The sequence below is a fragment of the Uloborus diversus genome, chromosome 1, assembly GCF_026930045.1.
Source record: "Uloborus diversus isolate 005 chromosome 1, Udiv.v.3.1, whole genome shotgun sequence".
Taxonomy (NCBI): domain Eukaryota; kingdom Metazoa; phylum Arthropoda; class Arachnida; order Araneae; family Uloboridae; genus Uloborus; species Uloborus diversus.
The window spans coordinates 75,478,350-75,615,307 of record NC_072731.1 but is presented as its reverse complement, the minus strand read 5'-3'; the positions used below and the strand labels follow the sequence as shown (position 1 = coordinate 75,615,307).

At 35.5% G+C, this 136,958-nt stretch overlaps 1 protein-coding gene across 1 annotated transcript; it reads left to right on the top strand.

The window, feature by feature from the left end:
• The first annotated feature begins 15,386 nt into the window (after window positions 1-15,386).
• Window positions 15,387-96,880, top strand: LOC129234654 (transport and Golgi organization protein 2 homolog). Its single transcript, XM_054868694.1, has 7 exons — window positions 15,387-15,701; window positions 50,960-51,088; window positions 57,983-58,097; window positions 64,501-64,574; window positions 67,013-67,175; window positions 73,748-73,858; window positions 96,489-96,880. The coding sequence occupies exons 1-7, from the start codon at window positions 15,560-15,562 to the stop codon at window positions 96,643-96,645; spliced, it is 891 nt and encodes a 296-aa protein (XP_054724669.1). The 5' UTR covers window positions 15,387-15,559; the 3' UTR covers window positions 96,646-96,880.
• The last annotated feature ends 40,078 nt before the right edge of the window (window positions 96,881-136,958 follow it).

Here is a 136,958-nt window from a genome sequence, read left to right as displayed (position 1 = left end):
AGTTTCAACAGTTGTTTTTATTTAGAGGAAAAGAGAGCATTATATTAGCCACTAGCACTCTTCTGAGCGTCTAAAGAGAGGGAAAATTCAAAAGCATAAACATTTTAAGCAAGTTGGTAGGCTCAGAGGATATTGCTCCTAAAGTATTTTTTTAAATGATCAAAATTGTTCATTTTTCCTTAGGTGTTAGTTTTACAATTTTTCAATTATTTTTAGGCATAAAACTAGAGTATAGAACTCCCTTCTATGAGTCGCGTGTCTGAAAAATAAAAATCATGTTGCAAAATAACTAGTATGTTGTGGCCATCACGAAACTTTCTTCTATTCGATATTCCAGTAAAGCTGTCCATCCAGCCACTGTCTAATGGCGGATGAAAAGGGTAAAACAAACAGATGTCCTAACTTAGAAACTTGCTTTGACGCTTAGTGAATGACAGTAGTTTTTCATCGTGTTTGTGGGAGGTTTTCTTTTCTATTCTTCTTATAATTCTGATTCCTCCCCATGCTTAACGAGGAAGCAATATTCCCAACAAAAACAAAATTACACATGCCAAAACTTGACGACCGTCCCAATTCCCGATTTATCTCAAAAAGCAAAGCAAAGAATGAAAATTTAAAATTATTTTTAAAGCCTTGCATAAAATAATTACAAACATTTATTTTTTTAGAAACACAAGATGGCAACAGTTAAAAAGTTTAAATTATCGCGATTTTCTGGTCATTTTTCATCAATGAAAATCACGCGAAATACGCAGACGACAGTCTAATACGATTTCTCTTTCTTATTATTGCAATTCGCAACTCCAACGAACTATAGGGGGCACTGAAGTCACTGTCTAATGGCGGACTTAAAAACTAAAACAAAGGCACATGGTAACGAAGAAAATGCTAAAAGTGCTGTGATTTTTGTTCGTACGTACGATTTTTTCGCTTTATTCTTTTTAAATTAATTTTCAAAGTCTTGTGGATATTCTGGCCCACGTAGAAAGAAATTAGAATTCAAGAAGCATTACTAAACGTCAAAGATTAATGCAAACTACGTAGTTCGTAGTTCTAAGCAGCTATTTCCACGATGTTGAATTCGATATTTATCAATTCTTGATAAAACTAAATAATAATTGTGACCTGACAAGAATAACAATTAATGCTAGAAAATTCAATGTGACATTACAAATTGTTATCGAAAGAAGATGATACTTTTTTGCCTTGCTTGGCTAGCGCTTATTGTTTTCCATTTGTAGCTGAGTTATTTCTCTCGAATTCCCGAATCGGTTAATTTAAAATTTTTCTGTTTCGATGTTTCTAATTTCTATGCAAATCATCTACAAAATTCTTACGGATATATGGTGGTAGTTTTCTTTTCAGTTGATTGACCATTATTTCTTTTTACTTTTCGAATTCTGTTATCTTACTACCATTTTATTTCACTCATGATAAAAATTAAAAATAGTTTAACTAAAAACGCGAAATCTCGCCAAGGCTACTTTGCTCGCACTATACTAAAACTATAACCCTAAACAAATTTGGCGAAACCTTTCAGCTGAGAATAAAAGGAATAAAGTAAATTCTTTCTCGGTTATTCATTTTGTTCTACGATAATATATTCAAGAAAATATTTGGCATACTGTCCATTCCAACTAAATGCTGCTGTAAAATATGGTAAGTTTAATTAATTTAAGATTGAAAAAACCCCCATATTCTTACAAATTCATACAAAACAATAAAAAATTTTACCTTGTATAACGTTATCCAAGTTTGTTAATCCAGAATTTTCGCTTTCACCAATTATTAAGGAAATAATGAAAACTAACATTATTTTGAGAGGCTCGAGAAAGCTCGAGAATACTACTAAGGGACGAATTAATTTCTGTAGCTGAAAGCAAACTAAGACACATCGATTGCGTTAATAAATACTCAGAACAAACTGCCTGTGTTTACGTCAACAGACACGCGTGGAACGCAACGTGGCAATGTTTTAGTTTCATTTGCAGTTTTGTAAATCACCGCAAGGTAGCGTATTCGAGCGCTGGAGTTCCGAATGGGGTCGTTTCCAAAATTTTAAAAGTATTTTTTTCTGAAAGAGCATGCTTAAAAACATAGGATCTGACCATTTTTTAAATAATTTATTTAAGTTTAATATTTTAAAAAAAATTACTTAAATCGGTGCGCTTTCATTTTTTACATTTTTTGCCAATGACATCACAAATGATGAAATGCCATTCTGTATTGCCATTCACAGAGAAAAATATTTAATTCTCATCTTTACTCACGTGTATTGGCATCGATATGGTTGATAGCAAGCATTAAAAAATTAATTAAAAAAAAACTGTTGGGAAAATGAAAGTATTTTCTGGGTCCATGTATTTTTTTTTTTTTTTTGCTCATTCTATCCATTTCAATGACTAAAAGTAGTACTTTTGACTGAAGGAAACCACCCCATTATAAAAATATTTTTATTCACGCAAAAAAAAAAAAAAAAAAAATCAGCCCCCCATGGAGCGATTGGCGCCAAAATTGAACCAACGCATGTTTACAAATGGATTCACATTTATTCCAAATTTCATCCAGAGCGTAGCATTTCTTCTTGAAATATGGCACTCACAGTGAAAAAAAAAAAAAGAAAAAAAAATTCGATTGCGCCATCCCTTTTTCAGCTGTTGATGCCAAAATAGAATCAGCTCTTATACCCTATAAGGGCTACTTATTGATAAATTTTTGTTTGATTCTGCTCATTATTTCTTGAGATACAGCAGTCACAATTGAATACAAAAAACATTCTATAAGCTCCTGTACCTGTTAGGGACAACATATGGACCAAATTTTGTTTGATTCCGCCCGTTACTTCCTGCGGAATAGCAAGCATGCATAACTCCAGAAACGTCCCATTGCTCCACCACTTTAGAGAAATTCGCGCCAAAAACTAACGGGCACAAGTTCACATAGGGGCACATACGTGTACCAAATTTCGTTCGATTTCATGAGGTAGTTTTTGCTGTTTGCTCTAGAGCGGTCACAAAAAACTGGTCAAAGACATACGTGACACACACACACACACAAACACACACACACACACACACACACACAGACATTTTCCAAAAATGGTCGAAATGGACTCAACGCACCTCAAAACGTTCGAATCCGTCAAAATTCGAAATTCGAAAATTTGCACGAATCCAATACTTTCTTCTATATATTAGATATAGAAGAAAGCAAAAATTAAAGAAAGATATTTGAATCATCGCATTTTGGACCCTTCACCTTACTATACGTTAACAGAAGTAATTAAGATTAAAATAATCTTAAGTATCCGTATAATATAGCATTAATGTATGTTTATATTTTTGGGGATGCACTGCCCCCATTGTTTTTCACTAAATCAAGTGATAAACAATGGAACCAGTGCATACCTGGAAATATAGATATACATTAATGCTACTTTATATAGGGATACCTAAGTTCATTTTCATTTAATCACAATTACATTTGGGAATGAAAGTTGAATAATACAGGGAAGTTCTTAAATGAAGATCTGCGATGTTGAATGTTTTTCTTTTTTAAAAAGAAAAGCATAGGCGAAGTTTAAAAAAAGAAAATTTAAAAAAAAAGAAGCCTTTTTTTTTTTTTTTTTTTGCACTCCAATTGATTTTTCATTTCGCCGTTGCGCCTCCAAGACCCGCTAAATGTACTTGCAGGCATTTTGCAAAAAGAGGAAAAAAAATTGAATTTTCTTAATTCGAAATTTTAGTTGCAATTTCATTTCATAGTGTTATTGTGTAACTAATTAGCTTTGACATTTATTTTTGCAATATTTCACAAATTATTTTCGATGAGTGGGTCTAGATTATACAGAGGCAGTTTTCTCCAAAAACATTTAGGATATTTTGAATTTTTGGTTTCACTATCAATATGCATATTGTTACAAATTCTGTAAATAGTAATTATTGTAGGAACGTAACCTGTAAATAGTTTCCCGTAATGAATATACAACCCCTTTTTCATTCGGCTAAAGTATACGACCCCTATTTTCTTTCTTTTCGTTGATAACGGTCTACGCATTTCGCGAAGAGGTAAGAATGTTGTGGAAAATTCTTTTCGGTGTATAAAAGCCGTTAGCGATGGATAAACAGTTAGTTTCGATGGAGATTTCGAACTGAGTGCATTTTTGCTCTGTTTATTGCGAGGCAGTTCGCTGTGTTCTTTTCGTATTTGGAAGTAAATACGTGTGTAAACGTTGAGTTTACGGTGTTGTGTGAGAATTGCTTAATTGCTGATGAATAATTTAGCAGTTGTTGAAGATCTTTCCTGTACATAGTGTAAATAAATTTCCTGTGTTTTTATCAAGAACTGTGTTTTTATTTCAAGAAAGTGGAAGTCGCACCGAATCCGTTACAATTTGGCGCCCAACGTGGGGCTACTTCAGGACTTTCTTGCAGTAAGTGTGACTTTGGACATTTTTTCATAAAGACTTTTTAAATTTGGACTTTATTTGTATGGTGATTACTCGCGCAATGGATGAACAATTAAAACAACTGCTTGATGCAATCAACTCTGTGAAGAGTGATATGGCGGCTAATCAAGAACAATTAAAAAGTGACTTGACTGCAAGTTTTACAGCTAATCAAGAACAATTAAAAAATGATATGGCAGCTAATCAAGAACAATTAAAAAATGAATTGGCGGCTAATCAAGACCAATTAAAAAGTGATTTGACTGCAAGTTTTACTGCAAATCAAGAACAATTAAAAAATGATATGGCGGCTAATCAAGAACAATTAAAAAGTGATCTGACTGCAAGTATGTTGGCAAATCAAGACCAGTTAAAAAGCGATTTAACGGTGCTGAAAAAGGACTTAACGGTGCTGAAAAAGGACTTAACGTCTAACCAAGAAGAAATTAAAAATGACCTTATTTCGGTAAAGACTGTGATGGAAAATAAATTTAATGACATAGAGCATCGAGTTGATGCAATTGAAGAAAAATTTGATACCGTTGAAAGCCGATTCAATGCTGTAGAAAATAAATTTGAAGATGAAGATAGAAGATTTCATCTACTTAAAGAAGAGATCTTTAAGGACGTGGAAAGGAGATTGGCGACCGCGGAAAGCAGCTCTGTACAGTTTGGCGCTCCCACATCGGTTGCTCGACCGTCCATTAAACTTGCCACATTTGATGGGAAAACTTCGTGGCAGGTTTACAAAACTCAATTCATGATAGTGGCGGAAGCGAACGGATGGGACTCTGCTACCAAGGCCTGTCATCTTGCAGCATCCCTGAGAGGTGACGCAGCGGACATTCTCCAGACCCTTCCGGACAGCCAGCGCCTGGATTTCGCCGCCCTCACATCTGCGTTGGAGCTTCGCTTCGGTGAGAAGTGCCAGAAAGATTTCAGCCGACTCCAGTTGAAATCCCGTTTCCAGAAAACCGGGGAAACCCTGCAAGAGCTAGCGGCGGACGTCGAGAGATTGTCTCATCTTGCTTTTTGTGACTGTCCTGCGGATGTTCGAGACAACCTGGCACTCAACTACTACATCGACGGGGTTCGAGATCCGGAAATCCAGAAAGCTCTACGGATGGCGGATGTCAAAGACCTGAGTTCTGCTGTTGTGTATGCAATGAAGTTGGAGGCCGCCCAGCAAGCAACCCGCAAGGATCGCCATTCAATCCGCGGCGTGAAAACTGATGAGCCTGATCCGGTTTCGTCACGTTTTGCTGATCTGGAAAAGCAAATAAAAGAAATTGCAGGAATCCTCAAAAGGAATTCGGCTCCCAAGGACCATAATGGACAATCACTTAAGTGCTGGAAATGTGGTGGCGAGGGTCACTTACGAAGAAACTGTGAAGCTCGTCAAGAAACCAGAGGGAAGAGCACCTCTCCCTCGCAGGTCCAGGAAAACTAAGCCATGGCAATCTCGCGGGGCGGAGGTCGCCAAATTGGAATGAGCCCCATCTTAAAGTTTTCCAGATTTCATCGACGAGTGGCGGCAGTAATGGACTGTTTGTTTACGCATATGTAAACGGGTTTCCCTGCGAACTGATTATTGACACTGGAGCCAATGTTACGATCATTAGAACAGATGTGGCTCGTCAATTTGGACTCAACATTCTGTGGACGCCGCCCTGCGTTACCCTCCAAACTGTGACAGGTGACAAGATCGAGATTGAAGGTAAAGTGAACTTAGAAATTGTGTTTGGAAATGCCATTTACCATCATACCGCATTCGTTGCTGCTATCATAGACCCCTTCATTCTCGGATTGGAATTTTTAAAGAAGTATGACTTCAACCTCGACTTCAAGACTAACGAGCTGCACTCGACGAGAGAAGACATAGCAGTCTTTCCCGCAGAAAGTGATGTAAAATCCGCTCATCAAATAATTGCCCAAACAGATTTATCAATTCCCTCAAGGTCAGAATCATTAATACCCGGCTCCATTGAAGAAAGCAATAGTTTTAGATTTGGACTCATTGAATACCCCAACTTAAGCAATAACCCAAAAGGAGTGCTGGTGGCATCTACGCTTGTGGACCTTTCCAAGGATGTAATTCCTGTGAGAGTCGCCAACATGAGTGAAAGGCCAAGGAATATCCGGAAAGGCGAAGTGTTAGCAACTTGTACTCCCGTAAACTGCATCATTAGAAGAATCAATTCCCCCGAGACTGTGTCTTCTGAGTCCTTGACATCGAAGTTAATTGGGAGTGCACCCTTATCGAAGGATCAAAGAACTGCTGCGGAACAATTGGTGGACGACTTCAAGCATCTGTTTTCATCTACATCGGAGGATGTGGGCCGGACGAATTTAACGCAGCATAGGATCTACACTGGAGAACACCCCCCTATTAAACAGCATCCAAGACGACTACCGTTCGCCAAGAAGGAAGAGGTTGAGACCCTCCTGAAAGAGATGAAGGAGAATGATGTAATCGAACCGTCATCCAGTCCTTGGGCCTCTCCCATCGTCTTGGTCCGAAAGAAAGATGGCTCCACCAGATTTTGTGTCGATTACCGACGACTGAATGAAATCACCAAGAAAGACAGTTACCCTCTTCCACGGATAGACGACACCTTAGACACTCTTTCCGGACACAAGTGGTTTTCGACCCTGGACTTGAAGAGCGGCTACTGGCAGGTTGAGATACACCCTGATGACCGAGAGAAGACAGCGTTTACAACTGGACAAGGCTTATGGCAGTTTAAAGTGATGCCCTTCGGCCTCTGCAATGCACCAGCTACGTTCGAACGTCTTATGGAGACAGTGTTAAGAGGACTTTCCTACGAATCCTGTCTGGTCTACTTAGACGATATCATCATCGTGGGACGCAGCTTCGAAGAACATCTGGCAAATCTTAGGAAGGTGCTGCAAAAGCTTAAGGAAGCCAATCTGAAGTTAAGCCCGTCCAAATGTAATTTGTTCCGCCGGGAAGTGAACTACCTTGGTCACATCATCTCTTCTGAGGGTGTACAAACCGATCCAGAGAAGGTATCTGCGGTCAGGAGTTGGAGTCGTCCCGAAAACATCCATCAGCTGCGAAGTTTCCTGGGGCTCTGCACCTACTACAGGAAGTTTGTAAAGGGTTTTTCCAACATTGCACGACCTTTGCATAAGCTGACGGAGAGCAAGCAAAAGTTCGAATGGTCCAAAGAATGCGAAGATGCATTTCTACGACTGAAGGAGGCTTTAACATCAACGCCTATCCTCGCCTATCCTCAGCCTGAAAAATCCTTCATCTTGGACACTGATGCGAGCAACGAGGGCATCGGAGCTGTTTTATCCCAAGAAATTGACGGAAATGAACATGTCATCGCTTACTGGAGCAAATGCTTATCCAAGTCGGAGCGAAATTACTGCGTCACCAGAAAGGAGTTACTGGCCATAGTGAAAGCTGTAGAACACTTCCATCATTACCTCTACGGCCGAAAATTTCTGCTTCGGACAGATCATGCCTCATTAACTTGGCTTTTGAACTTCAAAAATCCGGATGGCCAGATAGCCAGATGGATACAGCGGCTCCAGGAATACGACATGGAGATCAAGCATCGAAAAGGGTTATCTCACGGTAATGCTGACGCTTTATCAAGGAGACCCTGTCCTGAGAACTGCAATTATTGTTCCCGAATCGAGAAACAGTATGGAACGACTAGCCCTACCGCCTATCAGGTGACAGTGACTCCAATATCATCAGAACCTGATCCATGGAGTGATGACCAAGTTCGAAAAGATCAACTTGAAGACCCCGACATAAAACCAATTTTAGAGTTCATGGAAAGTGACAGTCGACGCCCTAGCTGGCAGGACGTTTCCATCTTCAGTCCTGCAACAAAAAGATACTGGGCTTTATGGAACTCACTCCATTTACGGAACGGCGTGCTACACCGGAAATGGGAATCTGACGACGGCAAGACATCTAGGTGGCAGTTACTACTTCCTCGATCCAGGATTTCAGATGTTCTGAAAGAAATACATAGTAGTGCGACTGGAGGACATTTTGGTGTCTTGAAAACTCTCAATAAAGTTCGGGAGCGCTTCTTCTGGAGCAAGGCGAAGGATGACGTGGAGAAGTGGTGCCATTCTTGTGACGCCTGTGCTGCTCGTAAAGGACCGAAGAAGAGAAGCAGAGGGAAGCTACATCTGTACAACGTTGGAGCTCCTTTCGAACGAATTGGGATCGACATCCTGGGTCCTCTACCAAGAACTGCTGATGGGAACAAATACATTCTTGTTTCCATCGACTACTTCACCAAATGGCCGGAAGCATATCCCATTCCAGATCAAGAGGCTACTACCGTAGCAGAGACTCTAGTCCAACACTGGATCTCGAGATATGGAACACCTTTGCAGATTCATTCCGATCAAGGGAGGAATTTCATCTCTGCTGTGTTTAAGGGCCTATGTCAAATTTTCGGAATTGAGAAAACTAGGACAACACCACTACACCCACAATCGGACGGCATGGTGGAGAGATTTAACCGCACAATCCTGAATAATCTCTCACTTATGGTATCCAGAAATCAACAGGATTGGGACAAGAAGCTACCTTTGTTCCTGCTGGCCTACCGCAGTGCTGTCCACGAGACTACCGGATATGCCCCATCTCAGATGCTCTTCGGACGAGAGCTTCGGCTACCTTGTGATCTCGTCTTCGGTCGTCCTCCGGATGCGCCTTCATCGCCTGAGGAGTACATCCAGGATCTCCAGGCCCGGTTGGAAGACGTTCATAACTTCGCACGAGAGCGAATCAACATCGCGGCGGAGAAGATGAAGACCCGATACGACACAAGATCTACTGGACATGAATTCAACGAAGGCGACAAGGTTTGGTTATGGAATCCCATCCGACGGAAAGGTCTGTCACCCAAATTGCAGTCGCATTGGGATGGACCCTACAAAGTCCTTAACCGACTGAATGACGTCGTAGTGAGGATCCAAAAATCACCTAATGCAAAACCTAGGGTTGTACATTATGATCGGTTAGCCCCATACTATGGCCATAGTTCATGAGTATTACGTAAGCAACCATGGTTGATAACATAAAAGTTGTAGATAATTTTTGCTTTTAATGTTTAGTAATATTTCTTGTTATTATCGTGTTTTCTGTATCTGTTAGTTATTAATTAATGTGTATATTTGTAAACTTGTGATAGAAGTTTGGCACCCTTTCTGGGGATTGTACTGCCCGGGACGTGCAGTCCTTAGGAAGGGGGCAATGTTACAAATTCTGTAAATAGTAATTATTGTAGGAACGTAACCTGTAAATAGTTTCCCGTAATGAATATACAACCCCTTTTTCATTCGGCTAAAGTATACGACCCCTATTTTCTTTCTTTTCGTTGATAACGGTCTACGCATTTCGCGAAGAGGTAAGAATGTTGTGGAAAATTCTTTTCGGTGTATAAAAGCCGTTAGCGATGGATAAACAGTTAGTTTCGATGGAGATTTCGAACTGAGTGCATTTTTGCTCTGTTTATTGCGAGGCAGTTCGCTGTGTTGTTTTCGTATTTGGAAGTAAATACGTGTGTAAACGTTGAGTTTACGGTGTTGTGTGAGAATTGCTTAATTGCTGATGAATAATTTAGCAGTTGTTGAAGATCTTTCCTGTACATAGTGTAAATAAATTTCCTGTGTTTTTATCAAGAACTGTGTTTTCATTTCAAGAAAGTGGAAGTCGCACCGAATCCGTTACAATATAGTCGGTTTTAGGAACCAATCCGTAATGTAAAACTGCTCCCGAATCAATGATGAGTAAAAATTGGGATTCACTTTACATGGAAAATTTTAGAGGCTCAACAGATTTACATACAGTGGCTCCCAAAAGACTTCGTACACCTACGACTTTCAATGAAATAGTACCCTATCCATTGGTTAGAATTAATATTTCGGAATATATATTTAATTATAAGATCTATGATCCGTTTTCAACAAAACTACATGAAATTTTGCTTTAAAAATATTAAAACTTAATTTTTAAAAAATTAAAAACCAAAAAGTACCAGAAATTTTATCTCACAAAAGTCTTCGTGCACTTAAAAAAATGTCTATATATTATTGAATAATCTAACTTTTATAAAGTTATTATTTAGTAGAGAATTATGCAGTATCAACAACACCTCTGGGAGTAGATTTCATTCTTTTTTCTTTCCTTTTTTGTGCAATTTCTGAGTAAGTGTACAACCACACGTTAAGTCTTACTAGTTCGCTTTTCATTCCAATGCTGTATTTTCGTAATCTAGCCTCCAGATATCTCTAAATATGTTACATTAAAATCTATTCTGGAGTGAAGAAGTATTTTCTAAATTTTAGGACAATTTTTGAGCCACTAGACGCAAACGTTGAAAACCGTGTGCTTCTTATCGTTATCTTGATAAAAAACAAAGTTGTTTCCGATAACCAAATATTTGGCTAAGAGTTAAAAATTGGTTTTTAAAATATTTAAATGAACAGCATGATTCATTTTTTCATCAAAAAATTCCAAACTACCAAGTCCTGATGCTGATATTCACCCTCACACAAGAACAACTTCACCGACCTGATTAGCTGGTCTAACTAAGTTCTTAAGATAGCGCCTATTTTTTTCTTCTATTTACAATTATACAAGAATTTAACCAAAAACGTTGAATTCATTTTTATCTGTAAGTAAGACGTAATTCCAAAACGTTTTGAGCTTATTTATCATTGGTTTTGCGACGAAAAGCACAAGCTTTCTGTTTTTCGCACAGCCTAAGAAAATTTCTGTGGGAAGAGGTCCCCTTTAATCCAGCTAATCAGAGAACTTGGCGACTAATTTTAGGTGAAAATTAAATGTGAAAATTTTCATTTAACTCTGCAGAAACTTTTACAGCACTCAAATGTGTATTTTTCATAAATTTTTTAACTGTAAATCTCCGATCACGCTTTGTCAACTTTGCCAGGTGACCTTTTCTCACCTTGTTTTCGGTCCAAATCTTTCCTTTAAAGCATTTATCAAGCACTTTTTTATAGAATGGAATAAATTAACTAATTTAGAGACATTTCAAACCAATTTTCCTCTACTGTGAGGAAAAAATTAAAATTTCGAATGGTGTTTGTGGTTTTTTACGAATACCTGCCATTGTAAAGTAATGAACACAATATTAAGGAATAAATAAACAAAAAATTAAAGCCATATGACTTTTAAGAGTCAACACAATGAAAAATAATAAAAAATTGACATATGATAATTTTAATCAGGAATTTATTCGAAAATAGTTGAGTGTACGATGACTTTTGTGGCGTATTATTTCTCTGTCTCTTCGTTTTTTGACCCCTTTCAAAAAGAAGATCCGTCAATATTTTGAAAAAACTACAGGGTTTTATTTAGAATGACATAGGATTGCTGTGAAAAAATATTGGACTTTATATTTGAATTTAGTTTCGCGTTATTTTGGTTTTACTAAAAAATTTCAAAGTGTACGAACACTTTTGGGAGCCACTGTATGAAGCACTTAGACGCTAAGAGATTAAGTCAACGATTCTCAACCGGTGATCCTGCAGACGCATGGATGCCCGCCTATGTGTGTGTGTGGGGGGGGGGCATGCGTCATTGAAATTTTCAGGGTGGGGGTGTTTTGGGGGGCTCTTGTTTTTAGGGGGTCTTCATGATATTTAGGGGGTGCGCGATAGCTCTTAGAGGGGTGGGCACCCAGAAAAATTTGATCGGTCTTCAGAGATTTTTGCTCGCCCACGTTGAAAAAATATCCTTACTCAAAAAAAAAAAAAAAAAAAAACACCATCTTAATATATAAAAATCTTCTGTGCGGACGTTTGTCACCATAAGGCTTTTAAACGGCTGGACCGATTTTGATCAAATTTTTTGTGTGTAATTAAGTTGTGGCAAGCATGATTTCGAAGCGCGATGGATCGAATCGGAAACGTTTTTGTTAATTAATTAATTAATTTAAACATTGGATGGTTACATCTCCCAAATGATTAATATTTATTTTAACCTATTGTTGAGCGAGAACTAAAATAAGTATTTAACCCGTTGCCAAAGGACAATAAGAAAGCCAGCTCTGCTTTTTGTTATGAAATTTCCCAATGTGATATGTCAATTGCGAATAGATAAAACGTAGAGAGAGAGAGAGAGAGTAAAGCCTTCATTTCTTAAAAGCAACGATTTTATGTCCCGTGATATATTTTAAAGTAAAGTTCTGGAAGGTTCGCGCAAAACGTGCGTTTTGTCGTCGTAGTTGAACCATGTGACCGGATCGGTACTTTAGGTTTTCCTAACCAAATGATCAGAAAGTAGCGTATCTAGCAACATTTGTTTCTCGGCTGAAATCCATCTGAGTTTTAGTACCAATGTCAAGAATACTTTAAGTATTATCTAACTAATCAGTACATCATTAAAGGAAAAGATGATGGAATTTAAAGACAAACAAATTTTATTTTCGTCCAGATAAATTACAACAGGGTAGTACTGTACACAAAACATCAGTGCAGTGGAAAATCTTTATTTTTGACGGAAAGAACAAATTAGGCAATATATGAAGTTTTAAAAGTTATCCTTCAAAAGATCGGACTGCTAATCGGTCGGAGTTGGCTTCGCTCACTGATCGGCTGGATTACAGTAACGTGATGGCCTGGTGACTTTGACTATAAACGATAGAATTACGTGATCATTTGTTTACATTTTAAAGCTGCTGTTAATGTAATTTATTGTATTTTTTGTTTATTTGGTGAAATATTTCAAATTGCAAAGAATTGTTTTTCGTTTTTAAAGAGATTTTAGTCATTTTAGTTGAAGAATATGTTTCTTTTACATCGGGAGGGGGGAGGAATGAGTGATTTCCGCTTATTCAGAGAAATGTTTTTACCTTTATCATTTTTTTAAACGATATCCTTTCGATTGTTTTATTCTTTTTCATATGGAGGATGTTGCAGCGGGATTTTCCGTTTGTTCTAGATGGGTAGTTCGTTTTTTACACTTAATATCTGAGGACACGTTTTAGCCTTTGAGTATGGCTAAAGGAACAAACCATCAAGTACGGGAGAAAAAATTGTTAATAAAGCAATTTCTTAGTGGGCATTAGATAAATCAAGTTGTAATAAATGTACGCATTCTGACACCAAGCAGCTTAAAACATTTTCTTTTTACTTATTTTTTTCAACAAAACGGTTCAAACACTTGATAGTTTATAGAAATTTTTTAACTTTTCAATTTACAAAGTTTGAACAGAACAACGTCTGTCGGGTCCTCTAGTACTAATATATATTCCCTATGTACGACACCCTTTACGCGAATTTTGTGATTAATTTTCGTTCTTTTCTATGATGGTTTTACAGCAATATTTATTATTTCTTCATAATTATAACAATGATTCCTTTCCTTATTCTTAACATTGAAATATTTTTTGTAACAGTTCATTAGCACCAAGTAAAGTTTTTTTTATATATATTATTATTATTAATTTGTTCAACAGTATTATTATATTTTGTTTAAAAAGGAGAAAAAAAAACCTCAGCCATTCGCAAAATTTTTTCACAATGGGGTGACTTCCTTCGATCAAAAGTACTACTTTTAGTCGCTGAAATTGATAGAATAAGCAAAAAAAATAACATGGGTCCAGAAAATACTTTCATTTTCTCAACACTTATTTTTTAATTCATTTTTGAAAATGTCCGATTTTTCACACAAGGCGTGATCTTTATGACGTCAAAAATGATGCACTTTGGCTCATCTTTCTACCACGCTTCCACGTTATGATATTCAAGAAGCGAATTAAATATTGCGCTCTACGCTTGCTTTCAACCATATCGTTGCCAATACACGTGAGTAAAGATGCGAATTAAATATTTTGCTCTGTGAATGGCAACAGTATATGGCATTTCATCATTTGTGATCTCATCGGCAGAAGCGTAAACAATGAAAGCGCACCGGTTAAAGTATTTTTTTAATATTAAATTTAAACACATTATTTAAAAAATGGTCAAATCCTATGATTATAAGCATGCTCTTGCATAAAAAATTTCTTTTAAAATTTTGAAAACGACCCCATTGTTTAACGTTCCTCAAGTTGAAGCTTTTCTTTTTTACCAAAAAAAAGAGCAAAAAACCTCACCGTTCCATTAAAAAAAATAAATAAATAAAATAAAAATAAAATAAGTAAAAAATAAAAAATATCGCATGTTTGAACGATCCATAAATGGAAGACGAATCTTTTTGAAAAAATAAAAAAGAAATACAAGAAAGGTAAAAAGAAAAGAAAAAGGGAAACAAAATCTCCGGTCCCCGTATTTATTTCAAAAGCTCTTGCGGAGCCGCTCTTGGGATCATAAAAAAACATTGAAAAAAGTAGGTGTAAGTGATAAAATTAAAAATGCGGACACAACCGGTACAAATAGTAGCAGAAACTTTTAGGGAAAAATATGGTACTAATAGACGTGGAAGGTGATGCAGCACAGGAAAAAGTAGAATGTTCCACCCTTGTTGAAAAATTTTTATTCGAATACTTTTCAAATTTAGAAATGATAGCTCGATAACATTTAAATCAAGTCTTCAGATTCCCCTAAAATCGTGAAAAAACATTAGTTTGTCGAGTTCTCCTCGAACACCTCGGAAAAAACTAAAGTGTAGTTTCCTATTTGTGTAATTCACCCTGCGATGTTTTATCGGAAGTAAAACAAGTTTCAAGAATAAAAATATGAACCAAAGATGGAAGGCAAATCAGTTTAGCTTTCTGCCATTTCATTAATAGAAAGTTTAATATCTGGGTCATCCGGGTTTCCTTTCTCTCAACTCACTGATATCCCTCCATTCGGATTTCCCTCGTTAGTATTCGTTACCGCTTCTCGTTCATCTTCCAACCGGTTGTGTACTCCCTGCCCTTTTTTTTGTTGCGCCCTCCCTTCCGACCAGTCGACCTTCTGGTAAAATTTGAAGTGAAAGCAAAAGTATATCAGACTTCGAGCAATTAACAAGCGATCGTTTGCTGCAGGAGAATCCGACTGAGGAGGAGAGTTGAGAGATTTTTTTTCGTGACCCATCGAACTGTTTGATTTTTTATATTTATTTATTTATCCAGAGAGCGTTTCCGGTTCGAAAGCAAGATGTGCATGTTATTTCTGTACATCAATCCAAATCCAGGTCCAGATGGTTTTTATTTGATCCTAGCGAATACCAGAGATGAGTTTTTCTACAGACCCAGTCGTGTTTGTCACTTTTGGGAGCATAATCCCAACATTATTGGAGGTGAGTTTTATATTTTGTGTGAAATTTATCCCACATGAAGTTTGGAATTAAGAAAAAAACTTTTTCTCACATTCCATTTTAGCTTTGGTTTGGTAATTATTAATTTGAGATAAATTGATTGATAATGAATAATATATGGATTATTAAACTTAAATTGGTTAATTAATTGACTATATTTAGTAAATAGATGATTTACAACTCTGATTTATTGACTAGCTAATTATGTAAACTACTTTGTTCAAAATATATAACTGCTACATACTATATATACGTTACAGAACAATTGAAGTTTTACAGAAAATGAAAATCTTTAGATTTATTTCAAATTTATCAATGAATTTCCACTCAAACTTTTCTCTAGAGATTTATGTTTTGGCTGAAATATATTCGTTGCGGTGCATTCGTGTAGCGTAAGAAAAAAGGTTTTAAGAAAAAAATTTTGGTTCAGAAATAATTAATAAATAAATTATGATTAGTTTGTAAAAATCTTGATAAATGTTTATATATTACATTTTTTTATGTTAACGGCTTTTCAAAGGAAAGAGTGTTTTAATAATTTACATATTATTATTTCCCTTTTATTTTATTTTTGCTATTTTGTTGACATACAGTCACATCCGCTTTGCAAAAAGATTTTATCTTTCAATAGACTTTTTAAAAACAATTGAGCAGGTTCCTACAAAATAGGAAATGAGAAAAAACTAAATGCCACAAATTTTCATTGACAATTTTTGGTTTGCATTCTTTTAAATGGATTTTTGACAAAATTCATGCTTGCAATCATTTGCAAATTTTGCGCTAGATTATCATCGTTTTATTAATTATTCTCTGCCAAAACAGCATCTTTTCAACAATGCCTACGCTATGATAAAGATTAACAAATGGGCTTACTTGGAGAAAATCAGATAAAAGGGTGAAAATTTTCGCTTTCTGAAAAGCGATTTATAAATTTGAACAATTGAATTGAAAACACTATGCAAACATTTAAAACTTTACTTACTAAGAGTGTAAGCATAATTTAGTGTGAAATATTAAACCGGTTTTTTTTACAATATCGGCAATATAGTTAAAAAATTTTACAGACTCAAGCTTCTTATAGTTAACTGTGCATGTGCATAGTCCTAAGTGAATTGAAGGGTTTGCAGCAAAATTAAGTCAACTTCCTTTTTTATGATTTTGAAGAATCTGGAAGAAGTTTCGAAATTTGAATACTTAAATTTCATGAATTATATTTCCCTCTCATGTTTTGTATGCCTTTGAACCGGAGCAGCAACTTAGACTGGGGGCTAGCTTGTCCTTGCAACAAACGATGATATTATGTTTTAGAAAAAAATGTGAACTTTGCTCAAAATTTACAAAAATGGATCTTTTGTGTTTCAAGAGCTTCAATTTTGCAGAAGTCTCATTGCATTGCTTCGTTTTTTGTCCAATGTCGCTAAGTGGGCTCTTTCCTAAAGAGAGAGAGGGAGAGAGAGAGACTCCCCCCCCCCGACATGTTAAGGGTAGGGGACTCATACGTTTCGAAAACTATCTCATCAGACAAATTGCGAATACAAAAAAATGGTCTTTCACAAACCTACCAGCAATTTTTGACGTAAAACATCCCTTTTAAGCACCTAAATTATCTAATAACCCTTTTAAATAATTAATTTTGCAGTGGAAAAATATTTCTGATTCTGAACCCCAATTGGCTCAGCGAAGGGGAGGGCTTGAGTGCACCCAGAACCCTTGGTTTTAACTTGTACTGTCAAACTTAATGCGATATACTTTACTAGAGGACCCGACAGACGTTGTTCTGTTCAATTTTTGTAAATTGAAAAGTTAAAAATTTCAATAAACTATTACGTGTTTGAGCCATTTGGTTGAAAAAAATAAGTAAAAAGAAAATGTTTTAAGCTGCTTGGTGTCAGAATGCGTACATTTATTACAACTTGATTCATCTAATTCTGTAATTCCCACTGAGCAGTTGTTTTGTTAACTATTTTTCCTCTCGTACTTGATTTTTTGTTCCTTCAGCCTTACTTAAAGGATAAAAAGCGTCCTCAGATATTAAGTGTAAAAAACTAACTACCCATCTACAACAAACGGGAATTCCCGCTGCAACATCCCCCGTATGAAAAAGAATAAAACAATCAAAAGGATATCGTTTAAAAAATGATAAAGGTAAAAACAGTTCTCCGAATAAGGTGAAAATTACTCATCCCCCCTTCCTTCCTTCCGATGTAAAATAAACACATTCTTCAACTAAAATGAATAAAGGCTCTTTACAAACGAAAAGCAATTCTTAGCAATTTGAAATATTTCGCCAAATAAACAAAAAATACAATAAATTACATTACAGTAACTTTAAAATGTAAAAAAATGATCACGCAATTCTATTGTTTATAGTCAAAGTTGCCAAGCCACCACGTTACTGTAATCCAGTCAATCAGTAAGCGAAGCCAACTCCCACCGATCTGCAGTCTGATCTTTTGAAGGAAAACTTTTAAAACTTCATATATTGTCTAATTTGTTCTTTCCACCAAAGATAAAGATCTTCCACTGCACTGATCTTTTGTGTACCGAACTACCCTGTTGTAATTTATCTGGAAGAAAATAAAATTTGTTTCTCCTTTAAATTCCAACATCTTTTCCTTTAGTAATGTACTGATTAGCTAGATAATCTTTAAAGTATTCTTGATATTGGTGCCAAAACTCAGATGGATTTCAGCCGAGAAACAAATGTTGCTAGGTGCGGTACTTTCTGATCATTTGGTTAGGAAAACTCAAAGCACCGATCCGGTCTAGGGTTCAACTGCGACGACAGAGCACACGTTTTGCGTGAACCTTCCAGTACTTTATTTGAAAATATATCACTGGACCTAAAATCGTTGCTATGAAGAAATGAAGGTTTCACTCTCTCTCTACGTTTTATCTATTCTCAATTGACATATTACAGTAAGAAATTTCATTACAAAAAGCAGAGCTAGCTTTCTTATTGTTCTTTGGCAACGGGTTAAATATTTATTTCAGTTCTCGCTCAACAATAGGTTAACATAAATATTAATCATTTGGGAGATATAACCATCCAATGTTTAAACTAATTAATTAATTAACGAAACCGTTTCCGATTCGATCCATCGCGCTTCGAAACCATTCTTGCCACAACTTAATTACACACAAAAAATATGATCAAAATCGGTCCAGCCGTTTAAAAGCCTTATGGTGACAAATGTCCGCACAAAAGATTTTTATATATTAAGATATACATTTAAGTACTGTTAGAACCAACTCCCTCCTCCCAGAAAGTAAATTCTGATTGCCCTAGTGTTGTAGATCTTATTTTTTCACATGAAATAGGTTTGAAATCACATTTTCACAAAATCAATTTCGTTTAAAAAAAAACAATTATATCATTAATAAATTACATGATAGATGCAGATTAGCATTAAAATAATGCACACATATACTGCATGTTGCATGTGTAATTTTGTGTGTTTGTAAATATAAATCTGGTTTTATCACAATATTGCACATGTATTGAAACTTAATTTTTTTTATCTGTAGCAATTATTCTCTGCATGTATACAAACAATCCCTTCCGCAGATAGCGCAAACAGACGAATCATTTTAGTAAACATAAACACCGGGAAAGAAACATCACCTCAGGTCAATAATCAGGTTTGGTGCTTCGGCCTTATCCTTGGGACAGAGCAGTTAAGTGGAAGAGAAACCCTGAAATACCGCAAGTGATAGTGAACAGAAGAGGTCATCGAACAAAGTGTTGAACACTGTTTGTGGCGTGTTTAGAAAAATAGACGAGATCTGACTTCAAACAGTTGAAATATAAGCAAATGCGTATAAACTTTAACTGGTGGTTTTTTTTTTTAATTGCAGAAGAGCTCAGAAAACGTAAAAAGCGTTCCCCCCCCCCCCCCTTCAAAAAATCGTTTGCAGAAATCAAATGAGTTTTGTATAATACAGGGTTCCCAAACTTTTTCTATTTGCAGCATCCTTTTAAGACTCATAATTTTCTCACGGAGCCCCAGTCTATCTCTTTTATGAATATTTATTGATACTGTGCAGACTTTGCAACATCTCTCGCAATCTCTTTACACCTATGGGTCTCGTAGCACCTAATTTGGGAATCCATGGTACAGTAAAACGAAATATTTTTTCAGCAATCAATCTGGAGTGTTTCATTAATTACATTTTCTTTGCCAGAGCTACATGCGTAAGTGTTATCATGTATTACAGTAAAACTTGATGAACTGCACAACTTAGAAAATAGGATGATTTTTTTTTTTAAATTGATTTTCAATTGAAGGCAAAAGAGAAATAGAAGACTCATCACGATTCGAATCTCTATTACTTTTACGTACTAAATTTAATAAAAATCTCGAGCAACACGTATACAGTCAAACCTTACTACAAAATCATTCTTACTACATATAAAATCATTTTTGAAAAGAGACGGGTAAAAGAACGGAGATTTTTCAATATTTTGTTACCTCTTATATGTTTACTCTAGATTCTGCATGTCCACTTACACAGTTCTGCAGCTTGAGTACCCCGATTTAGGGTGATTTATTAAATTAGCCAGTGAGGTAAAACATTTTAATTTTGAGCGGACAAGGGAGATATCTCATTGGTCAAAAGTTTGTATAGAGCGAGTTGGGTTTGCATGAGAAATTTAACAAAAGCTACCCCCCTCCACACTTAATCTTTTTATTGTATTGCGAGTTAAAAGCTTTCGTAACGTCAAGATAAAATTACTTTTCAAATTAAAATACAACTGTTAGAGTAAATTTATTTTCTAAAAAGTAGGGACAGCAACTTCAAAACAACATGACTCTACTCTAGATGTAAGAAGCTGATACTTTTATGATAGATTTCAAAAATGAACATTTCTCATTCCGAGTTACCTCAAGGTCTTACGTAACAATCTCATTATGTTTTTACCTCAGCAATTCGGAGTCGAACATAAGGTTTTATTTCCTGTATTTTTCACGATTGGCTCTTCCGCTCTCGTATCTTATTATTTCTGCTTCTTAACTGTGACTATTAGGCAAATGTGGTTCATTTCCCACTACCGTGAAAAATTTTTATCATACCTCCACCCAACACCATTGTAGATCACCGTGACCTTGACAATGTGATGGAATGTTAACGTGACATGTTGCCATGAAGTTTGCTATCTTGGAAACGATCGTCATACCAGCAACGAAGAGCGTTTTTTCAAACCTTTTCTATGCTTAGAACGAAAGCTGTACTTTATGCAGTTGGGTAAAACCAAACTTTCTCTGGTTGTCACGTCATGAAAAAAAAAAAAAGACAATGAAATCAGGTAATTGTTTATGGCTGGTCATAGAATCATGATTTGTGGCGTGGAATGCCTCTAAAAGAAAATTCAACCTTTTCTGCAATTAGTAGCGAAACATTTTATTGAAAAGACCGTTCTGATTTCTTAAGGTGGAATTTTTGTTGAGATATAATATTCATTTGAATCAATTGGAAATGAATAATTCTTAAGCATTGTTCGAGATGGATTTAATGAATGATTAAAAGTATATTTCATACCAAAAGACAGAAGATAAAAACCACTGTTTTTATCTTACTTTCTTTTCTGCAAGGAAGTAAGAGTCTGAATAGTACTAATTCTATCAATAATAATTTTAAGTTTTAAGAAGTAACTAAAATTGGTGTTTAGAATATGATTCTTGTTTTTATGTCACATGAATAATCAGAAATATTCCAAATTAATCACAAGTATTTACATTTCTGGCATTTAAAAAAAAAGTTTAGTTCATTTCAAAACATGACGTGTCATCTAAAAATTGTATTTAATTAACAAGCTAAACGATTAAAAATAAATTATTTAAATCGTTACTGATAACTTACGAGTATTTCTTGAAAGAAATTCAGATGCAAGTCACTTCTTGTGTGGAAGTAACAACTTCAAATTTCAGAGAAAAAACGATGTGTGTTTGATTTGTGTGTTACTCTATCCAATTTAACTTGTCTTCTTACTTCATCAACGTTGGTTATTGCGTCAATGCATTTGATTCATTACAACAGGGGGTGGACGCTGATTGGGTATCAGTCTCTATAAAATTTTTGAAAAACTTCACTAATTTTACCTCTTACCTGAGCCGCTTATTGGACTGCACTGTCATGCGAGTGAGTCATCTAGTCTAGTGTTTTCATCCGAGTTTTTGTTTACTTCTTTTAAAGTTGTGCCGAATATTGAAGATTGCTCTGCTAATGGGGTTGTTTCCTTCAGTCAAAAGTAGTACTTTTTGTCACTGAAATTGATAGAATAAGCCAAAAAAAAATAATAATAATTAATAACATGGAAGTGGAAAATACTTTCATTTTCCCAACAGTTATTTTTTAATTAATTTTTTAAAATGTCAGATTCTTCAAACAAGTCGTGGTCTTTATGACGTCACAAATGATGCATTATGGCTCATCTTTCTACCGCATTCTCCACGTTATGATAATCAAGAAGCGAATTACAATTGCGCTCTACGCTTGCTATTAACCATATCGTTCCAATACACATGAGTAAAGATGCGAAATAAATAATTTTGCACTGTGAATGGCAACACTGAATGGCATTTTCATTATTCTGTGATGTCATCGACAGAAGCGTTAAACGATTGAAAGAGCACCGATTTAAGTAATTCTTTTAAAATATTAAACTTAAAGAAATTATTTTTCAAAATGATCAGATTCTGTGTTTTCAAGCATGCTCTTTCAAAAAAAAAAAAAAAAATACTTTTAAAATTTTGGAAACGACCACATTCACTCAACATAATTTTCAAGGTACCACCCATATTTATAATATTAGCTTCACGGTGACAAGCACATCGCAAGGCACTTTTACATCATATAGAGCACAGATAAAAAATGATATCAAGTATTTCATTGCTTTCTTCTTCGGAAAAAATATTGTTCACTTTTTGTAAGTTAAAGGTTTTGAGCGTATTCCTTAAGTTTACAGAAGCGTTCCAGGCTATTCCATCAGAATTTGCATTCTGTGATACAGTTTCTCAATTTCTTCTAAAGCTCAATTTTCCGGGTTTCAATATTTAGTGATGGTTTTCGAAAAGGTTTATATTTTTTTGCGCAATGCGAACCTATGAACACTGAAACTTCAAATGAGAATACCAATTCATTATCAGAAAAATAAACTCTATTTTATTATTTTCTTGAATGATAAATCTGCCGTTCATTAATGTGAGATAATTTTTCTTGCTCTTCTTACAGATAAACAGGAAGGTGATTAAAACTTCAGACTTCAAACGATACTTGTAAAAATATTCGCCGCGAATTAAAAGAAATACCGCGTGATTTTACTTTCAATCCCGCTAAATATCATGCGAAAACCCGCGTGATTTGGGAATGGGATAGGAAACCCTAGTTTAAAGCCACCTCTGATACTGATCACGGCAGCCACTCGACAAGATTTCACAATGCTTCTATCAGGATTTCAAGGAGCCAAGCTTTTGCTTCAAAAAATGATTAACTGAAGAAAAAAAAGCTTTTTTTTTGGGGGGGGGGGGGGGGGGTGGAGTGGGAATTATCTTTAAAAAAAATGTCTTCTTCCAGCACGTTTTGAAAGATGATTTCGGTGATTATTTTTATAAGGTGAGTGCACTAAATAAGATCGTGTAAACCAATAAGGCCAAGCTCTCATTGCGATTTTATCGTCCTCAGAAAGCCTAACTGATGATAAAGCGTTATCAACACACAGTTTGTTATCAACAGGCAACAGTTAGTAGCAACAGTTATTACAAAAGAGTCGTGTAAAAAATTAATTGATTTTATTTTAGAGTTAATTTTGCTTCTTCGTGGTTCAGTGAAATTTACTATTATAAAAACAGTTGTTGATTGTTCGAGAAAGTCTAATTTATGGAGTTGACGGTTTCCAAAAGAAAAATGTCGCTACATGGCCTTATTTGGCGCAAACACCTTACATATAGATTGATACCATGGAAACTTCGCGATCCCAGCTCGGGAACCCTTGTTCTAAATATATACTTTGCTTTCCAGCAACTATTTTTCAATTCCTATTTATTAGTTCACACTCTCTATCTGTATCTATTTACATGCCTTGTTCAAATTTTGAATCGATAATAAAATATTTTTATTCATCCACCCAAGTTCAAATACTTTTTTTTAACTTGTAGTGGATAGCACTTGATGTTAATACAGTTTTTTCAACTATTAATTCAATTATTAAATTTAATATTTTGCCACTTAATATTGTGATCCTGCCATGTATACACATTTTTATATTCATTGTAGTTATTCCTTAAAAAGTAACTAAAATAAATTTTTCTTTGTTTACCTAATTGGAAATCGACTTAAACTTTTTTTTATAACACTGTGTAGTGTTAGTTTCAGAAAGGAAACAAATAATGTGTCATTCCACAAAAAATCAGACATTTTGTTCCACATGTCACAGTTTGATAGATCCTTTCAAAAGTTCAAGTAAGAAAGAAATATAACATGTAAAAAAAATTATATAAAAAAAACTGTCTAAGAGATCAAACATACATATGTAATTATTTTTTCTGGGGGGAGGGATTGTTTATATCAAGCGCTGAAATTAAATATAGATCTGTCACCTGCAGGACAAAATGTCTGCTTTTTCGCGGAATGGCATATGTACTCCAAAAGACAATGCTTTGGGATGAATTGGGGGACTGCTGCTGATGGCACATCGCCATGTCATTTTTTTTTTTAATGAGAAAAATATCCTGAACAATGCATATTGCGCAGATAATTCTGTGATTGTGGTTCTTTATGATGTGAGGAGAAAACTAAATTACTTCCAGTGAAACAATTCGCGCAGAGTTACATAACATGTTGTTTAAATAACCTTGAATGCATGATATATAGATCGGTGAGGTATAAAAAGATGTGGCGCTACGTTTCATTTTCTTGAATCTTCCACAATAAATGTAAGCTGTGATAAAAATCACTGGTTAACAAAATTATCAAAGAAAATAATTCAATGTAATGCTATAGTATGTTGCAAAATCGACAATAAAATCAATTGTCTAAACACATAAAGAGCAATTCGTTTCAGTCACACAATTCAAGTCAGCAGCAATCAATAGCTTTGCATGAACACGGTTTGATCAAAGTATGGTTTTTTTTTTCATTCCCAGCATTTTTCAGATTGAAAAAAGTTGCTTGTCGTTTTTTATTTTTTCTGTTTCACAGCAGTTATTTCGTTTCTGTTTGTTGAACTTGGGGTAGTCCGGAATCTTCCCCAGGAGGAAATTTCATTTAATATCTTAGCGGAATTTCCCAAACTGTGTGCCTCAGTACTCTGGGGTTCAGTGAGATGGGGCGAACTGCTGCCACGAAGTGTCCATGGCATCAATATACTATACACTGGTCTGCAAAAGTTACGGTATAACTAGTTTTTTGCGTCTGATTTGCAAATGAGCGAATGTAGAAACAGCACTTTTGGAAGAAATGTGCATCAAACAAAATAATATTGAATGCGTCATAGACATTTACATAAGTCTAATGAAAAAAAAATATTTGCAAAAAAAAAAAAAACATTTGGCGGAAAAATTATTTTTTGGAGTTAGCCGAAAATTACGGTCTATAAGGTGAAATGACATAGAAACATAACAAGAAGGGGTTTAATAAAAAAATTCGTTCGAATTTATTTGAAGGCATTGGCGGCATCGACTGTTCATGTTGTCAATCAGGTTGTTGGACATCGAAATGAGAAGCGAAGACCAAACGGAGTAAGCACGGCCCGATTAGGATATCCAAAGGCTCTAGGCCAAGCACTTTTTTTGTTAAAACAATTTCAGCCATTTGGGGGCCCCTGAAAAGCAGAGACCTTAGGCAATACGGCCTAGGAGGCCTATTCAGTAATCAGACCCTGTAAATAAGCCTTGTCCCAGCTCGTGTAACGACTTTGGAGGAGGACTCAAATCAGCAAATCTGTCTCCCAAGATAGTCCCAAAGATGTTCTATCGTAATCTGGTCTGGAGATTGAACTGGCCATTCCATCTAATCCAAACCATGGCCCTCAAGATAGTCTTCAACAACCACGGCCGAATATTATCATCCATCAGAAATCGTTACCACTGGGCCAATGTTGAGAAGTTCAATTTTTGTATGTTTTGCACCATTGACGTCTTTGAAAGGCATGACGTGATGTCACCCATGGCTAACGAATTGCAACTCAGCCATAAATGTTCAAAGCATGAGGCTTCCTTTAAGCACTTCTTGCTGAAATGGGAGATTCTGGAGAAGATTCTTTATTTCTGACTTTATCTGGGATAAAGATTGCTTTTGCTTTCGGACATCTATGGAGTCTACTCTCTTTTGTCCACCTCAGAAAGCTTTCTTTTCCGTTCACTGTTGTACCTCGTAAATGACACCTTACCGTATTTCGTGTACACTGTCACAACGACTGAGACAGTACTAATCGAACGCCTGAAATAATTGGTTGATTCCGTCAACGAACAACCAGTACTCTGCATTTCAGGAATCATGCCTTTTCGAACTGAGACCGGTCAGTCATGATTGAGTTTTTCAGAACGTATGGTAATGGTAAATGCATGCAGCAGCAACTGTGATTGATGTTGAGTTTTACTTTTTTGAAATGTACCATGTTTTCTATTATAGGTGTTCGTATTATTTTTTCAACCGTCTGTAATTTGATTAATGTGGCCCGCAAACTCCACCATAAAAAAGAAATAACGAATTAATGCCATTTCTATAGGGAAACGATAACTTTGTCCCGCCCATGACGCTTCACATATTTCATTAAAAATAATGATTTAAAAGGGTAATGCTAAAAATTTTACTGCTTAACCAATTACAAACGAATGTGTTCCTTAAGCAAAATATTTCGTCGTTACTTTTTTAAACAATTAGTTTAATGAAATATATGAACCGCCACGGGCGGGACAAAGTGACTACTTTTCGTGTAATGGCCCAATACATAGTTTATTTTAAAAATGGTTTAAACTATTGTTTCTCAAAACCTTTGCTCTCAAAATCTACAATTAATTTTTAACATTAATATACAGGGTGAGTTCGATCGAATCTGCCATACGAAAGGGGTTAAAATGATTTAAAAGGGTAATGCTAAAAATTTTACTGCTTAACCAATTACAAACGAATGTGTTCCTTAAGCAAAATATTTCGTCGTTACTTTTTTAAACAATTAGTTTAATGAAATATATGAACCGCCACGGGCGGGACAAAGTGACTACTTTTCGTGTAATGGCCCAATACATAGTTTATTTTAAAAATGGTTTAAACTATTGTTTCTCAAAACCTTTGCTCTCAAAATCTACAATTAATTTTTAACATTAATATACAGGGTGAGTTCGATCGAATCTGCCATACGAAAGGGGTTGATAGATGAGCATAGAACCACCCATTATCGTGTCCAATCCTTAACCGTAACCGAGTTATGGTAAATTTAAGGAAAATAAGTAAAAAAACAAAATTTTGTGAAAACGACCGATTTCTGAAATTCCTGTAAGACCTATAAGGAAAATAAATACATATTTGGAAAGAACAGACTAAATCCTACAAAATGATACCTTTCGCATTAAGATAGTCGCATTTTATCGAGAGCTACAAGCTTTGAAACAATGGACACACTCAGAATTAAAATGGTGCCAACATTTTTAATCGACATTTCCAAAACAAAACCGTAAGAGCTACAATCAGGCAAATCTGCCAAAAACTGGCCCATTCCATTAGCTTTCAGATGATACAACAACGAATCATATTGGGCTTCAAGTTCAGCTGAAATTCAGGCTTTTGTTTGAAACAGTGTAAAAATCTGCATTCGTTAAAAAAGGAAAACCAGCGAAGAGTCACACTTTTCTGTTTTGAATTTTCTGTTTCACGATAGCATGTTGCTTTCTTTGTTTAAGAAAATGATATTTTTATATAAAAATAATAGTTTTAACATTTAAGTTAGAGAAAAAACACATGAGATAACGATTCGTAGAAATAAAAGAAGCATTACTTTCCCGTGCTTTTCACAAAGGGAAAATCAATAACAAAAAATGTTACACCAACATCGATTAGTACATTTAATAAACCTTCAAAATTTATAATAGCTGCTGAAATTGGTCGCCGCCACACCTGATACACGGCTCTTGCCCTTTTGCGAACGGAAACAACCGTTGCTCTTAGAGAAATTTCATTCCTTAGTGTTTCCCTACTGCTTCAGCAAGCCGGTCGCTCAATTCTTGCAAACTTGCTACTTCTGTTTTGTAAACTTCTTGTTTTAAGAATCCCCAAACAAAGAAGTGCACTGGCGTCAGGTCTGGGGATCTAGGGGGCGAAGGGATGGGGCCCATACGACCAATCCGTTGGGTATACTGTTCAGTTAGAAATTCCCGAATGGCATTTGAAGAATGTACAGGGGCTCCATCGTGTTGGAAAATGATTTCCGCCCTCTCCTGAACAGGAATAGTATCAAGAAGGTCAGGCAAATGATGTTCAATAAATTCTAAATATGAGCTTCCTGCATTATAAGACCTTAAAACGTATACAGACCCATCAAATGATTTCCGATTACGATTTATGATTGTGAAAAATATCGTCTGAAAATAAAAAGCATTTGTTTAACAAAACAATTGATAATAAAAACTAAACAGAATTATTCATTTGCCATAATATTTTATGTATCGTTTGCTTCTTTTTAATCTTCTGATATTTTGTAAATGTGTTTTGGAAAATGCTAGAATTATAATTGTTTTTACAGTAAATCAGTAGAGAGTGTATTTTTAGTTTTTGAAAGTTTTCGTTAAAGTTTCTAAAGATAAGTTGCTATATTCTTTTCTCGATTTTTGGGTATGTCTCGATTTTCTAACGAAGAGTATGCTGATATGCATTTCGTGTACGGATTTTGTGATGGTAATGCTCGCAGAGCGGAGAAAGAATACCGTCTCCGTTACCCAAATCGTTCTGCACCTAATCGAGCTGTGTTTGCCTCTATACATCGAAAGCTCAGGGAGACAGGCTCATTTGGTACGTTGTTCGAGAGGGGCCAGGATCACCGTTCTGCCGATGTTGAGGAATATGCGCTGGACCGAGTAGTGGAAAACCCAAGTGTCAGTTCACTCTCGATTGCTATAGAAGGTGGACTATTACAACGTAAAGTGATGAAAACATTGCACCAAAACAAGTATCACCCGTATCATTTTACTCTAGTACAAGAACTGCGCAATTCAGATTTAGAAAAGCGGATAACATTTTGCAGATGGCTACTAGCCCGAGACACTGAAGATCACCATTTTCTAAGAAAGATATTGTGGACAGATGAGTCGTTGTTCACTAGAGGGGGCATCATAAATTTGCATAACTGGCATCATTATGCTGAACATAATCCTTTCTTAACCCGAAACTCATTATTTCAAACTCGATTCAGCATAAATGTTTGGCTTGGCGTAATAAGAGATCATTTAATTGGTCCGTATGTGTTTCGAGGTAACCTTAAAGGAAGCTCATATTTAGAATTTATTGAACATCATTTGCCTGACCTTCTTGATGCTATTCCTGTTCAGGAGAGGGCAGAAATCATTTTCCAACACGATGGAGCCCCTGCACATTTTTAAAATGCCGTTCGGGAATATCTAACTGAACAGTATCCCCAATGGATTGGTCGTACGGGCTCCATCCCTTGGCCCCCTAGATCCCCAGACCTGACGCCAGTGGACTTCTTTGTTTGGGGATTCTTAAAACAAGAAGTTTACAAAACAGAAGTAGCAAGTTTGCAAGAATTGAGTGACCGGCTTGACGAAGCAGTAGGGAAACTAAGGAATGAAATTTCTCTAAGAGCAACGGTTGTTTCCGTTCGCAAAAGGGCAAGAGCGTGTATCAGGTGTGGCGGCGACCAATTTCAGCAGCTATTGTAAATTTTGAAGGTTTATTAAATGTACTAATCGATGTTGGTGTAACATTTTTTGTTATTGATTTTCCCTTTGTGAAAAGCACGGGAAAGTAATGCTTCTTTTATTTCTACGAATCGTCATCTCATGTGTTTTTTCTCTAAATTAAATGTTAAAACTATTATTTTTATATAAAAATATCATTTTCTTAAACAAAGAAAGCAACCTGCTATTGTGAAACAGAAAATTCAAAACAGAAAAGTGCGACTCTTTGCTGGTTTTCCTTTTTTAACGAATGCAGATTTTTACACTGTTTCAAACAAAAGCCTGACTTTCAGCTGAACTTGAAGCTCAATATGATTTGTTGTTCTAGCATCTGAAAACTAATAAAATGGGCCAGTTTTTGGTAGATTTGCCCGATTGTAGCTCTTACGGTTGTTTTTGAAAATGTCGATTCAAAACGTTGGCACCCTTTTAATTCTGAGTGTGTCCAATGTTTCAAAGCTTGTAGCTCTCGGTAAAATGCGACTATCTTAATGCGAAAGGTATCATTTTGTAGGATTTAGTCTGCTCTTTCCAAATATGTATTTATTTTCCTTGTAGGTCCTACAGGAATTTCAGAAATCGGTCGTTTTTTCAGAATTTAGTTTTTTTTACTCATTTTCCTTAAATTTACCAAAACTCGGTTACGGTTAAGGATTGGACACGATAATGGGTGGTTCTATGCTTCGCTTGGGCTCTTCTATCACCCCCTTTCGTATGGCAGATTCGATCGAACTCACCCTGTATAACTAGAGCAAAACTATTAACTAATTCATAAGCAAGTTGCAAGAGGTTGACTTTGGATGTCCCACACGCGACGCATGCAGATAAATTAAATTTTCAATAACAAAATTGTTTAATAAAAAGATAACTGTGTCAGAAGTATCTTTGTATTAAGTGCAAAGATTTAAAAAATGACTTACTCCCGTTTTATTAAAATATTAAGAATGACAAAATGTTAATGAAATTTAAGCGTCTTTTTGTCCCACACGTGACGGTGGAATGGCCCATTAGGATATAATTATAAGGACTACTATGATGCTATGAATATTCAAAAAAAGAAAGAAAAAAAAGAAATACACTGCTCGAATTGAAAATGCAACACCAAGAAGGAGTGTTCAGAAATTCATGTAAATTTTAGAGTACACGTATACACCACTGAGTTATGTAAATGATGTGAAATGCGCAGCTCTCCGACGCACGTAAAGATATAAGGGAAGGAAATTGCAGAATGGGCAATATTCGTGTCGTTATTTCTGACTGGAGAATTACCCAAGAAATTTTGTTTTTGTCTTGGAGGATACGTGTAACACGAGAGAATGCCAGGCCGCCGTCGACTAAGGCACTTCCAGCAGATAGACGATTTTACAAGGGGTATGGTGAGCGGACTGAGAAGGGGAGGTTGGTCCGTAAGTCAAATCGCAGCTGATACCCACATGGATGCGAGCATGGTGCATCGGCTGTGCCGAAGATGGTTGGAACAACGAAATGTGGCAAGTTTGAGAGGTGCAGGGGCAGGCGACTTCAGAACGCGTGTATCGTCGCATCCACCGGCAAGCTGTAGCAGACCCAAAAGTCACTTGTTCCCCGATTCTGCAGCAGGTGCAAGATACCTTGAATGTTCCCGTGTCAACCAGAACCATTTCCCATCGTTTGGCCGCACGTGGTCTGCAATCACGGCGTCCGCTAAGAAGACTGCCATTGACCCCACAACATAGACAGCGACGTTTAGTATGGTATGGTGCAGGACTAGAGCGACGTGGATGGCAGAATGGCGAAAGGTCGTGTTCTCAGAGGAATCCCGCTTCTGTTTATCCAGTGATAGTTGCCGCATACTGGAGAGCCATCCCTCTGGACACCATCCGCACCCTTATTGACTTTATGCCTAGACATGTTTATTCGTGTATCGCTGTCCGCGGTGGTCCTACATCCTACTGAGCCGATGCCGTTCTCGCTCTGTATTCTGCCTATCATTTTGAAATTAAGATCATTTATTATTCCTTGCTGTCTCTGTCTTTTTTCCAAATTTCATCACTTTCTGACCACTCCTTCTTGGTGTTGCATTTTCAATGTCGAGCAGTGTACATCGGAGTGTTCTCTTCCATTTTAATCCGTTGAACTGCAAATTTAAAACCATTAAAAGTTACAGCGTCTGTTCTGTTCTAAACCTGTTTGATTAGAATGCACATCTCGTCTGATATTGCTACGTTTCCAAAAAAGAAAAGAAAAAAACGAGGTTATAAATCATTTGGCGTTTTTCAGAATGAATTACGGAGCGGTTTTCAGACAAAAAAAAAGATTCTATTTGTAAAATTCAACGTTTTAGTAACGCAAACTCGTTGTATATATAGTCAATTTGCGATAACTCGAATATAAAAAACCGACGAGAAACTTCGACTTATCGCAAGTTCGACTAACCGCTAGTTTTGATTTTTGACATTTTAATATTACGGTCCAATATTTTATTAATATGACGACAGTATTATATACTCCGACATTATAAAACCATAAAATATTTTAATTAATATGCACATATAACAAACAAAACTAAAGAATTTAAAAGTTTTTTTGCACAATATGCACAGTTTAATCAAAAAAAAAATTGAGAGAAAAAAATCAAAAGCATGGTTTTGATTTTGATACTGCTGGAATCACTTGAGTAGTGTTGATTCTAATTCAGGAAAGGTGCACATCTTTCATTCATTTCAAATTCGGATTTATAGATTCTACCGTCTTAGAAGTTACTCGTTTTCTTTTAATATCATTGACAGAGTACTTGCTTAGACTTTTTTAATAGTAAAGAAAACTCACTCTGTCTCTCAGGAACTTATCAGCAAATGATCGAACAAAAGAATGAAGAGGAACGCATCTTTACTTAGGTCAGCCTTTAAATAAAGGTACAATCAGTTGACTTGACAACTTAAAAGCAAATTCGTATTCCAGCAAGTGTCAGAGCAAGCATATCAAAGTGTAAACAGTAGAGTACAACAAAAGAAAACAAGCTAACTCATTTCCGCACGTGTAACTCCATTTTCGCACATTGGCTCAATAGGTGCTTTTCTTGCTTTAGAGGTTTATTATGCAGGAATTGCAAGAGAAGATGAATTGATTTTCTCTCCTAGTCACTTGTTTTTTACTTTTTTTTCGTTCTTTCGAAATAAATTTCGAGACATCTTTGAAAATTACTTCGAGTTAAAGGAAGTTAAATTTGAGATAATGAGAATAATTAGCATAGAATTAAAGATGAAAGAGTCGGGACTTGATAAAAACTTCTAGTTACAGTAATATTCGAGTTATTGAACTTCGAGTTATCGCGAATTGACTGTATAATCCAAATAAGAAATAGTAAACTGTATAAGATTTCCTCGCAATTACAACACAATCCAACACATAACAATTATTCCTCTTACTGATTTTTCGATAGCAGAAGGATAAGTAATCGTGTAATCATAGCTAGTAATTTTCAAGAGTCTTTTTTTTTCTCCTTCTTGATTTAACCACAAAGAGAAGCTTTGTACCATAAAACTCCTAAATCGGAACCAGGGGCAGACTAGATTATCCCAAAAAAGCACCAACCTTGACTTCCAAAGCGCGCACAAATTCAAGAGTGGTAAAAAAAAATAATAAGAAGGAACGAAAAGCTCACCGGTTTGAGGGTGGGGGGGGGGGGGGAAACGAAGGCACAAATAAAATAAAGTAAAATAAAATAAAAATAAATAAAATAATTTTAAAAAAAAACAAAGACACTTAAGTTCAAGAGCGAAAAAAAAAAAAAAAAAACGAGAACGCACCGGTTTGGGGGTGCAAAGACAAAAAAATTAGATGGTGTACTGTACAGGTTTGAGAGTGCGAAGAAAAAAAGACGAAGGCGAACAGGTTTCAGGGCGCAAAAAAAAGGGGGGGGGGATGGATTTAGGGTTAAGGGCACAAAAAAACCCCTGAAGATGCACAAGTTCAAGGGTGCAGAAAAAATCGAACGCACACAGGTTCGGAAGCGCAATTAGAACAGAAAAAAAATGAAATAAAATAAACGAAGTCGCACAGGTTTGAGGACAAAAAAATAATAATAATAATAATAATAATAATAATAATAATAATAATGATAATAATAATAATACTAATAATAATTTGAGTTCCGAAATTTTGAATTCAAATTATGTTTTTCGCAATCACGAACTGCGACGGGACCCTACTCATTGGAGTTATTGTTTCCAGAAACGGCTCCTGTCCCTAAAAGCCTGCCCCTCCTCCTGGGCGGTTACGTGTGTATAGTTGTTTGTGTGTGTCTGGTGTAGGCTTGTGTGTGTGCGTAGACCTGTGTGTATGCACGTAGGCGTGTGTGAGTGTAGGTGTGAAGTCGTGTGTGATCTTGCGTGTGTGTAGGACATGGACGCCTCCGACCAGGAGAAGCGGATAGCTCAGGACCGGGGGACAGCCGCGCTGGCAGCGGGCGGTGGTGCTGTAGAGGCCCCTGGTCCAAGCTGAAAAAGGAACCACAATATCAAGGGCGGTCAAGTGAGGACAATAAGCAATCGTGATTGCTCAAAAAAAAAAAAAATGAAAGCGTACTAAGTTCGAAGGCGCACAGGTTGAAGGACACACCGGCTCGCGGATTGATGGCCCGCGGGCCAGTCCGCCCCTGATCGGGACGACATATCTGGGTCCTTTTCAAAATTAGTCATGTACTTTTCAAAAGCTGCCTATGTCATATGAACGACGTCGAGAGTTCTCTCACATTGCAACCTTAGACGGCTTGCACGGAGGGCAGAGGCGAGTCTACTGTGGCAAGACTGTGCCCATCTGCCTTGATTTCTGAGACAGTGCTCAAAATTCTTTTGAGAACGTTATTTAATCAACAAATGACTTTAAAATTTAATAATGTAGCCCATTTTTCCAAACAAAATCAACTTTGGGGACGGCGCCTATCTGACCTCCTCCAAGCATCTCTTCTGACCCGCCACGTTTTTGGTGCACCAGCAGTTGTGGTTTTGTAACAATATGTTATTTTGTAATAACGTTCGAGGCTTCATTACGTCGTTCTTGGTTTTAAAATGAAATGATGCAAACACTATTTCAACACTTTTCACATCACTATGGTACTGTAGTTCGTCATCTTCCCTTCGAAGAAAGTTCGCGAAAAAAATATGTGTTAAGAAAATGAAGTAAATTCAAAAGAATCTAAGAAGTTGAAAAAAAAAAATTAAATACATTATGCGATAAAAGCTCAAATTTTCCTGCTATTCTCCATTTTCTCAAGGCCGACGAGCGACCATGTCAATCCAGTCAGCAACTACGGGCTAGGCCAAAGGGAGGGCCAGGCACTGAATCAGAGCTGTGTGTAAGTTTTACAAGTTTTATGTCACGTGATAAGCTCTAGTTTTATTATTAAGCAAAGATACTTCAACCATTCATGAATCTCGAAGATCTCCAGACCTTGACTGAAAATAACTCCCATTCTCTCAAAGATCACGTTCTTGCGAATTAAAACGAAAACTCGCTATGAATATACATACGCTTTTAAAAATCAGAGCATATAAATTTCACCTTATCACCAATCTGCATTCTTCCAAAACAATTAAATGATGAAGGGAAGAAATCGACATGGCGTAGCTCAAGAAAAGTTCTTAGGGCGTTTTGAATGCATGGATTTTGGGCATCCCCATCCTGAACTACAGACTAATTTTATACCAGAAAAGTTTTGATCTGTTGACCTTCGTCATTCTGGAAAGTGATCCTTGCCAGAAGGGTTTGTCCTTCGTTCAGAAAAGCTTGTTTCATTGAACTCGATATCTGATGTGAAGTTTCACTTTGCTACTGACGTCAGTAAAGTCCGGTTTTACTTTCGCTTCGGATTTTTCAGATAACCAGTTTTAGGAAAGAACAATCCGTCATGGTGTCACGAGCGAAGCTGACATCGATTTGATAAATGTCTAAGACTCTAACCATTTGCTCATGGTCCTGCAAGAAATCACGTACTTGGCATGTTTTTTTTTTATTTTTTTGGTCGTAGACATTTTATTTGTAATGCATCTTACAGAATCTCTTGTGGAGTACAAAACGCATTTGGTGAAAGAACTGCTGTTAACATGAACTGCATGAACTGCTTATGACTGCGAATAAGAAGAGTTTTATAATAAGTTCAAGTTGGAATGACTCTGAATGCCCCCCCCCCCCTAAGACGAAAGTGTGTTTTTCCAAATATATATACATTATTTATAGCAGTCGCTGTGATCAAATAGATTATTCATCTTTTAACAAATTAAACTATTTTCTCATTTCTATATAATATTTAATACATCATCCATTCTACTTTGATATTCAGTATGGTATTAACTTCAAAACTGACCAGAGCAGGACAGAGGTTTTTTTTTTTTTTTTTTCCTTAGGTAGCTCTTTTTAATTAGTACTGAATTCAGTAGGTAGGTTCTAAATTTGCCTAAAAAGGGATAGCTGTATTAATGAACTGAACACATGGTTTAAAATACGTTTTCCAAATAACTCATAGATAGGTAGGTGTAGAAATGAGGAACTATCAGATTTTGAGTTTTCCTTTTCTGAATTAACGCTTTTAAAATTATTGGAATTGATCTCAATTTCGTTTATATTGCTCCTGTGCACTTGCCAACTTTCCAAGTCGCGAGTGAACGTCTTAGAAATTATATCATAAGCGATCTGTTTGCTGGGATATTTGATGGATGTCATCCACCACTGAGGCTACCTGAATTTTCTCCTTGAGGGGAAGGGTTTGGTAATAACAAGTCAGAATTTTCTTCTGGGGAGGGGTGGGGATAATAACAGAAGTCCTAGTGTCCTAGCAGGATTGACAATATTGCAAACAAACTCACAGATTCTTGTAGGTTTATTCCATTGAACTATAGGGAATGGTTTATCCAGCTTCCATCGCTGCTCCCCTGACTGCCGCAATATTCTCATCACAAAGAGGTGTGAGGATGATATATCTGGAGAAATCGAAAGCGTAAATTTTGAAATCTTGAAATATTAAGGGAGGGTGACTCAAAGCGGGTAGGTCACCCAAAGCGGGTAGGCCTTCGTATGCTCCCCGCCCCTCAGGGTGTGTAAGCGGCGATGCATAATTATGTCGTATTTACATGAACATTTCTTTTAGGATCCACTTTTCTCCAATGACTCCCCACCTTTTAATGCTAAGTCTTAGAATTTTAACACGCATTACTGCACAGAGTGTTCAAATCGGAAACACTACTCAAGTATGGGCGCATGGGGCACGAGCCCCAACCCCCCTATCGGCCGGCGGGCAGATGCGTCCTCAAGCATAAACACCTTTTTTTTTAAAAAAAAACCTTAAAAAAAGCTTTTTTTCTTAAATTTATTAATTTTTAAAATATTTTGCTGCTGCAATTTCCTTTTTTACTTTCTTCTATATATAATATATAGAAGAAAGTATTGGATTCGTGCAAATATTCGAATTTCGAATTTTGACGGATTCGAACGTTTTGAGGTGTGCTGAGTCCATTTCGACTATTTTTGGAAAATGTCTGTCTGTTTGTGTGTATGTGTGTGTGTGTGTATGTGTGTGTGTATGTGTGTGTGTATGTGTGTGTATGTGTGTGTGCATGTGTGCGTGCATGTGTGCGTGTATGTGTGTGTGTGTGTATGTGTGTCACGTCTGTGTGTGACCAGTTTTTTTGTGGCCGCTCTACAGCAAAAACTACCGCATGAAATCGAACGAAACTTGGTACACATATGTGCCCCTATGTGAACTTGTGCCCATTGGTTTTTGGCGCGAATTCCTCCAAGAGGGTGGAGCAATGGGACGTTTTTTGAGTTACGCGTGATTGCTATTCCTCAGGAAGTAACTGGCGGAATCAAACAAAATTTGGTCCATATGTTGCCATTAACAGGAACAGGTGCTGATTGAATTTTGGTGTCAATAACTCAAACGGGGGTTGAGTTATAGAACGTTTTTTGTCGTCAATTGTGACTGCTGTATCTCAAAAAATAATGAACGGAATGAAAGAAAAATTTATCAGCAAGTAGCCCTTAGTAGGTATAAGAGCTGATTTTATTTTGGTGTCAACAGCTAAAAAGGGGGGTAGCGCAATCGCCCGTTCTTTTTTTCCATTGTGAGTGCCCTATCTCAAGAAGTAATGCTACGTTCTGATTGAAATTTGGAATATATGTGAATCCATATGTAAACAGGCTTTGGTTCAATTTTGGCGCCAATCGCGCCAAGAGGTGATGATTTATTTTTATTATCATTATTTTTTAGCGAATAAAAATAGTTTTATTAATGCAACAATAAGAAAGAAAAATCGTATATGGATTGTCGTCTGCGTATTTCTCGTGATTTTAATTGTATGGAAATGATCGGAAATATTCGATTCGATTCAGAGTCACAACTGACTTCAACTGCATTTATGTCGAGGACTGCATACTAAGTGCCTTGCCTCCATTATTTTTTATATACCGATAGATGGCAGCACCATCACCGGATCGAGCAGTTAATGAGAAATTAGAACTAGTCCAAGAGCTAATAGCTACCTGGTGCTAGCACCCCCAGAGGTATCGTTTCACTTGGAGGACATTGAGACCACGAGCATATTTAACGTCGCCCAGTCCCCTTTAATGACGACGGTGGGTCTTCGACCAGCAAGGATCGAACCCGAGGCCCTCCGGCCCCGAGTCCAATGCCTTACCGATCAGGCTACCACGGCCCCATCGGAAATATTATCTCAATGATTTAAAATTTTTAACTGTTGCCGTCTTATGTTTGTTAACAAATAAAATATTTGTAATTAATTCAAGCAAGGCTTTTACAATAACTTTCAATTTTCGCTCTTTGCTTTGCTTTTGCAATAATTCAGACATTGGGATGGTGGTCAAGTTTTTGCATGTGTAATTTCGTTTTTGTTGGGAATATTGCTTCCTCGTCAAGCATGGGGAGGGATCAGAAAAAAAAAAGAAAAATATAGAAGAAAGTTTCGTGATAGCCACAACATACTAGTTTTTTTTTTTTTTTTTTTTTTTGCGTTTACAAACCTGTGCGATTTCTCTTCGCTTTTTTTTTTTTTTCTTTTCGTTAAACTCGTAAACCTGTGTACCATTTTTTTTCTTCTTTTTCTTTTCCTTTCTTTCCTTTTCTTTTCTTTCTTTTTTTTTCTTCTTGCACTTTTTTTGCGTCCTTTGGGGGCCAAGGTTGACGTTTTCGGGAGGACCCAGCCCGCCCCTGTCCAAAGCACTAACATTTTTGAGGAGGCACCATACCTGCAAATAAAGTTTAATTTTACTCATTTATTGTCGCACTGTAGCAAGATGTAAATATGAATTCTGGAAAAAATAATCCCATTAAAAATTTGATCTCTATCGCAAATCCTAAAACCACTCCAAATTTCAGTCGACATTTGCACTATTGAAAGTTACATAATAGATAATTTCGATATTTGTGGATTACTGCAACGAACAAAGTTTGACGACATCTTGTAATAATGTTTAATTATCGTATACTGTATCACTTTACTTTTTATAATATAAATTCTAGGTACTGCCAAATTTAGCATGGCTGGATTAATACACAAGTATCAACATATTTTATTGATTCACAAAATAGAATAAGTGGAGGGCACCAAATAAATTTCGTGCCCAGTGTTTTCAAAAATCATAGTCTGACCTTTCATGCGTATTTAAAATATTAACACACAATAAAGCTGCAGAATGCATACGCATAGTTTCGCTAAATTGAGTAACATTTCAAGTCAATGGCTCCGTTTTCACTTTTTTACTAAACAAAAACTTGTCGTAAGTGTCACGTGCGAAACGCTTCCCGAAGCGTGCCACTCTGTGTTTGGCTTCCAAATGATTAGGGTAACCCCAGAAATCAATTCTAAAACGTCATAACCAGCACTAAGTTATAATGATCACAAGAAAATGGTTTGAATCTTCATTTCCTGAATCAACAACTTAAGGTACTTAATTGACCTTCGAAAACGAAGACTTAACTCCATTTATGTGATGTGACAGAACATTTGGTGACTAATGAATACCTATAAGAGCAGGTAATTACACCTTTGATGGCACTTACTACGAACTACGTGTTGATACTACGTTATTGCCGATAAATTCGAATATTTCGTTACAAGTATTTTAATACCAGTGCAAGATTGTATTTATCCAGAATTCTTTGGCCAATGCATCAGGGCCCGATTGAGATATCGGAGGACCCAAAGCCAACGCTTTTGTGGGGCCCCTTGCAGTCAGAACTTACAATTTTAGTCATTAGCAAAAACAATTTTAGCCATTTTGGGTCCCTAAATTCAGTACTTATTCAGTACTTATTCAGTAATCAGGCCCGGTACACAGGATTGCGGTACGTCCGTATACGCCAGCGTTTTAACGGTGACTAAGTGTGTCCGTATCAAGACAGGGGCCTCGGTAGAATCCGCACTGGAAACATTTTTGCCTAGCACCGGGAGAACCTTGTACTTTTCCTCTTTTAATTTCCAATCTAAGAAAAACTTTTTTCCCTTTCTAATACATGTACGAGAAACTTCTTACTATCAATTGTATGCACTGTTTATGTGAGTAGAAGGATATCTTATCGATACACTAGTTGTAAAACAGGAACGATCTATTGACTCCCCCCCCCCCGTCACACACACAATTTTAGAAACATAATGTATTTATGCATTTTTAATGGATTATCTTTATCTGTATCATTACTAATAATAAAGCTGAAAGTCTCTCTGTCTGGATGTCCGGAGGATGTTTGAATGTCTGTAGGATGTCTGGATCTCTGTGACGCGCATAGCGCCTAGACCGTTCAGCCGATTTTCATGAAATTTGGCACAAAGTTAGTTTGTAGCATGGGCGTGTGCACCTCGAAGCGATTTTTTGAAAATTCGATGTGGTTCTTTTTCTATTCCAATTTTAAGAACAAAATTATCATAAGATGGACGAGTAAATTACGAAATTATCATAACGTGGAACCGTAACATGGGCACAAGTCAATTGGCGAGATACGAAATTATCATAACGTGGAACTGTAACATGGGTACAAGCCAATTGGCGAGAAAATTCGCCATACATTATTTGTAAATATACAGGCGAACCAAAAGATCTTTCATTTTTCTGTTACGGGAAAAACCGTGCGGGTACCACTAGTATATCTATATAGTTATATGGGTTTGCGTGATAATATTTGTTTTTAAACAAAAAGCATTTACAGCAGTGAACTTGTTCTAACTCTTGTCTTCAAAATCTATTGGGTTTAATGTAGTCGTGTAGTTGAATAGAACTGAAGTTATTAAATTATCTTTAACGTTCGCGCGTATGTAAGTCAAAAACTTAGCCTTGAATGTCATACCAGCTCAAATTCCACGTGCGTAAATGTCAACAATCATTTCTAGCAATATACATGATATAGGGCTGTTTTGCTTAGTTCGCTTTGCTTTTTTTCCCAAATGTAACGTTTAATTCGAAATGAAGTTTTCATTTTCTCCGTCGTAGTCCTTGAGAATTTCAATTCAGTTTGAAATGGGTGGACATGCTGTCAAACATAGAACGTTTCTATAGTTGTATAATTGGTCGCCGAAAAATAAACCCATTCTGAATATCAAGACTTCACACAGAGGCCTTGGTGTGTCACTTGGTGTGTCAGAAAATGATATAGGATTCTTTCCACAATTGCTGTGTTTGAATTAGTAAATATCCGTTCGTACATAAGTTGTAGATAGATGCAAGTGGTGGAAGATATAATTATTGAAGCAATGTGTACGCAGCAGGGTCTATTCATGCAAGAAGCACGCGAAACCCTTGCTAAGGATTCCGTGCTAACAATGGAATCCTCAGCAAGGGTTAATGTTAACTTCCTTTTAAAGTTCCATGCTGTTATAATTTGAACAATTTTTAGAACAAGCTCAATATTTCAACGTTCTCTTACAAGAGTACACAGCATTAATGCAAACATTTATGCTTTTCAAAGGTACTCTATTGATTGCAAGTAGGGATTGCAATACACCGGAACAAAATTTCAATACCAGTACTCGGTATTTTTAAAACGTGATACCGGGATACCGGTATTAATACCAATATTTGAAATTTCTCAAAACGTGCTTGAAAACATATTGTTTCGTTGCCACATTTCATAATTTTGTACAAAAATTGTATTGTTATGAAAATGTATTGTGAACAAATATAAAATGGAGGAACAAATGTCATAATAAAAAATCAATGCTAGTTTCCTAATAAACGTGTTAAGTATAATATCCATTAGAGTTGAGCTTACGGGTATCTCCCCTCTACGATAATATCTCCTTGAATTTCTTTCAAATGGCGGGAATGAAAAATAAGCAAGAATCTAAAGCTACTACATGCATACTGGACCAGACAGAATTTATTATTATTATTTATTTATTTAATTTTTCACATTTCATTTCAACATAAAACCAGGATCCCATTCCTCTCGCTTCTTCCCTAATGAGGGCAAGATTTGATGTTTTTTTTAGGTGTATTTATGTCTAAAATGGAATAACCTGGGTGCATGGGAAAGTGTCAGTATTTTAACAGTATAGAATACTATCTGCTTTGCACGGCGTTGCACGGTCTACCTCAAAAATAAAAGTCATGAGAAAATGAAAGACGCATGTTTAACAATTAGGCTTACATAAAAGAAAAAAATGGTTCTCATCAATGTGTAGAAAAAAACAATTTAATGATTCAAAATTTAAATTTTAACCACTCTATATTTTTTAAATATTCCTAAAATTCAGTCATCGTCATTTATATTCGTAAACATGCCGGCTCACGGATTCTCTGCCAAAAACTACACTATGTACAGTGGCTCCCAAAAGTGTTCGTACACCTACGATTTTCAATGAAATAGGCCATTATCCATTGGTTAGAATTAATATTTCGGAATAGGTATTTTATTATAAGATCTATGATCTATATTTAACAAAACTACATGAACATTTTTAATAAAACATTAAAACATAATTTTTAAAAAATCAAAAACCAAAAATTGCCGGAAATTTTATCTCACAAAAGTCTTCGTACACTTTGAAAAAATGTCAAAAAATTAGAAAATAATCTAACTTTTTACGAAGTTATTGTTTAGTAGAACATCATGCAGTATCAACAAGAGCTTTTAAACGTCTGGGAATAGATTTCATTGTTTTTTCTTTCTTTTTTTGCGTAATTTCTGATTAAGTGTTCAACCCCGGTTTGAGTCTTACTGTTTCTAGCTCTATTTTCGTTTCAAAGCTGTATTTTCGTAATCTAGCAACCAGATATCTCTAAATATGTTACATTAAGTTCAAATCTGGAGATTGAGGGGGTATTTCTAAGCTTAAGGACAATTTTTGAGGCACCAAACGCAAACGTGTGCTTCTTATCGTTATCTCGATAAAAAACAAAGTTGTTTCCGATTACCAAATTTTGGGCTAATAGTTTAAAATTGCTTTTTAAAATATTTAAATGAACAGCATGATTCATTATTTACTCAAAAAATTCCAAATTTCCAAGTCCTGATGCTGTAATGCACCCTCACACTAAAACACTTTCACCGTCCTGATTAACTGATCCAACTAAGTTCTTCAGATTAAATTCCTCATTTTTTCTTTTATTTACAATTATACAACAATTTTACCCAAAATGTTAAATTTATTTTCATCTATAAGTAAGACGTTGTTCCAAAACGTTTTGAGCTTATTTATCATTGATTTTGCGACGGAAAGCGTAAGCTTACTGTTATTCGCACGAACAAGAAAATTTCTGCAGGAAGAGGTCCCATTTAATCCAGTTAATCAGAGAACTTGGCGAACAATTTTAGGTGAAAATTAAACGTAAAATGTTTCATTCAATTCTGCAGAAATTTTTTCAGCACTCAAATGTGTATTTTTCATAATTTTTTTAACTGTAAACCTCCGATCACGCATTGTTAACTTTGCCAGTTGACCTTTTCTTACCGTGTTTTCGATCCTATTCTTGTCTTTAAAGCATTTTATCAAGCACTTCACTATAGAATGGTATAAATTACCTAATTTAGAGACATTTAAAACCAATTTACCGCTACTGTGAGAAAACAATTCAAATTTCGAATGGTGTTTGTGGTGTTTTTCAAATACCAGTCATTTTAAAGTAATAAGCACAATATTAAGGAATAAATAAACAAAAAATTAAAGCCAAATGACTTTTAAGGGTCAACATAATGCAAAAATAATAAAAAAAATGACATATGATAGTTTTAATCATGAATTTATTCAAAAAAATTTGAGTGTACTACGACTTTTGTGGCGTATTATTTCTCCGTCTCTTCATTTTTTGACAAATTTCAAAAATTAAATCTGGCAATATTTTGAAAAAAACTACTGAGTTTTATTCAGAATGGCATAAGAATGGTGTGAAAAAAAATTGGACTTTATATTCAAATTCAGTTTTGCGTTATTTTGGTTTTACTACAAAATTTCAAGGTGTACGAACACTTTTGGGAGCCACTGTATATAGATATTCCTGAGCATTAAAGGATCTCTGTGCTAATAGGTTCGTCAAACATCCGACGTAAACTGGATTTATACAGGGAAATAAATCCCTTATGGGGTTTTTATGCCCCAATAGGAGGGCGAAAACCACCCTTGAGAATTCGTGCTTTTTCTAGTGAAAAATTCATGCTTTTTTTTTGTTTTGTTTTTCATGGGATAAATTTTTTTTTCCTGAAGTGGCCCGTATTTGGACCTTGTACCACCTTTTGAAAAACCGACATTTTATCTTTTTTGTCGAATCACATAATTATAGTCAACTAAAACTTGTGTTTTGAGTTTTAAATCTTTCTATCACACCTTCAAGAACGTTTTTAGAAGCAAATGACACTAAAATCCACCGTTTTGTGTGCATACGTAATTTGGAATGTACCGAAATGAAAGTGATATAGCCCCATTTTTGAACCACTTCCTCTACTCATTGGCGGGGAAAATGGCTTCCCGCGGACATTTAAAAACTCATGAAGTTTGTGGGAAGTATACTTCGTTGTATTGTATTGTAAAGGGTTACGTAATACACAACGGGGGGAAGATTGAGAAATGCACAAAAGGGTTACTACATTGTATTGTAAAGGGTTACGTAAAGTCCATCATATTTTTACGAGATTCAAAACAAAGTTCACTGACAAAATGTTGCGTAACATCGATGAAATCCAAATGAAAAGTGAAAGTTTGCAATTAGGGATTGCAATACCGGTATACCGAATATCGGTATTTCGAGCAATTTTGCAATTTCGTAATACCGGTATTTGCTGAGGAAAATACCTGTATTTTCGGTACTAACTGAAAATAATAAATAGTTTTAATTCAAAAATTTCAGTTTAATTTATTAAATATCTACTTATATTTTAAACATACATTTATTTTCCCATGATACAGAACCGAAATCAATCTATTGATGTAAAAATTTAGCTTTAAAAGCATGAACTAATAGAATATCATTAAACAAAAGTATTTTGTGCACCAAGTATTTATTTTTTCCACTTCCCTGATCGCTCATTTTCCCTTTCGGGAAAGTTAATTTCGAGTGAAATTTTGAATGCCTCCCTCCCTTTTGTCTGATGAACAATTTATTCAAACCATCAATTGCAGGAATGATTTATGATTTTTCTTCTTAAATATTTGTTTCAACTGCACTAAATTTTGACAAAAACTGTTTCTTGTTAGCATCATAAATGGCAATTTGTTGGCACCAGTATTGGTTTGTTGTGCCGTCTCGCTATTTGACTTCATACTTGGCGAGATAATATTTAGAAAATATATATTGCCTTGAAAATTTGCATAGAAGAAAAGCATAAATATGTTCCACGAATGCAAAGATATTTTCAGACATTTACATAATTATAATTGCAAAGAATTTTGAAAAGAAAGCTAAAACGAATAAGAGAAACCAACCTGATCAATTTTAGTCAAGTTTATCGTAAATTTCAAACCAAAGAGCTAATAAAAAGTAAACACAAACCCTTCCTGTTCAAGAGAAAACGATGTTAATATTGGAAAAGTATCGTCTCTCAAGGAAAGAAATTTCAACTAACTTTTAATTAAAAAAATAATAGAAATACACACAATACGAAAGAAACACACACACACAAAATGGTTTATCCAAAAGTGACATACAACAGATCGAATTTTTTTGACTTAAACTAGACTTAAACTAGAGGAGGTGTATCACGCGTTGTCAACAGTATCACCGACCTGCGTGAATTCAGAAAGAGTATTTTCAACTGTGGGAAGTTTGAGCCCTAAAATAAGTTCCAGGCATAGAGACAATACAATAGATGAATTATTTTTTTTACTAGTATTGATTTTTTATTATGACATTTGTTCCTCCATTTTATATTTGTTCACAATACATTTTCATAATAATACAATTTTTGTACAAAATTATGAAATGGGGCAACGAAACAATATGTTTTCAAGCACGTTTTGAGAAATTTCAAATACCGGTATTAATACCGGTATCCCGGTATCACGTTTTAAACTCTTGCAAGTTACTCTTGCAAGAGAATGTTGAAATATTGAGCTTGTTCTAAAAATTGTTCAAATTATAACAGCATGGAACTTTAAAAAGAAGTTAACATTAACCCTTGCTGAGGATTCCATTGTTTCCAAGGATTCTATTGATTCCATGGATTCCATTGTCAGCAAGGGTTTCGCGTGCTTCTTACATGGATAGGCCCTGCTGCGTACACATTGCTTCAAATAATTATATCTTCCACCACTTGCATGTATCTACAACTTATGTACGAACGGATATTTACTGATTCAAACACAGCAATTGTGGAAAGAACCCCCCATCATTTTCTGACACACCAAGGCCTCTGTGTGAAGTCTTGATATTCAGGATGGGTTTATTTTTCGGCGACCAATTATACAACTATAGAAACGTTCTATGTTTGACAGCATGTCGACCCATTTCAAACTGAATTGAAAATCTCAAGGACTACGACGGAAAAAAGGAAAACTTCATTTCGAATTAAACGTTACATTTGTGAAAAAAAGCAAAGGCGAACTAAGCGAAACAGTCCTATATCATGTATATTGCTGGTAATGATGTTGGCATTTACGCACGAGGAATTTGAGCTGGTATGAGATTCAAGGCTAAGTTTTGACTTACATACGCGCGAACGTTAAAGATAATTTAATAACTTCAGTTCTAACACAGCTACATTAAATCTAATAGATTTTGAAGACAAGAGTTAGAACAAAAGTTCACTGCTGTAAATGCTTTTCGTTTAAAAACAAATGTTATTATGCAAATCCATATAACTACAGATGGGGGACAAAATAATATGAACACCTATGAAAAAGTATACCGTATTTCACACCTATAGTACAGCCACGCCACCTGCAACAGAAGTCTGCCACCTGGTAACCGTGAAGAGGAACCTATCAGTGTATCAACAGTAGTCACAAATGTTGCGTACTTGGTTCTAAATTTCTGTAATAAGTTGAGATGTCAGACCTTACAGAGTTCCAAAGAGGAATGATTGTTGGGGCGCGTTTAAGTGGACCATCGGTTACGGAAACAGCAAAGCTTTTGGGATGTGCAAGAGGTACGGTGTCAGAGGTTATGACAGCATACACGAAAGAAGGTAAGACGACGTCTTCAAAGCACCACAGTGGCCGAAAGTCAAACCTTGCTGATAGGGATAGAAGAGATTTGAAGCGCATAGTAGCCCGAAAGCGCAAGCAATCCTTATCCGAAATAACATCTGAAATGAACAGCCATCTCCAGGACCCCGTTTCAACAAAAACTGTCAAAATGGAACTTGCTGCGAACATTTATGGCAGAGTGGCAATTCGAAAACCCTTGGTGACAGCAACTAATGCTTTCAAGCGACGCCAATGGTGCAGAGACCACAAAGTCTGGTCCCCACAGATGTGGCAACAGGTAATATGGTCATATGAATCACCATTTACCCTATTTCAGACTACCGGGTGCGTTTATGTCTGGCGAACGCCCTCAGAAGCCTTTAATCCTGAATGCCTCTTGCGACTGTGAAGCATGGGGGTGGCTCAATTGTGGTATGGGGTGCGATATCTTGGCGTGGTCTTGGGCCACTTGTTATTCTGCATGGGCGTGTCAAATCTAATCACTATCTGAGCATTCTAGAGGATCATGTCGATCCGTTTGTCCAGACTGTGTTCCCTTGAGAGCGACCGCTCTTTCAAGACGACAACGCCCCCATACACACTGCCAGATGTGTCCAAGAATGGTTCGAAGAGCATGACAGTGAAGTTGAACATCTCGCCTGGGCCCCTCAGTCTCCGGACTTAAATATTATTGAACATTTATGGGGATATTTAGAGTCCAAACTTCGTTCCCGATTTCCACCTCCATCCGGACTTTCGGAATTAGAGACCATTCTGCAGGAGGAATGGCTTAATATTCCTTTAAATGTTGTCCATGACCTTTATGCATCCATCCCCCGTCGCATTCAATCTGTTCTTCAATCAAAGGGTGGTCCAACCCCCTATTAATAAAGATTTTTCCTTATTTCACAGGTGTTCATATTATTTTGTCCCCCATCTGTATATACATATAAGTTTTCATTGCTTCATTTCCTTTCAATGAAGAAGGATTTTTTTTTTTTTTCCTTTAAATGTGGAATACGTGTGTGTATATTAAGGTTATGGCCTAAAGAGTTTTTGCTTTTTTCTGTACAAATTATCCTCAACGTTTGAATTCCTTGAAGATACAGATACATACTCCGTAATTAAACGCAGATTTTCTTCTTCTTCTTCTTCTTATTATTATTATTTTTCGTTCACAATGCGAGATGGGATATGGGGTTTCATTTCGTACTTTTTCATTCCTATAGGGAGGATATCATTGTAAACACTGTGTACTTTTACCTCAAATTTATGACAGAAAGTCTGATTTTGATGATGAAATTTTGAAATTAAATTACGCTGCAGTCATCAACTACTAATAACTTGCATTGACAAATCCGTTGTCAATCATGGATAAATATTTTTTTCATGCGAAGATGAAATGAACGACAGAACTGCACTCAAAATGTTTAACATAATTTTTTGAATCTGAGTTTTATTTCAACTAGTTTTTTTCGACTTATCTGAAAATACTAAAGTTTCAGAAATTTCAATCAACTTTTTTTAAGAATTGAAAGAAATAATTGTCAGTTTCTGATACGTATCAGAAAGTTCACTGATTTCTACTACTACAGGTTGAAAAAAAAAAGTCATTACCTTTGCGTAAAATTTTCAACTATGTTCCTAATGTTTTGTTGAAATGTTTGTAAATAGTTGGCATTTTTGCTGGACTCTGATAGCTTAATTACAAATTGTCTTTTCTGGAAATGAATGTAATTTTCTCATTTTTTAAAAAATAATCAATGTTTTGTTTTAAACGGAATCTATAGTATTTAAGCTATATTATGTATTAAGAATTATTTTTTCAACTACCGCATAAGTGAAGAAATTAAAATGAATAACAAAAGTACTATGTTTGTGTTTCGTAACAAAATTTATTGAATAAAAAAAAGCATCGTAAAAATTCTATTTAATTATTATTACCATGTTTTTATTAGTTTTTATTAACTTGGTCTCGTTGTTGGTAGAATCTTGAAACTTAATTGTCACCCACTTCCTATGATCGGATTCTTTTGAAATTTTGTATGTAACCTCAGACCCGATGAGAATGCAATATTCTATAATCAAATTTATTAATTAAACATTAATTATTAGTTTATTACAATTTCAATATTCATTTTGGCGTAAATCCTCTAATATGAGGCCGAAAAAATGCTCACACAAATTCAAGTTAAATATAAATAGGAACCCCTATTTTTTCTGCATCAGACAAAAATTTTTCCATCAAAGCAATTCGCAACTCCAGAGCTCGAATACGCTACCTTGCGGTGATTAACAATACTAAAGTAAAAGGTAAAACATTCCATTCCACGTGTTTTCTTTGGGGTAAATTACAGGCTTCAGACAATTTATGGTGTAATGTAATTTCAAAAGAATAGAAAAGAAAGCTTCCCACAAACACGATGACACTAAGCGTCAAAGAATGTTATAAGATACGGCATTTGTTTGTTTTTCCTTTTTTATCCGCCATTAGACTGGCGCCCCCAATAATTTGTTGCAGTTGCGAATTAGAACGTGAATTATAATTGTTTTTAACAAATTGCAAGTCATAATGCAGGTGAGCCTTCAATTAAAAATTCCTTATTGTTCAGGGTCATTGTTGAACAATGATTTTATTAAAATTTGCCTAAAATGTTTAAAGCAATCTATTTGTATATGTAAGGGTATTTCAAAACTGTGGTAAACTTTCATCGTCAATTTTCGTATCACTCATTGTCTGATCGAAGCATATAAAATCTAACTTTACTTTTTATACTTTTTAATTAATTTTAAAACATTGCATACTTTTAAACTTTTTCATTTCATTAATTATTTGTATTTTGTTTGATTCGTACTACGCTTTTTTTTTATTTGTTTGTTTTCTTAATTCATAATGTTCATTTTATTGTATTGCTATGAAAACAAAACAGGCTTCAATTCCTGTACACGTTGGTGTTTGAATTAATATGACCGTTAAAATAATTCAGTAAGAGACTGATTTAGTTATACTGTTTTATGTAAAGAAATCCAAGATAATCCCTTAGCTTTCTCCACGACTTCTTGAGCGTTTAGGTTGGAGTAACTGGAAAAAAGGATGACATTTACTTTTTCGTCGTAACGTGAAAAAAAAAAAAAAAAAAAAAACTCTTGGCTGGTGTTTCATTTTAGTACTAACATTATTACTTGAATGGTTTTTTCCCCCAATTAGAGTTCAGTTCTGTTTTAATTGATGAAAACACTAATTTTCCTTATTTGGAAGAGCGGCGGGAGGGTGATTTTATTTTTGACTTTTTCTTATAATAGTGCTCAAAAATTTTACATTTTCCAGGAAAATTAATTCAATTTGGAGAGGTAAATTGAAATAATTCATTTCAGCTAAGTTGATTTGATTTGCACTTTTTTCCCCCCATTTCGATCTTAAAAGTGATTCTTTTTTCCTTCTAAAAAGTATTTATAGTTATTTTACATTTTGATGTTTTCATTTAAACGTCATGTTTTCTAAATACATCACTCTCCTTTGCTTTTTTTCTTTTTCAATTTTTAGCTCTGTAAAAAGTCTAAATAGTGTTCAGTTATGTTGTTTTCATCTTTTTCGAGATTTTTCTTCTTTTTCTTATTAAAGACTGAACTTATTTTTCCATTTTTCATGAGAAAAGATTTTGAATCGCAATTTATTTGTGGCTTTCCAGTGTTACTCTATCTTTTATTTTTTTATTCATTTTTAAATTAGGCATGGATTTTGAAGAAGGCAAACAAGGGGGCACGTGGTTGGCTATGAATACCAACGGACAAGTCGCCTCACTACTAAATCTCTTGAGGCCGGTATCTACACTGGACTTTGGAAATAAGCAGCACAGAGGTGAGATAACTTTTCAGTCCTTATGCCTGTTTTACATAAATCCATGACGGCCACAAAATATGTTCTTTTGTTTTTGTCGCAAGAGATTGTTGCTGTGTCTTTATCCCAATGACGTTCATGTTTAATTTTACTTCATAAAGCAGTCAACAAACCATGCATGTCTGGTTGAATAATGTTTAGTGACAGGATTTATAATAGCCAATCCGTAAGTGGGGAGAAGGGGTGGTTGAATTACGCAGAATCAGTGATATGTGTAAAAGTAGCTGACGCAGTTAGTGTGAAACTCGAATCACAGGTTCTTAAAAACGTTTCTGAAATTGAGTTTGAAAAAACAAATACTGACCAAGTATTTGTATTTATTTATTTATTTTACTTATTTTTTTAATAATTATTATTTATCTCATATTTGTTTCCAAGTTAGTTTCCAGTTCGACAATATATTTCCAAATGATCGTCAGTCTAGGACGTTATATTAGTTTTGCATTGAAATAAGTAATTAGTAGCCACAAAAAAAAAAAAAAAAAAAAGAGTAAATTGACCTTTTAGAATACCCGATTGAAAACAAAGAGGGAAGTGCACAACTGGAACGTACGCAGACCCCACCTACGAAATTTTAACCTTCTACAGCTTACCATTTTTGAGTTATGACTTATAAGAGATACATACATACATACAGCCACAAAAAACAACGCAAATATCAACTTGTTTGTACCTGAATGCAGTATTAAAAATTCTTTCAAGGGTGACTAAAATAGAAATTCATACTGAAATTTAAGTAAAAAAATTTATGTGAAAACAATAACTCCCTTTACTTTGTATTAAAAAGTAAAACAGCAAAGGTTCTTTTTTTTTTCAAAAACATCGGCCAATTCCATCGGCTTTTCGATGTTTTTTAGGCCGATGGGCCGATGTTTCCTGCAAGTTAGCATCGGCCCCCGATGGCGATGGCTAAATTGTTGAACCATCGGCGCCGATGCATCGCCCAGGCCGATGCATAGGTCGAGTCCTAAAAAATAGCTACGTAAGAAAAATCTAGAAAAAATATTTCATTTAAATGCAGTTGATGAATAAGCATATCTTGACTCATTAGCTGTAAAAAAAAACATAAAACAAGTATGCACTTTGTTTTTTCTCTTTAGAATTATTCATCAGCCAAAAATGTTCTTGTTTATCGAACTTACGAGGAACTTTCTAGTAAAACTGCGACAGAAACAACATGAAAGAAAAAAAACAATAACAAGCTTGACCTCTAGGTATCGTTTCAATGTTAAACGTGCCCGGAGAATTTTCGGTAAGTTCGATAGTTTTACCTACTGCACAGTAACAACAATGAAACTGTCTACTCGAAATTATTTAGGATGTGCGAATGAAAGTCTATAGATATGCATTTTCATTGAAATTCAATCCATGATTAATGAAACGGACAGTTCGAGAATACAAAGCGTCCTTCTCTTCTCATTTTCTCAAAATGAGTTCATTCAAGTAGAAACAGGTATCTGCCATTAATAACCACTTCAAATGTTGCTGGATTTCGATAGCAGGAGGCAAGAGCCAAAATACCAATTTTGACAATTTATGTTATGTTTTAGCAGACTGTTAAATGAACGTAGGAAAGTTCGACCAGTGAGTGGATTTTGTTTTCAATAAATAAAGTTTCTTTAGTTTTTCTCTTCATATACCTCTGTGTTATTGGCACTGATTTAAGTTGGAATACCTTCAACTAGCAAAGTTACCCAACTCAACAGAGCGCCAATAAAACTGCTATCAAAGAAATGTTGCCGCCAGACACTCAGTACCTAAAGCCTAACATGGGGAGGTGCACCATTTAACATGAATATTATTCAGAAAGAAGTCCTTGCTACCGCGCCGAAATTTCTTCCTAACGACATTTGGTAAAATTCTTCTCTTGTTACAAATTGAAATTTCTTGTTGGTTTTACTGAACTTCATTTGTAAGCAACAATTATTTGTAGCAAAAAACTTGATGTGTGCTGCATTTTTTGGCATTTAATTCTTCAGTATTCGTAAGCAATACACTTTTGCGGCGCCATAATTCCTCCTGGTGGTGACTTTTGGCACTATTTTTTTTTTTTAATTGCAGAAATCAAAATCCCATGATCTGCCCATGAAATTTGGCACTGTTTCATCCAATACTTCACTTGCTAGAGGACTCTGAACACCTCACGTTATTTTATAATCTCCCTGTATTTAGTTTAATAAGCTTATTAATTTTAATTATTTTTTTTTCTTTTTGAAAGCATTTAAAGAATTTTTTTTTAATAGAAAAAAGTGTATTAACTGCTTTGTTTAAAAGGTGCTGCTATTTTATTTGTTCGTTTATTTATTTATATTTTTACTCATCTAATTCTTTAGATGAGTGAAGCATATTTTGTTCCTATAGAAATCGGCTTAAAATATTTAAAAAATATGCTTGAAACAATTTGCGATTTTAGCTATTTTTGAGAATATTGATCAGATACTAGAAAGTAGATATGGGTATACGGGAAAGTAGGCTCGTTTAGTTCCAGACGGAACTTCTTGATATGGAACCATGGTCAGTAAATTATTAAAATATTGCTATTGCAACGTTCTTACTATTGTGTTTATTTTTGGGAAAGTGTCTTATTTTGCGTTTTAAGCAAGGAAAGGAAACTTCCTTCCCCTTTTAAAATATTTCTATGGCTGGTTTCTGTTAAGCTATATGCTAAGTTTTTAAATCTGCCAAAAATCTGAAGACACCTTGAAAAAAAAAAAAAATTAACTGTAAATATACAGGCGAACCATGTGACCTTTTAATTTTTTTTTACTACGGCCAAATCCGTGCGGGTACCGCTAATTACAAATAAAATAATACTGCACCGAACAGAACCTCGTTTATCCGGCTCCCTTTTAGGGATCAAATTTGTTGCGACTAAAAAGTTTTTGATCGCTTTCATGTTGATGTTTTTGACTAGTTACAAATATGACAATTCAGTCGAACCTCGTTTGTCCGCCTCCCGTTTATCCGGATTTCTGGTTTATCGGTAACAAATTTATACAGTTAAAATATTTTTTTGATCACATTCATATTGATGTTTTTGATAAGTTACAAATAAAACAAGTCAGTTGAACCTCGTTTATCGGGCCCCCGTTTATCCGGATCTCCGTCTTATCAGGATCATATTTGTAGAGTTTATAAGAAATATTAAGAATAATAATAAGAAGAATAGTGTAATAAAAATATTTTTATAGCAGTATTTTGCATTTTTTTCAACATTAAAAGACAAAAGAAAAAAAAAGAGAATTACTTTTCAAAAGTTTTTATAGCATGAACTTGTTTGGATTACGTAACACTTGAGACAATGATCCTCCAATAATCTCCTCCTATTGTGAAAAAAATAATAGAAAGCCAAATGATGAAAAGTTCACAATTGACTTTTAATGTTGAAGTTAGTGTTCAGCAGTTAGGGAGGAAAAAAAAATTTCTCGGAAGTTTCCCCGCAATTTACGATAATCCTCTTTTTGTCGACTAAAATCAAATTTTCATAAAAGCAGTGAAGGCGGTTCACAAAAAGGGGAAAGTGTCGCTGCTATGAATGAATGTGCATTGTAATTGTGCTTGGTAATGTAATTTGCATCTGTAACGAACTCCTTACTCTTGACTATTCTCTCCCTTACTCTCCCTCTCCCCTCTCTTGGCTCCCTTAAGAGGTTTTTCACCTCCAGCTCAGGTAATTCCTATTCCGGGTTGATGAGTGCTACAAAGCAAGAAACTGCAGTTTTCGGATGGAATAACTGAGCTGGCGGTGTACAGTCAACCCTCGTTTATCGCGGTTAATTCGTTCCAGGCTTTACCGCGATAACTGAATTTCCGCGAAGTAGGATTCTGTATTTATAAACCGAATATTTTCCTAACTAGAGCGCATCCACTTACTTAGCACTGTTAAAATAGGTTTTTAACATAGTTTGAGCCCTCTAGACATGAAACAGCACCCTTAGCCACCATTACATTTGCATTACCTTTATTACACAAAGTATGAGAAAATGAGATATATTAGACGTAATAGATATCACATAGTTATATATATTATTGGGAAATAAAACTACATACACACATGCATTTCTTACACACTTCTATCAATCTATGAAAATAGCTTAACTTGTTCGATTAAGAATTAATTGCCAGTTAGTGACCGTATGTGCTCCCGTTCTTGTACATTTATCCTCATTAAAGGTATTGCGCATACAACTTAAAAAGCTAGCACACTGTTGAACACCATTTACAGATTTATTTATCCTCTAGTGATTTATACTTTCCAGTTACAGTGTTTAAAGGTTAAAATAAAATAGTGATTCGCTACACTTTCTTCGGCGATTTTATACCTCCACACCCACAGCTAGTACAACTACAGCCCCTCAGAAGAGCTTACCTTACTTGAAAGACATACTTTGTTATTCTTTTGTAGGAAAAAGTTTATAGGAGTACATAAAAAAGACTAATTACAATATTTGAAAAAAAAAAAAAAAACGAAAAAACCGCGATGTAGTGAAGCCGCGAAAGTCGAAGCTCGAAGTAGCGAGGGACGACTGAGTCCTTACCATTTAGTTTATTAAGCATTATCTTAGAATATAAAACCGGAAAACATTTATCATAAAAGAATATTTAGAATTTTATTAGTACTTATTGCAATATTGCACAGTAAACAGATAATAAGGTTTGAAATCTAAACAAGCAGTAGAATGAATAAATACTGAGGTTACTAGCGCAACCAGAATTTAACTTTCAGGAGTTCACAAGGGTTCTGACATGTATAGAAATGTATATAATGTAACGGTCCTGACACATACTATCCCCCCCCCCCAGCGCTACGCCCCTCAGTATAAAGAAATGAATTATTTGACACACTGTTGTGTTTTCCTGACAATGCAGGCAAGAATGAAAGGACATTGAAACTAAAACCTCTCCCGGGTCATTCCACACAAATGTCAACCTCAGCCTCAGGATTTTTTCCTCCCCCCATAAAGCCTTAATTGTGGTATATCATTTCATTCAGCATACTTTCTGGTACATAAATCCAGTTTGCAAAAATTTCATCCTGTGATTTTCTTCAGGCTCTAAACGTGCGAGGTTGTAGAAAAGGCTTAGCAAACGCAAAAAACATGCGTCTAAGTTTTCTTGCGTAATGTAAAAAATTTTACAAATTTTTAAAAGAACTATATTTATTCTAGAAGATTAGATGTTGGCCCAATAAACTTTACTGTTCTTTTTATATACATTTTAAGATAAGTATTTTAATTAGTTTGGTCATTTCACTGAAAATATTTGCATTACGTTAGTCAGGAAAATGTACTATTTTTCGTTTAAAAACTAAACCAGATGATTGAACCAAACAGCACGTTTTATTTTCTTACATCTGTATAATATTTATTTTTTAAAAAGTGCAAAATATTTATTTTATACACAGTAGATACAAAATAATTACTGTCACTAAAGTAACATTTGATCTGTGACTAATGTAACAGTTTAGATAAGACCAACATAACATTTTAAAAAAAAATGCTAATATTTAAAACTTATTTAATGCAATGTACATTTTCATAAACAGTTTTGAATAAGTTCACACTCTACATTGACTAAAAATATTTAGGATAAAAAATACCAGTAATGTTACAATGTAGACCTTCTGCCTACTTAGAAAAAGGCTTTTTTAAAGGTCTCCTTCAAAAAAAATACTTCCATTTTTAAAAAGATTTTTTTTTTTAAAGAAGGATGAGTAAAGCAAAATGAGTAGGTACTCTGCTGAATATGCATTCAACGCAAGAATCCAAGCTAAAAAATCAAGAAAATAGAAAGACAGTCGTAACAAAGGAGAACGACTCCATTTTTTGGAAAATATCTCCACTTATTATTAAAATGAAGTAATGGCAGCTCGTTGGAAAATATTTGAAGATGTTACATGATACTACAGAAAATGCATCAGAAAACACGTGTCTCCAATAATTTGCATGTTTTTGCTTCAATACGTTGGATAATTGATTATTTTAAGGGACACCTCTATTTAACAGACAAAAAGTCCAATCCCAAATCAATTAAAAGTCTTAGCGTCCCTTATTGAGAAGGTCTACTGTATATTACTCATTTTCAAATTCATAAACACAAAAACTTCCACTAATTTTTCTTTGTGCACAATTTCAAACAATCGCCAAATTGTACTACTTATTTTCAAAGCATTTCGGATGTAAATTTTTAGCATTATTTTATGGTCACCAGAAGTAACTCTGCATTTGGTGACAATATCTCTTCGACAAAAATTAGTAACAGACAGTTTTACAAAGTAAGGAGAGGGAGCATTATCCAAGGTATCCCAAAACGATTACCACAAATTCGGTAACATTTTAAATCACAGTAAGAATCCACAATAATTGAAAATTTCCAAAATAACTAAAGCAAGTATAAGGGGATTACCGGCAGCTACATTTTTTTTTTTTTTTTTTTTGAACAGTTTGCACTTGTAGCTATATAGAGAAGGTTTTAGACTATGTTCAAAATAAAAAGTATTAACTAATAAATCTTTTTAGACAAGGGAAGTTTAATTTCATACTTTAAATTTTTTTCAAATTTGTATATGTTTAAATGTTGTGCATTAGTTTCTAAAAGAATACTATTTTGTTCTTTATGCTTACTGCCATTTTACTTTTATTGCTAAGGAAGAAGCTTGATTTTCAATCACGTCAAAGCGGTGTGTTTTGAGTTCTTTCAGTGAAAACAGAAAACGAATGGAAATAGCGATTGTTGCTCATTATTATTACTGACTCAGGCGACGCCGAGTATTTTTGCTAGTAAACCAATAATTTCGCGATGAAATAAAACTTTTCAGTCAATATCCGATAGTTTACAGGCTTCTTTTGATTTCAGGATTTTTAGCCGTGAACTATTTGGAAAACGGAGATGATGGCGTGACGTATTTGCAGCGACTGCGTAGAGAAGCAGATATGTACAACGAATTTCTACTCGTCACAATCGATGTCAAGTAAGAAGTCGATTTTTGCAAATTTTAGAACGTACACAAGTTCATATATCGTCGCCTCAGTGCGACAGTAGGATATCTTACTGTAATTTCTGGGATTAGATGTCTTACTGTTGCTCTGAGACGACGATATATATATATATATATATATATATATTATTTGTCTGTACTATTTAAAGATCACACACACACACACACACACGCACACACACGCAAAAAAAAAAAATACTAAAGAAGGTTTTCGATCCTAATTCTCCCTATGAACAGTCAATTTCAAGTTTAGATTGAAGGAAAAACTATAGAAAGATATCAGCAAATGACTGAAAAATTCAGTTTAAAATTTTGGAATCTATAGTAGATTTCAGAGGAAATCGGTACAATGTGTTTTTTGAGAAGCTAGGCATTATTTTCTCGTTATCTACGGAAGCAAGATATACTTCCCAGATATTTTCTTCGGAGTGTACGAACTAAATCATGTGGTGTCGGTCTGCGACTTCATAAACTAGCTATAGCTTGACTACTGGAAAAGATGGCGGGTGAACTGGAAGCGGAACCTGATTACATCATTTTGTAATCGGTAGGATTAGCGAGATTGCACAAGCGGAGAACGCGCAAGCAGTATAGGTTTTACTGCTCACGTGATCTCGCTGATTCTACCTATCACAAAATAAAGTGGTCTGTTTCCACTTCCAGTTCAGCTGCCATCTGTCTCTGGTCAAGCAATTTGTTTGCCACCTTACTTGTCAAGCATTGCTTTTTGTTGTCATTTGGCAGAGCTCTGCTTATCTAATGAAGTCAACACTTGACTTCAGAAACTAACTATAACTACTCAATGCAAATATCACTTGTCCCGGTCAACTCACTGGCAGTGGTTGGCAACCGTGTAGCTCTGAGGGAGACATATTTCGTGAAATTATAGGATATATTCGAACGTTTCATGACGTTTGATGACGTCAGTGGTTAGTGCGGTGAGTGTCCATCTTAGGGCAGGAATTAGTAACTGGAGGGAGCAAATCCAATCAGTTGCTAATGAAGCGCTGAGGTAAAGATCCCAAAAGTCACATGGTTCAACTACGACGTATGGAAGGCACGTTTTACGTAAAACGGGTGAAAGACACCTGATTTCTTCTAATACTTTACTTAAAAAAACCTCACGTGATTTGAGATCCTTGCTCAAGATTTGAAAGCTTCACTCTATTTACCTTTTATCACTTCTCATTGGTGTCCATTGAATGTTTTCATGTCCGCGTTAACTGATCTCTCTATTCGATCTTACCCATAATGGTTTAAATTGACATCTAGATTGTTTGCATGTTTTTGTCTAACCACTTTTGGTCTTTCTGTGCAGACTTAGATAGCTTACTTAACCTCATAAAAAATAATTCTCTATTCACATTGCTTTATTGAATGTAAGTACTCAGGATATAGAATAATTTAAACTTGGGACCACATTTGGGAACATACCGGGGGAACATTTGAGAATAGATTCGGAACACATGTCTTGTGAAAACATTGCTTTCTCAACATCAAATATAATTTCAACAGCTTTCTTCAACCACCAGTCAAGATAATCTCTCAATATAATACTAATTGGCACAGGTAGATGTTGTCAGCCGGTGGCGACCTTGTTGTTTTGGTGGCAACTGTCGAACCTGTTGTTTATTATTCAGGCAGTGATGCCAAATCACCATGGAACAGGGCCCGACTAACTAAAAATGAGGCCCTAGCCCACAATGCTTTGGAGGCCCCCTCTCTATTCTATCACTTTAAGAAATCAAAGCAAAATAATGTTTTACATTTATTTGAGAGAGGAATTTTTATTATTTTCACAAAAATACATAATGTTTCAATGCTATGCATAAAAAAATGGGGCCCCTAAGGAAGACGGGGCTCTAGGCCTAGGCCTTGATGGTATGTGCGGTAATTAGGCCCTGCAATGTAAATTTACACAATTGAGCATCACGTCCAAATACAAGAATTTTTTTCTCGAAATGAGTGTTTGTCAGTGCAAGCGTTGCGCTCGTTGTGTCCATTTACGGCAGATGCTGTGACCCTTCACAACTACTTGTAGGACGATGCCGACCCACGCGAAGTTTACCAGGTGGCAATGAATTAAAAGAGGGACGGTTTGGGGCGGATTTAGGACCGGCAGTGTCTTTGGTCCGTACCTATTTGAAAACGACGTTGGTGAGGCCATTATCGTTAACATTGAGCGCTAGAGGAGGCTCTACAGTTGATTTCTTTTGCCCAAACTGAAGGATATGGACGTAGATAATATATTCTTCCAACCTAACGGTTCTACGTGCCACTCAGCGGGCGCCACGATGCACGTTCTGCATGAAAGATTTAAAGGCATAGTCGTCTCTCGCTAAGGTGACGTGAAAATGACCACAAAGAGCGTACAGTTTAACCCATGTGTACACTTTCTTGTAGGGCTTCCTGAAGTTACAGATCTATACAAATAAATCGCAGCCCACCGATGCCTTTAAGGCCAACTTAACCTACGCCATCGCTAAAACTCAGCCGGACCTTTTGCAGCAGAGGCATCTATAATTGGACTACTCGGATCTGTGCCGCCATGAGAAGCCGCGGTAGAAGTTAAAAAAAAAAATTAATTTTGTTAATACCTCACACATAGCTAGTTTCATTTCCTAACCCGCTCTGATTGAAAGATACTTTACTAGGAGCTTTGTTTCAACAAATCATTGTTGGTCGGTGTCGTAAATGCCGTCAAAAAGGATTTCCTTCTCTAGTTGAAGATCGTCCATTCCTTGTGGGGTTAAGAGGTACCCCGGGAGATTTCTGTAAAATTAATCGCAAATACTACTGGAATAATTAAAGGAATCTTTCGTAAGTGTTGTAAAAAGTATCAGAAAAAGTTTGTTACAGATAGAAAAGGACATGTGTCAGTGTTCAAAAAGCGTTCGCAAATGCGTTCCTAAATGTGTTAAAAAAAGTGCTTTCTAGGGGAACTTTCTAGGGGAAAGCCCCCCTCCCCCCAAACCCATCGTACATCATCTAAGATAGTCGAAAATTGAGGTTTTTGAACTTCAAAAAACTTTGTCAATCCATACAGCTTCGACGGATGAGTACGCTCCACCATTTTTTATTTTTTTGAAACTCATACCCCAAAAAGATGCACATGAATCATGTTTAAAACGACTTTTATTTTTACCCTAACCTTAACCTTTGATTTTTTAGAGGTCATCAAAAGTTATTTTCGTAGTCAAAAATGGGACTTTTAGACCTTTGCATTTTGGCTCAAATCTAATTGAATAACAATCAAGGCAGCAAATTTTACATTTTGATGTTAAAGTACATAAGATAATAATCTCACACACTGAGGTATGTAGCTGTAACTTAATAATTAAAATAATGGCAGTAAGCCAAATGTAAAATTTTTACTCATTACAAAGGGTCGTAACTCGCTTTGGGGATAAAAACACGAACTGAAATATAGCAAAAATTAATCACTGAAATCACGCTAATGAGAAAATCTAACTGTAGTTGTGTGTTTGTCTACCCTCTATAAATTACAGCTCCTCAAATATCAGCAAATTGACAAAAATGACATTTTTAGACCATAGTAATTCAAAAGGGGATGGAATTAAAAATAAAATTTCTTAGCCAAATGAATATTCCATTCAAGTACTATGCATGTTATATATATTGTTTTTGTGTGTTTGGTTTGTAAAAAAGATACAGGCCTTTAAAATTGAGTAATTTTGCTATTTAATTCACTCACTAAAACAGAAATAAAAAGTGTGATAACTTCCCCACACCTTCCTAAATTACATATTTTGTACTCTATATTATATATTATACTGGAAAAACAAACATATTTTAAGTATAAAAGTAATTATTTTAATTGGATAACTTAGAAATATTTGAACATGAATCAGTAGTTCATACTTGACAGCTCAAGTAGTTAAAAAACATGGTGTTCCGTTTTAACCTGCAAGACCGCTATTTTCGCAACCGTTAGTCCTAGAGGCATACTTCCAATTTCAAAAATGTTCAAAATGAGATGCAGAAATAAGATATTGAAAGTTTGAAGCAAAAATTAAAATGAGTTAATAAAAGCAATATTTTACTTTTTATACGGGCCCGGGCCCTAGATCCAATAACTGATCTTCAGGGAAATAATCTCCTTGAAAATAATTCCAACGCAAAAAGTTTGACACTACAACGACCAATATTCACCGAGATATGAAACGCAGCGTTTTGTGACTTACACCGCTTTACACTCGCCATCAATAACACCTTTTGAGAGGAAATATAGCAGTTAATAAGGGATTAAAATTATATTTGTGCATAGAATGTGAGTTTTCAAATTGATTGAAGTTTTGTAGTGTGTTTTTGTTTATCATGGCATAACATTTGCATTTATTTTTGAATAAATAGCAATGAAAAAAAGCACTTTTTTAAATTTAAATTTTGTATACACAATGTGATTGCATATGTTTAAGGCAAGTCACTTAAGTTAATTTACAAAGAGTATGTATGTATTGAAAATTCGTGTGTGTACATTATCAGTATAGTCTATATATTTACGCGGACCCCCCGGGCGGTGGAACCTAAGGCCTACGGCTAAGAGGTGGGGTGTGTGCGGAGAAAAGTCTATATATTTACTACTTTTGAGCTGTCAATTAAGTATGAACTACTGATTCATGTCCAAATATTTCTAAGTTATCCAATTAAAATAATTATTTTTATACACAATATGTTTTTTTCAGTATAATATATAATATAGAGCACAATATATGTAATTTAAGAAGGTGTAATGAAGTTTTCACACTTTTAATTTCTGTTTTAGTATGTGAATTAACTAGCAAAATTACTCAATTTTAAAGGCCTGTATCTTTTTTACGAAACAAATACACAAATATATACATATATATATATATATATATATATATATATATATATATATATATATATATATATATAATGCATAGTATTTGAATGGAATATTCAATTGGCTAAGAAATTGTATTTTTAATTCCATCCCCTTTTGAATTACAGGGGTCTAAAAATGTCATTTTTGTCAATTTGCTGATATTTGAGGAGCTGTAATTTATAGAGGGTAGACAAACACACAATTAAAGTTAGATTTTCTCATTAGTGTGACTCCAGTGATTAGTTTTTGCCATATTTCAGTTTGTGCTTTTATCCCCAAGCGAGTTATGACCCTTTGAAATGAGTAAAAATTTTACATTTGACCTTGAACTTTGGTTGCTGCCATTATTTTAATTATTAAGTTATAGCTACATAGCTCAGCGTGTGAGACTATTGTCTTATGTACTTTAACATTAAAATGTTAAATTTACTGGCATGATTGTTATTCAATTAGATTTAGGCCAAAATGCAAAGGTCTAAAAGTCCCATTTTTGACTACGAAAATGACTTTTGATGACCTCTAAAAAATCAAAGATTAAGGTTAGGGGAAAAATAAAAGTCGTTTTAAACATGATTCATGTGCATCTTTTTGAGATATGAGTTTCAAAAAAATTAAAAATGGTCGAGCGCACTCATCCGTCGAAACTGTATGGATTGACCCTTAAGTGTCAAGGATTGGAAGTTTGCATAGAAAGTTTTTTGAAGTTCAAAAACCTCAATTTTCGACTATCTTAGATGATGTACGATGGGTTTTGGGGGGGGGGGGGGCTTTCCCCTAGAAAGTTTTTAAAATTGAAGTCCAAAAAGAGCGATTATAGGACACTTTTGATGACTTTTTTTAGAACTAGAAATTCCAATCTAATAAAAAGAAACTTAATTTGAGACAGTCATCTATGATGTTAGGGAGGGGGAGGTTTTGAAATTTATAAAAGGATAAGTATCTGAAATCAATCGCCCCCTCCTTGAACATTTTCTGGATCCGTCCTTACTATGCTACCAGTGCATTCATTGTTGGATTCAGTTTCAGTTACCTTTCCCCATTGGTTAGTGGGATTTCTTCACTTATTAGAGCACCAGATTGCGGCAATAGTTTTTTTTTAATTTTATTTGTATGATTCTGTCAAGCTTAGTTTGTTGAATTATGTAAACATAATGGAGTTGGAGAATAGTATGTTCCAAAAAAACAGTGATAACACATAAGTAGGTATAATGTAACAAACAGGTAGGGATTAGATGAATACTAGTTTTCTGTGTTACTTCACAGGTAAAGAGGAATGGTTACAACCTTAGAAATTACTTTAAGTTTGCCTCCCTCAAGTTAAAGTTTTGCACTTCATTTAAAATTTCTATTTCTCATTCACAAATCTTAACTTTTTCTTCTGTTAGATCCACTGGCATTTTATTCATTTTATTTCCTTGCTTCATTTCAACTTGTTAAAAATATTAAACTTGAAAATAATGACCTCAAATGCCCTTATTTTATTTCTTTGTCTTTTATGATGTGCAGACCGATGCTGGGCGAAGTGACTGCTGCTTACTACACAAATGATGGGGATGAAGGACCAGTTATACTTACACCAGGTAACGCTTGGTTAAAAACAGGAAATGCTTATGAAACTTTTAATGAAGTAGTTAAATACTAAATTTGTTGAAGTTTAAAAGTTTTTCAAAAAACAATTCTCTTTTCTTTAGCTTTGACTTGCTTTACTGATTGTAGTTGATTGTTAATGTTCAGCAACTGATTATTTATTTTTGGAGATTTAACAAATCTTCAAATGTAATTAAAAACAAGTAGCTAATACATAAAAAAAAGTCAACTCTCACTTAGGTCAGGTTTGTCCCGTGCGTGTAAACTATATTTATATTGGTTTAAAAATTGGATACATTTTAGTAGAAAATTTAAAAAGAATTCTAAGTTCTTTCATTTTTATCTCACTTATAGCACAATAAACCTTTAAAAAAATATTGACTATCTTTACTAATGCAGCATAAAAGGAAAATCAAGAATAAATTCCATCATAGAAGAAATTTGCAACTTTCCTACCGTAAGGACATTGCTACTATTCATTGTAGATAATCTCCGACTTACAAACGATTTAGAAACAAATGAGCCTTACGATTAGATAAATCAAAGCTTCGTTCAAAGCAAATACGACACAGTAAAATATCGAGAAGGTGATCATAATTAAAAGTTGTCGATTCATATTTGCGTTACAGTAGGAGAGACTGGGGGTACTTGATCCCCAACCCCACTTTAGTTATCAATTTTTTTTCTCTGCTACAAAAATGATCAGTTTTTTTTTTTTTTTTTTTTTTTTTTTTTTTTTTTTTAAGTACGTGAACAAAGGTAATTTTTCCCTCTATCTGACAGTATTTTTTTTCTTTGAAATCAAACAGATTTGGTAAAATAGCTTTTTTCCAATAATTTCATAAAAAGGTCATGTATCATCATGCAAAGCTTTTTCTATATACAGTGTTTGTATAATAAGTAATGAGACTCGTCTTTTCCTGATGCGACTGTAACTCTCAAGATCGCAGAAACTGCTTAGATCGGTGGTGGGGGTTACTGGTGGTACTCATTCCGGTACGCAGTCGCCTGTGAATCTTTGTTTGCGCAGCATCGTCGTTATAGTGTAACTATGTTGCAAACGTCGGTTCCAGCTTCAAAATGCAGAGAACATTTGAGCAGCGTTACGTGATTAAGTTTTGTGTGGAACTTGGTAAATCGACCTCAGAGGCTTTAGAGATGTGTAAGCAAATGTTCGGAGGTAATTGTCTGTTAAAGGCACATGTGTTTCGGCGGCACAAGTGTTTCAAAAATGACCAGTAGAGCGTCGTGGATGAATCTCAAACAGTGTGTCCGTCAACCAGCAGAAGGTACACAAATGTGGAACGTGTGCATGTTGTGCTAAATTCGGACCGCTGGTTAAGTGTGAGAATGATTGCAGATGAAGTTGGACTTGATAAAATGACAGTTCACAGCATCATCCTTGAAAATTTGAGAAACGTTGGAAACACCTGCTTCATCCTCCAAAACTTCCTGGTCAATATAATGGTATCTCTACACTTCCCCAGCCCGCCTACAGTCACTATTTAGCTCCAGCCGACTTCTTCCTATTAACGAAGATGAAAACATCACTAAATAGGCTTCCCCATGGAATTCTGGATCTAGAGCCCGTGAAAGCGTTGGTACAAGACTTTTAAAGGACATTCTGGAAGCACACAACAAAGCAGCCTTCGAAGCAGAGAAGACCCGCTGGGATAAGTGTGGGTTAGGCCAAGGGCCATACTTTAAAGAATTTTAGGTGTAAGCATTAATATCTGCAATAAATTCTTAGAACACAGCTCAGTCTCATTACTTTTATACAGACCCTGTACAGGGTTATCATACAAGAACATCCCGGTTTTAAAAAATTATATTTCATAAACTATTACATTTATCACTATAAATGATACATAAAAATAAAGATAAACTGTCCAAGTTTATTTGAACGTAACAACTTAAATGTGCGCGTTCCGCGCTAGCGCAGCCAGAAATTCCTTCCGGGAAAGGTTTTTTGGTCACAAAAGTCCTTACACGTGTAGAGAGAAGGGGATTTTCATTTCGCTCGAAACGGTACTCGTAACGTGTTTTTTAATCTGATTTTTTTTAGTAGACGGTTTAAATATTTGCGAATCAAATAGGTTGGTTGGTTTGTTTATTTTTAATGGCGCAAGAGCCCCTGAGGGCTATACGAATCTAATAGGATTGCGAAACAATTTTCGGGGGTTTGTGAGCGTCAGCAAACCGCGGGCAGAACCCCCTAATTGTTATAAAAATTTGATGTTGTGCATTGTAGATTGGGAACTTCTGCAAGTTGCGTCCGTGTACCATGTCCTTAATTCAGACAAGTTCTACATAATTTGAAAGTTACCCTATTTACAAGTACTGTATTTGCATGCCAAACGCATGCACGCATCGCATTTAAGCTATTGTAATCCTTCTTTAAAATGCATTTCCTTTTTATAACATTTCGTAGGTGTACATGTTTTTGGTAACAGCACTCCTGCTCAACCTTGGAGGAAGATTGGTGCCGCCAAGCAGCTCTTTGAAGATGTGGTTATCTCTGGAGGACAACCAAGAGCTTCCCAAAAAGAGGAGGTTCTTTCAAAAATATTCAGCGTACTAAGGGACGACACTCTGTGAGTATGCAGTATACAGTCTGGTATACAGTCTGACCACGGAGTATATGGAATTAGCAACCGTCCAGTTAAGACGAGTCTATCTGGACATGGCCTCACTTACTTCTTATAGGCCGTGACAATCGCTGAAACTCATGGCAACAAAGAGGGCACTACAGGGAGCCCCTGTTCCATGACGTCGTAATTGATTGGTGGGTTCCTCTCGGCGCCGCTTGAGGTCAAAATGGGTGACGTCCAATCAAAAATAAACAAACTTTGATCTCTTGACAATGATTGGTGGATGCATGAGCTGCATCGGTTTAACACAGAAAAGTCATAAATTGTCAAAGCCCGCTAAGCGTCATCGCTATCTAGTGGAGCCATGATCTGAATGAGGAGAAAAGTAAAAAAATTATGTTCGTGTTCCGCTCATTTGAATATGACTCTATTTAAATTGGAGGCTAATATATATCTGCGAAAACTGACATCCATGACAACTAATAAATGCGTCCATTTCCGCCTGTAAACCGAGTAGTTGCCTTTCCATCTAATCGGTGGTCAGACTGTACATACAAAATGCTGATCAATTAGGGTTTCCCAAACTCAATCAAAAGTACATTTTTCATAGCTTGCAGTGCTATTATTATTGTCAATCTGCTTTTCTGTTGATGTAATTTATTAACCTAACTGTAACTGTTAAAATTGGTTTTTTGGATTGAAGCAAAGCAAAGTTCTAAAACATGGCGAGAGATTTCAATTTGTTTCTGAAACTACGGCAGTTCAGCAAAAGCATAGATCTTTTGAATACTATTTTCAGTTTCAGTTATTAAAAACTGTCAATTTTCTGCTACGTACACTAAAATCTCAATGAAACGAACATCGGTTGAACGAATTTGTTCAAAATACATTTTGGGTGCATTTAAGGAAATGCCTACATTTTAGTTCAGGGTTCGTCAAACTTTCTGGAAGAGTAGAGGGGTGAGAGAGGGGACTGTACGTATGCCACTTTAAATTCTTCATCGTACAGTACTAACAATTTTTGCAGAATCGCAGATAATAATACTGCTGTTGAGCCTTGTCTGAGATTGGCGCACGTGTTGGCGAGCGTTGAGTGCACTAAATAGGTAAGTAAGGATTTTTGCTCAGCCTTTTGCAGTTGCGTCATATGAGGACTTATAGATTTGCTCCGCGGTGGCTTTCGCTATAGGAGATTCTGCTCAAAATCAATGTTAAAGTTATTAAGCATTTTTATTTTTAAAATCTATTCAATAAGTCTTCGTGTGTCACGCTTAATTCTCCGACTTGTCCCACTTTGGCACGTGTGCTGCAGGTTGTATGCCTGTTTTAGCTTTACGAAAGTTCATCTTTTTTTCAAAACGGATGCTCAAAAGTTTCGTTCTTCGACTAGCTGTACCCTTCTAAACGCTATTCAAGCTTTTCGCTGAATCATTGGGCAATTAATAATAATATGAACGTGTTTTTAGTTTCTTTTTCATCATCAAAGAAGTTTTATATTAATTTCTTCAATTGAAAAATTGCTTTTCATTTGACTTTTATTTCTGTGAAATCTTTCATAATAAGCATAACTGCGTCGACATTTGTAGAGGTAATTCCATTGACGTGTTAAGGTTAAAAATATTTTCAATTTAATAAAAACAAACGTAAATAAATAAGAAAATGAGCTATTTAGTAGAGAAGCTAGGGAAAACATTGAATTTTTTATAGTTCATTTTTAAAAAAGCACGGATGCTTCGCTTTTTTTTTTTTTTTTTTAGAATTAAATAGCAAACTGCATTTAGTAATTCAACTCAATTAGTTGTAATCAGGGGCATGCATAGAGGGTGAGAAGAGACACCTGTTGGCCCGGGTACGAGCCTGAAGGGAGCCCGAGATTTTCAAAATAAAAGGTGAAATACATGTAGGGACGTAAGGGCAAGCAATGTGGAGGGGCCACGTAGCTGGTAAAAGTCATTTGTGACGGACCCCAAAACTTCTGTGCACGCCCCTGGTTGTAAATTTTTTAACACTTCAGTTGAAATTAAGTGCGCAAAAGAGTGGTGTACAGGCCCGTGTCCAGGATTTCATAAAGGGAGGGGTTTTGGTTTCAATAATTTTTCATTCATTTCTGCATTTTCAGGAAAACACAACAGTGTGCCAAAAAATTATTCATTTCTGTTTGATGGTCACAATGAGGGACAAAACGGGGAGTCAAATTCCTAGAAGATTTCGCTTTAAGTAATATTACCATATCTGTTATTGTATTTTTTTTCGGTGGAACGTCGTTTATCGGCCCCCATTTAACCGGGATAAAATTTGTAGAGTTAAAAAATATATACCAAACCAAACCCAGTGGCACGCTAGCCCATGGGGATTAAGGCCTACTGTGCTCCTCTCAGTCTTCCTGACCAAGGGCTCTGGGGTGCTAGGCAGATGTTCCGGTTAGGTGGCAGCCTAACGCGTAACCCCCAGGGTTTAGTTCCCAAGCGCGCTTGGTACTCATTTTATCGGCCCTCCAAAGGGATGAACCGTTAAGTCAACACATAGGGATAGAACCCGGACCTGTGGCGTGGAAGTCTACCACTGAGCCACTAGGCTTCAAAAAATATATACGCACTTAAATAATAATTGTAAATTATGATTGCTGCAAGAACGGAATTGTAAATGCGACAAATATTCGGTGTTTATTTTGATTAAACATACAACTCCTTCATAGAACATACAATAAGGTATAGAACTACTAATTTAACAAACAATATGGAGATTTTGGAGCGTCACACTGACACCGCTGCAGCTGAACTATAAATGATAAAGTATCTTCGAGAAACGGTACTATTTAGATTTGTTAGAAAACTTTGTCTTTTTTTGCTTTTATCTATACTAATATTGTGAAGAGAGAGGGCGGATTTTTGTGTGTTTATATGTTCGAGGTAATCTCTGGAACCACTGCACCTATTTGAAAAATTCCTTCACTACATGAAAAGGGCTTTTTTACTGAGTGACATAGGCAACAATTCGAAAAAATCCAATAAATAGTTCTTTTTACTTCCTTTTACAAACGAGCTGATATGTGCATCACATGACTTCCTTTTACTAGAATTTAATGTCATTTTCCCATTATTGGCAATTTTAATGTGATTCAATAGTTTACTCTCTGAAAAAAGATATGTCTCTTTTTCCAAAATATGATTTTAGTCGATAAAGAGAAGGCATTTCTAAATTTCTAGGAAACTTAAAAGGGGATGGTAAAAAAAAAAAAAATGCTGTGCACAAACTTCAACATTCAAGTTAATTTTAAGCCAAATTTGCACTTTTCTTCATTTGATTTATTATTTTTTCACCAATGGGAGGGGTTTAACCCCTAAAACCCTCCCTAGTCACGGCTCTGGTGTAGATTTAATACAGTGATGGTCATAATTAAAAGAGCTACAAAAATTTGAGCAGAAAAAAAATATTTCTGAAGTAATCGAATGAAATGTATACATACAGTGTTTTTTTCTGCTAGAAATCATTGTAGAATACATAGCATGTAAAAATAAAAAATTAAAGAATGATTTTTTATAATTGATTTTTTAAAATGTCGTCCTCGAACATTTACTTTTCTACAATTTTTTCATTTCTTTAAGTATTCAAATTTCATTGTTTATTTCTTTTTAAAATTTCTTTTTCCTCCGAGAATGCAGCTGTGCCATTGCTGTGGAGTAGGAATCGGAGTCGAACCGATTTCATGGTATTCGGAGGCTTTAAAATTCCAGGAATCGGAGTCGTGTCATTCTCCTTCCGACTTCGCACCCTTGCCAAAAATCTCAAAGCTAAAACTTTTTGGATTCCTTTAGAGAGATGATTGTACATTAAAAGTGCAAAATTACAATTTTTATATATTTATTTTTTTCTTGCTTAATATTTTTATGTATTCTTCAAATGTTATCTTCGGATAAGTTTCATTTATGTTTCAATTATATTATCATTTATTTAAATATTTAAATAGAATTGCTTATTCATAAAAAGTAGTCGAAAACTTTGTACTGCATAGTGAATAAAATATGACAACGTGTATAAAGTACAAATTCAGAATGAGAAAAGGTTAAAAACCAGCAAACAGCTGTTTCGGCACTCTAAAATACAAGTGCCATCATCAGTGCAATTAAAAAACGAAGACAGGTTCAACCCGACTAAAACACAGTCGAGGCGAACAATGGAATGAGAGACGAGTTGTAAAAGATATGCGAACAGTACCGGAAACGATGACGTCAAGGTTACGTCAGAACTACAGAGGACAGTTGCAATCAGGAGAAAACGTCACGGACAAAAAATAAATCAAATAACAGATTTCCAAACATTAGGAAAAGGGGGAGTGCTAGACAAATCATTGACGATTGAATTAGCATTTTTCCATATGTAATATGACTCCCAAAAATCTAAATCATGAAAGGACGAACACTCGTGAATAACTTTGGCGGAAGAAAAAATAAAATTATGACCGCAAGACCAACAATGTTCAGCAATAGAGGAGCGTTTGAGATCCTGTTTTTTGACGTAATTTTCGTGTTCTTTTATCCGGAATTTGAGGGATCGTCGAGTCTGCCCAATGTAGGCCAATTTGCACTGGCAGGAAACACTATAAATGCCCCATTTGTCAAGGTTCTGAACAGGGTGTTTAAGCTGTGAAAATTTTTTTATTTATTAACAGGAGAAAAAGTGACGGAAAAATGAAACTTTTTAAAGATTTTGGCAATTTGTAGACTGATTTTAGGAGAAAAGGGTAAGACAACGGAACTCGAATAGTTCACAGGAGCGTAGTCATCTCCGTTGATTCCAGATTTTCACAAAAAACGCTTGATTCCTTCTGTTGCACAATGTTCCAGATTCTACGCTTTGCCTAAAGTGCATAAACCACTCATTCCTCTCCGTCCCATTGTTTCTAATATTGGTAGTGCTTCTTATAAATTGGCCAAATTTTTAGTTTCCGTTTTTTCACCTCTTCTTTCCAGCAACTGTTTTACTGTTCGGAACTCTCTTGACTTTGTTCGCAAACTTCGAATTTTTCAGTTAAATAACCATAGAATGTCCTCTTTTGATGTGAAATCACTCTTCACTAACGTGCCTGTTGAAGGTGCGTTAGACTGTCTTAAAATGAGATTAACTGAACATCACTTTTCCTACTTTGAGATCAATGAATTGTGCAATTTAACACGTTCTTGCTTAAAACTAAACACGTTTGTTTTCGTCGGTAATTTTTTCCGGACGACTGAAGGTCTTGCTATGGGCAACCCTTTGAGTCCAATTCTAAGTGATTTGCACATGCACTATTTCGAACTTAAATTATTTAAAATTATGCAATTTGATTTTTACGTCAGGTACGTTGACGACATTTTTGTGCTTTTGGTCTCGTCTGTCAGTGACCTTGATAACCTTTTATCCATCCTAAATACTATTGACCCACATATTCAATTTACGGTTGAATTGGAATCTGGTAATCATCTTTCTTTTCTTGATGTGTCCATCACTCGTCATGACAATACGTTTACAACTACTGTTTTCCGTAAACCCTTTGCTGTTTCTCTCCCCCCCCCCCCCCCACAAGTTATCCGTTCATCCTCCTAAACAAAAATTGGCTGCTTTTAGATCTTTTATTTACCGTGCTTTGGCCATTTGTTCAAATTCCAATTTACTTTCATCAGAACTGAATTACCTACGAAGTATTGCGTTGGATCGGGGATTCACATTAGATATTATTGATACCATTTATAAGAAGCTATGTAGCTCAACTAACAAAAATCAAACACTTGCTCCTGTGAACTATTCGAGTTCCGTTGTCTTACCCTTTTTTCCTAAAATCAGTCTACAAATTGCCAAAATCTTAAAAAACTTTCATTTTTCCGTCACTTTTTCTCCTGTTAATAAATTAAAATTTTCACAGCTTAAACACCCTGTTCAGAACCTTGACAGATGGGGCATTTACAGTGTTACCTGCCAGTGCAAATTGGCCTACATTGGGCAGACTCGTCGATCCCTCAAATTCCGGATAAAAGAACACGAAAATTACGTCAAAAAACAGGATCTCAAACGCTCCTCTATTGCTCAACATTGTTGGTCCTGCGGTCATAATTTTATTTTTTCTTCCGCCAAAATTATTCACGGGTGTTCGTCCATTCATGATTTAGATTTTTGGGAGTCATATTACATATGGAAAAATGCTAATTTATTCGTCAATGGTTTGTCTAGCACTCCCCCTTTTCCTAATGTTTGGAAGTCTGTTATTTAATTCATTTTTTGTCCGTGACGTTTCTCCTGAGTGCAACTATCCTCCTGAGTTTTGACGTAACCTTGACGTCATCGTTTCCGGTACTGCTCTCATATCTTTTACAACTCGTCTCTCATTCCATTGTTCGCCTCGACTGTGTTTTAGTCGGGTGAACCTGTCTTCGTTTTTAATGCACTGATGATGGCACTTGTATTTTAGAGTGCCGAAACAGCTGTTTGCTGGTTTTTTAACCTTTTTTCATTCTCAATTTGTACTTTATACACGTTGTCATATTTTATTCAGAATTGTTTAATGATTTCGTTTTAAACTTATTTATGTACTTGTTTTGCAGACACTATCCAGACGAACAGCTGGTTAAAGATGCGGAAGGAAGACCCGAAGAGTATATCAAACAACTCAGCGCAATCTTTATTAAACCTGAAATGGGGTTCTATGGCTCCAGGTAGGACATTTCATCACTAATTATATCAGTTCTACCGAAAAAGTCCGTTTATGAAGAGGAAGAAAACGTTGCTTTTTAAAATACAGTTAACTTATATTTATTGTATGACATACTTTATGACTTCTTATTAAAGTGATGGGAATTTGTAAATTTCGTTCTTGAAGAACAGTTTGTTTTTGGAGGTAGAGAAACCAAGCAGTGCTGCTTTGACATCTCCGTTTTTGAATTTGTACTCCGCCGAAAAGTTATGTCAAGACAGGAATAAGTGCAAACAGGAGGGTGCAAGGCCTGGGAATATAGCGGAATCGAAAGAATTTCCAAGCCTGGCGAGTCGGCAAATGATATATGTGGTGTGGCATGGTCCTGATGCAGTTGCTTCCTGTTTCGAACATCTTCGCCCTCTTTTACCATTCACTCCTGACCTTGCACTCCCCAGTATTCACTTATTTCTCTCTTTTTACAAAAAAATTTATCGGAAAAGAAGAAAATGAAGATGTCAAAGTAGCCATCTTTGAATTCTTCGACTGAGAAGACATCTGTTTGCCACACTAAAAAAAGAGCTCTGATCCTTCTCCGTTTTTGAACAATAGTATGGGAAAAAAAGATTAGTTTAACTTTAAAACGAAGATCAATTGCCCCAAAACGTTAATTACAAATATGAAATTTCGAAGGAATTATTTTTAGACACCTTCTACAATTTCCATCTTCAAATAAACTAAACATAACTAGTAGAAAACCCAAAGTGAATGAGTGAAAAAAAACTCTATTTACATCAAAAACAAAAAGAAAAGTTGATTTTTCTCAGAAGTGCCTTTGCTTGATTTACTATTTATTTACAGCAGAACGTGAATTTCTTAGATTATAGAAATTGTACGCTAACTTCTCCGATTTTCAAAAACCTTTTACTTATTTATTTTTTCAGAGTTCAAACGACTGTGGAGAAGTGCAAACATTTGTTTTGCTTATTATCCAGTTCCTTTTATCCTCATAGTTTAATTCCGTGGGGCCCAACCTACGGCCCATGTGCCACATGCACCCCGCAAAGCCGATTCGTGTGGCCCAATGTTTTACTCAATGTTACAAATCGAAAAACCTCGATCAGTCACAATGTTTGAAATTTGAAGCTAAATGTTCAGAAATTGAGTTCTAGACATAGGCGGATTTAGGACTGAGTTTCTGGGAGGGGGGGGGACAGGATTTTTTTTTTTTTTTTTTTTTTTTTTTGGAGCAACATTTTTACTTGATCTCCCCTCCTCCCACGTTTCTGTCTGTTTTCTGTGATGCATAAGGCCATTCTTTACTTTTTTATGTGCAATTTTCATTACTGTGTGTAAATCATGCTGTCCTTTTTGAATTGACCTTAAAAGAGTTGGTATTAAGAGAGTGACGCAGGGCTCCCTTTTAAGTGGGATATAGAATATCTCTAATTTTAGGGGGCCCGGGGGTTACTCCCCCAGAGGAAATTATATAAAATGGACATAAAGTTCTGCCCTTTTTAATGTCTTATAAGGGTTAATTGGAAATAATAGGTAAATATTTTTTTTAAAGTTTTATGCTTTAAAAATGCTTTGTGATGCAAGTTAATACTTTAAAAGAAATGAGATTTAGAGGATAGGTATCAAGAAAGTAACATACTACCCATTTGAACAATTCTTAATTTATACACTTGATAAGAAATAAAATTGAAGCACACTTTGCTTAGGAGTTTCAAAGACTTGTCTAATTATTTTCAAGGTTTGTTTGGTTAGATTGGGTTTTTGGCTCAAGAGTCCTGGTAGGTTATACTGCGCTAAGTCTTTTCAGGGATTTTAGAACCTATCAATAATTTGTACTTTCCAGTCTCTGAAATTGAGTAGTAGATTATACAGTTGTACAGTATTTTTATTTGTAAGAAACGACTATTTTAAATTTTAAAGAAAAAATTAATTTTTTTAATTTCTCATCACAACATTTTTTTAATTATAAGTATTACAGAAAACGAAAAGGAATAGGGGTAATGTATCATTTTTTCCCCGGGCTAAACAGATTAACAATATGCAGTAAAAGTACGATAAAAGCAATCAATACAGAAGAATTTCCAAAATTCTGCATTCGGGATTAAATAAATAGCAAGATATGAAGCATGTGAGTCACAAAAATTTATTTCAAGTAATATGTTACAAACACGAGAACCATGATTTTTACATTTTTGATGCAGGATGTAGCAAGGAGCTGAATTTGACACATTTTGGCATTCCTCCTCCTACAATTTGTTATAAATTTTAAAATTTAAGGTTTGTAGCCACACGTTTCCAAATATTCAAGGTTTTCAAGTACATACTTGAAAATGAAATTAGTTTTTCAAGCACTTTCCATTTTTTTAAGGAACGAATCACAATTTTTTGGGAGTTAGGGGCCCACTTCAAAGCAGGGGCCCTAGGTTATAGCTTGTTTATCTTATAGGCAAATCCGGCCCTGCATGTAACTCACTCTTACCTGCAGATTTTTGTTTGATTTTTTGTAATTGTAACGAAAATTCGTCAGTTTTTACATCTAAAGGATTTTTACGATGTTACCAATCTGTGCAAGGCATTTATCGGTTTTTATCAAATTTCAGCAAATTTTTTCAAAACTTTTGATAACTGAATTACTTAGATTTCAATAATGACAATAACTGTCTCATTTAGACTTAGATGATTATGACTTACCTTAATTTTTAAACAGTGTTTAGAAAGTAAGGAAAATGGTACTTTCCCTCTAAGTAAAAAGATTCAATTAATCAGAATATTCACATAACTGAAGTTTACTCAGTTTGCGATAGTATTTACTTTTCTTTCTTCAAAAAAAAAAAAAAAAAAAAGACAAGCTGAAAATTTTCCAAGCGCATGAAGTACAGTTCTAACTATTAGTATCATATACAGTGGCTCCCAAAAGTCTTCGTACACCTACGACTTTCAACGAAATAGGCCCCAATTCATTGGTTAGAATTAATATTTCAGAATAGGTATTTAATTATAAGATCTATGATTAATTTTTAACAAAACTACATGAAAAGTTTTTAAAAAATATTAAAACTTAATTTTTAAAAAATCAAAAACCAAAAAGTGCTGGAAATTCTATGTCACAAAAGTCTTCGTACACTTTATAAAATGTCTATATATTATTGAATAATCTAACTTTTTATTAAGTTATTAATTAGTAGAATATCATACAGTATTCATAACACCTTTTAAACGTCTGGGAATAGATTTCATTCTTTTTTTTTTTGCGTAATTTCCGAGTAAGTGTTCAACCACACTTCGAGTCTTACTGTTTCTAGCTCTATTTTCGTTTTAAAGCCCTATTTTCGTAATCCAGCCTATAGATATCTCTAAATACGTTACATTAAGTTCAAATCTGGAGATTGAGGGGGTATTTTCTGAATTTTAGGACGATCTTTGAGGCACTAGATGCGAACGTTGAAAGCCGAGTGCTTCATATCGTTATTTTGATAAAAAACAAAGTTGTTTCCAATAACCAAATTTTTGGTTAAGAGTTCAAAATTGTTTTTTAAAATATTTAAAGGAACAGTATGATTCATTATTTCATCAAAAAATTCCAAACTATCAAGTCCTGATGCTGATATGCATCCTCACACTAGAACACCTCCACCGTCGTGATTAACTGATCCAACTAAGTTCTTAAGATTAAGTTCCTAATTTTTTCTTCTACTTACAATTATGCAACAATTTAACCAAAAATGTTGAATTCATTTTTATCTGTAAATAAGACGTAATTCTAAAACGTTTTTAGCTTATTTATCCTTGATTTTGCGGCGAAAAGCGTAAGCTTTGTGTTTTTCGTGCGAACAAGAAAATTTCTGCGGGAAGAGGCCCCATTTTATCCAGCTAATCAGAGAACTTGGCGAAAAATTTTAGGTGAAAATTAAAAATAAAATTTTTCTTTTAACTCTGTAGAAACTTTTACAGCACTCAAATGTGTATTTTTTATAATTTTTTCAACTTTCAATCTCCGATCACGTTTTGTCAACTTTGCCGGTTGACCTTTCCTTACCTTGTTTTCGGTCCGATTCCTTTGTTTAAACCATTTTATCAAGAACTGTACTATACAAACAAATAAATTAACTAATTTAGAGTCATTTCAAACTAATTTACCGCAACTGTGGGAAACAAATTCGAATTTTGAATGGTGTTTGCGGTTTTTTACAAATACCAGCGATTTTATAGCAATAAGCACAATATTAAGAAATAAATAAACAAAAAATTAAAGCCAAATGACTTATAAGGGTCAATACAATGCAAAAATATTAATAAAACGGCATATGATAATTTTAATCATGAATTTATTCGAAAATATTTGAGTGTACGATGACTTTTGTGGAGTGTTATTTCTCTGTTTCTTCGTTTTCTGACCCATTTCAAAAAAGTAGATCCGTTAAAATTTTGAAAAAACCAATGGGTTGTATTTAGAATGACATATGAATGATGTGAAAAAATATTGGACTCCATATTCGAATTCAGTTCCGAGTTATTTTGGTTTTACTAAAATTTTCAAAGTGTACGAACACTTTTGAGAGCCACTGTATACAAATTTTTTCCTTTAAAAAATAAAGAAAATACAGTTATAAAAACATTTCATCAGGTAATAATGCGATCTTACAAGAGTTGTGCTACGGTGTTAACTGTTACATTTTATAGTATTTTGCTCTACAAAAACCTTTTAGCTATTTACTTCTTTTGCAACAGCATACATTTCAAATCAGCCAATTTCATTTGAACGTGTGAATCCAGAAGGTTCTTCAAAATCTTTCGTCTGTAACAACCTATAACATCAAGTTTTTGAAATCACACAAATTGAAAATAAACATTCTGAAAAGAGAGAAAACAAATCGTAACGAGTAGATCGTTCTGTTAGCGCAAATTGGGGAGGGGGGAGGGAGGGTCCCAAGCGTCAATTATTATAAGTGTTGCAGCTGAATGCATAGCTCGTTTAGCCTATGTTTTCATTCATATACTTGCCCAAATGGTTTTCAGTCCAAAATAGTGAATTTAGACCAATTTTCAGTACCCCAGTGACAGCTGTACTATTTGTATTTAACGTTCGGTTTTTTTCTTTTTCTTTTCTCCCTTCAGAAAAGGACATTCGCCATTCTCTTCATTTTAATTGAACTATTCAAAAAAGAAAAAAAATCATGAGTTTTTTTGTTATAAGATTTTGGAAGATAAGTTGTTACTATATAAACTCCTCCCAAAACTGGGGGGGGCATTACCCCCTTTTCCCCCCCATTAATCCGCCCATGGTTCTAGAAGATTAAGAATCAAGTTAAGGATAGAAATAATTGTTGTTTCCTTTCTATTTAAACGCCTTTCCGATATATTTAGAAAGCTTTTGAATGCATTTGAAAAATTAATATTGTTACAAATTCTGTAAATAGTAATTATTGTAGTAACGTAACCTGTAAATAGTTTCCCGTAATGAATATACAACCCCTTAACATATGGCTAAAGTATACAACCCCCTATTCTTTTTTTTTCTTATTTCATTCACTGATTTTATCAATGAAAGTGTAGTTGTAGAACGTTGTAGCATTTTCTGGAATATTTGAGAGATTTCTTTTCGGTGTATATAAGCCGTTAGCGATGAATAAACAGTTGAGTTTTCGATTGAGAATTCGAACTGAGAGCGTATTTGCTCTGTTTATAGCGAGGCATTTCGCTGTGTTGTTTTCGTATTTGGAAGTAAATACGTGTGTAACCGTTGAGTTTACGGTGTTGAGTGATATTTGCTTAATTGCTGATGATTATTTTAGCAGTTGTTAACGATTTCTCCCGTACATAGTGTAAATAAAGCTCCTGTGTTTTTATCAAGAACTGTGTCTTCATTTCAAGAAAGTGGAAGTCGCACCGAATCTGTGACAATTGGCGCCCAACGTGGGGCTACTTCAGGACTTTCTTGCAGTAAGTGTGACTCTGGACATTTTTTCATAAAGACTTTTTAAATTTGGACTTTATTTTTATGGTGATTACTCGCGCAATGGATGAACAATTAAAACAACTGCTTGATGCAATCAACTCTGTGAAGAGTGATATGGTGGCTAATCAAGAACAATTAAAAAATGATATGGCGGCTAATCAAGAACAATTAAAAAATGATATGGTGGCTAATCAAGGACAATGGAAAAGTGATTTAATGGTGCTGAAAAATGATTTAGCTTCTAACCAAGAGGAAATTAAAAACGACCTTACTTCGGTAAAGACTGTGATGGAAAATAAATTTAATGACATAGGGCATCGAGTTGATGCTATTGAAGAAAAATTTGATACCGTTGAAAGCCGATTCAATGCTGTAGAAAATAAATTTGATTTCATTTACTTAAAGAAGAGATCTTTAAGAACGTGGAAAGGAGATTGGCGACCGCGGAAAGCAGCTCTGTACAGTTTGGCGCTCCCACATCGGTTGCTCGACCGTCCATTAAACTTGCCACATATGATGGGAAAACTTCGTGGCAGGTTTACAAAACTCAATTCATGATAGTGGCGGAAGCGAACGGATGGGACTCTGCTACCAAGGCCTGCCATCTTGCAGCATCCCTGAGAGGTGACGCAGCGGACATTCTTCAGACCCTTCCGGACAGCCAGCGCCTGGATTTCGCCGCCCTCACAGCTGCGTTTGAGCTTCGCTTCGGTGAGAAGTGCCAGAAAGATTTCAGCCGACTCCAGTTGAAGTCCCGTTTCCAGAAAACCGGGGAAACCCTGCAAGAGCTAGCGGCGGGCGTCGAGAGACTGTCGCATCTTGCTTTTTGCGACTGTCCTGCGGATGTTCGAGACAACCTGGTACTCAACTACTTCATCGACGGAGTTCGGAATCCTGAGATCCAGAAGGCCCTCCGGATGGCGAATGTAAATGACCTGAAATCCGCTTTGGTATATGCGATGAGATACGAGGCCGCCCAAGAAGCAATCCGTGTGGATCGTCATTTAATCCGGACTCAAGCTGATGAGTCTGATTCCAGGTCGTCCCACCTCGCTGAACTTGAGAGACAACTCGGTGACTTGGCAAGACATCTGAGCAGCATAACAGCCCAAAAGAAACAAGAGCAGAAGTGCTGGAAATGCGGTAGTGAAGGACACCTGCGAAGGAGTTGTCCGGTTCGCCAAGCTACGCGAGGGAAGGAAATCAACACCACCAGAACTCTGCAGATTTCCTCTTCTAGTAGTGGCAGTGATGGACTTTTCATTTACGCACATGTAAATGGGAATCCTTGCAAACTGATTGTCGACACTGGAGCCAATGTGACAATCGTTAGGACAGATGTGGCTCGTGAATTTGGATTGAAACTGTTGTGGACATCGCCACGCGTAAGTCTCCAGACTGTGACAGGTGACAAAATCGAGATTGAAGGCAAAGTGGACTTGGAAATAGTTTTTGGGAATGCCACCTACCATCATACGGCATTCGTCGCGGATATCACGGACCCCTTCATTCTCGGGTTGGATTTTTTAAAGAAATACGACTTCATCCTGGATTTCAAGACTAATGAACTGCACTCGATGAGAGAAGACATAGCCATCTTCAACGTAGAAAATGATGTAAAATCAGCTCATCAAATAATAGCCCAAACAGATTTATCGATTCCCTCAAGGTCAGAATCTTTGATACCTGGCTCCGTTGAAGAAAACAACAGCTTTAGATTCGGCCTCATTGAATACCCTAACCTAAACAATAACCTAAAAGGAGTGCTGGTAGCATCTACGCTTGTGGACCTTTCTAAGGATGTAATTCCTGTGAGAGTTGCCAACGTGAGTGAAAGGCCAAGGAATATCCGGAAAGGCGAAGTGTTAGCAACTTGTACTCCCGTAAACTGCATCATTAGAAGAATCAATTCCCCTGAGACTGTGTCTTCTGAGTCCTTGACATCGAAGCTAATTGGGAGTGCACCCTTATCGAAGGATCAAAGAACTGCTGCGGAATAATTGATGGAGGACTTCAAGCATCTGTTTTCATCTACATCGGAGGATGTGGGCAGGACGAATTTAACGCAGCATAGGATCTACACTGGAGAACACCTCCCTATTAAACAGCATCCAAGACGACTACCGTTCGCCAAGAAGGAAGAAGTTGAGACCCTCCTGAAAGAGATGAAGGAGAATGATGTAATCGAACCTTCATGCAGTCCTTGGGCCTCTCCCATCGTCTTAGTCCGAAAGAAAGAAGGCTCCACCAGATTTTGTGTCGATTACCGACGGCTGAATGAAATCACCAAGAAAGACAGTTACCCTCTTCCACGGATAGACGACACCTTGGACACTCTTTCCGGACACAAGTGGTTTTCGACCCTGGACTTGAAGAGTGGCTACTGGCAGGTTGAGATACACCCTGAGGACCGAGAGAAGACAGCGTTTACAACTGGACAAGGCTTATGGCAGTTCAAAGTGATACCATTCGGCCTCTACAATGCACCAGCTACGTTCGAGCGTCTTATGGAGACAGTGTTAAGAGGACTTTCCTACGAATCCTGTCTGGTCTACTTAGACGATATCATCATCGTGGGACGCAGTTTCGAAGAACATCTGGCAAATCTTAGGAAGGTGCTGCAAAAGCTTAAGGAAGCCAATCTGAAGTTAAGCCCGTCCAAATGTAATTTGTTCCGCCGGGAAGTGAACTATCTTGGTCACATCATCTCTTCTGAAGGTGTACAAACCGATCCAGAAAAGGTATCTGCGGTCAAGAGTTGGAGTCGTCCCGAAAACATCCATCAGCTGCGAAGTTTCCTGGGGCTCTGCACGTACTACAGGAAGTTTGTAAAGGGTTTTTCCAACATGGCACGACCTTTGCATAAGCTGACGGAGAGCAAGCAAAAGTTTGAATGGTCCAAGGAATGCGAAGATGCATTTCTACGACTGAAGGAGGCTTTAACATCAACGCCTATCCTCGCCTATCCTCAGCCTGAAAAATCCTTCATCCTGGACACTGATGCGAGCAACCAGGGCATCGGAGTTGTTTTATCCCAAGAAATTGACGGAAATGAACATGTCATCGCTTACTGGAGCAAATGCTTATCGAAGTCGGAGCGAAATTACTGCGTCACCAGAAAGGAGTTACTGGCCATAGTGAAAGCTGTAGAACACTTCCATCATTAACTCTACGGCCGAAAATTTCTGCTTCAAACAGATCATGCCTCGTTAACTTGGCTTTTGAACTTCAAGAATCCAGAAGGCCAGATAGCCAGGTGGATACAGCGGCTCCAGGAATATGACATGGAGATCAAGCACCGAAAAGGGTTGTCTCACGGTAATGCAGACGCTTTATCAAGGAGACCCTGTCCTGAGAACTGCAATTATTGTTCCCGAATCGAGAAACAGTATGGAACGACTAGCCCTACTGTCTATCAGGTGACAGTGACCCCAACATCATCAGAACCTGATCCATGGAGTGACGACCAAGTTCGAAAAGATCAACTTGAAGACCCCGACATAAAACCAATTTTGGAGTTCATGGAGAGTGACAGTCGGCGACCTAGCTGGCAGGACGTTTCCATCTTTAGTCCTGCAACAAAAAGATACTGGGCTTTATGGAATTCACTCCATTTACGGAACGGCGTACTGTACCGAAAATGGGAATCTGATGACGGCAAAACGTCTAGGTGGCAGTTACTACTTCCCCGATCAAGGATTTCAGATGTTCTGAAAGAAATACACAGTAGTGCGACTGGAGGACATTTTGGTGTGTTGAAAACCCTCAATAAAGTTCGGGAGCGCTTCTTCTGGAGCAAGGCGAAGGATGACGTGGAGAAGTGGTGCCATTCTTGTGACGATTGTTCTGCTCGTAAAGGACCGAAGAAAAGAAGCAGAGGGAAGCTACATCTGTACAACGTTGGAGCTCCTTTCGAACGAATTCGGATCGACATCCTGGGTCCTCTACCAAGAACTACTGATGGGAACAAATACATTCTTGTTTCCATCGACTACTTCACCAAATGGCCGGAAGCATATCCCATTCCAGATCAAGAAGCTACCACAGTAGCAGAGACTCTAGTCCAACATTGGATCTCGAGATATGGAACACCTTTGCAGATTCATTCCGATCAAGGGAGGAATTTCATCTCTGCTGTGTTTAAGGGCCTATGTCAAATTTTCGGAATTGAGAAAACTAGGACAACACCACTACACCCACAATCGGACGGCATGGTGGAGAGATTTAACCGCACAATCCTGAATAATCTCTCGCTTATGGTATCCAGAAATCAACAGGATTGGGACAAGAAGCTACCTTTGTTCCTGCTGGCCTACTGCAGTGCTGTCCACGAGACTACCGGATTTGCCCCATCTCAGATGCTCTTCGGACGACAGCTTCGGCTACCTTGTGATCTCGTCTTCGGTCGTCCTCCGGATGCGCCTGCATCGCCTGAGGAGTACATCCAGGATCTCCAGGCCCGGTTGGAAGACGTTCATAACTTCGCACGAGAGCGAATCAACATCGCGGCGGAGAAGATGAAGACCCGATACGACACAAGGTCTACTGAACATGAATTCAACGAAGGCGACAAGGTTTGGTTATGGAATCCCATCCGACGGAAAGGTCTCTCACCCAAATTGCAGTCGCATTGGGATGGACCCTACAAAGTCCTTAACCGACTGAATGACGTCGAAGTGAGGATCCAAAAATCACCTAATGCAAAACCTAGGGTTGTACATTATGATCGGTTAGCCCCATACTATGGCCATAGTTCATGAGTATTACGTAAACAACCATGGTTGATAACATAAAAGTTGTAGATAATTTTTTTTTTGCTTTTAATGTTTAGTAATATTTCTTGTTTTATTGTGTTTCCTATGCATTATTGGTTATTATTTAATGTGTGTATTTGTGAACTTGTGATAGAAGTTTGCACCCTTTCTGGGGATTGTACTGCCCGGGACGTGCAGTCCTTGGGAAGGGGGCAATGTTACAAATTCTGTAAATAGTAATTATTGTAGTAACGTAACCTGTAAATAGTTTCCCGTAATGAATATACAACCCCTTAACATATGGCTAAAGTATACAACCCCCTATTCTTTTTTTTTCTTATTTCATTCACTGATTTTATCAATGAAAGTGTAGTTTTAGAATGTTGTAGCATTTTCTGGAATATTTGAGAGATTTCTTTTCGGTGTATATAAGCCGTTAGCGATGGATAAACAGTTGAGTTTTCGATTGAGAATTCGAACTGAGAGCGTATTTGCTCTGTTTATAGCGAGGCATTTCGCTGTGTTGTTTTCGTATTTGGAAGTAAATACGTGTGTAACCGATGAGTTTACGGTGTTGAGTGATATTTGCTTAATTGCTGATGATTATTTTAGCAGTTGTTAACGATTTCTCCTGTACATAGCGTAAATAAAGCTCCTGTGTTTTTATCAAGAACTGTGTCTTCATTTCAAGAAAGTGGAAGTCGCACCGAATCCGTGACAATATGTATTCCGGTTGGCACTCGGATAAGAAACGGGTTGAGCACCACCGGCTTAAACTACCAGAGGGTACCGATATACTTACTAGAATAGAAAAGAGATGGCAGCACCGACAATTGTTCCACGCTCATTTCTCTCATTTCGATGATGATTTTATTAATAGTACGATAGTACAGTAACCTTTCATCATATTGCGTTTCGTTATATCGCTTATTTTCGGATACTTCGCGCTTTTTCTATGTCTTTGCAAAAATTATATTTGAAAAAGAAAAGCAATGTTTTTTAACACGCTTTTATTATAGCTTCACCTGTATGTATGTATGTATGTATGCATGTATGTATCTTGTAACGGAATCTTGCAGCTCAAATTTCGGCCACTTCCTGCGATCGGATTCTTTTGAAACTTGGCACGCGACCTCAGACCCGATGACAATGCAATATTCTATAATCAAATTAATTAATTAACTCTTTTAATTGTTAGTTTCCTCCAATTTTAATCAATATTTTGGCATAAATCTAACAATGTAAAAAAAGAAAAATTAAAAAAAATACATTAAAAAATGCTCGCAAAAATTATTTAAAAATATCTACAAAAACCTTTAATTTTTCTGCATCAGACAAAATTTGTTCCAATGTTCCAAGGTAATTAGAACATGAAATATAATTGTTTTTAACTAATTTCGTGCCAAAATTTAGGTGAGCCTTCAATTGGAAATTCATTGCTGATCAGACCATTGTTGAACAAAACTTTTATTCAAATGCATCTCAAATTTTCAGAGTAATATAAATATATTTCCGCAAACATACATCGATGACTCACCAGTAGCTTCCCATCGGGGTGCCCTTGTCTTAACTTTAAGATATTACCTCGCACTCGGTTTATAAATAATTTCGTCGCCTGATAATTCTCCAACATAAGGCTAAAAAACAGAAAAATAAAATAATAGTTCAAAAAACTAAAAAAAAAAACGCTTTCGTAATAAAATGAACTAAAAAGTGAAATATAATCTTTGGATGAAAGTAGTTGACCAATCACTTAATTTTAATGTAATACAAAAAAGCGTGGGGGGTTTCTTATCAGTTGTCTTGAATTTCTTCCATTTGTTGTCCAAGAAAAATGTAAATAGACAGCACCCCACCCTTTTTTGTATTACATTAAACTTAAGTGATTGGTCAACTACTTTCATCCAAAGATTATTTTTCACTTTTTAGTTCATTTTGCTACGAAAGCGTGTTTCTTTAGTTTTTTGAACTATTATATCATTTGCACTTGATCTCACACACACAAAAAAAGAAAAGATTATGTCTCTGAGAAAAAGTGTTTTATACAGTCGAGTCCCGACTTAAACGAGGGATACGTTCCAAGACTCCTCGCGTAAGTCGAAATTTCGCGTTGTGGAAAAATTTAGGTATAATTTTTTAGAAACATACCGAATTCTTTTAGACACTTATAAACGCCCCTCAAACTGCTTTCAAGCTTACATTTTCAGTTTCCTACTTAAAGAACACTAAATTTTACGACTGTATTTGAAAAGTAAAAAAAAGTTGATTTCTTCAACATGAAACACTTTAAGGTGCACAAAATGAATGATCAAAAAAAAGACTTAAATAAAACAACACGGTACGCACCCTGCTTATTTGATAACAGTTTTCATGTTTTCAGAAGCAAAATGCCCTTTTGTCTTAATCAATTCTCAATCTCAGTAGCAAGACGCATACATTTTGATTTTTGCAAATCTTCGCTCGTCAAAGAAGTAGAGCAATTACGTATCAATTGCTGCTATTTTAGCTAAAGCCTCAACTAGGTCAAAGCACCAGCGATATATTTACTTTGAGAGTGCCTATACATACAGGGGGGAAGTGGACTTAAATAAAATTTTCTGAAGACAGTGTGAAGTTTTCGTAAACTATGAGGAAGCTCAATCCCACCTCCCTCTTCTCCGTGTAACTCTTCAAATATGCATACAAAAATCATTGAAAATAACCATTTTAAAAGTTTTTTCTTTTTTTAAATAACTTCAGTTTCAAAATATGTTGTCAGCCCAAAATTGTCGGAATTGGCAACCCAAAATTTGCGGAAAATTTCGAATTACCAACACCTCTGCCCTACAATTAGATGCCCGAATTTGTATTACTTTTCGAAAGATTTTTCACATCTTTTTAAAAGACTAGTTCATTTTTAATTAAAATTACTATTTTGTAAATTTCCTTGATAGCTTCTGTTAAAATATCACGGGACGCGGGAGGCGTCCCGGCTACCAAGAAAAACCAAACGTCAGCAGCCAACAAAAGCAAATCCATCGCCAAGGAAAGACGAAAGAAAATAGAAGCGACCAAGAACAGTTTACACGACAGAATAAGTTGGGGTTTTCTAGGGTTTTCACCCCTCTGTATCTCAGCCCCATGAAGACCCCCGGAGTTTATTTTGGTACACTCAATCTCTAGTGGCCCCTGACGGCATAAACCAAAATACAAATCCCATGGACCATAAGGGAGAGGAGGAATTTAAGTTAAAAAATCGCTGTTCAAAAAACATTTTCGCTTTCTTTGACAGGGCTACAGCCCAGACGAAAAGACGAATCAAGCTGAAATTCGCACACACCATTCCTGGTGCCCTACTGATGTGCCTTTTGTGCCCAAAATCGTACTTTACCGGGGTTCTGCAGTAGCCCCCCACTCCCCGGGGGGGTTATGTTAATGATTTTTTTAATACATATTCTTGGGTGGCCATTGAGGACATATACAAAACTTCAAACCTCAGGGACATCATGGCCGGAGTAATTAAAGTTTAAAAAAATCACTATTTTCCCCTAAATTCACATGTACTTACTCTCAGCTTATAGGGGTTTGTTAATCTCTGACTGTAATTGCAAGGCTAGAACAGATCTAAGATCTAAAAATTATTCAAAAGTTGTCTTTGGAAATGAAATTCAATCAAGACTAATAAAACAGATCATGGCCCCACTCAATACTTACATGTAAGCGCAGCGCCACGCCATTGAATGGGGCCTATGAACAGATCCAACAGTTGCAACTGGACGTTAAATCGCGGATATCACAAATTTGGCACAACGACTGCGCATATGCGCGGACTTATTCATTGGGCTTTCTATTTTAAGACTCTATGTTTTGTTTATATTTAAGCAAAGAAACATTAATGAATGAGATTGGAACACAGTTCCGCCCTCCCCCCCCCCCCCCCCCCCCTCCGTTTCACCAATGCGAATTTTCTTTCCTGCCTCTGATTCAGTTTTGATATATTTAAGGCAAAAGAAATTTTAAATGTCGGCGAAACTGGGGTTATAAACCATGAAAATACACTGCTCGACATTTAAAATGCAACACCAAGAAGGAGTGGTCAGAAAGTGATGAAATTTGGGAAAAAAAGACAGAAACAGCGAGGAATAATAAATGATCTCAATTTCAAAATGATAGGCAGAATACAGAGCGAGGACGTCGTCGGCTCAGTAGGATGTAGGACCACCGCGGAAAGCGATACACGAAGAAACACGTCTAGGCATAGAGTCAATAAGGGTGCGGATGGTGTCCAGAGGGATGGCTCTCCATTCCCTTTCAACCATTTGCCACAGTTCGTTATCTGAACGAGGCAGGGACAGAGTCTGCAAACGGCGTTCAATCACATCCCACACATGTTCGATTGGTGACAAGTCAGGAGGGTATGGTAGCCAGGGAAGCATCTATGTGCATTGGAGAGCATGTTGGCAGATTCGAGCACTGTGTGGTCGGGCGTTATCCTGCTGAAAAATTGCATTAGGTAGCCGTTGAAGGTAAGGGATTGCCACCGGCCGCAGCACATTATCCAAGTATCGTTGGGCCGTCATAGTGCCCTGAATACGAACTAGAGGTGATATGGAATTGTACGTAATTGCGCCCCAAACCATTATGCACGTTGTCGTGCGGTGAGACGTTCCTCATTTACTGCCGGATTGGATCTGTCTCCACGTCGACGCCACACACGTATGCGGCGACTATCACTGGATAAACAGAAGCGGTATTCATCTGAGAACACGACATTTCGCCATTCTGTCATCCACGTCACTCTAGTTCGGCACCATACTAAACGTTGCTGTCTATGTTGTGGGGTCAATGACAGTCTTCTTAGCGAACGCCGTGATTGCAGACCACGTGCGACCAAACGACGGGAAATGGTTCTGGTTGACACTGGAATATTCAGGGTATCTTGCACCTGCTGCAGAATCGAGGAACAAGTGACTTGTGGGTCTGCTACAGCTTGTCAGTGGATGCGACGATCCACGCGTTCTGACATCACTCTGGCTGCCCCATGCATCCCTCAATCTTACCACATTCTTTGTTCCAACCATCTTCGGCACAGCCGATGCACCGTGCTCGCATCCATGTGGGTATCAGCTGCGATTTGACGTACGGACCAACCTCCCCTTCTCAATCCGATCACCATACCCCTCGTAAAATCGTCTGTCTGCTGGAAGTGCCTTCGTTGACGTCGGCCTGGCACTCTCTCGTGTTACACGTATGCTCCAAGACAAAAACAAAATTTCTTCGATAATTCTCTAGTCAGAAATAACGACACGAATATTGCCCATTCTGCAAGTTCCTTCCCTTATATCTTACTTCACGTACGTCGGAGAGCTGCGCATTTCACATCATTTACATAACTCAGTGATGTATGTCTACTCTAAAATTTGTATAAGTTTCCGAACACTCCTTCTTGGTGTTGCATTTTTAATGTTGAGCAGTGTATTTTGCGTGACATATTACATGTAACTGTACGCATATGAATATGATACATCAAACTTTAAAATTGAAAGTGAAAAATAGCACTTATTTACTGGTTTGCTTATTTTCTAAACTAATGCATTTTTCAAACATAATACATTTTGAATTGAAATATATGAAATATGTGTGTAGATATCCGTATTTTGCAGTAATTTGTTAACAGACAAAATTTTTGCAATTAATTTAAACAAGACTTTTGAAATGAGCCAAGTCCACGTTCATACGCAGTCGCTGTGGCAAATTCGTGATATCCGCGATTTGACGTAGAGTACAGTTGCATACATCTTCTGCATAGGCGGAGTTAGGACGAAAATTTCGGGGGTGCAACAATAACAGGGATCTGGGGCGTGGGGGTTTTCAACAAGGCAGTGGCGAAATCAGATAATAATTTTAGGCCAGGGGGCACTTATAAGTCTAAAAAACGAGATGTAAACCATATTTAGTAACATTAGGCGATCAGCAGTTCTTAACATTTCAAACTGCAGAAAAAGGTTTAAACAAAGATCGATGTTGTTAGAAGCAAGGGGCGAATCCAGCTTCTGGTTTGAAAGGGGATTCACGCCCCAGAAAAAATTTGCAATAGTAGCTTTGAAAACGCAGTTTTAGAGTTCTTGGTGGTATTTTAGGGCAAGGAATGATACGTGGGGCTCCAAGGCTGTTTTTAGAAATTTAAGTCTTATAAATGTGATCATAGTCCATATTCATAGTTTTGGTTAGGAATGACACTCACGGACTGACCCCAATCGATTTTTTTAAAATAGATAGAAATATATGTCCCCCCCCCTACCACTACCTCTTTAATTTTTTATAATTAAAGTTCCAAAAACGCTATGGTGGACAATTTTTGATGCTGTTCCCGGACGATGGTCCTGAAGCTCTCCCCTGGAAAATTTTCGAAATTGAAGTCCTAAAAATGAAGTACTTATGCAATACTCCATGGTATTAAAACGAGGATTTCAAAGGCTACTGCCCCCCCCCCCCAAAAAAAAAAGTTTCTCCTACTTATCACGAAATAGTATAGTTTTCAAAACCAAAATATTAACAATCTTTGATGATAATTAGAGAAAGGGGGTGGGAGACCCTTGTTCGAATATTTTCCAAAATTAAAATCTTAAACACATGAGTGGAAGACCATACTTGGTAACGTTAGGGACACAGCAGTTTTCCAAAACTGAAGCTCCGAAAACACAATTTTAAACGATTTTCGATGTTTTTAGGTGATTATAGGATCTTCCTTGGAAATGTTCCGAAATTGAAGCCCAAAAAACGAAATTTAAGATACTCCGTAATAACAATGGCAAGAGAGAGGGCAACGGGGGGGGGGGGGGGACTGAGGACTTATAGAAAAAATAAAAACGAAATAGAAAGAATGAAAAAATGAAAAAAAGGAGGGGGGGAGTATGAAAGAAAGAGGATTGTGCGAGGAGGAGGGGGGGAGGATACACACAATTCTCCGTCAATAATCTGAAGCTGTTGAAACATTTAAAGGTCAATATTTCTCTTTTTGAAATAAATTAAGGTTTTTTCCCCAATATTTTTTTTTCTTCTTAAAATAACTGCATTTTCCTAAAATGAGATCTTTTCTTCTCTTCAATAATGAAAAATCTATTTTTTAAAAACATCAACTCAGCATTCTGTGGGCAGCGTCACCAGTATTGTGCCCCATCCCCCCTGAATGCACCACTGCAGCAAGAATTCCGGGAGTCCTCCTTCAAATTTTTTGGAAATTTACCGGAAAAATGTTGGTCTTTAATTGAGTTCGGAGTAGATTTTATTAAGTTTATTTTTTTGGACTTGATTATCTATAGTTGTTTCAAAGTAGAAGAATTCGTATTGATATACCAATAAATACACAATTACAGAGCAAACAATTATTCTATACTATAACACAGCACTAGTATAGCAGCTATGAAATTTTTTTTTACCCAACTGCGCTTCTGAGTGACAAATACTACATTAATTTTTTTTTAAACCCAGTCAAAAATTTTGGGGGTGCGGCGCACCCCCTGGCACCCCCCGTAAATCCGCCTATGATTCTTCTGACACATTAAAATTTAAAATATTTAAAGACTAGGTTTTTTTTTTATTTTGCTTGGTCATATCATACGTTATTTTGTCTTTTTAGTGAACTTTTAAACAAAACTAGATATTAAACTAGACAAAGAGTTCCATCAAAAGAAAGATAAATCATCCAACAATTAAAATTATCCCATAAAACGTAAAAAAATCCATGATTTAAGAAAAGAAGTCATTACATAAAAACTGACTAGCTGCGTTGCCCGTCTTTGCCCGGTCCACCTTGAAAATAAAAATTGTGTCAAGTGACGTATATTCAACAATCAGGCGTAAAAAATAAATTAAAAAAACATCATGATTTCCTTTCCAAACAATGACGACAATATTAAAATACTTTTTAGAAATTAAATCCAGAAAGATGGATTTAAAATACGTAACCATGGAAACACAAAATGAAATAAGTTTAAGGAATTAAAATGCGAAAGAAAATGGTTCACAATTTGAATGGAATCGCGATTTCTTAAACTTGATTTAAAAAGGCTTGTAACGTTTTTTTCCTTTCGAGATAAAAGCTTATTTTTTCGACCATAGGTCGAGTTAGATCTGGAGTAAAAAAGGTCGCTTTTTCCAATGGCGTCAAAAAGAAAGCTGTGGGACGATTCCTTCACTTTTTATTGATTTATTTAATGAAGAAAGAAGTGCTTAAATTTCAGCTAAGCCTAAAAAAAATTCGAGCTAAAAACGCAAATAACTCCCGCCATAATAAAGTTAGAGCATTGAAACAAATTGGGTAGAACGCGGAAAATTCTACCCTTTCTAACGATATGTAATATTACTATTTGCGAGTAATTTTTCACCCCCATATTCGGGAATTTATGAAAATTGGAAGTAAATTGGAATAAAAAAATAACTATTAATAGAGTTGTTTTCAAACTGTTCTGCAAACCTTCTCAGGACTCAAAGGAACAAACTTTGAAAATTTCAGCGCAATCGCCGGGTAATTCTCGAGTTTTGCGAGTTCAAACAAACAGACGCTTTTTGGGGACTTCATTTTATACTATGTAGAGAAATGCTAGATTAATATAGCCCGCAAGTTGTAAAAACATTTTAAAAAAACTTCATAAAAATGTTGAATAATCCGTCAAATAAAGAAACTAATAGAATTTATAGCGAAGTTGTAAAATACTTGAAAACAATATAATTTAAAATATAGTATTTTATTATCCAAGTAGCTTTCTTTGCAACAGAGAGGATACAAGAATTGCAATAAAATTTAAACTGCCCAATTCTCACCAAACGAACATAGAATCTTACTGGTCAGAAAATAACATGACGTAAAATTAAGCTTGCCATTATTGTTCCTTAAAAACACAAAACAACATTGTTTCAACTGAATATTTATGACTCGAAATTCTCAATTCTAAAAAAAAAAGACAAAGTAATAATATCCAAGCAAAAACATGTGATATCTCATCAAAAACAAACCTGTTGTAAAAATCCCCCCCCCCCCCCCCACCAAAAAAACCTTTAACTCTTCCCTACAAAAAAGAAAGCTTTCATCTTAAACTAAAAAACCCTCAGCCTCGCGTCATATGCTTCATCTTCTTTATATTATTATATTATCTTCTTCTGTACATATAATAAAACAAGATATTTGTGTGTGTGTGTGTGTGTATGTGTGTGTGTTTGTGGCGCGCATCCTTGGAAAACGGTAAGGCCTAGAAAGATGAAATTTGGTACACAGGTGCAGTTTTTGCCGAAAATGTGCACCTCGGGCTTCGATTTTTGATATTTTAAATAGAAAAAAGTTATTTAATATTTTATGTGTTTTTTTGCACTTTTTAGTACTTTTTACCTCACAGACCCCGAACCAATCGTACCACACAAATATTTTTTGTACTATAGTGTAGGAAATTTAATTTAAATATGATGAATGAAAAAATTTTGAAGATAGAGCATTTTTTGTATTTTTTATAAATTTTTGAAAAAAACCTTTATTTTGCATTTTTTTCTGGGTTTAATTTTTTTCGAAACCCATCCTGCAAAAAGTATTGAACCCTCAATTCTAAAATTTTAGTTGGTAATAGTAAAAACATTCTGCCCCCCCCCTTCAGAAAAAAAAAGTTTTTAAAAATACGCACATAGTTTTTTTTTTTTTTTTAACAATTTTTATAATGGCAGAACACAACGCGAGCTGTTCGCTTGCCGGCTGAGTTCCGAGCTAACCTCATCACGTGATCCAACTAAAATCGTTTGCCTTCTCTTCACCTTTTTTTTTTTTTTCTTCAAGCGCTACTTTTTGAACACTACGGGGAACATAGACCCGTTTTTTTTTTTTTTTTTTTTTTTTTTTTGCTGGCTATTTTGATTAAATAAATAAAGCCCGCGGTTTTTTTGCATGATCTTTGTTTTTGTTACGGATTGGCCGGTTAGGTTATGTAGATAACAGATACAGATAGAGGTTGAGTGGGCAAAAAATGTTTTTGTTTTCAAATTAATACTTATATAAACTAAAAAAAAGATTGTACTGTCAGGAGGTAGATACGCACAGATCGTATAGATTGATAGATAGACAAATATAGAGGTCAATATAAAAGATGGACAGCAAGAAAGAGGCATGCCCGTCATTTAAGGAATTTCAACGGGGGTGTCAGTGCCCTCCCCCCCCACACACACCATGTCTTTGAAAAAACAATGCTTTCACATAAAAGTAGAAGTGCTTTTTGTTATTTTTCGACAAAATTTGCATGAAGAGTACGTCGTTTGTGTCTCCCCTCCCCTTCCTTTAAAAATATTCCAAACGACGGAACTGGAGATAGATCTAGAAAATATTTTATTCAAACTACTAATGATATAGATAGATATAGATTGATTGATACTGCCTAGAAATTTGTTTAAGCAGCCGCCGAAGGCGGCAACATCGGCGTAAAAAGGCGAATGATAATATTGAGAAAAAAGAGAAAAGCATTGATTAATACTGTCGCTAAATTGTCTAAGCAGCCGCCGAATGCGGCAACCCTGACGCAAAAAGGCAAATGGCGTAAAAAGGCGGACCAGCTGGTCGCCGCAGGCGGCTAGTACTAATAATAAAGCTGAAAGTCTCTCTGTCCGGAGGATGTCTGAATGTCTGTAAAATGTCTGGATCTCTGTGACGCACATAGCGCCTAGACCGTTCGGCCGATTTTCATGAAGTTTGGCACAAAGTTAGTTTGTAGCATGGGGGTGTGCATCTCGAAGTGATTTTTCGATAATTCGATTTTGTTCTTTTTCTATTTCAATTTTAAGAACATTTTCCGGAGCAAAATTATCACAAGATGGACGAGTAAATTACGAAATTATCACGACGTGGAATGGGAGAGCGAATGAACATAGTCAATTGGCGAGAATTTCGTCATCCATTATTTGTAAACATACAGGCGAACCGAATGACCTTTTAATTTTCAACTACGGGCAAAGACGTGCGGATACCACTAGTTAAAAATAATACTTTAAAATATTAATGAACAAAATTTTTCTGCTCAACAAATTACAAACTTATGTGTGATTTCTTGAGCGAAAAATTTCGTCATTACCCTTTAAAATTACTACTTTTTAATGAAATATGTACGAACTGTCACGTGTGGGGGACAAAGGGTTGACTTTCTCGAGAAATGGCTCTAACTCGTTTTTGAAATTTTCATGTACTACTTGGTGAATGAATGAAAAGCACCGCGGGGTTATTTTTTATTTTTTTCAAGCAGAAATATATCTCCTCTCCGGAACATGGCAGAATGTTGCCTTCCAATATCTTACAATATTTTTCCCTCTCTCTATGCAACTAACAAAAAGGCGTCAGTTTTCCTATTCCTCGGATCCTTCATTAAAAAAAATGAACGCCATATCCCAAATTAGGTTTTTCCCTATTCACACCCCCTCCCCCCCCTTTTTTTTTTACCCTACTCTTAGTAATAAAGAAATGCAAGAAGCGATTTATTTTTACGTTAAAAAATGTTTAAAAATAGACACACGTTTGTTTTCTCCTACAAATAATAAACATTCCTTGTAGCAGATAGAACTTCAGAGCAGAGAAAAATCAGAAACATTTTACAGCATTTTTTGGGAAATGAAAGTTTTAGAAGAAAAATAAAACCGACCTGTTTGAAACATTTTCGGGTGGATAGAAATTTCATCATCTAGTATAAGAAGGATTCGTTTTTGCGATAGCGATTTTCTAAAAACGGGTTCATTTTGATCCTGCGATAAAGATTTCTGAACCATCTTTTTTTAGGGAATATCGCGGATGTGATGGAAATTCGGGAGACATTTACTTTATTAGGGAACACGGGAGAAGACATAAAAATTTGGAGGAGGTTCACTATTTATTGGATTGAAAAATATTGCAACAGGTTTCTAACCTGCCTTTTTCCCTTTGACAGGACACACACAGTCATTTTGGTTGATGGACATGGACAGGTAGATTACGTTGAGAAGACGATGAAAGAGCCCATCGACGTCACCTCTGACATCACATGGATCACGACTCATATGAAGTTCGCTATACAAGATCCGAGCAGGATTATGTCACGGCTATGATTCTTTTTAGTGTCAAAAACCAAAGAAGTCAAGATACGAGCAAATTGCAAAAGCAGTTGAGGACTGTTTATATATTGTAATGTTTTGGGGCAACAGTCTTGTGATGGTTAAAAACAAGAACAGTCTATAGTAACAAGTCATGAATGTATGTTACTTTATATCAGATTCTATTATAATTGTGCTTTTTATTTTCTCCTGAACTCAGAAGTAAAACGTTACTTCGATGATCATCAAAGCGCGTTTTCTTTCTTTTTTTTTTTTTTTTTTTGCTTCTATAATCATTTGTCAACAGTCTTATAGATTGAAGTCCTATTAAGTTTGATAATCATTTTTATTAATTTATCATGTTCATTATTATATTATCTATTTAAAAATGCTAGATTTTTTAGGAATAAATGAAGCATGTTTTAACCTTCAAAAGGACAGATTTTGCTTATATTTGATGCTCAGTGTGTTGCATAAAATACGCGAAAAGTTCAAATGCGGTAAATTCTACAAAAAAAAAAAAAAAAAAAAAAAAAAGAGCATATGAATAAGAGAATAGGTATCAAAAAATGTTCAAAGAAGTTTTCTTTAATTATTTTTTTTTTTCTTTTAAACTTTTTCCGCCTTCTTTTTTTAAAAGCTTTATTTAATTTTTAGGATTTTTAACTTACTAACTTAAGTTACTAACAAAAAATATTGAATCAAACTATGAAATCTTCAATTTTATTCAAAGTTTTATCGTCTAATAGGCAAACATGTCCATATATTCTCGTTGCTCAAGTGCGGCTAAATTTAGCTAATTGCCTACAGATAGATAACTTCGAATTAGGAAAAGAAAGTTTTGAAAGAAATAATATTTTAATTTGTTTATCTATTGAAAGCAAGTTTTCTTTCATTTTTGTATGACATAATTTCATGCTCTCTTAGGTGTACGCATATCATCCGTGAGTCATTCCATGTCAAGTGTCCTAGGAGTCCCCACTCGACCATCTCCGATTTTTATTAAATTTTATAGAAGTGTAGAGATGCCTTTGAAACTAACCTATGCAAATTTTCAGCTTCCTGGATCCAAATATTGAGGATCTAGGGTCTCCCAAAAAAGTGATCCAAAATAGCGGATCAGCTTTTTGTGACAAATTGCCATTTTTACACTAAGTTTGCAGAAAATTTTAACACACTAGAAACCTGAAATTTTAGGAGCTTAAAGTAGCTCCTTTTAGCTTAGGAGCTTAAAGTAGGCTGCTAATACCTTCAAGTATTTTTGGGAATTTGAGCTCATTAGATTTTTTATAACACGCATGTAAACTCGTGAAAAAGCGAGGCGGGGAAATTTTTTCCTCGATTTTAGTTTGTCATAAAATCTGAACAAAATTAATTCAAACGCTCTTATATAGTGATTATGTTGTAAAAATATTTGTTTTTAATGGGTTAGAGTTTCAGAGCTTAAATATCTATTTTCTAAAAGATAATGTCATCCAAAGTGGCTCAAAACCGTTCAAGTGAAAAATAGCCTATTATCAAAGCGCTATAACTCAAGTTTGTCACCTCGCATCTTCTTCTCTTTAATACCATTAGAAAGAACATATTGGTTCCTTTCGAAACAAGTTTTTTCCTCGATGATGTTCTTTCGAATAAGGATTAAAAAAAAAAAAAAAGCTTGAAATTCTGTCTGACGTAACGAATAGCTCACATTACGAGAAATGCTATCACACTGAAAACCTGAAATTTAAGGATTTGAAAGTACTTTTGGTTGTCAATACGTTCTAGTATTTTTATGAATAGGGGCTCATTTACTTTTGTGTAACACGCATGCAAAGTCACAAAAAAACGCAGTGGAGAAACTTTTTCCCGGGTTTTAGAGTGTCATAAACTCTGAATAAAAATAATTTTAAAGCTCATACTTATTAATTCTATCGTCAATATACATGTTTTTAATGGGTTACAGTCGTAGAGCGTAAATATTGATTTTCTAAAAGATAATAGCATCCAAAGTGACTGTCAAAATCGATCACATGAAAAATAACCTATTTTTAATGTGCTGTAGCTAAAGTTTGTCACCCTGCATCTTCTTTTCGTTGATACCATTAAAAGTAACATATTTTTCCTTATAAAAATAGTTTCTCTTTCCGATGGTGTTCTTTCAGATAAGCGTTAAAAAATTAGCTTGAAATACTATTTGCCGTCAGCGAAAAAATCGTGTTCTACAATAAATAAAGAATGGTGAATGCCGTGGAAACAGAATAAAAGGGATTTTTCAACACTGTTATTAGTTAGAAGTAGTTTTTTACTTCTCTTTTAAGAAGGATTTTTGCAAATGAAATATGATAGAAAAGGAAAAATATCTTGTTCTGTCTGATGTATTATTAGTCTGCTTCCAGAACAGGGTATTTTTCTGTTTCTGTCATACTTAATTTGCAAAAGACTTCTTAAAAGAGAATTAAAAAACTATTTATGACTAAAATCAGTTGCAAAATCCCTATTAGTCGGTTTCTTCGGCATTCTTTTATTTATTGTAGAACGAGGTTTTCTCGCTAACGACAAATGGTATTTCAAGCTCATTTTTTACGCTTATTTAAAAGAACACCATAGGAGAGAAACTATTTTTATAGGGAAAATATGTTCTTTCTAATAGTACCAACGAAAAGAAGATGCAAGGTGACAAACTTTAGCTACAGCGCATTAAAAATAGGCTGTTTTTCATGTGATCGATTTGACAGCCAGTTTGGATGCCAATATCTTTTAGAAAATCAATATTTATGCTCTGCAACTATAACAAATTAAAAGCATGCGTATAGACAATAGAATTACAAAGTAAGAGAGTTTTAATCATTTTTGTTCAGAATTGATGACATTCTAAAATCTAGGGAAAAGTTTCCCCACTGCGAATTTTCTTACGGCTTTGCATGCGTGTTACACAAAAATTAATGTACTCAAATTCATAAAAATACTAGAACGTATTGACAACTAAAAGTTCTTACAAATCCTAAGATTTTAGACTTCCAGTGTGATAAAATTTCTCCTAATGAGAGCTTAAACATGGCGATTCGTTACGACATACAGAATTTCAAGCTCATTTTTTTTTAAATCCTTATTCGAAAGAACACCATCAAAAAAAAAAAAAAAAAAAAACTTGTTTCGAAAGGAAAAAAAATATGTTCTTTCTAATGGTATTAACGAAAAGAAGATGCGAGGTGACGAACTTGAGCTACAGCGCTTTGAAAATACGTTATTTTTCACTTGAACGGTTTTGATATCAACTTTGAATGACAATATCTTTTATAAATGGATATTTAAGCTCTGAAACTCTAACCCATCAAACACAAGTATTTTTACAACATAATCACGATGTATGAGCCTTTGAATTAATTTTGTCCAGATTTTATGACAAATTAAAGTACAGAAAAAAATTTCCCCGCCGCACTTTTTCACGAGTTTACATGTGCATGTCACGTGCAATAAAAAATCTAATGAGCTCAAATTCCCAAAAATACTTGAAAGTATTAACAGCCTATTCTACTTTAAGCTCCTAAAATTTCAGGTTTCTAGTGTGTTAAAATTTTCTGCAAACTTAATGTAAAAAATGGCGTTACAAAAAGCTCCTCCATTTTGGATCACTTTTTTGGGAAACCCTAACTCCTCAGGATTTGAATCTAGGAAGCTGAAAATTTGCATAGGTTAATTTCAACGGCATCTCTATACTTCTATAAAATTTCATTCAAATCAGAGAGAGAGTCAAGTGGGGACGATTTGAAAAATTAGGTCAGTTAACGTGAAATGACACCTATATAAATAAAATAAAGAATATATAAGGGTGATTCTCCAAAATCCTAACAATATCCAGGAGCCTAACACAAAGATTGTTTGACTAAGAATTTTTTCCTTTTTTTTTTCAATAGTTAGAAAGAACGTTTCCGATGTTATTCCATTCTAATTAAAACAATAACTCATTTATTTTTTCCTACAAAATTTTTTGAACAACCAGAAAGTCATTCTTTTGGCGTGTCAACATTCGTTTCTCAAATATATTTGTACAGCTACATTATTCGACCATAGTACTCAGCAAATGAGAAAAACAGATCAATCTTCATTCGCAAAATCGTTAGATACCTTGAATGAAAAAAAAAAAAACGATCTGCATGGGAGTACTTCCTACTTTCTTGATGGCGGCGAATTGGTTCATCAGTTATCCTGATCCTCGTTTAAAATACTTCGAGATATGAAAGTCAACATGAAGCATATGAAAGCAAAAGATTTGGAAAACAGACCATAGTATTCAATGGGTGTAAGAAACCAAATATAAAAGCATTAGATGAAAATTCACCTATAATTATTCCGAAAAACAATTTTCTTTCCAATTCTGTAAAAAAACAACGTTTTGTCAACATGCTGGCGAGCTATTTTCAAAGGAGAGGTTATTTTGTGATTTAAACAGAAGGTGACGCTGACGCAGACACGGTGATAGTGGAAGAAGCTGTAAAAATCGCCCAGGAAAAACAAGTGATGGTAGTTGCGAAGGATGCAGACATTTTAATCCTTTTATTACATAATTCTTCTAAGAATATTTTAATACATCACCCCCGAAGGTCCCTGTTCCTGTCTCTGTAGGGATTCACCAGAACACCAGGATGAATATTTTAATACAATTTTGCCACACAATCTGATCAAGTTCGTGACATTCAAGCCATCAGAAATCTATTGGTGGGAAAGCCTTGTTATGTTTTCTGAAAACGCCATAAGGAATATACAGTAATAATATTTCAACTTTAATATTAATTAAAACTTAATCCTACATCGGCATCCAAAGTTACAAACTATTAGTATAACTGAATAAAAAAAATCTATTATCACGGAGTATATCCTTTGTTTTTAAGATTTGACTCTTAAGACTGTTGATCACGCCATTTCAGATCATCGAAAGATGTTACTTTGAAATATTTGGTTGAAATCGGTTGTAAGATTATTGTGTCACTATATGTAGGTAACATCGACACAGGCCACTTAAGCGCGCTTCGCTACAATCAATACCTTAGGAGAAAGAATTGAGCTAAAGAAAAATTTTGACATAGCTCGTTTGCCCCCAACGCAAGATGAATCGAAATATTACCTATATCGAGTACATTTGCAGGGCTTTATTTGAAAAAACCTTGAATGGGCAGCCTTCCGCCGAAGATCCTTGTTTTCGTTAGGGACATTTTGAGCGCGCTGATATTTTTATTTTTTAGAAATTCAATAATCCTTTTGAACACACTATGGAGGCTGGATTCGTTAAAGCATAATCTAAATAATCTTCCTCAAGTAACACCAATGAGGTATTCGAATATTTCCGAGGGGATGAGACATTTAATGTTCCAGAAACGCGAGGAGTTAAATTCGAGGAGAAAGCCTTTTACGTTTTGGTCTTCGAAGTCGAATGCACGTCCTTCGGTTTCTCCCCTATCGGAAGAGCGCATGATGTCACTTCCTATGCCATTTGACGTCACAAGCGCTTGAAATTTAAAAATTAATTTAAGAAAAACTACTTATCGTATCGCAAAAAATTTTTCACCTATGATGTTCATACATGTTACTGCATCATATAAAAATAAAATTTAAAAATCGAAAACTTCCCTATTACAAACTCGTGATCCCAAACTTTCAGGATGGCAGTTGGTAGATGGAGAATTTCAGCCACTATCCAGACGGCCAGCGCTAGAATAACTCTTACTTGCCAAAACACACTAGACGAACCATGCAACACTACAAAATGTATATGACGTCGATATGAACTTCCATACTCTGTAATTTGTAAAAATTGTTGAGGAAATAACTGCAAAATCACAGGAAACATTTTGAATTTCGATGAAGATGAGATTTTATTTTGGTAATGTAAATATTTATGAAACGCCTTTAAATTCATGATTTGGTTTTTTCTTCCTACTTATTTTTCTTTTAAATGTATTTATTCAACCTTTTTGAAAACTGTCCACGGACGCAAAGTTATCTGCAGTTTTCTTATACTGCTTTGATTAATAAATAATGTTTTTAATACAACAAGAGACTTCAGTGTTTCGGCTCCTATTTCACTATTTCATGATTTTCTTTCCTTTCAATCTAAAACAAAATCATTTCCTTTTGAGCAAGAAATTTCCTTTCATTTGATACCATACATGATGTTTTTGAAAATTTTCCAGGATTTTTCAAAATGGCAACAAAAAAAAAAAAAAAAAACGCATTTCTAGCTTCAGTGCGAACGTAAATTTTTATTCTGCCCACTTTACTTTAAATATCCCATTTTATATTCCTTTTCAGCATGAAATTTAATTTATTTGATACCACACACGATTTAAAAAAAAAAAAAAAAAAACATCTTTTTTTCCCAAGATGGCGGCAAAAAAAAAAAAAAACGCATTTTTCACTACAATACAGATGTATGTTTTTACCATCTTCACTTCACTTAAAGTATCCCATATTATATCAGTGTTATATATGTATATTTCAATATATTTCATTCCCCCATATATATTTCAGTAACCCCATATTCAGTGTTAAACTTCCTTCCATTTGATATCACACATGATTTTTTTTTTTTAATTTTTTTTTAAATTTTCAAGATCACGGGCCAAAAAACGCATTTGTCCCAATAGTACGGATGTATATTTTTAGTATGTTTAATAGAAGTGTGTTTACCTATCATTTACCACAAGAATCACTTTCTGTTGCAATTTGTTTGACCCCAAGGTGTTTTTAGCCTCATTTCTACAGCACTATTTGCGCGATCTCATTTAAAATTAGCGTGAAAACAATTCAGAAGGTTGCCACTTCTTTTTTCTCGACTGTGACTAAATAAAATTTTGTGTTTTTTTTTCGAGGTAAAAATTTCCTCTTTTAATTACCATTTGGGCGGATTTATCTTCTTTCTTTTTTTTAATTAATTTTTTAGGATTTTAGTTGTATTTACGGAGGGTTGCGTTTAATTTATTCGGGAATTTTTCACTAGCCGTTTTCTCTCTTTAAGAATAATTATTTGGACGGGAAAGTTTTGTAGCATTTTTTTTTCTCCCTCTCTCTAATTGAAGCCTGATTGTTGAACATGCGTCACTTGACATAACTTTTATTTTCGAGGTAGACCGTGCAAAGCCGGGCAATGCAGTTAGTTCTTAAATAAAAGAAATAAAATATTAATTTAGTGAGTACGTTTATTTCTAAGAATGTGGGGGCAAAGGGAAATATTTATAATAAATGACATGTTTTCAAAACAAATAAATAAGAAATTTTAATTGAAAACTGCTGTATTAAAGAGAGAACAATATAATTTATAATGGAATCAATCAGTTCATCATATTTTTCAATTGATTCTTCACTTAATTGTGTGCATTTGTTTGTACATAAACATAAATTACGCATAAAGAGTTCAAAAAAATTTTCCTGTGGAACAAGAAGGAGAGCATTAAGTGTCCCAGCTTAAAATTATTTAGAGTTAAAATGTGATTTAAGATTGTGCTAAACATTTTTTGTTGGACCGAAAAGTAATGTCGTTTTTTCAATCAAATAAAATGTTTATCAGGTTTTTATTTTTGCTCAATGATGTAATTTCCCTCGTTATCAACAACCTTATGTCATATCCTGTATAAATTTTTAACCCTAGATGGATAAACAATTAACTGGTTTTGGAACAAAATATCTTTAGATGTCATTTCGGATCTTAATCAAATTTTCATGGCTTTTGTTGCACAGTGATAGGAACAAAGGGAAATCATGTGGTGGAAAGTCGGGTGAGTATAGTGGGTTGAGGCAACCCACTGATATCATTTTTTTTTCATGGGTTATAATTTAGCAGTTTGGTCTTGCACAATCACGTTTATTCAGAATTACGCCATTTCTGTTGACAACCGCCATCTGATTTCCTTTTGTTATTATCGAATATTTCATTTTCTAAGAGAAAACAACTTGAAAATTTGACTACTATTCATAATGCCAACTCTAGATATATTTCGCTCCAAAACCAGTTCTTTACAGTGATTCGGGATTGGTAACTTGCACGTTAAATAACAGAAAGATGCCAAAACGAACGGAAATTACGTTGTTGGGTGGAAATTTTGTTTGAAAAAAAAAGTTACTTTTCTGGTCCCTCTAATAATTGTCAATTATGTTACATTTTACATTAAAAAAAAAACTAAAACACAGCTTGAAGGGGGAAAAAAATTCCTCAAAAGAAAAAATGTTTATAAATGTCCCAACAGCCTATTTCGCTTTCTGTTGAAGGGCGATTCTCGGAAAAATGTCCCGTGCGTAACGCTATTTTTTTTTTTTTTTTTTTTTTTATTTTATTCAAGTAACTAGTGGTACCCGCACACGGCTTTGCCCGTAATAGAAAAATTAAAAGGTCTTTTGGTTCGCCTGTATATTTACAAATAATGTATGGTGAATTTTCTCGCCCATTGGCTTGTACCCATGTTACGGTTCCACGTTATGATAATTTCGTAATTTACTTGTCCATGTTATGATATTTTTGTTCTTAAAATTGGATTGGAAAAAGAACCACGTCGAATTTTCGAAAAATCGCTTCGATGTGCACACCCCCATGGTACAAACTAACTTTGTGCCAAATTTTATGAAAATCGGCCGAACGGTCTAGGCGCTATGCGCGTCACAGAGATCCTGACAGACAGAGATCCGGACAGAGGACATTCAGCTTTATTATTAGTAAAGATAAAGACTATTAATTAAATATGGGATTAGCTGTTATGCTGTGATAGTACACTAAAGCATGTTTTATTCCCCAACAGCATTATTTTTATAAGGTTTTGGCTAGCTGGAAAAAATAAAAAAACTTTGCGTTACGCACAGGACATTTTTTCGAGAATCTCCCTGCAGTTGTTTCGTAAATAATGCAATTACGAAGTTATTTCGTAAATAAATTTCATTGATTCTTTTAATACTTTAAAGATTACTATTTATTATATCTTTCATGTTTAGTTGACGACTTTGAATTATACAGTCTATATACAAGATGAATCGAATTCTTTTTACTTTATTTTACATAATGTAAAAGCACTTATTTTCGCGAAGATAAAGGTATCGGTGATTTTGCGAGCAGAAAATTTTGCAAATTTTAAGTGAACAAAACCGAAAGTCGGAAAAAAAAAAACATTTAATGAGGCTTTTATTTTTGTGTTTCCGACTATCTTGTTAAAGTCTCGTGAAAATAAGAGCTCTTACAGTAAAGGAGTACAGTAAAGTAGAGTACAATAAGTAAATCACAGTAAAGGAAGTAGTGTAGGATCACGAAAGCATTTTCCCTCAAATTTCGGTCAAAGTTTCTCTTTTAATCAGCATGTTGAGTAGTTTGCTAGGCCAATAAATTAACCAAAGGCTTAAGACGAAGAAAATGGAGCTAGAAATTTTTAGATTGGTACTTGTGTTTCGTTTTAGAAATTATTGTTTACAATCATGTAATATGTAAATACAAAATCTACAATTTATTAGTTATATATTATTTATTAAAAATCTTCAAAATGATGACATTTGAAAAGGCAAACAAATACATTTGATTTGAACAAATCGACTTGTTTCGATAAAGAAAATTTGATTCGCAAAAGAACAAATGTTGATCAAAATAATTAAGCACATACTCTATCTCAAAAGAAAAAAAAAGATAACAAATAGAAAATTTTTATGCAGTCGAACCCTTCTATTGCAAACCCGGGATATAACGATCCTCCGGAAAAACAACCCTTTTAAATGGTCCCAACTGAACCAGTAAGTCGTTGATTTATTTTCAAACGCTTGTTAAGATCACCAAACAGTAGAGACGGCTATAATGATCCAAAAATGGCTAAAAGCTTTAATAGCAGACTTGCCTCCAACAATCCAAAAAATTTTAATTGCTTTTGATAACATTGGTCTCACTCAGCTATGTTTATTATAATTTTTCCCCAAAGATAGACATCATCTTCCGCAATAGTTACCCCTTTTTCACCAGAATGACTCGTCCAAACCACATACGTGTTTTACCTATTGTTCCTCTGACAATATTGTGATCTTCACCCTGATCACAGCTAAACTAGGCAAGCGGCAAACTTTTCTGAAAAAAAAGTTTTTTTTTTCTAAAATTTTAAAAGCAGCCTACATCTCAATTTGCAGGAATTTATAATTTCTAAATTTGAATCGATTATTGCAGAAAGGGTATAAGTCACATTTTTTTCAAAATTGAGTTAGCTGTGGTTTTCCCACGCCTGCATGTAGAGACATCGACTAGTGTAGCAGGGAAGTCAATTCTTGTACAACAAAGCACATTATTTAGGGGTCACATTTTTCGTTTAGTTTCGAAAGGGCGTAGGTCCCGATCTTATGCCCTTTCTGCACTAAACGCGAAGGAAGAAATAGTAAGACGCAATGGCAAGATCATAGAAGGACTAGATTTTTTGGCATAGTGAAGTAAAAACAAATAACTCCTTTGATCTAACATAATTTCGGTTATGGTAGGTTCGCCAGTTCGGGGGGTAGGGGATTCGAAATCACGGAATCCGAATGGAATTCGCCAATCTCTCAGGGACTTTATTAATATCACTCTAGGAACTGCGAAAAAACTGTATGCTTTCAGTGAGATATACGCTGATGGTCAAAATAAGAACAACACTGCAGGAGACTTTTTATAGAAATAAAACTGAAGAAATTTAACAAGATTGCTGATGACTTTCCTTTGAGAGGACATTTGCGATCGGGATCTTAGGACAGTAAGGCGAATGTTGAACAGCTATGACAGATTATAACCATGTGAAATCCAATCTCTTATAAGTAAAATCCTGAAATAATATCAAGATTCACCGTCAAATCTGCTGAAAACAATAAAATCTGTAATGCTTAAACAGGTGCCCTTCATTTTTTAAAAGAGGACTTATCTCCCAAATTGAGATTTTGGAAAAAGATTCTACTGGGCAACAAATGTTTTCAATTATCAACATTCATGAAGCTTAAATATTCGATAGAACATCAAAAAAAACGGTTTCAGGCTAGCTATTTTATAGACGGTTTTCAAGAGAATATTGCAAAGTAACACTTGTCGGCTAAACTACCTTTGCCAAAGTTGAGTATACAGGGAAAAAATTTCATACTGTTGAAAGAAATAACAAATATCAAGATGATTATTCAGTGCAATTTTGAACACAGTCATACTATACTTGCTTGCAACTTAAGTTGACAGTGACGTCATGACGCGCGGAAGAAAAAACTGAGTAGACAGATAAAACGTCACACTTACTAGCTACATCCTCTACCTTCTGCGCAAATAAGAGAATTTAGCCACCTGTCTATGGGCTGCTATTGGCTAACGCGCTTAATTCAAATGGACAAAATGCGCTGCTTAACTGGTGAAATTGAAAATATTTAACGATTGACAAAAATTATGACAAAAAAAGGTTACGTTTGCGTGGGTTTAACTAACCAATCCTATTTTTAAAGTGAAGAGCGTAGTTTCAACCGAATATCGGACAAGGCGCTAGGGACTATTTTTTTCGCTTCAGCTCAGCGTATTTCTCCATTGTCAAGTAAGCTTGCAGTAGAGTTTTTTATAATATGTATATCGAACTTGGTACACAAAACTAGACAAAGGAAGGATGGAAAAAAAGATTTCCATGGAGGATGCATTTGATGAATTGAATAGGAATATAGTTTAACACACATGTAAAACATTTGCTTTTTATCTCAGTTTTGTTAGTTTTGTTTTTCATTTTTTACGCAAAATTTTTTTTATTTCACTAAAACAAGACGAGAGAAAGAGGAAAATACACGGTGCGTTTGCTTAAGATGATGAAATTATGAATAAGGACTTTACTAATTATTTTTGTCACTTTGTAATATTATGTTTTATCATCATAAATCAGTGCAAAACAAATCTGTTTCACTTGATTTACATTTTCATCACTGTAAACTAGTCTTACAGGATATTTATTGCAGAAAGGGCATAAGTCCAAATTAAAAAAAAATTTTAAATTAATTTCGATGACAAAATGAACATAATTTAAGGTGAGGCAATGATCCTACTTGCGGCTAGATTAGTCATAAAAATTTTCGTAGAATTTAGTTCATTTCTGAATGAAACAATTACTTTTTATTGATTCCTGAAAAGTTGCATTAGTTAGACTTATGCCCTTTCTGAAATAGTCGATTCATTTATCGTAGTCACTATCAACTATTGGCAAAGTTGTATTTCTAAGGCAGCTTTTGGTGTCATGAGCAAATTTTTTTACCACAGAAACAAGATAAACATATTGTAGATTGGTTTATAATAGTTGACAGAAAAAATCAACAAAATGTGAATAAAACCACAGCCTTAACCCATAAAACCCATACTCTTGCAGTAAACAATATCTTTTTTTCCATACATACTATGGATAAATAAAAAGAAAAAAGAGTGATAATTTTTTTATAGTTTGTTTATTACTGAGTAAAATTGGTAATACTAATATATTTTCTTAATTTTTGCCCAAATCACTAATAGAAATATCGTGTAATAAACGCATCTATTATAGAAGTATCTTAGAAGGTTTAAAATTATAAAAAAAAAATCGGATGTAGTGAACTTTCGGCTATAGTGATTTCCTAAGCCAGTTGTTGAGGATTCATTATGCCGGGGTTCGACTGCTGCATGGTTTCCAGGTGAGATGCCTGTCTACCCTATCTATGCTTACAACTTAAATGCACAAGGGAAAAAAAGTATAAATATATACATTATTTTTATAAAATATACATTTCATATATTAGACTAGCACAATATATATTTCAAATTAATAGTTTTAAGACAGGCGATACCTATCCTTGCTAACCCTGACTAGTGGTTATTGACACAATTATCTTGTAATTATTCGAAAAATAGCTCACATTTTTTATCAGAAGAATTTTCGATAAAAGGTAAACTCTGTACCTCAGAGCCAGACAGATGTACGTCCAAAAATTGCAATATTCCTCTTATTATTGCATTGTATGTAGAAGCCTATTCCACATCGAGTCATGTGAACGTAATTATATATATATATATATATATATATATATATATATATATATATATATATAATAATCCTTTTAATTATTTACCAGAGTTAAAAGAGCTCACGTCCAAATCTTTTGCATGCGCTAGAAAAACGATTTTTCTCTTCTCTCCTGTAAAGTTGCAATTATGTGACTTATGTCTGTCTGGGTCTGAGGCACAGAACTGCAGAAGACATTTCTTTGGCATCTTATTTCATATAAAATATCCATAAAAGCGGTATCATTATTGCTCCAGAAAATAATTGTTACTAATCTTCGGTTTGACTATATACATTAGAACAATAGAACTAACAATTTTTACACATCATTTTAAACATTTTAACAAAATCCTCATAAATTTATCACTTGTTCTTTTGGTTCAGGAGTAAAATGGCACATTGGCATAAACATAACTAGTTTTATAATAGAAACAAACTTTCATAACATTAAACAACAGAAAACAGAAAATTATGTCACTACATAAATCTAAGGCACGATAATAAAAAGAGAAATAAAAAACCTTTGATATTATACAGGATGTTGAAAAAGTTTTACCCTGATAAAGATTTCATTAAAAAAAAAAATTAATAAAATAAATAAATAAATAAATGTTTCATACATAATGCCTTTCATGTTTAGATGATTCATCAAGTTTTTTTCCCTGTCAGTACAATATTTGCGAAAGCCATGTAGGAGGCCCTAAAACTGAAAAAATGGCGTTTATATAAACAAAAATCTCTTAGGAGCACCGATAGAGGGATTTTGAAGGTCAACACCCCAGAACCTTTTAAAACATACTGTAACATCCTAATGTGAAAGTTTATTTCAATATAAGGACTATTATGACCCCCCCCCCCCCCGGAAGGTAAATTCTGGTGGCGCTATTCTAGGGCCTGAAGTTGAAAACCATCTATATCTCCTCAAAACCGAAATAAAAAAAGAATAATGTACAAATCAAAAGTAGTTGTTTGAAAAAAAAATTTCTTTATCACTGCAACACTTCATAAACACCTTGTATAAATATATATACAATATACATATATATAAAACAGTATTTTCACAACTGGGAAGCTTCAAAAACAAATGGTCGTGTATATGTCATTTAAAACGTTGACATTAAGAAAGCAAAGAAAAAAACTCACACCTGCTGCTAGTTTATGAGTTCTCACAACGTTTTTAAGTTTTCCAAGTAATGCTTTACCGCTATGATGGAAAACATCATTTGTGACCTTTTAGTCTTCCAAAGAAAGTCCTATTACACATATCACTCAACGGTGACAATAGTGGCATATTACATTGCAGAAAACCAAGGTTTTGTGTAAAACTCCTTTTTACTGATTTATTCTCAAGTACATTAATAAATTATTTATGGTTGGTTTTCGAAGTCTAAATTGAGAGTCGTAAAGTAAATGTTTGAAAATTGTCTAAACTATGAACTTTCAATGTTGTGACACTAGTGTACTGATTTATTATAACTTTCATACGAATTCACCCGCCAGTTAACTGAATCGATTATTTCAGAAAGGGCGAAAGTTCAATGGATTACCATAGGATTTACGCCTTTTCTGAAACAATCAATTCAATACTAGCTCTGTGTCAAGTATTGGTGGCAAGAAAGGGCATTAAAAGTAGATTTTGAGGTGTTCCACAATTGCCGCCAATAAACGATAGATTACAGAAGGAAGGTAAAGGCAGTGCCGGATTAAGCCAGCGCGGGGCCCGCAGCAAATGTTACCAAGGGGCCCTCGTTTTCATATGATACTAAACAGTTACGGACTTTTTCATGAAAACGAGGGTTTGCTCATATGATCAGGGCCGGATTCAGATTTAACGGGGGCTCGAAGCGATTTCAGGTATGGGTCTTTCTTTCTTTCTCTTTTGTTTTTGCTCGAATTTTAAGTTTTTCTCTCACGTCCCCCTTTTTTGTTTTAGTGATCGTAAAGAAGGGGTGAGTATTAGGGAAGTGTTTCATGGGCCCCCCTTTAAGTGCAGCATTGAATATCCTGAATGTCAGGGGGCATTTGGAGCCCTTATAGGGAGATATTGGGACTACAAAAATACCCAGAAAAAACTAGGGGAATAAAAACCTTTTATAAGTTATGCATAATTTTCCAAGTTAAGATCAAGCGAAATAAAAATTGCTTGTGGTTCGTCAAATCGTTGACAGGGAACAAGAGACAGAAATGAAAAAAGAAATCTCGTCACTTTTGTGTCGTCACTTGCTCACAACCGCTTTTGGTATTGTACTTAAGTTTTGATCATCTCCCCACCCTACCGACAAACACAAGAAGTTCCGACTAGAACTAAACGAGCCTACTTTCCCGCATACCCATACTACTTTCTGGTACCTGATCAATATTCTCAAAAATAGCTAAAATCGCAATTTTTTTCAAACATATTTTTTAAATATTTTAAGCTGATTTCTGGGAATAAAATATTCCTCACTCATCTAAAAAAAAATTAAAAAAATCATCAACAGCTTTCAAAAGAAAAAAATAATAATTAAAATTAATAAGCTCATTAAAATAAGTACATCATATAAAAAAATCGTTTCTTTTTCCCCTGTTGCCAAAAATAATTTTTTAAATGAATTAATGCACTTACCAAAATAAATAAAAACAATAAAATGTCCACTTAAAAAAAATAACTTTCATTGTCAAAAAAAAAAAAAAAAAATGAAAAATCGTCTGCGCATATCTTAATGTAGAAACATAAATGACTTCGAGTTTATTCGCCGAAAAGTGAATACCTGAATGAAAACTAAAGCGTGAAAATAAAAACAAGTCATATCAACAATAAGTATTTCACAGTTAAAACCATAGCTGAGGAGTCGGAGTCAATCTCATTTTGGGACAAAGGAGTCAGAGTCGAATATCCAAGAATCGGAGTCAGTCATTTGTCCTCCATAAATTTTTGCCAAAGCTACGAAGTCAGAGCCGAAGTCGGGGAGTCGGAGTTCGATTAATTGTCGGGCACAGGAGTCGGAGTCGGAGTCAGGTGTCCCTAAATTCTCGAAGTCGGAGTCTGGAGTTTGGCGTTATTGACTTTCAGTTTCCCAGTAGGCGCTAATGTTAAGGAATTTGAACTGTTCAAAATTGAACAGAAAATTGTTCAAGTCAGAAAGATATTTTATGTACAAGTTTTTCATCAAAAGCTTTTTCCTACAAAGTTTGTTTGAAGCAAATTCGCCTCACAGTTCGGAATTGCCTTGAATTTCCCCGTAGGTGATAATGTTAAGTTTTTTTGAACTGTTCAAAATTGAACAAAAAGTAGTTCAAATCAAAAAGTGAAGTATGTGAATGAGGTGTCCTCGCCGAGATCTTTTGAACAAAAAAAAGTTTGTTCGAATCAGACTATTCATTCGAAAGTTATTGGGGGGGGGGGGGGGGACAGACAGACCGACAGATATTTTTCCCATCTCAATACCCTACTTTCCAATTTTTAATTTTTCGATATTTAATTATTTTACTTCTTTTTGACTTTTGTTTTTCGCGATATTTTTAAGATGCATTAAGCCTTCTTTCATGCTTTTTCCTTCTTTTTCTGACTTTTGCTGGGAAAGTAGGCTAACAACACTAAATAAAATGATCAATAGTGAAAAAATGCTTTAAAAGAATTAAGTAAAGATTTAAACAATTTTAAGACACAAAAATTGAAGCATTTTTCAAGGAGTTTTAAAGACTTATTTAATTTCAAGGGGTCTAAAAGAGTTAAAATTATTTAAGGCACTTAATTTTCACTTTTCAGGCTGACATTTTAATATTTGATTGCATATTTTCACGGTATTGGTCCAAATTTGTAAGAAGCACATGTTTAATAAAAAAACGAAAGATTTCTCATAACATTTCTTTTTTCAATCACAAACAGTGAAAACGAAAGAGGTAGTGTGCTTTTTATCTTGTTCTAAACATATTAACAGTATGCAGAATTAAGATAAAAGCAAGCAATAACAAAAGAACTTTCAAAAATACTGCATTCATGATTAAATAATAAATAGCAAGATATGAAGAAACATGTGCAAATCGCAGACATTTATCTCAAGCAATATGCTACAGAAAAGCGAGAACCATGAACTTTGCCTTTTTGATACAGGATGTATCAAAGAGCTGAATTTGGGTATTAAGGAGTCGAATTTGGCACATGTTTGTATCCTCCTCAATTTTGCATTTGTTAGAAAATTTAAATTTTTGGTTTATCATGACACATTTCCATATTTTCAAGCACTTGGAAATGAAACTTATTTTTTTCAAGCCCTTTTCAGTTTTTTATAAACGAATCATTCCTTGCCATGGGTGCAAGTTTGGTGATGTGTTCAAGACGGAAAATATTTTCAGCCCCCTGCCTCAAGCATGCGTGCTTAAGGAAAAATTTATGTGTGTAAATGTTGTAGATTTTAACAATGCCAGTTTTGGAATCTGATTTCAGTTTTAAGCTTTTGACTTTTCTAACAACATGAACTTAGTTTAGATTGTAATATTTAAGCGCTTTGATATTGTAATTCCAAAAACCTAAAAGCCGCCAATAACGGGGACTCTTGGGGGTTTCTCTCCAGAATTTTTTTCAAATTGAAGTCCGCAATAGTAGGCCATTTCGATAAAGTTCAGGGAAAGGAGGGGTTCAGGGACTCTCTAACATCATTTTTTTCAAATTGATTGCCTCAAATTATACAATATTAGGCGACTTTCAAAAATATTAGAGGGGGGGGGGGGCGCTCTGGACTCTCCTCAAAATTGAAGCTTTAAAAACGAAATTGAACTCCATCATTCATAACATTTATACGCTTTTTGAATGCATTATCGAAGGGATGGAGTTTAGGAACTCTCCTTCGGCAATATTTCGAAATTGAAGTTCCAAAAGCGCAATTTTAGACGATGTTGGATAGGGCTAAAAGCGTTCAGGGCTCCCCGCCGTTAGTGTTTTGCCAATCGCAAACATTTTTATTGCAGCAATAAAATTGTTTGGGACATAAGATTTTTCACTTTTGCAACATAAATCAATTCTGATCGGAAAGTCTACCCAAGTTAGTGCCAATTTAACCAGAAAAGAAGGAAAGGTGGGGAAGGGTATGGGCGACTAATGATAATAAACTGGCACCATTCCCCCATAGTCTTCATTTGGAAATAAATTATTTCGTAAGATAGCAGGTGGTGAAATTAGCCATAAAAAAACCACTTCAGTGAAGTAGATACATTTTTTAAACAAGGTATACTTTCCAATATTCATTAATTTAAAAAAATCAATAGGGGAACAGAATTCCTCACCCCCAGGGAGGGCCGCCGACTCACATCCCTCTTAAATCACTCAAATATAGCCTAAAGTGGCATTTTAAATATTTCAGCTTCGAAAAATTTTCGGAAGAGAACTCCCGAACCCCTTCTTCTGAATTTACCACAAATATCCTAAATTTTTTGTTTGAAGAGGCTTCAGTTTCTAATACTTTTTTTCCTAGGAACAGTACTCCGCTTACCTATATACATGACTTATGACCGCCTAAAAGTTTTAATATTTTAATTTCGGAAACTTTTTGAAAGAAGCTTCCAACTCCCTTCCCCCTTAAGTTATCTAAAGATATCCCAAAACAGAGCTCTTAAAATTTCAGAAACAGAAATATTTCGGGCTGGGCGGCGGAATACCCCCTCCCCCTCTCTTTGTGTTTATTAAAGCAGTATAAGTTTGTGTTTAAGATTTATTTTTCTATTGAAAGAGCAACTCCCCTCCCTACATCACCAAAGACAACCCGAAGTTTTAATACTTCAATTTTGAAAATGTTCCGAGAAAGACCCCCGAATTCCCTAACTCTTAACTCACTCAAAAATAGCCAAATTAACAGTTTAATACTTCAGCATGGAGAAATTTTTGGGGAAGACCCCCCCCCCCCCCGAACTTCTTCCCCTAAGTTCACTAAATTTGACTTAAATTTGCGATTTCCCCTATTCATCACCGAAGTTAAAATTTAAGTTCTAAAACTTATTGAGAGAAGGCCTTCGAATTCCTTCCTTAGTCCCCAAAGATAACCTAAAGCTGAGAACTGAATACTTCAGCTTCGAATTTTTTTCGGGGAAGGGGAACCCCGAATCCCAAGACGGTCTAAAGTTGCGCTTTTAAGACTCCAGTTTCGGAATTTCGCCTAAACAGAGCCCCCTCCCCCTTGACATTGCCAAAGACAGCCTAAAAGTTCTAAGACTTCAATTACAAACACTTTTCGGGAGAGGGTCCCAAATTCCCTTTCTCCTATGAAACTTAAGTATAGCCTCAAACAGTTTTTAATACATCAGCTACAAAACATTTTCCGTTTAGAACACCAAAACCATCTCAGTAATTCACCAAAGATTGCCTAAATTAGTGTTTTTAAGACTCCAATTTCCGATTTTTTTTTTAAACCTCCCCACACCATTAAAGACAGCCTCAACATTTTTGACTTTTAAGTTTTTAAGAGTTTGCAGTGGAAAAATCCCGAACCACTCCTAACTTCAAAAACGACTTTCAATTCAGTTTTTCGATATTTTCTTCTGGATCCCTTGAGTAGCCACCCCCTCCCTCGTTTTAGATTGTCCAAAAATACAAACGTTTTAAGACCTCAGTATCGTGGGCTAATTTGCGGACTCACTCTCTTTGCAAGAGCAGAGTTTTTTCGCAAATTCGTGTTGCCGTTATTTTTCTCGTTTCCTTTTCTTTCTCTCGCCCCCCCCCCTCCCCTCATGTTTCCATTCTAGTGAGTGTTAGATTGGAAGACATTAGAATTTAGTGATTCCTCAAGTCCAAGAATATTTTACCAGAAAAATGTTGAAAATGCAGGAACAGTTGCCCATTGGTGTTTCAAAACAAGCTCGAAAATTTCTCCCGAGTCTTTCCAAAATTCCCATTTTCACTAAAATTTTTAAAGTCCCTGATAGTTCCCGTTTTGCCTGGTGTGTGGACGCACTATGTTGTGGCGTAAACATTTCACCCGTCAGCAATCACTCTCAATCGGGGGTTTCGATTCAACTCTAAGACATTTTTTGAAAAAAAAAAAAAAAAAAGAAAGGATGATCGAAAATGAAAAGAGAAAAGGCTAAATTTTCAAATAGAGACGATTAATTAGATAAATCAGGGAGAATGATGAGCAACTTCGCGGTCTGCAATGCAGTGAGTTGGAAATAATGGAGCGAGTCTAAAAGCCACTCCTTCCAAAAGCATGTTGCAAACAAAACAAGCCCATGGTTGAAAATCGAGAGCGTGTCGGTGTAAATTCGTAGTTATGGAACGGTTCAGTAATTAAAGCATATTTTTTAAACACTCAATTTTTCTTTTTTAAGTAAAAACTGAAAGAAAGTCATCGGATTTCTTTCCGTCCCGACCTCCGTCTCGGAAATTTTCTCCAGGACGGAAGGTCTTGCACCCATGTTCCTTGCTTCGGGATTTGGAGGACCCCAACAAAGAAGGCACCCTATGTTACCGCTTGTTTAGCTTATAGGTAAATCCAGCCCGGCTTATGATAACTACATAAGCATATAATTTTAGAGGTTCATGAAGTCATTACCCCCTTATATTTTCCATTGAACCTCACTTCGCATTTTTCGAGCTTTTAATTCTCAAAACGCTATTTAGACGATGTAAGAGGGAAGGGGTTCCGGGGGCTTTCCCCCAGAAACATATCGACTTAGAGTTCAAAAACGCAATTTTTGACTACTTTTTATAACCTTAGTGGGAAGAATGGTTTGGGGGGTACTTGTTCGGAAGTTTTTCAAAACTCAAGTCAAAAACGCGATTAGTATATGCCATTTTTGTTTCACAGCTCATAGCGACTCTCCTCAGATATTTTTTTGAAATTATAGCGTCCTAGATAAAATTGCAGACGATCTTTAACGCTGTTGCTGGAGGGGGGGGGGGGAGGTCGAAAGGTCCATAAGAAGCTCCCTACCGATCAGAGTTGATGGTAAAATGGTCAAGATGGTTTTATCCGGCTTCCGTTACGAGTCTGTTTTTATGAAAAAAAAATAATGATTTTAAATTTATCTGGAAATTTATTTTTGCTGAGAAAATCTGGATCAGAAAAGAGAGAGAGAGAGAGAAAGAGAAAAGAAAGAAATAAGTCTAAATGGAATTTTCGTTTTCTTTGAAAAAAAAATTTCGCATGGCGCGGGGCCCCTAGCATTTGCTACTTTTGCTCTATGGCTAATCCGGCCCTGGGTAAAGGTCCTTCTAAAAAAGAACAAAAAGAAAAGAAATGAAATGTGTAGAATAAGGCACATGGAAAATGTAACATGTTTTATTTCACTCTATGTACAAGGAAAATAGTGTCGGTTGCAAGGTTTGCAAGAACAATATATGTTAGGATGCTCCTCTTTTTAAGCATGTTTTTAAAACAGTTATTCCTTTCACCCGCACTTCTGAACTCTCTTTTCAGACACATAAAGGAAATTAAAATATGCTCACATTCAAAAATTAAGCACAGGTTGGTAAATGCATCGATCACTGCCTCAACAGCAAATTGTAGCTTCTCCATCAGTGACAGCTTTTTAGGTTTGGGGACCCATCACCATGAATTTTTAGAGCCTCATGGCCTTCACATGAGGGAAGCCCTGGGGTACAAGAGCAACAGGGACCGGACGGATTTTTGAATGTAAAATTTACAAAACTTCTAGGAGGCCCATCGCAGGATCTGGCAAAAATGCAGATTATAAAAAATATGGGACCCTCTTTTGTTTATCACTCTTAAAATAAGAATTGAAAAACAGGTCCTTTTCAGAGCACCAATGTTGCTAATTTAGATTACTGCCAGAAATTAGCATTTTACTCCCCGTGTTTAGCTTTTGGCAGTGAGTATGTATACATTTGTTCATTTGATTTTTTATGTCTCAAATAATATTGCACTGAACGAAATTGTTTCAGTTTCTAATTAATACTATTTATTACTTTTTTTTTAATTTCAATTACTCTTCAAAATTAAAAGCATTTTCTTGTTTTTCTAATATAGTTTTTCGGGGAATAACTTTTTTAACAGAAAAGTTATTGGGAAGGGGGGAGTTGAGAAACTGAAGCATCACAACGCTCTCGAGTAGCAGGCAAATGTTATGTGAAAAGAGCTTACCTTAGCATATGTCTTAAAATAAAACCATTAAAAAACAAAGACACTCTCCACACTTTAAATCAATGCTGCACAAATTAAAATCAAGAAACAACAATTCTTCTGATGGATAATGAAACATTTGGCACATATGGAATTCAGTAAATAGTACAAGATGTCTAAATGAAAAAAAAAAAAAAGATAAAAAAAAATCTATTGCAGCTTTTTAAAACAGAAAAAGAAAAATCTTTTGTCGGTGAAGCATCATTTCATAAAATATTACCATCTTTTATGAGATCTTTTGTTATTTAATCTTCTTCAGGAAACTAGTTAATGGCCTCATTCAGTTTTGACCATAGACTCCTGGAAGAGAATATCAGGCCTGTTTAATGGGCAGTTTTTTTTTTACTAAAACTGTTTGCCCAGTGTTTTGTTAATTAATACACATTTGAATAAAAATATTTTTTACGTCACGAACCATATATTAAGCGACGAAAAAACAGTTGTTCACCTGGGTGTCTTAATCAGTTAGGACTTGTCAGCAAAGCTTATGTTCCAAGTGGAAAAGCCAACAGAATGTAGAGCTTCATGTTCCATCAACAGGTTTATTTCACAAAGTTCTATAGATTCTTCTACCTTCATAAAGAAACCTGGTAAGACCTCATTTGGAGTTTTAACAATTTCTTGGAAAGGATTCAGAGGAGGGCTATGAGGTTAGTAAATGAGCTTACTAATTTAATCATTATTCCAGGCTTAGAATGCTCAATATGTATAGCCTTGAGCAAAGGAGAGTAAGAGGGGACATGATCCAGTTATTTAAAACAGCTAAATTTTGGCAGAGATGGCAAAACCAAGGGTCATTGTTTTAAGTTTTTGAAATCCCAAGCACATCTTGAAATCAGGAAAATTACTACTTCAACAAGGTTGTAGGCACTTGGAATGGTTTACCAGAAGCAGCCATTACTTACAATGGGTGAATAGTTCTGAGAGCGCTCTTGACCTGCATTGGGAATTGATAAATTGACTAGGGTCAGCCTAGCTACGCTCAGAGCCTGTTGCTGGTCGTCATTTTTTTTATCTCTATTTGTACTAAGAATTTTGGAAAATCAAATTGTGCCAAGTGTTTGTTGACTAGTCTGACTACTCTGCACCACATAAAGCATTAATTTAGTAACTACAAAGAAAAGTGTTTTCAGAGATAAATAACCTCAAAAATTAAAACCGAAAGATGTTCACATAAAGATGGAGCTTCTGTGTAGCGGGCTTGAATAAAGCATTGAATAAATAGGTGCAGTCAAGCTTTTCAAGGAAATGTACTTCCTTTCAGCATCTGGCTATGTTCATATCTAAAAGTGGTCGCACACATTCCATATCTACGCTAGTTCGCAAGAAAAGTCCACGCGTTCATGAGAAAATACCGAACAAAATGCAGCTTCACTTTTAGATGCATTAAAATGTTTGTGTAAGAGAAAGAGAGAGAGATCACACTATATAGCGCACTAATACAGCAATCGTTACACGCGCCAAATTGGCTATGTGAATGAATAAAAGGCAATTTTAAATGAAAATAATCACGAACCACTCGCCACCTGGCGGTCAAACGCTGTATTTTGGTTGTTCTATAAAATATCCAACACCCCTGGCCAAGTACTATTTAATTTTATTATTAATTTATCTGTCTTACCAATTTACAGTAGACCCTTGTTTTACGCGGGTTTATTTTACACGGTTTCGATTATAGGCGGTTTAAGATTTGGCACCTTTATTTTATTTTACGTGGACGAGTTTCAGTCTTACGCGAATGTGGCAATGAAAACAGATAAAATTCTCCCCTCTTTCAAAATCCAAACTCCTAAGATTGCAGATTACGCGTAATCAACTGCATTTTGGCTTGCTAATAATCAAGCTTGGGCCACTGGAGACATTTTATGCGATTGGTTCCAGAGCTCTTTCCAGAAGTAAAGTTATAAAACCCATACAATTCAGAACTTGCTGGAAGAAGAGCTTTTAAAAGTAACAAAGGAGGCCAAAACCAACGAGGATACCGACGTTGGTGACCAGGGGCCAATCCAGGATTTTTTTCTCGCTACCTATTTTTGTGAAAGTATTGCATCATTCTATTTTTGTGAAAGTTTTTTTATATCATTTGCACTGTTTTTGTGAAATTTTAGAAAGAGGCATCCTCATTTTTGTAAAAGAGAAGTAGAATAAGTGAAATTTTAGTTCCAAAAGTGTAAATGTCATCTAGTATTATTTTTAACAGGTTTCGTTTTTTTTTTTTGGGGGGGGGGGGGAGCTAAAAAATTAAGAAGTACAAAAAATACCATCGTAGTTTCAGTTTAATGGGCTACGTACTGGGTACAATATAGGAAATTATGAGAAAAACAGTTTCCCAAAACAGATGTTGAAAGATTGCGATAATATTGCATAAATACACTTTGGCGAGAAACAGCTAAAAATGAGTTAAAATACTACAAAAAGGTTGCTATTTAAGTAATTGTTCATATAAACCTGCTTAGAATTTTATGTTATGAGTAAATTTGGTTTTAAACAGAGGAACAAATATTATATTTTAAAATGCGAATTTTTGTAAAATTTTCGATGTGTTTGAGAAATTACTGATTTTATTACTTGATTTTTGTGAAAGTACCGATTTCAAAACAAGATTTTTGTGAAGGTACCGAAAAACGGTAGCAAAATCAGCCTGTATTGGGCCCTGGTGACGCACAACCAAAAACGTTCACATTGAAAATTTTGATCCATTCCTAGACAATAGAAATGATTTTTCTGATTTGTTAGTGAAGGAAGATTCTATCATGGAAATGACACAAATGACCATGGATGTGTTAATGCTCTGCTAAGAATTAAAGAGACTGCTAAAAGACTATTATAGCCAGCTCCTCTTTATAAACAGAACACGAAATTAATTTATGTTTTCTTTATGCATATTGTGCATAAAAGTCGATATAAGTACACATTAAACTTATTATACAATTAGTCATCACTAGAATTAAGTATTTCATTTTCTACGGAACCAAACTCCTATTTAAATACTAGTATTAGGTCTCAATTACACGGTTCTGATTTGCGCGGCATTTCCATGGAACATAACCCCCGCGTAAAACGAAGGTCTACTGTATTTCCTTCTTTCTGTTTTTGCCTGTCTGTTCTGAAAGTCCCAAAGTCCGGTCATGGTATTTTCCATTTTACCATTTGGTAGGAAAATGTAGCATTCATTTTTACCTTTCTGTCGAAGAAAATAATTAAAAATAAAAAGTGGCTACTGAACCTTAAATGTCAAATCAATTTTGACAACTAATTAAAAATTTGAATTTTCAGTCTGCCATAACTAATTTTCTATGCTTAGCAATATGCTGTAGTACATTTCTATTTCTCACCATTTGGGGAACAAGGTAAAATGAATTAACAGAAATTGAACATGTTAGCAGAAACTATTAAGTTCTGATACAATCAAGTAGCCGAATTAAGCAATCTGCGTTTTCACAAGCAAAGCCTCTAAACATTTAATTGGTAGTTAGTTCTGGAACAACCGAGGCACGGAGAAAGCTGAGCGGTGATAGTGGCAAAAAATAGTAAATAACTAGTGCGAATGATGAAGAAACACTAATCAGTTTAGTGAAAATACATGCTTGCTAGAGGTAGTCTTGATTTAGCGTGATTTATAAAGGCTACTGCATGAAAACTCTCATATGATTCTAGCTTCGCACACAATGTTCTAAATTCCTTTTCTTATCACTCACACCCCTTTGATTTTCTCATTGAATCAGTTCTTAGGCTGATTCTCATAACCCATTTTCGTAAAAGACAACATATTGGCGGACACAACGTTAAGACGTTATTTTGTAATGCTAAAGACAAGTGCTAAAGGATCAATTCTAAATCAAAGTTTTATCGATCGTACAGGCATTACATCCTATTCCAGGAGGCGATGGTTTTGTTCTAATCTACATCATAGTTAGAAGTACAGTAATCACTGATGGGAAAATATAATTAAAAAAAATGGATCCAAATTCAATCCAACTTTTTAAAAAGTTTACGATTTTTTTTCTTTTAATTCTCTAAAAAGTACAGACGGTGGGTGTTACCAGTTAGGGTAGAACAACCCTTATTTTATTTTAAAAATGGGAAAAACAATTCATTCAAAATAAGAATGTATGTTAAGAAAAGAAAAATTTATACACTACAGAGGATCGTACAAGCAGGAGATGGGTGGGGGTTGTAATAACAGGTCATAAGAACATTATACAATTCGTAAAAAAATGGATAGACAATAATCAGAAACTTTCTATCGTAATAGGATAATAGATCGAAAGTAGAAGGCTCACATGCAGTTCGCACTATTAACAAAACTGAAAAGGTTGAGTTTTTTCTCCTTCTTCTTTATTATTATTACTAGAAAATCACACGTCAAGATATGACGGGTGAAAATTGCTTCTTCATTTGAGTGCAGCAACTGTCTGTTTGGGGATATTTCAATCGTTGAAATTTTTGGTCGAATATTTTTGAGCAATTCATTGTTTCTTTCCGGCAAATTAACCAAAGTCAAAGTACGTTAACTCTTTTTGGTGCCAAAAAACTGGCAACAATTGAAAAAAAAAAAAAAACACACAAGAATCTCAGCTATTGAAATCTTTTTGTAAAAATATATACAAAATTCAATAAACGTTCTCAATTGTAAAGTAATTCATGCTTATAAATAATTTCATTGCTTCTGATGTCAGAGAGTTATTCGATTAGTGATTTTGGCTATTATATATATATATGAGGATTACAATTTTCTAAAATTAACATCAAAATTTCATCTTTCAATTATGGCAAGAATGAAAAAATAACAAAATAAAATCACTTCATGAGATGATTCTCATTAAAAAGGCAATAAAACACAAATAAATTATTTCATTTTTTAACAACATCCTCAAAGGATGAAACATTCAAATCTTTCATTCAGAACAGTTGGCTCACAACACAGCAAGGATTCCCTCAAATCCAAATGTTGCTTCATCAATATCTCGCTGAAAAGCTGAAATGAAAAATAGCACAATGTATTCTAGGTTATGGAATAATACAGAATGTTGCAACACCAGCCAAAAAATTTTTTCAAAAAATCGTATTTAAACCAAAAGATGCTCATACTTGGATGGAGAGGAAAACTGGTAACTATTATCTAAAAGCTTAAAAATTCCATTTTTTGTTCGGCTTGGTCCAACTTTAGAAGATTGCCATAAGGCAAAACGCACAATTTGGGCTAAGAGATTTAGAGTTTTATTGCACTTAAAAACGTATGCTCAAATCTTATGAAATGTTCGCCGTCTTTGATGAATCTGCTTTGTAAAAAATGCTCTGAATAAACCTTTTGTCAAAGCGACGAAAAATCTCACGAGATATGAGCATGAGTTTCTGACCCAATCGGAGCAGACGAGAGGCCATGTTAGCCTAGTTGTAAACGAGGGGCTCAAACCTCAGGAGTGCTCCGTATGGAATCAGAGCAATATAAATATTTTAGAAGTTTTATGGGGGGAAAGGGGCTGGGAAAAAGTGACAATGGGTCCACCTTGACCTTCGCGGCCGTGGGTCCAATTAAGGGCAGGACTGTTGTAAATGACAAAATTTGCCCTAGATCAGTAGTGACAACCGACGGCACGCCGGTCACATGTGATAGCAAATCTACTAATCTGTGCGGCCCGATGTTATGTTAAATGTTACAAATCGGAAAACATATTCTGGAACTTTCCAAAGCAACGGATCATCTTCATTTAGTATTGCGAATGGTTGTTGAAAATTTGAAGCCAAATAGTCAGAAATTGATTGCTAAAGAACAAAATAATTCGTATTCTTTAAATAAACCTGTTGTAATGATAAAAATAATTCTTGGCTTGTAATTTTCTTTCCTTTTCTGCATAAAGAAATACATTTAAGTTTTATACGTGTTCGGGCCAGTGAGCTTCATCTTAGAACTAAGGAGCTCTGCACTCTGCTCGCCAACCCCCAGTTCGTGTCATGCTGTCCAAATCTGTGTTCAGCCATGGTCAACTCTATGTTGCGCTATCGAGCGTGAGGTGATTTAAATCTGCTTTAGTGTTGTGGAGCCAAACTCACAAATTTTCCCTCTATACTAATATTATAAAGAGAGAAGGCGGATTTTTGTGTGTTTATATGTTCGAGGTAATCTCCGGAACCACGGCACCTATTTCAAAAATTCCTTCACTATATGAAAGGTGCTTTCTTACAGTGACATAGGCTATAACTCAAAAAAATCTGATAAATAAGTTCTTTTTTTTTAATTCCAATTTAGGCCAAATTTCGCATAAAATCCTGAATATGGGAGTGAAAAATTACTTGCAAATATCAATATTATATATCATTGAAAAGGGTAGAATTTTCCGCATTCTAAACAATTTGTTTCAATGCTCTAACTTAATTACGGTGGGAGTAATTTGCGTTTTTAGTTCGAACTTTTTTAGGCTTGGCTGAAATTTAGGCACTACTTTCTTCATTAAATCTATCAATAAAAAGTGAAGGAACTGTCCCACAGTTTTCTTTTTAACACCATTAGAAAAAGCGGCATTTTTTACTCCAGATCTCTCTCGACCTATGGTCGAAAAATTTAGCTTCTATCTTCAATGGAAAAAAAGTTACAAGCGTTTTTAAATCAGTTTCAAAAAATCTCAACCATTCAAATTGTTAACCCTTTTCTTTCTCATTTCAATTCCTTAAACTTATTTTGTGTTTCCATGGTTATGCTTTTTAAATCCATCTTTCGCATTTTAATTTCTTAAAAGTATTTTAATATCTGTCGTCATTGTTTGGAAGGGTAATTTTATATGGTGTTTTTTTTCTTTTGTTTAAGCCTGTTTGTTGAATATATGTCACTTGACACAGTTTTTATTCTCAAGGTAAACCGAGCAAAGCGGTGCAACGCAGCTCTTAATATACAAAGATTTGACAGCTACTGTTAAATATGATTTAATATTTTTTTTGTTCGTTTGGCGAAACATTTATTATTGCCAAAGAAAAAACATCTGCTTCACTCGCAAAAGGGCTGTGTTTCGGTAGCGTGGTCGCTTGGCACGTTAGGTGCTGAGCAGTTCAGTCTAGGATTATTGTTTTAAAGCAACCCTAAATGTAATTCATTGGTTTAGCGATTTGTTTTGATAGAAAAGAAACTTTTCATTTGTTTTTATCTGAGTGAAATGTACAACATTTTCTTCTTTTTTCTGAAGATGATTTTTGAATGTTTCCCGATATGTTTTTTTTTTTTTGTTAGACGGATGGATTATGATAGCGTGGTTGCTGGGCAAGTTTGCCGATAAACAATAGAGTTGCGGAATTATTTTTACACATGAAAGATATTATTTGATGTCTTTTTTTTGTTTATTTGGTATTTGGCAAAATATTTTAAATTGCAGTAAAAACCATTTCACTCGCTAAATATAGTTTTAAATTCCAAAGAAACTTTAATATTTTTTTTTTTTTGAAAAGGTGTGTATGCATTTTATACAAAGAAAAATGATCATTTCATATCAGAGGGGGTGGGGGCGTCAATTTTTTTTATTCAACGAACTTCTATGAAATTTTTAGCACAGGTGTGTCAATGCCAGATCATGTAAATTTGGCATCACGTGATATGCATCACATAGAAGTATATAAACCTTGTTGTGACACACAAGCGAGTTGCTTGCCATCACTTTAAGTTTATTTTCTAACTTTTTGTTAAGTATAATGTGCAATATTTTAGAACTCAAATAAAATCAATTCTATTTGTACGTAGTGAGATTTCAGCTTATACATTTTAGCTACTTCAAACACCTGCTACATTCGTGACCTGTTTCCTAGTTCTAACTTTGCACTGTCTTCATAATATTTTAACACTTGGTGGTCAAGATTTCAACACTGAAGGACTTCAGCTATTCATTCAAAGCGTTTACACGTTTATTGTGCTTGAACTCGCAGATGTGTGAAAATGTCCATGCATTTTAAATTCTTCATTTGGGTAAGTGAAGCATTGTTTGTTTTCATTGCCGGTATTTCTTATCTATGTGAGGACTTCTTTTTCGTTCTAGATTGATCAGTTATATTATTTAGAAACTCTATTCAAATGTTCTGCCCTGTGTTTATAGATACATATAATTAAACTGTGTATGATATAGTTTAAAATTATGTCTAAGAAAAATTTGAACGAAAAAGTTAGGATTCCAAAAGATTCAAAATTGAAACTTTCCAGAGTCGGATTTAAAGCACCTCCATTTTGGGAAACTGACCCCGAGTTATGGTTTACTCAAATCGAATCCCAATTTACGTTAAGTGGCATTGTTATCGAATTAACAAAATTTCACCATGTCGTTGCTGCTTTAGATACAAAGGTTCTAACTTGAGTTAAAGAATTGATTTTCAATCCACCGATTGATAATGCATAATCCATATTGAAAGAAAAAATTCTTACTTATTCTGCTCAGTCTGAATAAATTAAACTTCAAAAGTTATTGTGCGATCTTCAATTAGGTGATAGTTGACCTTCTCATTTACTAAATGAAATGCAGAATTTAGCAGGTAAAAACATTGACCAAAAGTTGTTGCGTAATTTATGATTGCAAGGTTTGCCTACTAATATGCAGCAAATTTTATCAGCCTCTATGGATAATTTAACTGGTTTAGCTTTAATTGTCGATAAAATTAATGAAGTGCTCATTTGCAATTTCTAGTGTTGAAAGTAGTTCTACAATTGAAACACTCAAAAATGAAGTTATCGAGTTAAAAAATTCTGTAAAATGTTTATCTCGTTCCAGATTTCGAAATAACAATAAGTTTCGTAATAGAGCATCTAGTTCTAAGTCCAAAACTGGACAAAAATTAGTTGATAGTCCACATAAGTTATGTTGGTATCATTCTAAATATGGGGAAAAAGCTTTCAAATATTCCGGTAAATGCACTTACTTCCCGGAAACTGATTGGCGATACCATTCAATCGACGGCGGTACAATACGCATATGGAAGTCGATTATTTATTCCTGATTCTAAAACCAGATTGAAATTTCTTGTAGATAGTGGTGCTGTCTTGAGTTGTTACCCGAAAGCATTAACACATCGTAGGCAACCCGATAGTCTATAGTTGTATGCCGCAAATGGGTCTAAAATTTTGACTTACGGGAAAATAACTTCAAATTTGGATTTTGGGCTGCAAAAAAATTTTCGTTTGTCTTTTCTCGTTGCGGATGTTTCTCATCCCATACTTGGCGCTGATTTCTTAGAATCTTACTCGCTTTTAGTTGACGTTAAAAATAGACAGTTAATCGATACCTCGTTGACTCTTGCAGTGAAAGGTTTAAATTGGTACATCGGAAGTACAGGGATTGACTCCAGTTTCAGCTCATTCACCTTATCATGCGATACTCAAAAAATTCCCTGATCTTTTTTTCTGCTAACTTAAATAGCATGCCAAAACTTACGTCTTTAACCCACTGTATTGAAACAACAGGTCCTCCTGTGTTTTCTAAACCTCGACGGTTGAACCCAGAAAAATTGGTTATTCTTAAAAAGCAATTTAATGACTTATTGCAGCAAGGAATTATTAGGCTGTCCAAAAGTCCTTCCTTGGGCCAGTCCCATTCACTTTGTATCTAAAAAAGATGGTACGTGGCGTATTTGTGGAGATTTTAGACGGCTCAATCGGGTAACAATACCCGACCGTTACCCATTACCTCATATTCACGACTTCGTTGCTAGTTTGCGAGGAAAACCTATTTTTAGTCAGATTGATAAGGTTAAAGCGTATCATCAAGTACCCGTCGAGTCAAAGGATATACCAAAAACCGCTGTAACCACCCCCATCGAACTTTTTGAATATGTTTACATGACTTTCGGATTATGTAATACTGGATAATATTTTTAGAGATTTAGATTGTTGTTATGCGTACGTAGATGATTTATTAATCATTTCTTCTGATGAGGAAACTCACAAAAAAGACTTAGAACGTGTTTTTCAAACTTTAAGTACACATAGTTTGGTTATAAATTTTCAAAAATGTGTTTTTGGAAAACCTGAAGTAAATTCCTTAGGTTTTTCAGTTTGGAAAAGAGGAATATCTCCTATTCCGGAAAAAATTAAGGCGATCAAAGAATTTCCCTTGCCGAAAACAGTTCTAGAGTTGAGACAATTTTTGGCAACGTTAAATTTTTATCGTAAATTTTTGAAAGATGCCGCTAAAATTCAGGGTTGTTTAAATGGCTATATAAAGGGAAAAGTAAAAAATGATAATTCTGTTATTTCGTGGAACAAAACGACCATTGACGTGTTTGAAAAATGTAAAGAATTATTAATTAATTCTACTCCTCTAGCGTTCCCTGCCCCGAATGCAAAAGTATCATTATCAGTAGATGCTAGATATTTTGCTGTTGGAGCTGCTTTGCAGCAATGCGTTGACGGGGTAGTTGAACCCTTAGGTTTTTTTCTTCTAAAAAACTCTCTTGCACAGAGCAGAAATATAGCGTTTTTGAACGTGAATTGTTGGCTGTTTATTTGTCTGTCAAACACTTCAAACATATGTTGGAAGGCAGAGAAACAGAAATTTTTGCAGATCATAAGCCTCTTACTTTCGTATTTTCTCAAAAGCACGATAATTATTCTCCACACCAAATTAGACATATGGAATATATAAGTCAATTTACTACGGATCTACAACATCTTTCCAGTAAAAAAAATTTCGTTGCCGATACTTTCTCTAGAATTTCCCAAATAAATTTTTCTGATTCTATTGATTACATTACAATGACTGCTGATCAATCTACGGATGCGCAATTGTTGTCTTTGCTTGATTCGGGTACCGGTCTTGATCTCAAACTAGTGTCTTTCACTACGACCGACAAGCCATTATATTGCGATGTTTCAACAAAAGTTGTAAGACCGTATGTTCTGAAGACTTTTCAACAGAAAGTATTTGGTTTCATACATTCTTTGTCTCATCCGTGTATTAAAGCTTCTTTGAAATTACTCAAAGAGCGTTTTGTGTGGAAATCTATGAGCCAGGACAGTCAAAGGTGGTGTAAGTCTTGTTTGTCTTGCCAAAAAGCTAAAATCACAAGACATACAAAATCTGCTCTAGGCACATTCCTTTTGCCTTTATCAAGATTTCATCATATTAATTTAGACATCGGTGGCCCGCTTACACCTGCTCGCGGAAACTACTATCTACTTATTTGCATCGACCGTTACTCCAGATGGCCGGAAGCATTTCCTATGAAAGATCAGACTGCAGATACCATAGCTAAAAGGTTTTTAGAAGGTTGGGTTTCTAGATTCGGAGTTCCTCGCATTCTCACTATAGATCGTGGCTTGAACCTGAGAAGTAATCTTTTCACTTCCCTTTGCAAATTTTCTGGGAACTCAACAAATTAAAAACTACTAGTTATCATCCTCAAGCGAATGGATTCGAAGAACGCTTTCACTATCATTTAAAGATTTCCTTGATGGTTCATTCGTCAAATTGGTTGGATTCCCTACCATTCGTCATGCTTGGGATCCGTTCACGTATAAAAGAAGATCTTGGTGTTTTACCTGCTAAGCTTGTATATGGTCAACCTCTGACACTACCGGGAGAATTTTTTTCGATTCCCATCCATGTATCCCTCAATTGGTTTTTGTGAATTTCCTGCGGCAACGTATGAGAAAACTTAGACCTGCTCCAGCTTCTCGTCATGTAAAAGATTCTACATTTGTGTTTAAAGACTTGTCAACTACAACTCATGTCTTTATGCGAGTTGATCGTGCGCGTAAACCCCTGAAGCCCCCTTACATTGGTCCTTACAAAGTAATCTCCAGAAATGATAAAATATTTCATCTGGACATAGATGGAAAAAAATCTTCTGTTTCTATAGATCGACTCAAACCCGTTTTTTTTTTATTTCTGAGCTTTCAAGTTCAGAACCGTTAAAAAATGCTGTCACAAAGTCTGGAAGAATCTCTCGTCCTGTAGTCCGGTTTCAATTATGACTCCTTTCGGATTGCAGGGGGAGTATGTGGCAACACCAGATTATGTAAATTTGGCATCACGTGATATGTATCACGTAGAAGTATATAAACCTTGTCGCGACACGCAAGCGAGTTGCTTGCCATCACTTTAAGTTTATATCCTAACTTTTTGTTAAGTATAATGTGCAATATTTTAGAACTCAAATAAAATCAATTCTATTTGTATGTAGTGAGATTTCAGCTTATACATTTTAGCTACTTCAAACACCCGCTACACAGGCACCGCTGTAAGGGTACTGCTAGTTGTGTTTATAAAGAAGTTTTAGGTGACTAATACATAGGCTTGCCAGACGTCCTGGTTTGACCGGGAGAGTCCCGATTTTTCACCTGACTCCCGGTATCCAAGCAGGTTGATTTCAAGTCCCGGGAGAAGATAAAACTGATGTCCATAAAGTCTAAAGATATTGAACCATGAAAAAATTTTTTGGACAAATACTTTGTCATTTGAAACATTGACTTGTAAAATTAATATCGGATTAGCTTTTCAATTTTACAACAAAATTTGAACCAAAAAAGAATTTTCTAAAAAAGGTCCTAGCGAATGAAAAGTGCATATGAATATGGTTCAAGCTTTAATTTCTCATTCAAACTGTTTCTTCTTAGTAAAGTAACTGATAAATACACTCCTGTTTGTGAAAATTGCAACACCATGAAGGACTTACATGAGTGAGCTGAAAATCGCAGGAAATGTAAAAGGGTATGATATATATAAAGGGTATGATATATAAAGGGTATGATGCTTAGAATTGCAGACCGGTAGCGCATGCGTATGCTGTGCAGCGCCCTCTGAACAGCGGATGGAACTGAAGATAAATAGACAGCTGTAACGAGGAGTGTATGATTATCGGTGGTTACAAGGGCGTATATAAGGGAGGGGCTGAGAGGGCCTGGGCCCCCTCCAAAGTGAGGAAAAAACTTAAATAAGAGTTGTTATTTTTGGCTTTGGTTGCCCACAAATAGTTTTCAAACTTTTAGCTACAAAAATGAATAAATAAATATGATAATGATAATAATTATAATGCGTTAGAACAGAGATTTCTGAACTGGGTGCCGCAGGTAGGAGGTGAGGGGTGCCGCCAAGCGTCCATGGTAACAATAATACGTATGTATGTAAAACTAGACTAGGATGCTGTGAGAAAATTCTAATTCTTCAAAGGGTGTCGTGAATCGCAAAAGTTTGGAAACCCTGCTTTAGATGGCAACAGGAAATGATGTTCAGAAGGAGTTCGAGGATCCGTTTCCCGTTCTCCAGAAAAGAATTTGGGAAAGCGAAGTTATTTCAAACAAAAAGAAAAGCAAATAATGTTTGGGAAAAAAATCTCCGTCATTTCAAAAAGAAATCTTTAAATTAAAAAAAAATTAACAGATGCAGCTAATTTCTTAGCAATTTAAATTCCTCTCTCTTTCATCCCCCCTCCCGCCCCCCCCCCCCCCATTTTTTTCTTTTCAAAATGATTCTCTCCTTAACTCTCATTCCGTAAAAGAAAATTAAAAAAAGTTTTAGTTGTTCGGTTGGAGAAATAATGGAAATTGATGTCCTAAAAACGCATTTATTTAGGCATTTTTTGGGCATCAATTTCAAAACATTTCTGGAGGAGGATTCCCGAACCAACATCCTTTCAGTGAGGTTACTATGAAAAATAGTCTACGATTGTGCCTTAAATATTTCAATTTTGAAAAGTTTCAAAGGAAGATCCTTAAAATCGCTCCTTACCACTAAACATCTATAAAGAAGACTTAAAATTGCGTTGTACTTTTCAGAGAAGGATTCTCGAATTCCCTCTTACTTCCAAAGATTGCCTAATGTTGGGGAAAGATCTGAATTGCTTTTATAAAGAACCTTAAAATAAAAATTTTCAAAAATTAGTGATGACTATTGATCATGTCCAACACTTTCTATTCTTTTGAGCCCCCATCCCTAATTTTTCCCCCTTTTCCTAGTCGGTCTAAGACATGAAAGTCTTCAAAATACTACACTTCGAAGTTCCCTCCACCCACTAAAACCATTAAAGAACTTCTCCAACCTCGTTTTCAGGGCTAAAATGCCTCTAACGCTACCAAATATGGTCCACAGACGCACTTTTAAGACTTCAATTACGAAAAAATTTTGGACAAGGGTCCAACTACTCCCGTATGAAATCTGACAAGGAAAAAAACTACAATTTCGGAATATTCAAGATGGAGAGTGTTTAAATCACTCCAGCTAGTATTACCAAACATCTGTTTAAAACTTTGTTTTATACGACTTAAGTTTCAAAATAGTTTTTGGGGACTGTCCCAGAACCGCCCTGCCCATAACATCATCGAAATTAGTCTGAAACTGCGTTTTTAGAACTTCAATTTCGAAAACTTGGGGCGGAGGAGTGAGGGATTTCGCTCTATTTAAAAAAAAATCAATAGGGGCAACTTCAAAAAGTCCCATTCTTTTCATTACACTAACGTCAACAAATCCAGCCTATAATGGTGTTTTTAGAATTTCAATTTCTAAAAACTTCCGCAGAAGCCCCCGAATTTTTCCTCCCCTTAGCATCACCAGAGACTGTCTAAAACTGCGTTTTTAGGACTAGAATTTCAAAAAATCCTGGGGTAGAACCCCCGGGCAACCCCCCCCCTCCCACCAAAAACAATTATTTCATGAGAGTGCCCTTCTAAAACTATTATTTGGTTGCATCACTCGATGACAAATCTTATATAAAGTTCTAGTCCCACCTAAAAAAATGAGAACATCAGGGCACTATTGCTACCTTCCCCAAAAAATTCAAAAAACAAAATAAAGAGGGGCTAATCTTGGTTATATGGGCCCCCATCCAAAATAAAAACATATGTACGCCAATGGGTGGTTATCTGCTAGAGTAAACATTAACTGAATATTTACTATGCCTCTTCGACGAAAGAAAGCAAAATTTGAGCAAATTTTGGAGTTTGAACGGGACAGAATCATTGGCCTTCGTGAAGCTGGATTGTCTTATCGTGCAGTAGTAAGTTGTGTGCAGCGTAACAGCAACACAATCATGGGTGTTTTGGAAGCAGTGGACAGACGAGGGTCGGACAGCTCGGAAATCCGGGAGTGGACCCCGAAATGTGACGTCAGCTCACGATGACAAACACCTGGTGCGTATGGGGCTGACGGACCGCACAGCTTCTTCTAGACAATTGGCAGCACAGTGGTCAACAGCTACAGGCGTTTCATTATGTGCTTCATCAATTCAGAGACGTCTGCTGCAGCGTGGGCTGCGCGCAAGGATTCCTTTATGCAGGATTCCTCTCACCCAAAACCATCGCCGCCTGCGGCTAAGATGGGCCAATGTGCATAGGAGCTGGGGTGCTGATTAGCAGCAGGTCGTCTTTTCTGATGGATCTTGCTTCAATTTGTGGCATCATGATGGCCGAATTCATGTCAGGCGCTATGCCGGTGAACGGCACATTCCGGAGTGCATTATCGAACGCCACAGTGGACAAACACCCGGAGTTATGGTCTGGAGTGACATAGCATATCATGGACGATCACAATTGCTACAAATTGAGGGCAATTTGAACAGTACCCGATACATAAACGAAGTTTTACAGCCCCAAGTTATTCCTTTCCAGCAAGGATTGCTAGGGGCTGTATTCCAGCAAGCTAATGCCCGTCCACATGTTGCCAGGACTGTCAAATCCTACCTTGATTCAAAGCAGGCACATCTTCTTCCTTGGCCTGCATATTCCCTGGAGATGTTACCGATTGAACATGTGTGGGATTTTGTTGGGCGGCGTCTCGCTCGTGATTCTCATCCTGTTGCTTCGACAGACGAACTTTGGTTGCGCATACAAACAATATGGAATACTCTTCCACAGACAGATATTCAAACTTTGTTTCACTCCATGTCAAGTCGTGTAGCAGCTCTTATTGTGGCACGTGGTGGCCACACATAATACTAATTTCTATCTCTTTTTATTGTTTGTTTGGTTTGAAAATGTAATCATTTATTTGTACAATTACCACTCAACTGTGTATTAAATTTCATTCAACTATGATGCTTCTTCCTTCATGGCGTTGCAATTTTCACAAACAGGAGTGTATTAACCTGTAAGAAGTAAAATGCTATCTGATTCTGTTATTTATTACTACCCCTGGTTTAGGCTCATAATTACCATTTATTAATAACATTGAGAATGAACTACCCTCCAAAAACTAGCCGGGGGAATATCCGCGACATTCCCTCCAGTGTTCCGGTTTAACATTTCAGAAATCTGGCAAGCTTACTAATACAGATTGTGTATTCAATGTTGTAATTCCTGTATTAAAGAGTTGAGAAGGGTCACTGGGGCTAGATTAAAAACTTAAGTGACCACTGAGAGAGCGCAACGAGCAGGGGACAGAGCTCAATAGTACAGCATAGTTCGCTTTCAACAGAAAACGCACTCAAATCGCTTTTTGACGTCCCCTTCCAACCACTGAAAATTACAAACGTACCTCTCTGAAAAACTTTTCACTCCTGCATACAAATCCTGCACGTGGCGTGTTCCTTCATCCTCTTCCGCAGGCTCCGGACAATGCGCATATTGAGATCATCCTTCGCACTCCGGCTTCCAGACCGATAATACGAATCCTTGACTGCATTCAGCTGCCCGCAGATCCCTGACACGTCTTTGCTGAAGCACAGCGCTATTTTCACACAGTGCACACGCTTGTAGACTTGCATTAGAAAACGTTGCATTTCGTCGGGTGTCAGAACTCCTTTGGACTTCATTATGGCGTTCTTTAGCCCGGGACTGATAACCATGCGCAGCTTGTTCATAGCCTCCTCTGTTTCAGGAAGGGGCTTTGACTTCGAAGGTCCGCTTTGACGGGGTCGTTTCTTTCCTGCAAGAAGAAGCAAAAGACTTGTTTTCATGAATGCAACTAAAAAACAATTTTGCTTTCGAAATTGAGAAAACCCCCAATTGAAGTCCGCACTAGTAGTTGACACTGCAATAATATAGCTGAAATTTATTAGGAAAACATAAATTAACAGGCGAAACACAAGAGCCAAAAAATTAGCCAAGGACATGGTAGTCCAGTTGCATACTTAAGGAAAAAGACCCTCCGTGGGAAATTTCGTGAGGAAATTGTGAGACCAATTCTAATACATTTCTTATGGCCTATATAACTATGCCTCACCGGGTGTTTTGCTTGAACTTGTGTCAGATGGCCTGTGTGACGTCATGAATCCAAGATGGAGGCTGCACTAGATATTGACGAAAATTTTCGGTTTTTACTGATTTTTGAGGCATATTATGACATTTTTTCAACTTATCTTATATATTTAATGTTTTAATAGTAATATATTTCAAATTTGAAAACTAATTGCCAATTTAAAATAAGTTATTCATTTAGGTTTTTTTTTTTTTTTTTAGATGCAGATTTTTAGTAACCAGTAACAGTTAAAAAATATTTTGGAAAGCTTGTACGATAAAATCAAATTTATTATTCCAAAAAACCTGTAAAATAATTTGCATACACGCGTTTCGGTGTTATAAGAAGCATTTTTTTTCAATGCAGAAAAAAATTTCAACTTCGCAGTTGCTTAATATTAGATATAATGATAATTTTATTTATATACTCAAGTAATGAATGATTGATTTCATTATCTAAACTCTGATTTTAATTCAAAATATAGATTTAAAGGTAAACAAACAGTTCTTACTTAAAGATCTTCATCTGAAGCGTTATCAAATATCGTTTTGTTGGCGATATTTGACGCTGCTGCGAATTATACGCAGCTGCATCGAACTAGTTTTAAAATGGATTCCACAAAAAAGTGTACACTTAACTAGAACATAGAAGTTATCTTTCTCTTCCCATACAAAGTCTGACGATGATGATAAATTCGGGTGCTAATGGTCAGCCAGATGCCGTTCCAATACCTGATGATGTGCTCTTAAAATGTAAGGGGACAAAGATGCTCTTGCAGGAGACCAATTTTCATTTTGAATCTCCTGCTTGAAAAACATGAACCAAAGAAATTCTCCAATATCAGAAATCTTTATCAGCTGCACATATACAGAACAAATAAAGCCTTCTTTCAATAACAATTTAATCATTTATACCGAATTCTTCAATTGACCCTTAGATGAGTCAGAGCGTTGAGAGTATCTTTGTGAAGCGTCTTATAAATTTTCCAAAAAGAAAGTTTTCCCTTCTAAGCAAGTGAGCTTGTTATATTACTTCCTGACAGAGCATAGAGTCATAATATTCCTCTTATTTTATCTAGT

Coding starts and splice junctions, on each gene's coding strand:
- LOC129234654 (XM_054868694.1), top strand. CDS start 15,560: ATGTGCATGTTATTTCTGTACATCAATCCAAATCCAGGTCCAGATGGT. Junction 64,575..67,012: donor ACCAGTTATACTTACACCAG/GTAACGCTTGGT, acceptor AACATTTCGTAG/GTGTACATGTTTTTGGTAAC. Junction 67,176..73,747: donor GTACTAAGGGACGACACTCT/GTGAGTATGCAG, acceptor CTTGTTTTGCAG/ACACTATCCAGACGAACAGC.